Genomic DNA, 144,179 nt, shown 5'->3' with positions numbered 1-144,179 from the left:
ATAGATGTTGTCCGTTTTGTCATGTTTGTGAGGGATCCTTCAAGTCTACTTAATTTAAAGGCACAGATAAAACAACAGATGTGAAAGTATATTCTGACCACTAGATGCCAGTTGTATAGTCATATACTAGTTAATGGCATATTGGATGGCCCAGTGGAAAGTTAGCCCATGTTTACAAGGCTATCCATGCCTTCAAAGTGAAATAAACCTATATTCCCAATTTGGGCCTTTAGAGTTCATTAATATAAGCTAATATACAATGTAGATGTATAGCCACATGAAATTGCTCTTACAAGTTTGTAATTTTTAGGATGACAGGAAATAGTAACACAACAGAGTTAAGTGAAATTTTTCGAAACATTGCACTTTTATTTAAAATAAAATGTAGCAAATGACCTATATATTTTTTCTGAATAATCTATCCCGCCATGCGATTGTTATCGCCTATCGAGTGTTCCTGTGTTCAAGGTTTTTGACGTTGTTTTCCATTAAGGCATAGAATTACAACATGCGCAGTAGGCTATCATAAACACTGAATTCAATATAGAGTTCATTTGAATTTCCGTAATAGAAACAACCGTGACAGCGCACAAGGCTAGTCTAAAGTATATTTGCGTTGCGTAGTACTCCATCCACATTTATTACTTTATTGCATTTTGTTGAGTGATTACGTTCACCGATGAATGACGATGATGAGCATATGACATTTTGAATATCTGGGCGGGTGAGATTGGACAACATATAAATCGGCGAGAGGATATTAATTGTATAAATTGTTATTCTGTTTACGTGTTTGTGACGCGAGTCACTTCATATAAAAGAAACACACTGCGGGTGGAGCAACACGTTTCCATGGTTTACGTATTGAGACAACCATTTCGACATGCAGACGTATACGTAACTCGGTGTTTTAAAAAACAAACGGATTCTTGGATTAATGTCCAATCAGGAAAGCTGTTGTTACGTTGTGTTTTGATTGCTTTCTTATTGAGCAAATTTTGTCAAGTGTCTGCGTGCCCAAGTTTTATACATGCACACGATAAGACGGTAATGGTATAACAACAACTGAACTATACTTATTGCAGTTTACTAGTTCGCAGGTTATTGCCAGTTTCGGCAGACATGTTGGAGTGATAAGATTTGAGAAATACTCATAATAATCGTTTAAGTACCGTATATCTTCTTTATGTAGCAACACTGCATCCAGCCTTTAAGAGGCATTTTCTGAATGATAAATGGAAAACATTTCGGAAGATCTAGGCCTACATTGCAGTGATTTTGAAACAATCGGCGGTATGTTTTAAAGTTTAATGTCTACAGCCACCACCCACCATAGACAGTTTGCAATTATGTGCGCAACCTAACTTTACGTTGTTGCGCAACCTGTTTTAAGAGTTCATTTACATTCGCGACTCGCGGCCTGGTGCACATTGATTGACAAAATAATGGTCTTCTGACCAGGTCTCATACCGATCACTGCTGAACTACATTAGACATTGTGAGTCACTAGACACCCAGTGTGTTCACAGAACGTACTATTAAACTTAAAATGTTCAAACAGACAATGATGGATAGAACTATTGACATGATGGAGTCAAATACTTTCTCAGCAGTTAATACCAACTGTACCAAACTCAAACTGGTAGTTTCACACGACCAACGACTAATTTGTGGAATCTTTTACCTAGCAATTACAGTAGCCGGTATCCTCGGCAATGGCATCGTCATATTCGCTGTATTTGCCTCAAAAAAACTCCAGACATTCACCAATATGTTCGTGGTAAATCTAAGTGTTGCAGATTTGTTATCATGTCTCATGATGCAGCTTCAGTGTGTCATGATGCTGAGTCCAGATGGTGTGGAATACCCATTGTCAAAAGATTTTTGCGCATTTGTGGCAGGTGCGCTCTGCGTCGCTTGTGGTTGTAGTCTCTACACCTTGGCTTCAATCGGATTTTACCGATATGTTTTGCTAACTGATAAATCAAGAACAAGGGCTGATACATTGCAGACTAAATTAGTTGCAGTACCCTGGATCGGACTAACTTGGATTGTACCTATGGTGGTTAACTTGGTGACACACGCCTTTGCAAGAGAACAGTTCGGTTACAACGAAAAGTATCATGTGTGTGGTGCCCAGGACGAAACTGGTATGAATCATGAGATAGAAATTGCTCAAGTTTTTGGTTTATACAGTGTGGCCTTTATCATCGTTGTAATATCATATTTAAAAATCTATGTCTATATTCACAAGCACACTCTTAACACATTACGTGAATTGGACAATGAGTCCCAATTTAGTCCTACCCGGTGGAGAACACTATCCATAAAAAGTTGGACATCGACAACAAATCGTAAACGAACAGCATCAACAATGTCGAACTCTTCACAGACTGAAAATGCCCGACAGTTGTATAGGAGGCAGATTACCATCACCAAAAACATGTTTTATGTGGTGCTTGCATTCACGATATGCATAACACCGTACTCGGTGTGTCTTATTTTCCCTCAACTCAATGGATTGTTGTATTCAGGAGTTCTTCTAATGTTCAATTCATGTATTAACCCCATGCTATATGGACTCAAGCATCCCCATTTTCGACAGGTGTTTAAATGCCTGTTAACGTGTCAATGGAGTCGAGTTCCGAAACCTTCCAATGCGTTTAAAAAAATCAGAACATTGTGTAAATTTCGAAAAGACGATATGCAGAAATATGAGGAGCGAATAATGCTGTAAAAATAAGACTCTCCGTAAATATCACTGTATAACTCCTAATATATGAATAATTAATTACAATCTTGTGTCAACTTTCATTTAATTCCGTTCAACAAATTACTTATATATGTCTGTTGTATATTTGAAGAGGTAGGGTACATGATATATAATTATTTCGCAACGGCACTATTTAAATTATACTAAGACGTCGTACTTCATTACCGTAATTGTTGTCCATGTGCAGCCCTGATATAAAGTGCAATTAAAGTATCTTAATTAAAAATCGTCGATGTTCTCGTTATTAATTTTGTCCAACAAAATAAAAGCATCAACCAGGGCTTCATTACAGTGGCATAAAGAAGCATAAATATATTTTAATTGAGTGGGGGTAAGAGAGGGTAGGATGACCGAGCAGTTAAGGCGTTGCGCTGTCGGCCGGGAGAATACGATCGGCGAGGGTTCGGGCCTTGGGCTTGCCCGTGATAATTCTCTTCCTCTTTCAAAAGATTCCTATTCGCCGTAGAAGTGATGATGCAACAGGATTAAAGGTTAAAACAGGTTTGAAATACCGTATAATTCCGTCTACAAGCATATATGCCTCTAAACGAGGTTTTTTTTGACGAAAGAGACGAGAGGCAGGCACTCTCCACAAACACATTATTTGGAGTTTGAACAACTATATTACTGATACGGGCACCTGTACAAACACGTGTTATTGTAAGACCAATCTATCGTCATGTTTTGGGGGAGGGTATTTGCCTTTCTCCACTTTCGTCAAAAAATTATAGGCATTGCTTGTAGACGGAATTCTACGGTACATCGCACCGACTAGTACGTTCACGCGGTACCTTTGCATTGAACCATAGATGTCAAAGAACAGAGATAAAGACCTTGCTGGATCGTAAAATCGTCAACGGTATGCAGCATCTTTTGAATTTCATCTATTATAGAGCGCTGAGTTAATATAGAAAATGCGGGGAGGGAGGGTGGTGCGTGAGAAGTTGTTAGGTCGAAAACATTGAGTTGCCCCATTCCCAGTCCCCAGTGTAAATTATTCTAGCCAAAGACATTATATAACTCATTATGGCCTTTGTGCGTGCTGTTGCCTACTCACGAGGACGGTCTATTTGCAAAAAAAACACCAAAAAATACCCAACTCGTGATTAAAACATACACGTATTCCGGGCACGTACAATGCAACATTTTATCAATAATAACTATTCAGATCCAGACTTTACCACGGGACTACCATTATATGTGCACACGTTTTAAGCGTATCCTGTTTTGTACAAGTTGTTCTTTTGACCTGTGCGGTGGTTTGGTGTTTTCATTTATGGCTGGTTTACTTCCTTTATAACGGTAGAGTGATAAACTTTGGAATTCTAAACTTTTTTACGTTAAGCTATAACAGCGTATTCAAGATCAAAAGTCAGATTTCAAAAGTTATCAAACAAAAAATAGTTATTTACAAAATGCTCATTCGAAGGATCGTAAACACAGCCTCTATATAAGTAGAAAAATTAGCTATAAAACTGAATTTTAACTCGGCTTCAACTTTGCCAATACTACTGTTTGCCTCATTTTTGCCGACTTATAATGACTCATAATTAATTTGTAAAAAGCATCCTATTAAATTCGCTTGCTACGTGTATCATACAGTGCTTTAATGTAGAAAATACAATTTAACTTTTTTGCCAATGCGATTCAAACAACAGTGGAGTTCAAACTACAACGCTTCATGCTGGGGAACCATGCAAAGCTATTCAAATTACATTTTTGTTTGATTTTCTTCCAAGTTAAAGGTTCGGGGTTGGCAAAGGTTTATCGTCTGAGGCAATGTCGTGTGGTTTTGGGTTAAGAGGTTGCGGCTTGAGGCTAAGTCAAAATATTTGCAATTCCCAGAAAATCATAATCAATTATATTCATCTTTACTTTTCATAATCCATAATATTATCGTCAAATGATACCAAACGGGTATCAAATCATTATTTTCAGAAACACATACATAAAAATAAAAAATAAAAAAAAAAAAAAAAAAAAAATAGCGGAAATCCAATTGTAATATTTCAACAAAAAATCCAAAAAATGTCGACGACAGATGCACAGGCCAGATCTATAGGCCTATTGTTTATTTCAGAACGTGGCCAGAACGGAAATCCTGTTGATAATAATAATGCATATCGACATGTTTCTAGGTAAAGAAATCTAAATATGATATAAATCAAAACGAGTTATTCAATTGTAGTAATTTTCACAATTTAAATTCACAATATAAATTGCTACAAATTAAATTTTTTAAACGAATATTTCGTGATACATTAGTATCCTCCTTTTATGTTTATGACATTTTTCAGTATAATAGATACCCATGAAAAAGCTTATTCCCAAAATTTCAGGTGATTCTGATTTTGCGTTTGCGAGTTATGCATGATATAATAGGCCACTGTGTTAATTTCGTTCTGGTGTTAAATTCAAATTTGACCATATTTTTGCTAAACGAATTCATCTGCAAGAATTTTTTAAACACTGCAAATAAAAAATGTTTAGGTTTCTGTAACACATTTTAAACACATGGACGTGTTTATTAGATAACTGAAAATAGTTAGTAGCCACATAATCAAGAAATTACTGGTATTTTCAGAAACCTCTACTCCTGCATATTACAAATACAATCTAACACTTTTATTCCTTTTTCTAATAACCACACTCTTAAGTTTATACTTAAAGACACCAAAGTGTTATAAACACTAACGATATAAACACTTCGTTAAACACCTGGATTAAATTTTAAATATTTTTAGTGCTTCAGGTAAACACTTTTAGATTAACTCTTAAAACTTAAACATTGTATTTCAGGAAGCGTTCATATCATTAGCGTTTATAACCGTTTATAGCACTTTGTGGTTATCTGAAAAGAGGGAATGAAAGAGTTTTATTTTGTATTTGTAATATATAGAGGTTTCTGAATACCAGTAATTTATAGAAAATTTAGATACTATCTAATTTCAGTTGTTGATAAACACGTCCATGTGCTTTAAAAAGTGTTACAGAAACCTAAACATTTTCATTTGCAGTACATATAGCCAGAGGTTTCCAGTGGTATAAGAAATGCCACTTTATCACGATTAGTTATTGCTAAATATCTTAAAAGGGCATTTCGTGATCCACAGCCTCATCCCCCACTTTTCTCATAAAAAGTTGAGATTTTTATATCACTGGAAACCTCTGGCTACATAATGTTTATGTACAAAATATTTCTTGCAGACTAATTCGTTTAGCAAAGATATCATGAAATTTGAATTTCGTTCTGGTGCACCAGAACGAAATTACAACGCATTGTCTATGGAGCAGTGTAATACACATAATCATGCATAACTCGCGAACGCAAAATCGGAATCAACTGAAATTTTGGGAATAGGTTTTTTCGTGGATATCTAATGAAAAATGACATAAATAGAGGATGCTAGGATCACGAAATACTCCTTTAATTAGGCATATATTCACGTTTCGCGTTCAGGCTGATTTTTTCACTGTCCATCATTACCGAAGTAGGCCTATATATAAATAATCACACGTTTGATTTCGCTTGTTTTAATTTCAGAGTAAATTACCCGGGGTACGGTAACTTAAAATAAAATAAGCTGTGTTGGAAAAATGAAAGGGGAAGTTCTATTATATGCGTGCTAACCTCTGATACAACATGAAGGTCATAAAAAGTTGTAAACTGCATTGTGCACCCACATTACAGGCAATGAAAAGGAAATCCGCCACAAAACTAAATCAAAAACAAGAATGATCTAATCTAGTCCTGGGTCTAACATTTTACAGGCACCTCGGACAAATCTGGCGAATATCATCAAAATGTGGGATTTTTATTGTTGAGTAGTGCGTAGGCCTAACAGCCTGCAATTGACCACAATCACCACACTGATGGGTTAAATAAGTTAATAGGTAACCTAGTCTATACGGTTTAGGTTTAACCCGTCGGTGACTGAACCCTTAGCTCTAGTAACCTGACCACTATAGATATCATGCTACGCTCTCAAATTACACCTGTCGTTTTCCCTCAAGCCTTAAAGTTACAGAGCTTGCTCTGCATGTAATATTAATATTGCATATAACAAAATTGTTTTCGTTGCTGTGTAAACGCAGATCATTATAGGCCTATCCACCGGCTATCCAGGCATTACCCGAGTAATTGTTGGTAGGTATATCTTCAGTAAAGATAAATAACAAATTAATATTCAGTAGATAATGATAATGCCTGTTATCGTCAATATATCAGCATTTTTACAATCCAAACAATTTCTTTCTTTAGTTGATATGTTCAGGCAATAACTTGTTATTTGTTTCTTCAATACATAGTATCTGATTAATATCGTCAATAGATCGCAACTGTTTACTACAGTATATAGCAACTGATTACGATCTTCAGTAGATAGCAACTGTTTACTACAGTAGATAGCAACTGACTACTCATCTTCAGTAAATAGCAACTGATCACTTAGAAAGCATCTGATCGCTCTCTTCAGTACTGAGATCTGACCACTTTCTACAGTAAGTAGTAACTGATCACTTTCATCAGCATGATCAGTGGATAGCGACTGATCGCTTTCTCCCATATAACATCTATACAACTTTCTTCAGAAGTTCAAGTTCAGTAGTTTGGATCTGATCGCTTTCTTCAGTAGGTGGTTAGAAATCAACTGATTACTATTGAAGTTAGCAAGAGAGCTACTGTTTAAAGTATATCACAACTGATTACTATCTTCAGTAGCTATAAACTGATAATTACCTTTATTAGATAGCATCTGATTACTATCTTCAGTGGTAGATAGCAACTGATTATTATCTTCGATGGATAGCCATTGGCTATTATCTTCAGTAGATAGCATCCGATTGCTTTCTTCAGTTGATAGCAACTGATTACTATCTTCAGTAGATAGCATCTGATTACTATATTCAGTAGATAGCATCCGATTACTATCTTCAGTAGATAGCATCCGATTACTATCTTCAGTAGATAGCAACTGATTACTATCTTCAGTAAATAGGAACCGATTACTATCTTGTAGATAGCACCCAATTACTATCTTCAGTAGATAGCAACTGATTACTATCTTCAGTAGATAGCATCGTAAACTACCTTCAGTAGATCTGATTACTATCTTCGGTTGATAGCAACTGATTACTATCTCCAGTAGATAGCATCTGATTACTTGATTACTACCTTCAGTAGATAGCATCTGATTACTATCTTCAGTAGATAGCACCCGATTACTACCTTCAGTAGATAGCATCTGATTACTATCTTCAGTAGATAGCATCTGATTACTATCTTCAGAAGATAGCAACTGATTACTATCTTCAGTAGATAGCGTCTGATTACTATCTTCGGTTGATAGCAACTGATTACTATCTTTAGTAGATAGCAACTGATTACTATCTTCAGTAGAAAGCAACTGATTGCTATCTTTGGTAGATAGCAACTGATTACTATCTTCAGTAGATATCACCTGATTACTATCTTCAGTAGATAGCATCTGATTACTATCTTCAGTAGATAGCAACTGATTACTATCTTCAGTAGATAGCGTCTGATTACTATCTTCGGTTGATAGCATCTGATTACTATCTTTAGTAGATAGCAACTGATTACTATCTTTAGTAGATAGCATCTGATTACTATCTTCAGTAGAAAGCAACTGATTGCTATCTTTGGTAGATAGCAACTGATTACTATCTTCAGTAGATATCATCTGATTACTATCTTCAGTAGATAGCATCTGATTACTATCTTCAGTAGATAGCAACTGATTACTATCTTCAGTAGATAGCATCCGACTACTATCTTCAGTAGATAGCATCTCATTACTATCTTCAGTAGATAGCATCTGATTACTATCTTCGGTTGATAGCATCTGATTACTATCTTTAGTAGATAGCAACTGATTACTATCTTTAGTAGATAGCATCTGATTACTATCTTCAGTATATAGCAACTGATTACTATATTCGGTTGATAGCAACTGATTACTATCTTCAGTAGATAGCAACTGATTACTATCTTCAGTAGATAGCATCTGATTACTATCTTCAGTAGATAGCAACTGATTACTATCTTCGGTTGATAGCAACTGATTACTATCTTCAGTAGATAGCACCCGATTACTATCTTCAGTATATAGCAACTGATTACTATATTCGATTGATAGCAACTGATTACTATCTTCAGTAGATAGCAACTGATTACTATCTTCAGTAGATAGCAACTGATTACTATCTTCAGTAGATAGCATCTGATTACTATCTTCAGAAGATAGCATCTGATTACTATCTTGAGTAGATTACTATCTTCAACCAACATAGGCGGCCGAGCACCAACGAAGCCCAAAATTCCGCTGTTTATTTACATCTCAAAGAAAGTGGTCATTTCATAAACATCGAGGATGCAACCATTTTAGACAGGGAGGAACAGTGGCACCGCCAAGGCATCAAAGAGGTTAATTGGGAGAGAGTAGAATCACCATCACTCAATAAAAGGGAGGCCTACGATACAACCTATCTCACGCATGGGACAGAGCCGTCCAGCGGGCCAGTTGCCTGATGAAAAGTGATGGTATCACACGCAACGTAGCTTTGCTAAAAATAGTAAGTCCAGTATTTTGATTTAATTCCAAACTTCATCTACTACAACTGGATGACTGAAAACATTCATCAATTTATTACTATCTTCAGTAGATAGCAACTGATTATTATCTTCAGTAAATAGCAAATGATTACTATCTTCAGTAGATAGAAACTAATTACTATCTTCTGTAGATAGCAACTGATTACTTTCTTCAGTAGATAGCGTCTGATTACTATCTTCAGTAGATAGCATCTAATTACTATCTTCAGCAGATAGCATCTGATTACTTTCTTCAGTAAATAGCAACTGATTACTATCTTCAGTAGATAGCAACTGATTACTATCTTCAGTAGATAGCATCTGATTACTATCTTCAGTAGATAGCATCTAATTACTATCTTCAGTAGATAGCATCTAATTACTATCTTCAGTAGATAGCATCTGATTACTATCTTCGGTTGATAGCAACTGATTACTATCTTCAGTAGATAGCAAATGATTACTATCTTCAGTAGAAAGCAACTGATTGCTATCTTTGGTAGATAGCAACTGATTACTATCTTCAGTAGATATCACCTGATTACTATCTTCAGTAGATAGCATCTGATTACTATCTTCAGTAGATAGCAACTGATTACTATCTTCAGTAGATAGCGTCTGATTACTATCTTCGGTTGATAGCATCTGATTACTATCTTCAGTAGATAGCAACTGATTACTATCTTCAGTAGATAGCATCCGACTACTATCTTCAGTAGATAGCATCTCATTACTATCTTCAGTAGATAGCATCTGATTACTATATTCGGTTGATAGCATCTGATTACTATCTTTAGTAGATAGCAACTGATTACTATCTTTAGTAGATAGCATCTGATTACTATCTTCAGTATATAGCAACTGATTACTATATTCGGTTGATAGCAACTGATTACTATCTTCAGTAGATAGCAACTGATTACTATCTTCAGTAGATAGCATCTGATTACTATCTTCAGTAGATAGCAACTGATTACTATCTTCGGTTGATAGCAACTGATTACTATCTTCAGTAGATAGCACCCGATTACTATCTTCAGTATATAGCAACTGATTACTATATTCGGTTGATAGCAACTGATTACTATCTTCAGTAGATAGCAACTGATTACTATCTTCAGTAGATAGCATCTGATTACTATCTTCAGAAGATAGCATCTGATTACTATCTTGAGTAGATTACTATCTTCAACCAACATAGGCGGCCGAGCACCAACGAAGCCCAAAATTCCGCTGTTTATTTACATCTCAAAGAAAGTGGTCATTTCATAAACATCGAGGATGCAACCATTTTAGACAGGGAGGAACAGTGGCACCGCCAAGGCATCAAAGAGGTTAATTGGGAGAGAGTAGAATCACCATCACTCAATAAAAGGGGAGGCCTACGATACAACCTATCTCACGCATGGGACAGAGCCGTCCAGCGGGCCAGTTGCCTGATGAAAAGTGATGGTATCACACGCAACGTAGCTTTGCTAAAAATAGTAAGTCCAGTATTTTGATTTAATTCCAAACTTCATCTACTACAACTGGATGACTGAAAACATTCATCAATTTATTACTATCTTCAGTAGATAGCAACTGATTATTATCTTCAGTAAATAGCAACTGATTACTATCTTCAGTAGATAGAAACTAATTACTATCTTCTGTAGATAGCAACTGATTACTTTCTTCAGTAGATAGCGTCTGATTACTATCTTCAGTAGATAGCATCTAATTACTATCTTCAGCAGATAGCATCTGATTACTTTCTTCAGTAAATAGCAACTGATTACTATCTTCAGTAGATAGCAACTGATTACTATCTTCAGTAGATACCATCTGATTACTATCTTCAGTAGATAGCATCTAATTACTATCTTCAGTAGATAGCATCTAATTACTATCTTCAGTAGATAGCATCTGATTACTATCTTCGGTTGATAGCAACTGATTACTATCTTCAGTAGATAGCAACTGATTACTATCTTCAGTAGATAGCAAATGATTACTATCTTTAGTAGATAGCAGCTGATTACCATCTTCAGTGGAAAGCATCCGATTACTATCTTCAGTAGATAGCATCTAATTACTATCTTTAGTAGATAGCAACTGATTACTATCTTCAGTAGATATCAACTGATTACTATCTTCAGTAGATAGCATCCGATTACTATCTTCAGTAGATAGCGTCTGATTACTATCTTCGGTTGATAGCAACTGATTACTATCTTCAGTAGATAGCATCCGACTACTATCTTCAGTAGATAGCATCTGATTACTATCTTCAGTAGATAGCATCTGATTACTATCTTCGGTTGATAGCATCTGATTACTATCTTCGGTTGATAGCAACTGATTACTATCTTTAGTAGATAGCAACTGATTACTATCTTCAGTAGATAGCACCCGATTACTATCTTCAGTATATAGCAACTGATTACTATATTCGGTTGATAGCAACTGATTACTATCTTCAGTAGATAGCAACTGATTACTATCTTCAGTAGATAGCATCTGATTACTATCTTCAGAAGATAGCATCTGATTACTATCTTGAGTAGATTACTATCTTCAACCAACATAGGCGGCCGAGCACCAACGAAGCCCAAAATTCCGCTGTTTATTTACATCTCAAAGAAAGTGGTCATTTCATAAACATCGAGGATGCAACCATTTTAGACAGGGAGGAACAGTGGCACCGCCAAGGCATCAAAGAGGTTAATTGGGAGAGAGTAGAATCACCATCACTCAATAAAGGGAGGCCTACGATACAACCTATCTCACGCATGGGACAGAGCCGTCCAGCGGGCCAGTTGCCTGATGAAAAGTGATGGTATCACACGCAACGTAGCTTTGCTAAAAATAGTAAGTCCAGTATTTTGATTTAATTCCAAACTTCATCTACTACAACTGGATGACTGAAAACATTCATCAATTTATTACTATCTTCAGTAGATAGCAACTGATTATTATCTTCAGTAAATAGCAAATGATTACTATCTTCAGTAGATAGAAACTAATTACTATCTTCTGTAGATAGCAACTGATTACTTTCTTCAGTAGATAGCGTCTGATTACTATCTTCAGTAGATAGCATCTAATTACTATCTTCAGCAGATAGCACCTGATTACTTTCTTCAGTAAATAGCAACTGATTACTATCTTCAGTAGATAGCATCTAATTACTATCTTCAGTAGATAGCATCTAATTACTATCTTCAGTAGATAGCATCTGATTACTATCTTCGGTTGATAGCAACTGATTACTATCTTCAGTAGATAGCAACTGATTACTATCTTCAGTAGATAGCAAATGATTACTATCTTTAGTAGATAGCAACTGATTACCATCTTCAGTGGAAAGCATCCGATTACTATCTTCAGTAGATAGCATCTAATTACTATCTTTAGTAGATAGCAACTGATTACTATCTTCAGTAGATATCAACTGATTACTATCTTCAGTAGATAGCATCCGATTACTATCTTCAGTAGATAGCGTCTGATTACTATCTTCGGTTGATAGCAACTGATTACTATCTTCAGTAGATAGCATCCGACTACTATCTTCAGTAGATAGCATCTGATTACTATCTTCAGTAGATAGCATCTGATTACTATCTTCGGTTGATAGCATCTGATTACTATCTTCGGTTGATAGCAACTGATTACTATCTTTAGTAGATAGCAACTGATTACTATCTTCAGTAGATAGCACCCGATTACTATCTTCAGTATATACCCATCAAACACAAAACGTTTTCGACATCATTTGTAAAAGGTTATAAAAGGTTGTCAGAAAACGTTTAAATGTCGGGTTATATAAAGGGTATATTAAGAGTATAAAACGTTTTCATAACCTTAAAAAACATTTTTTGATAATCTACTGCTCAGCAAACAAAAATATTATACAGAAAACGTTTAAATGTCGGGTTATATAAAGGGTATAAAAACGTTTTAATAACATTCCAAAAACATTCTTGAACACTTGATACAAAACATTCTAAACAGAATGTTATTTTGGGGTTGAAAAAATATTTTGCGAAAAATGTTTGCCCAAAATATTTGCAATAACGTTTTAAAAACGTTTTCATGACCTTTATATAACCCGACATTTAAATGTTATAAAAAGGTTTTGAAAAAAACATTTTAAGAACATTTCTGTGTTTGCTGGGTTCAAATATTTTAACATAATGTTATTTTAAAAGTATTGACAAAATATTTGGCAAAAATGTTTGCAAAAATAGTTTACAATAACATTTTTGAAAACATTAAAAAATATTGTTGTAGTGTGTTTTTCATACAAAACGTTTTAAAACGTTATCATGACCTTTATATAACCCGACATTTTAATGTTATTAAAACGTTTTTACCTAAACCAAAAGCCAAAATATAACTTATTTAAAACGTTTTTAAAACGTTTTTGTGTTTGCTGGGTAGCATCTAATTACTACCTTCAGTAGATCTGATTACTATCTTCGGTTGATAGCAACTGACTACTATCTCCAGTAGATAGCATCTGATTACTTGATTACTACCTTCAGTAGATAGCATCTGATTACTATCTTCAGTAGATAGCACCCGATAACTACCTTCAGTAGATAGCATCTGATTACTATCTTCAGTAGATAGCACCCAATTACTTTCTTCAGTAAATAGCAACTGATTACTATCTTCAGTAGATAGCATCTGATTACTATCTTCGGTTGATAGCATCTGATTACTATCTTCAGCAGATAGCATCTGATTACTATCTTCAGTAGATAGCAACTGATTACTATCTTCAGTAGATAGCATCTGATTACTATCTTCAGTAGATAGCATCTGATTACTATCTTCAGTAGATAGCATCCTATTACTATCTTCAGTAGATAGCATCTGATTACTATCTTCAGTAGATAGCATCGGATTACTATCTTCGGTTGATAGGAACTGATTATTATCTTCAGTAGATAGCATCTGATTACTATCTTTAGTAGAAAGCAACTGATTACTATCTTCAGTAGAAAGCATCCGATTACTATCTTTAGTAGATAGTATCTGATTACTATCTGGCCTCAAAAAGAAACTTATAATTTTTCACAAGATCATATCTTAAAATCCTCTCCATAAAAATGAACAAAAATTGCACACAGGATTACTTCAATACTCTACTCTAAACACTGGTCAGACCAGACCAGCTGGAGACCGGCATGCTATCTACTGAAGATAGTAATCAGTTGCTATCTACTGAAGATAGTAATCACTTGATATCGACTGAAGATAGTAATCAGTTGCTATCGCCTGTACATGAACAAAAATTACACACAGGATGTCAGTAACCAAACAGTTGTCCAACTGACACAACAGCAAAATGCACTGACATGGAACAACCTTCCTGGACCACATTAACAGCCCAACAGACTTCTTTGGCTGGGTTCCAATTATTCGCCTGTGAATGTGGTCCCGTTCCATGTTCCGTGTCAGTGCATTTTACTGTTGTGTCAGTTGGACAACTGCTTGGTTACTGACATCCTGTGTGTAATTTTTGTTCATGTACAGGCGATAGCAACTGATTACTATCTTCAGTCGATATCAAGTGATTACTATCTTCAGTAGATAGCAACTGATTACTATCTTCAGTAGATAGCATGCCGGTCTCCAGCTGGTCTGTACAGAGATCTTTTGAACACCTGACAAGAACTATCTTTCCAAAAGACATGGTACTTGGCAATGAATTCACACTAAATAGTATTATGGTTGTGCGCCCTTAAGGGATCTGGAATGAGCGTTTTGACAGTATTTTTTGTGGGACATGAGAGCACATCAGACATTTCGAATTGCATTCTGAATACGAAGAATGTCTTTCTGAAATCAAATAATTTGCATTTTTTGAAATTCACGATATAATACAAATTTTATGACAAATTATTAAAATTCGATATTTTTCACATTTTTGATATATAACAGTCCTCGAAGTAAATTTTATAAATATAATGACATATTCTTAAAGTATATGTAGCTGGGAGGAAAAGCCGACGATAAATTGAAAATTTTGACCTTTCATATTGAAGATATTGATTTTTTTCCAAAAAAGACCTAATTTTTTTTTTTGTTTTGGGGAAAAAATCCATAGCTTCAATACGAAAGGTCAAAATTTTCAATTGATCGTCGGCTTTTCATCCCACCTACATACACTTAAAGTATAAATCATCAGATTTATAAAGTTTACTTGAGTACTGTTAAATATCAAAAATATCGATTTTAATCATTTGCCATAAAATGTGTATTACATTGCTAATTTCAAAAAATCAAAATTATTTGATATCAGGACATTCTTCGTATTCAGAATGCAATTCGATATGTCTGATGTGCTCTAATGTCACACAATAAATACTGTCCAAACGTTCATACCCCATCCCTTAAGGCAAAAAAAGTGTTTGCTTTTCCTCCACCCACCGACCCTAACATCTGGAAAATCTGGAAAAAAGTTGTTATTATTTTTGTTTTACTGTACATTGTACAACTGAAGACCGACCCTAATTTTGGAAATTCCAGAAAACATTTTTCCTTCTAACATTTTGACATCCTGTAAAGTTTTTTAGTTTCATACACTTCTTAAACTGTTTCAAAAACATGAATGAAGTGGTATGCAGTAGAGAAATATCCAAATTCACAACTGTTTGGGCTATTTATTAAGCTAATTAAAGCCATACAGTTAAGTTTTGGCTATGCCTTTAAAAATAGCATCCGATTACTATCTTCAGTAGATAGCATCTGATTATTATCTTCAAAAGATAGCATCTGATTACTATCTTCAGTAGATAGCATCGGAGTACTATCTTCAGAAGATTGCATCCAATTACTATCTTCAGTAGATAGTATGCGATTACTATTCAGTAGATAGCAACAACTTAGTGTATACAGTAGATATCAATCATATCATCAGATTGCTATCTTTGGGAGTATTATCTTCAGTAGATAGCAACTGGATACTATGTTTGTGAAGAGCAACTGTTTGACATCTTGAGCAAAGTTAGTAATTAATATTATAATGAGCCCGAAAAAAAGAAGAACAATAAACACAGTTCTTGTATTTTCAACCAAATATACATATTTTAATGTCTGTAGATATATTATAAAAACAATTCAAATTAACAGGTATAACGAGGCATGCATTTCTTAATTACATGACAAAATATACACAAAAATACATCAACTTATCTTTACAAGAAAGATTCTTGATCGTGTGACTAATGGCTGTCCCGCAATGAGTAGATACCTTTACAGTATGACCAAAGTGGACTAGAATTTAAATCAAATGGTTATAGCAAAGGCTTATCTTATGCAGTGCACTGAAGTTGTGGAAAGCCTTTGTTATCTTTACTATGTTATTCTTGGGAAAAGACAACATACACATATACAGAACAAGCACACATATCGACTGCTCAGTACCGGAAGTGGGAAAGTGCAATAGCTGCCCTGTGAACATTTGGCAATTTACACAGAGTATATAGTACTCATCTACACAAGGCAGCCACACATGGCACTGAGCAGTCGATATACTGAACCAATAATTTTGGGACAGCCTGCCCAACTAAACCATCAACCATGTTACAGAATCTACATTACTCTCTATGATAGTCACACCAACAATTAAAAAAAATGATACGATTATGAAACTATTTCTTTACATGAGCACCTGTGCATGAATAAGTTGGATGCAGACTTGTTCATTCAGCTTGAAATCATCAGTCAAATTTGAATTATTAATTCCAACAAAAATGGCTAATTACACTACCTCTTAAATGACATTTGCATCTTGCGCACTATATAATTACTTCCTCCAGCCCCTTTATCCCAGGGAATAAGGCGAAATCAGGGGACTTGTAATTTTTGGACAAGTTATATTCCCTGACCCTAGAGACCACTGTAGGCACTACAGGCATGGATAGCCCGTTGCAAACGTACAGTGGTGGCGCTACAGGGGTGTGCCCCCAAATATTTTTCTTGCCCCCACCCCCACACTTTTGAGGCAAAACCCCCAAAATCACATAAAGTTTCACTTTTTGCCCCACCTGAAATTCACTTTGCCCCCATGCCCCCCCCCCAAAAAAAATTCCTTGCGCCGCCACTGTCTCAGTCTACGATTGCCAATCCCCTGGGTTGCAGGGTCAGACAAATTACATCCACAGCCATGGGGCACCAACGTGTTCATCTCTATATGTAATCCCAGCTTATTATCTCCATCAGTGCCCTGTATTTCCAAAGATGAGATGGGGTGGGGAAGTACTTGAATAGTGCATTATCACTAAACGTAAATAGGGCTATAAACAATATACATATTCACACACTGAACTTTTACAAAAATATTTTACACACAAAATGAATACATAATGATGTGATCCAAACCTGGACCCTTTTCAGTTACAAGCCTCTTATATTTTCTTGGTGTTATAATCTCATTTCAATACACTATTCCATGCAGAGGTTATATTTACTACCATCTATGTGCCATCAAAATCACCCCATAATGAGCAAATGAAATAGAAGGCCAGCCTCTACAGAATCAAATTTTCAAGTCATTGTGGACATGTTTGAAGTACATGGGCCTACCACAAAAACAAAACAAAAAAAACCACTTCCAAGTCAGCATGAATTTTTTACATTTAGTGACCATACAGACTTTTTATTCGATGTAAAATATTTGATGTAACATATCTATGTTATTTAATCTATTCCCATTCTTTCCCAGTAATGTTTAACTTCTAACGAACGTTTGATGACGTAAAATCGCTAATATATTTCTACCAGATATTCTATGTAACATATTATCGATTTTACGTCATCAAACATTCGGTAGAACCTAAACATTACTGGAAATAGAATGGGACTAGATTAAATAACATAGATATGTTACATCAAATATTCTACATCAAATAGCGGCCCTTAGTCCGTCAGGATCTTAACAACTAGACCGGTTGTTTTATCAACTATGACAAACTCTGTAGCAACTCCTCTGTAACATAATTCTTAGCTATTCCTGATCTCAAGTCTATTTAAAGTTTACTGTCAGACTGTCATATCTTTGGATTCAGGGATCAATTTGATATGCATCTCAAGTCATATAGAGGGTATGCAATACAATGTCACTAATGACCGACTTGACAACATTTAAATGGAATTCTGTCCTCCATGGGGAATTTCACATGATAATATAATAGGGCTGTTGTCGATAAGGCCGTTGTTGACAATACTGTCAACAAAGCAATTTTCCGACAAGAATGGACAATTGCCAATAAAAACTAGTCATTAAAATAGTAGAGATAAGCTTAACATCACCATTATTTACCATAAAATAATTGCATTAGTTTTCTATTTTCATTCGCAAGTAGTGCAGATTTCCATTACAATCTCAATATTCTGATGATGCGTATATAGGGTATATGGTAATATTTTGATGTGAATAAATGATGTATAATTGATGTATTGCTTTGTTGTCAACGTCAGATCTTGAGACTTGACAATAGTCGACAATGAAAGTACAACTCAACAACAGCCGTATAATATAATAAAACAGGTGATAGGAATCTATCTATAATAGACCTAGACCTGTCATTTTAAATCTGTCATCCAACATGACTGCCCTATTAATTGTATACCGGTTGGTTTATTGCAAAGAATCTTATCTATCCCATCATCACTCTTCCATAATATTCTGGCTTTATGTTGTAGTTACCAAATGGGTATGAGACATGGGTATAAAGTGGGAATACATTAAGTTCCAATAAAACCATATCAAAGTTTGCATGTACAAAGTTTCTGCAGAAAGCAGCAACGTGACAAACTTTTTACGAAACCAGTGGGATTTCCCCTCGTATTAGCGTAAACAAGGAAATAGTTCTAGCTGACCTCGTCCAATACTAAAATAAGATACCACTGTGAGTCACTTCCTCCTGTTCCTAGTTACCGTTTGTAATCACAAGTCAGCATGGTAACCCATCGAGCTAGCCACAATTACCAATATAAATAAAAGCATGTTACTTTGTTATGCTGGGTGGGAAAAACCTCATAATTATGCAATTGCAGAGGTCAAATGCAAAACCTTATAATGTATTAAGCGGGCCCAGTTAAATAAACCTCTTGTGTGCAGTTTTGGTCAAATTCTCTTTCTATGGCTCAACTATGGGGCAGAAAATGCCCTGCCTTCTGATACGTCCCATTTTACTATAAACTACACAAGTGTCTGTAAAATAACCAATAGGGAGGATTGTCCAAATAAACAACGCCATTTTCTGTGTAAATCCTGTCAATTTTGAACAGTCTTCGTGGCTTACACAAAATGACTAAATTGTTGCATATCAGTGTTGTGTAACTGGGGCCCACTGGTAACATGAGGTTTTGCATTTGGAATTATATGAGGTTTTCCCACCCCAAAACATAATGTGATTGGTATTACTTCATTTCCCAGCAAAACTAACTTCAAGGTAATGTAATAAATTGTAATTCCTTTCCTGCTATAAGGCCCTTGAAAGTTGCCTGTGAGTTCCCCGTCACATAAAAAGATGATACAGACGGCCAACAGGAAACTCACAATCAACTGTCACAGGCCTAATAATAATAAACCTATTATGAAGCAACATGCGATATCACAACCAGGTTATCAGGTCAAAGGTCAAAAAGATCACGACCTGATACAGTCACTCACTTGGTGATTGAAAGATGGAGCACCATCTGAAAATTCCGAGTGTCATTTTAAGAGCATATCATACTAGCAACCGCAGCGTGTTGTTTACTTTTAAATATTTTAGTAGTTAGTAATATTTAAATTAAACAACACGATGCGATTGCTAGTATGATATATGCTCCTAAAATGACACTCGACTGATTTACAATGTTACTGTTTTTGAAAATTGTTAATAAAAATGTCTGATATTTTTCAGTGTAGGACAGAGCAATGACTGAACAGTTAAGTGACTATAAACTGATCCCTCAATTACATGTATATTTGTAGACCAGTCCCTAACCTTTATTTATCACTACATCCAGTAGCGTAGCCAGGACTTAAGTGTGAGGAGCAAAGCCACATTTTTGTCCCCATTTGTTAATTTTTTGTCCCATTTTTAGTCATTTTAAGGACATTTTACTCTTTGTCGTCCTAATTTTATCCCTGAAAATATTCTGAGGGGGCAGTTTGCTCGCCCACTCTCCCTGGCTATGCCCCAACTTCATCTATATATGCAGCACTGAATAAGTTAAATATTACCATAAAATAAATAGGTTTTGCATTACTACTTCATAGCAAATTTAAAACCATTCTTGTTCAAGAATATTGATAATGTAGGATGTGAACTTACTTTCCATGATTACAATATATACATCTTCATAAGTTAAAATCATTTGTTTTCAGTATAAAAAGCTATAGACAATGAACAAGAAACTATATGCATTGTAAAGGTACAATGCTTTCTACTTGCCATTGTCATTTATGTTGTTCTCTTTTATAATTTTATATAAGGCGACGAAAAAAAAGAAACCCTGTTCTACGGGCAGACGGACCTTTCAAGTAGGGTCGGTCGGTTGGGCTTTTTTTTTCTTTTTTGCAAATGACCCCAAAAATATTTTGCAATTTGGGGAAATAGCAAAAAAAATTGTTCCTGGTATTTTCGAAATTTGGATCGGCATTCATTTGCACAGAAAAATTTGTTTCCAAATTTTTTTAAAATTTGCGTCGGTCGGGCCTGTAGAACAGGGTTTTCTTTTTTCGTCGCCTAATGGCATAAGTTATCATGATTTTATGATATACATAAATCATACACTCTCTGTGATAAAATGCTTCTATTGATATCATGATGTACAATCTTATAATATGAAATTATGAAATTAGTTAATTTATTTCAAAAACTGATTTTCTTTTTGGTGTAATATTGCATGAAACTGAAAGTTTAAATTCGCTTTTTGCACAAACTGACATACCATGCTACTTGTTTATGGAAAAAAATCATGAAAAATGCTGTTGAATCTAAAAATATAATTGTCACCAAATTATTATAACTGACCTTTCCTCTTCATTATGAACAGCAGCTATAAGTTTCACAAAAAAGTAATTAAAACCTCGTCAGATAAGATATCTCAAAGATCTTGTGACATATGTAGGCCAGTCAATTCCTCTATTGGAAATTTAATCCTTACAAAAATATTATCAGGGAAATACAAGGGATGCATAAAATCAAAGCTGTCCAAATATCAAGCTTCTTTAACAAATTAAGGCATGCATGTTTGAGAAAATGTGTTGATAAATAGAAAATCAACCAATATGATTGACGATGCAAGTTCTAAAAGGGTCGTGAAAATGAAGGTAGTGTCAGTTTCTGCTTTAAGGGGTTATCTACACCCTCTGTGCAAGTTTCATAGTGAAATAATGTGGTAGAGCATTGAAACTGCATGGACAAAATCACATCTTTGTATTGAAACGCCACGGACGTAGTTGACCTTCTTGCCATTTATCTCGATATGCATTCAATGTGACTTGACTTCCCTTTTAGAACTAGCATCCTCGATGTAAGTCATCAATCACGTTGCTTGGTAACAACTTTTTTTACCCTGAAAAGAAAATTCATTTGTTACAGTTTCATTCAAGAACAACTTTGTTCTTTCGTCTATTTTTGTCTTCAATATTTATCCTAAATAAATTATTCTTATTCAAATACTTTTTTTTCTCAAGTAGATCTCACACAAGTACATTAATGAATTCAATACTAAAGCCCAGCATAATTATAGTCTTGTTGTCTTTTATACCATTTTCACCTTGTGGCAGAGATGTCAGTGTGCATTTCATTAGACACAGCCTCACTGCCACATCAGGGTGAAAAATACTGTAGGTGTTTTTCTATTGTGAAAGTCAGTGGCACTTTTTGCAGTGTCTTCTGCTGCAGCAGATAATACAGCCTGAGTAAATGTAATCACTTCTGGCTGAAAATCACGGCCAAGAACCAAAAATGGCAGTGGAAAAAGAACATAAACAAAATGTCTGTCACACAAGAAACACACCCGAAAGGATTTTGACTATACTATGCCAGCAAATACAAAACATTTTACATGGCCATACTCTTAAATAGACCACAAATAAGTACATACATTTGCAAGATTTCTAATAAAGCTTACTTCCCCAGTGATTACTACCTGACACCAGTAACTCGTCCCTCTCGTCGCAACAATTCAAAGAGTTATCTACAACACCAAACACGACTAACTAAGCAGTCACAACCAATCTTTCTTTCCAAGAACTATTATTGATTGGAACTCCTTACATGAAGACATTGTAAAAGCACCGTCTGTACAAGCCTTCAAAAGTCATCTATATCAATAAACAGCAATAACCCCCGCACAAGCTTGGCTTTAATACTCCTTGGGAGTCCAGCCAATATATGAACTGAAGCTGAAGTAATGGCCATGTCTGTTATAATAGACACAGTGGTACTTTTTCTGTAGTCTTCCTCTGCTAATTCGGTTCTACCTCATTGAGCATTCACCACTACAAAATATCTTTCATACCTGAACTAAAACCCTAAAAAAACACCTAATGCTAAAATACAGTAGCTATGTCATCTTACAAAAACTTATACAATTAATATAAATGTAGGAATTAAAGGAAAAAAATACAATATCATACATAAGACACACATGGATACAATTTGGTTGCAAAGTTTTTTGCATGAATCATTCTAAGATCCTTCCTAATCCATGTACACACTTCGAAAATTAAAAAAATCACTTTTACAATAAATTATTGCAAGAACCAATTCCAGGATTTCATCAGTCAAAACTAAATCAATGAAGATACAATATAGATTCTTCCATAATGGGTCTGTGAGAATAACAGATTCCCCTAGATACATAAGCTGCAATTACTGTGACTCAAATCCCTTAGCAATTACTTTTGAAGAGCAATGGAAAATCAATGCATCTCTTGTCACTTTTGATTTTATAGTATACAAATATTGACTGCTATGAGGGGCATGGTTAAGATTATAGGCCCAAGGTGATCTCAAATCCATGCTATGACCTGAGGAGCCTATTATCACAGCGGGCCTATAATCTTAACCATATCCCGAATATAAAGCAGTCAATATTTGTTTTATATACCGAATGGTATACGTGGATGGTGCCATTGCGCAGTTTGAACGGGACGCACATGACCGGTCCATAGTTCATTTCCATGACAGGTCCATAATTCATTTTGAGGGCATAGTTAATTCAATGACTGCACTTTCAACCAATCAGATGACAGGTATCTATGAGGTATATAATTATACTTATAATCACAGCAATTGCACATGACAAAGATACATTTAATTAAAATATCATATACAAATTATACATGTAGTATTTTTTTAGGATATTCACCGATGTTGATGATTATTGCCTTTAATTGATTCACTTCCAACAGTTGATGATCAAGAAAAGTAAATTAATAAGAGAAATAAAAGATACAGTTGACAGGCAATGATTGGTCAATCAATTCTTGTTACAAGTGACATCACTCCCTAGTTTAAAACTTGATTTTGATTGGATATTCAGATGATTATATAATTTATATTATGCAATTGACCAATCAGGGGCCCTGTAAGGAAGGCAATAGTGCCATTGGGGTTAACACTATGACAGGTAACACCTAGACTGCTGCCCTCAGTCGTCAACCGTCTGGATTGACGACTGAGAAAACTACGTGGAAAAAAAGTGACGGATTTTGCAACAGGATTCCTGTGGCATAGAGCATCGCACAGTTGTGTCCAAATTGACCTTTTGACCGAGTTTGTTGTTTTTAGAAGTTCAGAGCTCGATCTTGTCACAGCGTCGCGGTACAGCCACGCGGTACACGCGCGCCGCTAGTCAGTCGCGCTACGGCGCACAACCAAAGTCGCATTGAATAGTTTTCAGAAGTCCGTCATGATATTGGCTGTAAGATAATCAGTCGTCACTACGAAGCATACACAGTACATGCGAAGTGTAGACGGCTGATTGGAATTAGTCTAGGTAACACCTTGCTATTACATGTATTACATAGTAGGTGAAACATTGTGCATATTAATACAATGCGACCTCATATTATCCTTACGATTATACGATATCTTACACACAGGACACTTGTATATCACTTGCTGAGAGTGAATTGACACTAAATGACGCATCATATCCTTCCTACATGTGAATGTCCGCAAGCACTCCTTACACCTGAACTGCTTTACACAGCGCAAGTGTTCTCTGACGTGCTTCCTAAGCGCTGAGTGGTTGTCAAAAAACTCACAACAATACCAGCAATTATAGGACGTCAGATCAGGATGCTCCTCAAACAGATGTTTGTCCATGAAATTAGTTCTAATGACCTGGCCGCATTCGTCACATTTCCCGAAGTTCCCTGTTTTCATACCACTTGCTTCACTTTTTAGTCTTCTCACATTTGACTTAACCTTCACTGGACTGACTTGATCTTCATTATCCCGACTTGTGCTTCTGACTTGATCATCGTTGACCCGATTTGTGGTCTTCTTGACTCGACTCCGATTGACCCGACCACGATTGACACGACTTGGGGTGCTTTTGACTTGGTCATCAATATATCGACTTGGGATACGTTTGACTCGACCACAATCGACCCGACTGGTGGCGCTTTTAACTTGATTATCAGTGACCCGACTTGTGGCACTTTCGACTTGACCTTCAATGACTTGACTTGTTTCACTTTTCACTTGGTCTATATTTACCAGATCTTCTTCTGCATAATGTTTCAACTTATGCTGCTCTAGACTTTCTAACTGTGTAAATCCTTTGGAGCACTCGCTGCACCTGTAAATGTGTCGCTTGGAGATGTGCACTATTTCATGTACAGACAACTCTGCTTCTGAGGAGAATCTCATGGAACATCTTCCACATGGAAAATCTGCCACTTCACCTACAGTTGATCCTTGTAAATTATCCCATGCCATTGAGTGCGATGTTCTATAATGCCTATTTAGACTGCTTACCACCGAGTAGGTTCTGTCGCATTCAGTGCACTTATGTCGATTTTCACTCTGAACTTTTTCTTCAGTTTCATCGTTTGCTGCTATGTTGACATCTTCCTCCTGGTTGACATCCTCCTGGTTGACATTTTCCTCCTGGTTGACATCCTCCTGGTTTTCATCATCATCCTGGTTTTCATCATCCTCAGAATGTGTGATAATATGCGCCATGAGACCAGCCTTGCTGTCCATCTTAATCGTACAAAAAGGGCATGAGAATGTTTTCAATGGGACCTTATCCGTTTCATTACTCCCCTTTCTTGGTTGTTTTTTCCTTTTCCTTGATGGTGGATCTTTCAAGTTCGTTCTTGACTGTCGTGAAACGCTAGGTTTTTTCGAAGCAGATGAACTGCTGTGCGATTCCTCTTTATGCACTTGCAAAAAATGGTTATTACTGAAAGCTTTCTTGCAAACATTACACTGAAACGGATCTACAGATGTGTGGACCTTCTCATGATTTTCCAGAGCTTCTTTGGAGACAAATGCCCAATTGCAGTATTTACATCTGTTTTCTTTCTGATCATTCTCTGTTGCTTTGACATTATGAGTTGCCTCATGTTCATAAAGAGATTTTCTGTCCAGAAATCGATTCTTGCAAAATTTGCACATAAAAGATTGTGGGGAGGTACTGTCTTTATCACCATCTTGTACTGTTTCCTCCTCATCCTCCTCGATGTCATTTAAGCTGCTACCATCATCTTCATCACTATCTTCATCCCTTCTTCTTTTCAGACTCTCCTCCATACCATCACTCATTTCAACTTGTTCCAATTGATCCTCTTCATCCCTTCTTCTTTTCAGACTCTTCTTAGTTTCTCTCTCTTCTTCAAATTCTTCTGATTTCTGATCTTCCTCCTCCTCTTCCTCCCTTTCTCTTTTCAGACTTGTACTTCTTTCACTCTCTTCTTCAACTTTGTCTGACTCTTGATCTCCCTCTTCCAACAAAGCCATTTCTTCTTTGTGAATGATTTGTTCATGTCTGACCCTATCATAAATCTTGCGGAACTCTTTCCCGCAAAGTCTGCATGTCTTGTCTTCAACTGTTTCCTCAATCGGCTTAATATATCTTTCTTCCACCCGATTAGCTTCATCATCATTCTCCTCCGCAAAGCCTCTGAGGGGGTAGAGCTCATAATCTAATATTGTTTTCTGAGGACGATTTATTGCATGTACCTTTCTCAAGTGTCGGGTAAACGTAGATGGATCAGAAAAGTTCTTGTGACATTTAGAGCATCTATGCGGTTTCTCTCCTGTGTGAATTCGCTCATGCACAATTAGATGGAAACGACTGGCAAATTTCTTGGGACAAAAGCGGCACTTTTTGTTCCTGTCTTTATTCCGTATTGATGGATGTTTCAGTGCCAGGTGCTTGTGTAACAGGCTTGCATCTGCAAACATTTGACTGCATTGGTGACTCGTACATTTTATCATCCCATGTTTACTGGAATGCGATTTAAGATGACGCTCAAACTGCACGTTATCCGGAAATACATTGTCGCACAAGCTGCACTTAAAATGGCTTTTCCTATGAGCCTTTAGATAACGCTCTAACTGGAAGCTTCTATTGCAAATATCGCACTTGAGCACATATTTGCATCCGCAGAGAATCTTGTTTGGAAACCACTTCTTGCACACTTTACACCTGTGCTTCTTTTTGTGTGCTGTAAAATTGCGTAAACTGTTGAACGTCTTAGTACATCTGCATCTGTAGGTGCCTGTTTTCTTGCTTGCAGACTGTAATTTTGAAATCCGATTCCACTCATCAAGCTGTCCCACGTTCCCCTGGCTGTCATCAACATTTTCCGCCACAGACTGTGTCATGACAACAGCTGCCATGGTTCTGTTAGCAATACCATGCTTCTGTCTTAGATGCCTATTCAGACTGGTGGCATTGATATATTCATTGGTGCAGATTTTACATTTGAATATATTTCTAGAACTACAAAGCAGGCGATGCTTTTTCATTGCTTTCTTTCTAAAATACTTATTGCAAGTTTTGCACCGCTTAAACCCTTGCATATTTTTGACGGACACATTTTTCTCCACGCAAAGCTGCCCCACAGTGTGGTTCTGAACGCCATGTTCTCTCCTGAGATGTTTGTTCAAACTAGGTCTTTGATAATAACTTCTGAAGCAAAACATACACTTGTGTTTATCCTCACATCGGTGGGTTCTCATCTTGTTAGGGCTAAACTCACTGTGGCATGTCTTACATTTTGCTTTGGGTTTGAATCGACTCTCAGGCTGTAGTGAATGTTGTAAAGTCATATGCCTGTTAAGGCTTCGCTGATCTTGATATGCATGGGGACACAATACACACTTGAAATTACACTCCGGTATTCCTTCACATTCATGGGTTGGTAGTTCTTTCTTGGTGAAGAAACGCATACACAGGTTACACTTTTGCAAGTTATGCTCTTCGATCAAAGCCAATGCTTCCGTTCTATTCTGTACGCTATGTATCCTGCGCAGATGTCTATTCAAGCTAGCGCCATCCGCGTAAACCAACTTACAAAACATGCACTTGTGCTGCCGCCGTTTTTTACTCTGTGATTTCTCTTGTGAGTACGCCACGACGCCTTAGTGGCAAACATGTCACAGGTTTTATCACAGTATTTACATTTCACGCTCATTGTGGTTTCATCACCAGCCTTTTTCTTTGAACAGGTGTGTTTGTGTACAGAAATATCGCATTTGTTGTAGAACTTTTTATAGCAATAGGCACACATATATGGTTCTGCTTGTTCCATTTCATGTGCATCCAAGGATTTCTGGTCTTCAAATATCTTCCCACATTCAATGCACTTGATAACTCCGGACTTGGAGCTTCCACTGTCGGATGTGCCTGCTCCACTTCTGGACTGATGTTTTTCACCTGTGATCCCATGGACCGCCAGATGTTTACGCAGCTCATTTTCATCTGATGTGCTGAACTCACTGCAACTTCCACACTTGTAAACGATATTACCGCTTGTGTTGAAATCGATGTGCGCCTGGACAGCTTCTTCTTTAGCACCAAAATCAGCTTCCAAATCAATGTCAACCGATTCATCAGTATGCTCTATTTTCATTATATTCTCTGCTTCAGCTTGTCTCGGTGGTGCAGATAACTCCAGCTGCTTCTGAGGACTGGATGAGCTGCTGGCTTGAACCAGATCTTTATGTACCCCTTGAATGTGACGTGTGAGATGGAATCGTGATTTGAATGCCACAAGACAATGCTGACATTTGTACTTTCTCATTTTTTCATTACTTCGTTCGCTGGAATGGAGCGTTCTGTGCAATGCCATGTTGGCGTAATTTTTAAAACTAGAATTGCATTTGCTACACTTAAAGGGACGGTCTGGATCCGTTGAATGTATGGACTCTTTGTGGCTCATCAGCTGATCTTTTGTAGCAAAAATATCTGGACACTGATCGCACCTATGTACCTGCTTGTCCATATGGATTTTACTGACATGCGAATTGCGGTGGTTGGGTTTCAAAAAATGATGATCACAAAATAGACACTTGTAGAGCGTGTCCTCAAAATCACGCTCTTCGCATAATTTTTCGTGCTTTTTCAGTTCCTCTTCTCTAAAAAATCTGGTAGAGCAAAAACGACAATGTACCGGCTGTGATACCTGATTATGTTGGTTTGGAGCATGTTTGAACATGTGGTTCCGTTTGATATGTCGTGTGACATGCGCCCTCTTCGTATACCTTCGTGAACAAAGCGGGCATTTGAACACACCTTGATCTGTTGTGAGGAGTCCATGAACAGTCTCTTCATGACTAAACAGTTTATTATATTCAAAACTTTCTTCACACACTCTGCATTGAGGTGACAAAAATTTGATGTTGTCAAGAATTTCTTCAAACTGTTTGTCACTTTCTGGTGTAGTGGGCGCATCCTCAGAGGTTGGCACTTGGTCTTTATGTGCATCCAGCAGGTGCTGGTATAGAGAACTGGGATCACTAAATGCTAAAGTGCAATATCGGCAAAATATACCGCCTTGAGTGGCATTATCTGAAGCTGTCTCGTCATTATCTTTTTCACTTACATCATCATCTTCATAACTACTGTCCTCATCATCATCAATATCATCACCAAAATCAAGGGATACTTGATTTTTTTTGCCAGCAGGGATATCAAGTCGCTGCAACTCAACGACAAGCTTACCAGGACTGCCTTTGACTTTTGCCAAACTCTCTGCACTAGCAAGTGGCACATCAGCTTTTTGTTTATTGGGGGCTCTTGTTGGAGTACTAAGAATCTTCTTTTGTTTCAATGCTAAGGTTCCAGTTGAGTGTTTCAATATATTCAATATATCTGTTTTGAATGTCTGTGGCATACATTGGACTCCATGCTTCTTCAAGTCTTTTCCCGTATCAAACTTTTCCAAACAGTTACAGCATTCGTAAATCTGGCTACCAATTTTGTGAAAATCATCATGTTTTTTGAATTCAGCATAGGAGTAGAATTTATGCAAACAAAACTGACATTCCCACTCTGGGACTTTCTTGTGAATAGTCTTAATGTGCCTTGACAGACATGATGGATCAGAGAATTTTTTGAAACAGTGCATACACTCACAAGGTTTCTCTTTGGTGTGGACTCTTTCGTGAGTGGTCACATGGCATAGTGCTTGAAATCTTTTATCGCAATATCTACATTTATATGCTTTTGCATAGAGTGTCTTTCTCCGATTCCAGGATTTCTTTTTTATATAGCGATTTGTGTTTGGTCCCTTTTTCTTTCGAGACAATTGTATGTATATCATCTTCTTTGCTTTTCCCTTCTTTTGCTTACTTTCTTCGTCACCGCTATTTTCACCACCACTACTACTTGGTTCTTCCTTCACCTGTGCATGGTTTGTACTATTATGCATCTTCAAGTCTTCCTCTGATGTGAATTCTATGCGACACAACAAACACCTGAATGGATGCTCTGTATCATTATGTTTCATCAAATCATCTTCTGACGGCAGTAGCAGATAACAAAAGAGGCATCTGACTTGATTACACTTGTGACTCTTCAGCTCTTCTTCTGTGCCAAATTGAAGGTAACACACATGGCATTTGCATTCATCTCCTGACATATGGACGACAAGCTGATGCCCTGCTAAAGCTGCAGATTCCTTAAACTTTGCTGTGCATAGATGGCACTTGAAGAGTGAATCTCCTTCTTCTATTGTTTCTTGCTTGATGCTATAACAATCTGAAATGATAAGCCCGACTGGAGTCGCTTGGGATTCTGAATCGGATCTTTCTGCAATTGTGCTGCCATCTGCATTGGTTAATTGTACCGGTACGAGACCTTCAGCAGTTGGTTGTGATAAATCCCCCATCTCATCAACAGCACTATCATCATCCATTCCCACCAGTGCTTCCATGTCTGCACCTATCCTTTGGCCATCATCGGTACTTTGACTGCTTGTATCAGCATTTTCATTAGCAACATTCAGATTACTTTGCAGACTGTTGCCCTCCACATCTGCAGTTTGAATTGTCTTTGCATTGTCGGTGCCTACGGATTCACTTTCATCAACATCAGCTTTCATTTCATTCTCATAGGCACCAGCACTGCTCGCTGCTTTCTCAACACCTGAATCTTGTAGCGACTCATTTGAGTTACTTTGACAATTCAATGCTTCAGACGTTTCAGCATCATCTCTTTTGGATACACCTGTTTCTATGCCATCATCTTGATTGGATACACCTGTTTCTATGCCATCATCTTGATTGGATACACCTGTTTCTATGCTATCATCTTGATTGGATACACCTGTTTCTATGCCATCATCTTGATTGGATACACCTGTTTCTATGCCATCATCTTGATTGGATACACCTGTTTCTATGCTATCATCTTGATTGGATACACCTGTTTCTATGCCATCATCTTGATTGGATACACCTGTTTCTATGCCATCATCTTGATTGGATACACCCGTTTCTATGCCATCATCTTGATTGGATACACCTGTTTCTATACCATCATCTTGATTGGAAACACCTGTTTCTATACCATCATCTTGATTGGAAACACCTGTTTCTATACCATCATCTTGATTGGATACACCTGTTTCTATACCATCATCTTGATTGGATACACCTGTTTCTATGCCATCATCTTGATTGGATACACTATTCTCATTTTCCCATTCCATCTCCACTGATTTCAGTGCCTCCTGCATTCTCATGATGACATCCTTAATATCATACACCTCCGCCTCTTCACACTGCCCACCCTCTTCCATCCTTGAACCAGACTGTACATCATCTGCGATTCCTTCCGCAATTATCTCACCGGCAGGAACCAAATCCTCACCTGTGTTTTCATCGTTATCAACATCTGTAGCACCCACCTTGCCTTGCACTTGTGATAAAATCCAATTGCAGTCTTCTATTGCATCACCATTGGGATGCTCAGGCTGTCTAGGCGACACATCTTCTGAGGAGGGACTGTCATCGTCCGTTGTCAATTCCAAACTTTCGCTGCATTTCAAAAAGTCACCATCACCTGCATCCTCCATGATAGTTGCTAGTTAAAATTGTTCAGCGCAATTTTAAATGAAGCATTTCATTTGATTAAAATGGAAACCATGTGGATACTACAAACAGAGAATTATATTCTTTGTAAAGGAACAATTATAATATAGATTGAACAAAATACAGCTAGTGCAGACAACAATTTAGTCTGTCATACAATAAGTACCCTTTGTGTTAAAACAACAGTCAGCGTAACATGTCAATCAACAGATCATTAAAATACAAATAATGTTAACAACATATTAAACTACTGACTGCCAACAGAATACAATACATCTATGCTTCTTCTCAGTATCATCTCCACAGCATGTATGTCTTCTCATCTGTATCCCTCTGCTTGCTGCTGATATCCCTTTCTGGTGTACACTGGTGGAAAACTGAATCTCCCACACAACATCTGCAAGGACAATACAGAAAACCTACAGATTACACAACATGGCTATAAGTTAATCAAAATGAACAGTATAGCAGAGCAGGATACCCTATGGTAAAATGTCAGTCCACTCATGTCAGGAGGTGATTGATTGCACAGGCCAAAGAAATGACCAAGTTCTGATATGTCTCCCTTGAGATGAAAACACAGTAAACAACTAATTCATTTTTGGGATTGGTTACCATACTAGCTATAATCTGTCTCGTCTCAATTTGTGGCACTAACCAGTGCTTGGGGTCCGGGACCTCCAAATTTCACCAGTTGGACTCCACAAATTTAACTTCTTATGTAGTAAAGAGCCTTTGGACTCCTTCCTGGACCTCCACATTTTAGAGGCTATTGCTATCCCTGGTTGAGAGTAATACCATGTTGCATTTTGCAGTGGCAGCTTCGAATTGCATGTGCTAAAATAAACCGAATTCCATGGAGCTATACATACGCGTAGAGGGGCAATTTGTCCGTACGCTGGCAACGGAACTGAGTAAACACAACGATTTGAATCTGCCACTGCAAAAACCAACATGGCGTTACTCTCAACTTGAAACGAGCCACACTACAATAACATTGCAAACTTGGAAACAAAATAGAAGTGTGGGGGAGAGTGTGATAGCGCTTATACAAATATTAACTGTCTTAAATTTGTGTAATGGTCGAAATATAATCACAAGGTGAAAGATGGATTGTTCCATTCCACAATGGAACAATACATCTTTCCCTGAGTGATTATATTTCGACCATTACACAAATTTAAGACAGTTAATATTTGATTTATATCACTCATACATAAATTCTATTACTTAAAAATATTATTTAAGATAGGGAATACAATTTTCATCAACATAACACCATGTTTTACCGTGACATACTTCACATTTTGGTGTCCACCCCATAACTAAATCGGCGAGTCTAAGAGTCAGCGCACAGTTTGCGCAGGCGCACTACGGCACAGCACTTATACGATGGTAAAGCCTATCACACGGAGAGGCTGATAGTAAAAATGATAAATGGTAATCAACCAATGAACTGTCTAGAATTTATGTACAAGTGATATAATATAGGATCTCAGAGTGGAATGGGACATTGACATGATCACAATCCTATGGTTTAATACACCTGCCTCAGGGTTAAGGCCAGTGTCCGAAATAAGGAAAATATGGAGGTTATCCCGAGGATAACTAAAGTATGAATTTTGCTTGTCCTCAATACATTTTGGTTGTCCCCAAAATGTGTCATACTTTTGGAGGTAAAATATAGTGGTTGTCCAGGGGATAAGTCCATAGCTCAATATGGTTGTCCCCAGTGATTTTTGGACAAGAGGACAAGAGGATAAGTGCTTATTTCGAACACTGGTTAAGGCAACAAAGTGAATATACAGGTCTTCACATACATTCTGTAACAGAATGGATTTGTCTAACCTGCACAAAAATGTTAACTTAGGCGACGAAAAAAAAAGCCCTGTTCTATGAGCCTGCCCGCCCGACCGACCCAGATTTTAAAAAATTGGGGAAATTTGTTTTTCTGTACAAATGGCTGCTGACCCAAATTCAAAAAATTTCAGGATTTTTTTTTTAAATTTCAAAATATATGCAGATTTTGGTGAATTTTAGGCCGACTGACAGACCCCACTTGAAAAATCCATTCGGCCGTATAACATGTTTTGTCTTTGTGTCGTCTTACAGGCGTTAACATCAAAATGTTATTTCTGATACCTCACAAAATACTTACATATTGAACCAAGGTAATGGTCACAAAATTACTCTCCTGTTCATCAACAGCTGATGTGTCCTTCAGAGGTGTAAGCTGATCTTCTAGACCAGGAGATGTTTTGGGTACCTATAATTGTAAACAAAACATAGATCAACTTGAAATTGTTATCATTTTAATCGTGTTAAATGGTCAGCAATTTGGTCTGACTTAAGGAGTTTTGTTTAACTTTCTGAGCTAGTTAAAGCTGCAGCATTATTGTATCTCAATCATTTATTTTCCTTCCCAATCAAATTGGAGTGTGAGTTGCTTGTCCTTTTGGGTTGCGAAACAAGCCGGTTTAAATCCTAAGATATTTCTCCGATATTCTCAAATCAAATGTATCATATTTATATGCAGAATTAGTGTCATTATTTTTACAATACTTACATTTTAGAACAGAGATGATCAATAAAGCCCTTGTCCCACTCTACCATAAAATGTTTTGGGTCTCTAGCATAGCTGTAAAAATAAATAAAGAAATAAATTAGCAGTGTCAACTACATTTTGAGTTACTGTTATCAACACTTATTAGGGACTGGCTTACATGCAATTACATTTTGTATCAGTTTGGTCCCATCAGGAATCAAGTGTGTCTCTGCATGGGAGAGAAACCAATTAAACATAATTTACATCATGTAAGTGCAGGGCACCGGTGGTTGAAGCCATTCAAGGTAAATAGCACATGATGACCATTTTTGCATTTTCAGCCATTTTTGTTTCTTGATGGCCCTAAATTTAATGAAAATTTAGTTTTAAAAAAGTTGTTTTCAAAATGTTACCTGCAAAAGTGCCAATTTCTCATAGTTTTTTGGCAAAAGTTTCCAAAAGTCAGGTTTAAAGTCTGGTAGTTTTTCGGACTCCCACATAGACCAAAGTTGAGACCCCCGGGATTTGTATCAATCCCAAGTGGGATAACGTCATCTTGAGGAGCTAGATAGACGTGAATATTCGGCAAACTAGCATTGCATGATGGCTAATTTCTGTTGCTTATGAGGTCCAGTGAACAGGAAAAAGAGTGCATAGTGTCAACTACGATCAGCCCTTGTGAGCACTCCTTAATGCTCCATGTACGAGCCATAAAATTGTATGCAAACTCACCAACTTCAATGTACTTACATTTTGTAAGCTGTGACAATTATCACCCACACCTTCTTCAAAGCTGGTTTTCTTTCAAGAATGTCCACAAGAAAATATGAGATCTCTGATACACCTGCAATTAACAAATAATCAGCATGATTAATGACATCATTTTCTTTCGTGTTCATTCAACATTAATGCCATTATTTCCAGTCCAGCTGTCAGACACTAAATGACACAGATCATCACCATCAACCCCCCCCCATGCAAAAAAAAGGTGCTTGTATTTTGTACTAATCTTGAAAATCAGGAAAATGTTTTTACTGTAGAAAAGATTACTGACCCTAATTTGGAAAATCCATGTTTTTTTCTTTCTTTTCGACATGCTAATCCCACATTATAACACAATGTTTTTTAACAGTTTCAATTGCCCGGGCAATAGTCTTTTTTTTTTACTATTGACCAGGCAATAGTCACTTTCACATCTCTTCTTCTTGATTGAAAAATATCGTTGTTTACAATGCGTCATGGCCAAGTGTGTCGGTGACCGGAGTCAATTTTTTTATGACCCCCCATCACGGGCAAAAATTTTGTACGACCCCCCCCTATCTTGGGTCGAAAATTTTTATGACCCCCCCCTTCCATCTACACAAGATTCAAGACCAATTATTCATTGCAGGAACTAAGGCGCAGAGTGCGCCAAAACTTAAGTAGTGAAGAAAGTGCATGGAGCGCGTTTAAATGATTATCGTAAGTGTAAAGAAGACGCGCGGAGCGTGTACAAATTTTGCATAGATTGTACCCACGTTTCGATTGTGAAGTTAAAGAATGCTCGTGCAACGCGCGAAATTTTTTAGTCACCAGCCCTTAATAATTCTATAACCGCCCTATTTTGGGTGTTAAAAATTATGACCCCCCCTATTTTGGGTCTGAAAATTCTATGACCCCCCTATATTTTTGGGACCCCACTCTTCCGAAGAAAATGCCAGTCCCCTTAGGTAACGTCAACACCGATCGAGTCGACACTGCACCAAGCCTGTTACAAATAGGCCTATGAGGATTATTTAACACGATCATCTGGATGAAAAGAGTTGGTAAGAATAAATAAATGCTTCCCATAAATTCAACAATCAACACAGTGATTACTTTGACATCATAGGCCTTGCCTTGGTCTACAGGGACCTAGTTGTCATTTTCGGATAAAACAGGCCTGAAGCTGAAGCAGGGGTAGCATTAAGGCCCAAAAGTCGGGGGTTGTTTTCCCGTGTTTTTCACTCCCGAGCTTGCAGAAAATCCAAATACATGGGGTGAAAATTAAATCTCGGGGGTGAAAAATATTTTGCCGTGTAGTCAGGGTAGGAGTAAGGTCCAAAAGTAGAGGGTCAGAGTTCACCCCCGAGCTTGCACATTCCCAAATTATGGAGGGTGAAAAATTAATATTTTTTCAATTTAGGGGGTCATTCACCCCCAATCGGGGGTTAACGCTACCCCTGAGCTGAAGTGAAGGCAAGCAGTCTGGCCTGGCCTAACATATTCTTTTAACCAATCACATGCATGGCAAGAATTTATTCGGTATATAAAACAAATACTGATTGCTTTATATTCGGGGCATGGTTAAAATTATAGGCCCTCATCTCAGGGCAGTCATGGTTTTGAGATCACTGCAGGCCTACAAATGTATAATTTTAACCATGCCCTTGATAGCAGTCAATATTTTGAGAGAGCTTAATTACTAACGTCAAATAGAAATTATACTACATGATTAGAGGTGGAAAGAAGAAAACTATTTTCCCTGAGGAATTGGCTAGGGGCCTATTCCCTCACATCTGGAGGGCGAGCGGTGATAGGTCTGTCACCAGTACCGAGGGAAAAACAGTTTTCTTATTATAGTATGCTATATGGGGATGAGGTTATTGAAAACAATCCAAAAATAACCCACAGGGATCAATCAATTGGCATGATTACATACACAGGTCAAGAATATTTACGAGGTGTAATAATAATATGTAGCAATAATATATGATACTAACATGTAATAGAAGCAGGAGAACTAGGCTCATCAGATCAGGCTATAGTATCAGATCCTGAAAAACATGTCAACAGCTAGCACCTGTGAAATAAAGCAAGAAAGTTAGAAATTAATAAACAATTATCTACTAGTCCAGGCGCTATACCACTGTGCTACAAAGTACAAGTCATTCTGCCAGAAAGCGGTCTATTTATCATACTTACTGTTTACGGAATAAAGCGCATACACACAACATACTATTACTAGTATATTTCCAATGAATACGTATATTCTCCGATCAATAATGAACCCTAACCCTTAGTAATAGGCTGAATAGGTACCTGATCATCGCAGCGAGCTGTAGCACAGAAACACATTGCGCATATTTCATTATGCAAAATAGGTACCTAATCAACGCTACAAAGCTAATCCCAAAATACCTATCGATTGCTACGAAGTGTGCTAACAACAGGGTGTATATTTTCATGTTCCTCTAATCGTTTTTGGTAATCTTAGTGTACGGTACACAATATAAGCAAAACAGATACTGTGTTTTGCGCCATAAGCATACACATGGTCTTTGCATAGTATGATTGACGCAAATATCTGTGCATACCCAGTTGCCTCTTATGATCAAGAAAATATTTTGCCTCTAGAGATAGCATTTCAACTGTAGGCCCATCTCAAACTGCTACATCAAGCAGGCTGTTCCGGCGATAAAATAATGCCAACACAGGCCAACTTGTCATTTGTTATGCAGAGCTTTCCTGGCATTAAATACAGACTTCAGAACATCTATTAACCCTAACGCGCTCGCTGCTTTTTGGCGAGGGGGAAGGAAAGGAGGAAGGAAGAAAGAAAGAAAGAAAGAAGAAGAAATATTTTTCTCGGGTGCAGTTTTGAGCCACTGATGACCCCTCGGGTGCCACACACGTGCACAGGCCTACCTTGCCACGGGGTGTAGCTTGCCCGGCCAAGCTTTCCACGACCATATGACTGTTCGCATGACGGCGCAATCGCATCACATGAGATACCTGCCCATGCCTATGCTTTGTGAACTGTGGTTTTGTGTTGTTGAGTACGGTTAGGGTTAATGGCACATTCATTTGTACCCAGCAAAACAGCCCAACTGGCTTGTATTGTTGAAGTGCAATTTTGCTTCTAGAATGCACAACACTAGCCCTCAATTATTTTAAAAGACCCTTACCATTTTTTTGCATGTAGGCCTACATGCTCCTCATCCTGTATGACCATGCTCATGCTGAGTAATTATTTTAACTTTAAATTGAAGTACCGGTACAAAAGTATGCTTTACACATTAACATTATTTTATTCCACAGTTTAATCTTTAAAACAATTTGAAATTTTTGTTAGATTGGCTGGTTTCGTTTGTGTTCATCAAACTTTAAAGGTCCGTAACCTGATCAACAGCATCATCCCCCAGACATTTAATAGATCATAATTTTCTCATTACCATCCTGAAATTTGATGCTCTAAATCGATGTATTTTTGAATAAATCTGGACAAAACAGGTGAATTGTGGTTACCAAGTTTTATACGGTCAGGAATTCTGGATAGGTTGAACAAAAACGGTGAATTCGAGACGTTTCACTCCAATACCAGTTCGCCAGATCAAATAGATCAATATAGAGGGCGCTATGATATACACTTAAAACAAAAATAAAGAAATACATAACAGGCTAATTAAATTAAAAAACATGACTTTATCTTGTCAAACATGATACAAGGAACATGAAAAAAAGATAAGAGCGCCTACCCCCCACTAAAAATTAATTAAAACTAAAAATAAAGAAGAAAAAAATTTTCATTAAAAAAATTTAAAATAAAAGAAAATTGTGAAATGTACATGATATACACCAGCAAAATTAAAAGGAAATACTTCGGGCAAATTAAATAAAAAGCACACGGTTGTCAAGAATGATATGAATGGGAATACGGCACACAGTGTTGTTTCGGAATGTCGGACCAGAATGCAATGCACGAGTACCAGCGTATTGGCTTGTTAATTGTGCTAATTATTCACATTTACGCTGAAAATGTTCTTACCATAAATTATATAAAAAGCATGAACATCAATCTTGGGGAAGGGGAAATGTCTCCCCCACATTTCCAGGGGGGAGGTGCAATTTATCAAATGCCCCATCTCCATATAGTAACTTTAAAGGTCCGTAACCCGATCGACAGCATCATCCCCGATTTTTTCATTGTTGATGAGGTTTTGGTATCACATAATAGATACTATTTTTCTCATTACTATCCTGAAATTTGACGCTCCAAGTCGATGTATTTCGGAGAAATCATGAATCACAGCGGTTTTACAGGTATACCAGTTTGTAAACAATGGTAAATACTTTGGAATTCTGGGAGGAATTATGAGCGAAATATCAGTCACCGCAAGGCGGTGCGCCGTATATAGTTATGAAAGCGGCAACGGTTAGCGTGGTGTGCTAAATAGCTCAATTGACTAGCGCGTTTGTTTTTACCCGAGAGGTACCGGTTCAAAACCCGGTCTCGGAAGGGTTTTTTCTCTCCATTTTACCCAAACTTTTTTATATTCATTTGAAATGTACATATTGCAAGTGGAAATATATTTTGTTTCCTTTTTTTCTGTAACGGTACGAAAAAAAAACATTTTCTGTTCAATACGGGCCGGGCATTGTACAGCATGTCAGCATTCGTCATTGCCTGCCCAGAATGCAATTCACGTATACCAAGGTATTGGATTGCAAATTTGGCTATTTATTCACATTTACGCTGAAAATGCTCTCGTTTTTCACAAAGCAGCATAAAGGAGGCGATATTTGATATTATTATGTAATTTTAAAGACAATCCATATCCAAAACCAATAGGGTTACCCCCTTTAAAGGTCCGTAACCCGATCGACAGCATCATCCCCGATTTTTTCATTGTTGATGAGGTTTTGGTATCACATAATATAGATACTATTTTTCTCATTACTATCCTGAAATTTGACGCTCCAAGTCGATGTATTTCCGGAGAAATCATGAATCACAGCGGTTTTACAGGTATACCAGTTTGTAAACAATGGTAAATACTTTGGAATTCTGGGAGGGAATTATGAGCGAAATATCAGTCACCGCAAGGCGGTGCGCCGTATATAGTTATGAAAGCGGCAGCGGTTAGCGTGGTGTGCTAAATAGCTCAATTGACTAGCTGCGTTTGTTTTTTACCCGAGAGGTACCGGTTCAAAACCCGGTCTCGGAAGGGTTTTTCCTCTCCATTTTACCCAAACTTTTTATATTCATTTGAAATGTACATATTGCAAGTGGAAATATATTTTGTTTCCTTTTTTTCTGAAACGATACAAAAAAAAAAACATTTTCTGTTCAATACGGGCCGGGCATTGTACAGCATGTCAGCATTCGTCATTGCCTGCCCAGAATGCAATTCACGTATACCAAGGTATTGGATTGCAAATTTGGCTATTTATTCACATTTACGCTGAAAATGCTCTCGTTTTTTCACAAAGCAGCATAAAGGAGGCGATATTTGATATTATTATGTAATTTTAAAGACAATCCATATCCAAAACCAATAGGGTTACCCCCCTTTAAACATAAAGTCGTATTTGATTTATAGTGCCAGGTCATGTTTTTTATACTGGGACCCTAAAAAAGGTGGTGCTGTCACATTTTGCTAAATCATTTTGTCTACTTATTCTATTGCTAAAATTCATCATGAACAAATGGTTTTGGTCTTATTTTGAAGATAAATTATTAATCTAATGAATTAATAACAAATACAATTAAACAAATGTATTAATTAATTACAACAGCTTAATTAAGTTAATTAGTCAGGGGTGGTGCCGGAAGTGGAGGAGCCGGAAGCGGAGGAGCTATGTGTAATTCCAATGGGAAGTTGATGTTCATTAATAAAATTTATGCACTTTGTTGCCTAGTAGAAGTAAAAATGCATTTTGCATAATGTTAATCTTATTTTTTAACTTTCTATAACTATAATTGCCTAGTTAATCTTAATGAACTTAGTAATTAAGGATTTAACAAGCTTTTAATTAATGCAGTGGAATGTGGGTCATACAATACAATGGGCTGTAATTTTGCATGCATGCATATGAAATAAATTTTAATATTGTTTTATCTTTGAAATATGAAATAAATCTTCTAAAAGGAGATTATTACAGTCAAAGGATTTAATCTGATGACATATTGATCTCTGGTTATTGTTAAATAGTTTATTGATGTAGGCTAATTGTATATGTATTGTACATGTACCTTTGTTACTAATTATTCACTGAATATTGATTTTTGGAACACCCTATATAGGAATTGGATATTTAAATTTGATATTATAGCAATTCTGTAAACTATTTTGAATATATCTTCCAAATTTAATGGCACTTAGGGAAATTTTACATAAATTAAAAAAATCAATTTCTTTTTTTCACACCCTGTATAACACAATGGGCTTAACAAATAACGTGCAAACTATACATTTAATGAAAGGACTAACTATGTACATTCCAAATATCAAGTTCATTTTCCAATTTAATATACTATGTAGAAATATTGGGGCGGTAAAGAAATTTAATTTTTTCGGTATTTTTCAATGGAATCACCCTGTATATTTTTTGGTACACCCTGTATATCCATTCAAACTTTACAGATTTGCAATAATGACAATATATGCTTTCTAAAAATGTATACTTTTACTAGTTTGGGTGAAAACTTTTTGAAATATAATCAGAAATACAAAAAAGGAGTTGATTTTTGACAAATTGCAAGATGTGACACAATTGGGTCCCACCTCAAAAAACATGACCAGCACACAAAAAATATAATTAGTATGGTATTCTTGACAACATTAATTTTCTCAACAAGCACAGAGATACAAACAGTGAACATCTATATGCAAGTCACCCAAAACTTTTTACTATGCATATATTGTTTCAAGAAGGATTGTCATCCCTGTGCAACTATGAACTATCATCATCACACTTCCAAACTCTGCACAGGATTTCATGAACATAAATTATGCAAATGAAGCAGAAATCGGAACAGCGCCACTCATTAAATGATGTCATATGCGTCATCGATATCCTGGATTTTTAATTCTGCCGACCGAGCTAGTCTCCAGTTCAGGTTGCATTTTGCTCATTTTAAAAACTGTGCAGAAGGGAGATGGCAAGAGAACTGTGAAAAAGACTATGTATCAATCTATCGAAAGTATCACAGCTATCCCCGTTGAATTCTCTCCTTTCATAACCGAGATATCGTAAGTTTTCTACAGTGATTTTGTCCCAATTTGAGACCGCACATCGGTAAAACCAACATAAATCGGTATGTACCCTATCCTAGATTTGTCAGATTTAGCGGATTTTCATATTTTTATCAGGAAACGGAGTATTTTTTAAGGCTGTCGATTTCCGTTTATTCCTTTAAACGTTTAAACGAAGTTTCCCCCAACAAAAAAATCTACTTTAAGCTTACTGAAAAACGGGACTGAAAATACCAAAATTCTTCCCAAGACATCGGCATACTACGGTCTACGCTAGTTTATTGTATAGATTCATTTCAAATGCATTATGTTTTAAAGAAATGTGTTTATTTCCCGTTCTTTTATGCCAAAACCAACATGATTTTGCTGTGACCGCAAAATATGGCCGCGGCCATTTTAGAATAATGCACTGACTTCCGGGTTACCAAGTGATGGTGCTCTAACAGTATTTTAAAAAACAATAACCCTCAGGCCAGGTTGGCCGCCGGCGATGTTATCAGTGTAAAGTGTATTAAAATAAGTATTATACATGCACGGAAGTGCTATGCCGGAGTCGGATCTGTGTTTGGTGACTTTGGTCTTCAAATTCGGTGATATTTTCCAGGTAAAAATATAGTTTCAGACTTTGTTATCAACCATTTTTGACTTGATTTTTTTGTTGCTAAAAATACCAACTTACACGTTTAGCGAATTTGCTAAACGTTTAAACGGCTCTGGCCGTTTACATGTGTAAACGTTTAAACCCGACAGCATTAGTATTTTTTATTTGAATGTTAGTGTTTCAAGCATTCATTTGGTGCCAAATTCGGCAAGGCACACATACACGCAAAATTTAACAAGCACAGACAGAGACAATATGCATGGCCAGATGCATGGATCAAATGGTTGTTCACATGTGCTGTGGACGATAATTCAATAATGGTAAAACGTATTATGTGCACCATTTTGCATGTGGGCGAAGCTCATTAGCTATATGCAAATTTCAATGTGCGCATGTGCATGCCCCGACTGCCGATCGAAATTATGTATGTATCTGTCACTGACAAGTCTACACATATGTACATACTTATTTATAACTGGCCGTTTAACTCCAGCCAGGAGTGTTGGGCTGTTGGCCAGTACAACTATACCATGTACCACACATACAATGCACACGGGCATACACAGCATGCACAATAGACCAACCAAGCACACATGCATGACATGAGCACACAACACAAGGACAGGTAAGCCACGGGATTATTTGGCTGTTTTCTCACATCATCGTTCTCAGATATTGCTGGTTTTAGGTACACTGCGAAGCAAAGAAATATATATTTGTGTAAATAAAATACTACCTTCCTTACAATCTCAATAATTCGCTGATAAAACCCGGGGACAAAACTGCTCGAAATTGGCCAACCATGCACGGAAAGGGCAAGCGGCGACCCGAAGTAGGCTACGGAAAGCCCGTGTTACAATTCATTATTTACAGAGGGAGTAAGTGAGAACAGCGCGAGGTCCCAAACAATGCACAAACATAACTGGGGCTATGCTTGTTGCTGGCGAGTACATGATAATGACACGTATAAAATAAAAACTGCACACACGCCAGGCAGGCACGTCTATTATTATTATTTACTGAAAAGCACGTCTATGTCCCTGCATTTGTGTGTATTTCATATTCATGCTCTTGTATCATTTATGCCATTCGTGCATTTTGCAGTGCAGGCCTACAACTGGCCCCAGAGAGTATGCGATTGCGGCATATAAGTCCATGCAGCTAGTCAAGGGGCATTTCGTGATCCACAGCCTCATCCCCCACTTTTCACATACACACACAGTTCACACCCCCACACAAAATGTTTATGTACAAAATATTTCTTGAAGATCAATTCGAAGCAAAAATATTGTCAAATTTGTATCTTATTCTGGCACAAAAATGCACCAGAATGAAATTTATACAACACTGCATGGCCTATGCCATGGAGCACTATTAAAGTAATACGTGCCATAATGGATTTCTCTAAAGCTTTCGACAGCGTCCCCCACAACCGTCTTTTATCTAAACTTCAATTGTATGGTATTCATAACAAAACTCACACTTGGATTAACAACTTCCTCACGCACCGTGTCCAGAGGGTCGTCGTCGGTGGTGAGCACTTGACCTGGGCTGACATTGTTTCGGGCGTCCCTCAAGGCACGGTGCTGGGGCCGTTGTTATTCCTCGTTTACATAAATGATTTGCCTGAAAAATTAAACTCGTCTGTCCGTCTGTTCGCAGACGATTGTGTTTTATACCATGAAATACAAAATGATTTTGATGCAAAGGAGCTTCAAGAAGACCTTAATACATTGGTGAATGGGAGAAAAAGTGGCAATTATGTTTCAATCCCTCAAAGTGTTTCATACCCGGGGGGGGGGGGGGCACTTCAATTTGAAATGGATATAGGTGTAGGGCTGGCACTTTCGCACCCAGGGGCATTCGGTGAGAGCAAAATGTAAAAAATATGGGGTCATTGGGTGAGAGCATGATTTTTGGCATTCGGTGAGAGCAAAATGTAAAAAATATGGGGTCATTGGGTGAGAACATGACCTTTTTTTTAAATGGAATCTTTGGGTGAGAGCCGAAAAAGCTCTACAGAAACCTCGAAATCGAATTTCTAGTTCTAAATGGCTTCAAATTTCTTTGTTTTTTCAAAATAAGTAACAAAATCAGTGATAAATGAAAGTTGCTGTTCAAATTGAACTTGTAAGGGTCTTTGGGTGACAGATCAAATGGAAAAATAAAGGGTCTTCGGGTGACAGAGCATGTGTTAAGTAAAAAAATATGGGGTCTTTGGGTGACAGCGATGCTGAAAAAGGGGTCTTAACAGCCCTACATACGCGTCACCTCCAAAGTTGGAGTGCCCCCGGGGTTTCATAATGAGACTCACACACTCCAGAAACCCGAAGCACTTTGAATACAAACTGGGTGACTCTGTTTTAAATGAAACGGATGGCCACCCCTATTTAGGTGTCTTCATTACCAGTAAACTCAATTGGAAAAACCATATTCAACAGATATCAGCAAAGGCAAACCGGACATTGGGTTTCATCAAGAGAAATTTTTATTCATGTCCTAAATCCACCAAGGAAGCTGCTTACAGATCCCTCGTTAGACCACTTCTAGAATATTCATCGGCTGCATGGGATCCCCATACCAAAGATTCTATAAACCAGATTGAAATGATACAGAAAAGAGCTGCTCGCTTTGTCTTCAATGACTACACATCTCGCACCCCAGGAACAGTTACAAATATATGTTGAAAACCCTTGAATGGGACTCGCTGGAGAACAGAAGAACCTCTCGCAGATTAACCATCCTGCAGCAATCTCGCCTAGGCCACTTATCCCTGCCAACTGGAACACTACTACAGCCCGTCCAACGTCAATCACGGCATCTTCACTGCAACGCCTACACAACAATCACCACCAGCAAAGACTGCTTGAAATTTTCATTTTTTCCCCGAACAATTATTAACTGGAACAATTTACCTGAACAAATAACCCAAATAGAAGACATACCACAGTTTAAAGAAGCTGTAGCCAACCATATCAAAGAGCAACATCAAGACTAACCAAGCACACCGCACGCACATTCCCTGACCGTCTGACTCCAGGAGGAGTGTTGGCCAGTACTAAATCAAGATCAAGATCAAGATCGTGCACACAAATGACACAAATTCACACAATCATGGATAACTCACAAACACAAAATCGGAATCAACTGAAATTTTAAGAACACACAATTTTCATGGATATCTACAGAAAATCGTCATAAAAAGAGGATGCTAGGATCACGAAATAGAGCTTTAAATCCAAATATCAATCATTGTGGTTTAGTGTTTCTACTGAAGTTAGTAATATTGATCAACATGATTTAGTGGGGAAATAGGACAAACTATTTTTCTCTGAGGCATGGGACCCCGAACCCTGTAGTTTAGCCAGAAATAAGTTTGCCTTATTATTTCCCCTGTACGTACTAATAAAAAATCAATCCAATTTCAATTGTATTATAGGCCTGCCATAGTGCCACTTCTGTGCAGAGAAAATAACTTCCAAACATTTGAAATTTCACAAGATTTGGGAAGTGTGGCAATCCTCAGCTTTTTTAGAATTCCCAAACCCTGCATAAATGTAATTAGGCCAAATAAAAAAAATAAACATGTTTCATGTCCCCTCCCGCTTCCTTTTTTTAGGTTTCTTCAATTATTTTTTTATTTTTTGAAATTCAGTTATTCATAAATTATGTCTAGGAAGTAGAGATGCTTTCTATAGCCTTGCTAATATACAAGAAACACTTTTGGGAGGTTTTGAGATAATTAGAAGGGACCTACCTCTCAGAACAACAAATAAAAAGAGGCCTCATCCTTTTTCCAGGCATTATTGTGTATGCTAAAACAGCTCTAATTATAGGTATTTACACCGATTTTGAGATAAAAAATAAAAAATAAAAAGCCCCCTCCTCCTCCTTTTTTTCAAAAATCCGGACATGAAACATGTTTTTAATTTTATTTGGCCTTTTATGTATTTAAACCAACCCCTAGTATAATGAATGCCAACCTTAACCGAGCCCCAACCCTAACATATACCACTGGCAGTGGATTCAATCCCGGGGATTCAATCAACTTCATTGATAGCCATATGGCATGAGCCTAGATCATGGCCTACTGTAGTCCTGTGTTCTATCATGTTCATGCACTAGTATTGAAATTTTATTTCAATGCATCATGAATGGCACAATGATTTTATACAATATGGGTCCGTTTTACAAGCTCAAGCCTATTCTTCACTAATCCCATTGCACGTGAACTATATTAAATAAAAAAATAATAGTAATACTCGACTATACTAATGTTACACCGTAAATGAATCACATATCGTGACATGTCATGATCATGTGTAGGTTCTAGACATCAATAATTCAATGGAGTCTGTATAAACATCCCGATTAACATGTAAACGAGCTATACATGCATGACATGTTTACACATGCTCCCCGTACATGCCGTTATATATGACTTTTAAAACGCCGAAGTCAACACTCATGCACTATTTAAAGCTAAGCATGTAGAGTATTCTATACGAACACGACAATAATATTATTCTTGTTGTTGATACTACGATTCATAACTCATCATATTAAACAAACAAACAAATACATACCCTGTACCGCAAGGACTGCTTTAGCCGAGTACGAGTAGTACCAGTACGTACCAGACTTCCCCAGTGCACAACCACGCTGCGTTCCCTGCTCAGCACATCATGCATATCATGCCTAGCCACAAACTACATGTGCTGCCGTGCCGTGTGAGTATTGTACTTTATGCAGCCTTGATTCATAGCTCCTTGATTAGCATAATTTATTTGTAAACATTGCAAGGAGTTGGTCTTGTGACCGGACCCAGCCAATGATTCCGCGGGAAAATGCGCATTCTCAGCTCGTAGTATGGCTGTTACGCTAAATGCAATTACTCCTTGTTCGAGCGCAGGTTTTTTTCAAGGAATTATAAACAGTAGCCGGTATGGTACGGTGTGGAAGTGTCGGATTGCAAAATATTAAAGCTATAAAGAAGGGGGCTTTTTCCCCAATAGATATTTTTTCGGCGGGGGATCAAGTGAAGTGGATAAAAGCGCGCAAATATGGGATGTCATTTTCTTCGGAAAGGGATCATGAATAACTTTTTTTTAATTTTCATGACCCCCCTTCACATTGACTCAAGTTAAATTATTCATTGTTGGAACTAAGGTGCAGAGCGTACAAAAAGTTTGACCATCTTGTGTAAGGGGTGGTGAATTATAGGGGGGTGGCAAAGGTTTTTTGGCAGCCGGCCAAAAGGGGGGGGGGCAAGCATTTTTTGGCAGGTCAAAGGGGGGGCGCAAGCAATTTTTGGCACATATTTTGGGCACCGTTTCTATAATATGCCCTAAAAAGGTGTAGGAAAACAATAGGAACACGTTCAAATATGCAAAATTTCCTGCTAGCTGCGCTTGCATTAGGCCCTTTACAATTAATTCTTAGTTTCCTGTTTCCCTCGCGCGTCCAAAGTAGAGAATTGCAAAATATTTAATTATTTTATTTTTATTTTGGATTTTCTCTTTTAAAATAACTTTTAATGACTTCCATTTGCTACTTTCTGACTTTGCTTATATCAACTATAATGATGCATAAACAAAGAACATAACTGTACCATTACTAATGTATAAAATCAAACATAGTTGTAAAATAATTAAATGCATGTTCCTAGTCCAAACGGGTTGATGTAGGCTGCGACCACTTGTTTTAAAATAAAGAAAATAATAGATAATTAATAATTAATAATTAAAAGTCGCCTCATCCCTAGTTTTCAACCATGAAACAGGAAACTAAGACTCAATTGTGAAGGGCCTTATATGATAAAACAATTAATGGTTTTAAATTCGGGTTCCCAAATATCTTAGCGTGTAAAGGGGGGGGCAAAGATTTTTGGCACGGCCAAAGGGGGCAGGGGGCAAGTGATTTTGGCAGACCACTTTGAGAATTCATGACCAAGGTACACGTAGGCCTACATAGGCCTAATTATTGCACAGCCCCTAAGAAAGTGTGCAGAGCGTGTTAAAATTTTGCCATTAGAGCAAATATTTTGGATTAGGCCTATATAGGACTAAAAGATTGTGCATACAGGCCGTAATATTTTTTACCCCCACCCCCATTTTTGATGTAGGCCTATTAATAAAATATTTTCACCCTCTAAATTTTTCCAGCCCACCCCCTTCCCCATTAAGAAAATTACAGCCCGTTAGGGGTGGTGAATAATTATGTGTACCCCTGGGTGGTGAATTCTCAAAATGGCCTGCCAATAATTGCTTGCCCCCCTTTGGCCGTGCCAAAAATCTTTGCCCGGCCCCCTTTTGACGTGCCAAACTTTTCCCCACCTTTTGATGTGCCTAAAACCTTTGCCCCCACCCCCTTTTACATGCAAGATTTTAACCCAAATTTCAACCTTAAATTGTCTTATCATAGGCCTATAATGCGAGTGCAGCGAGCAGGAAATTTTGCATATTTGAGCACGTGTTCCTAACGTTTCCCTACATCTTTTTTAGGGCGTAGGCCTAATATAGAAATAGTGCCCAAAATATATGTGCCAAAAATTGCTTGCCCCCCCCTTTCAACCTGCCAAAAATTAGTGCTCGGACCCCCCTTTCAAATTCAACCTGCCAAAAAATGCTTTCCCCCACCCCCTTTGGCCTGAAAAAAAATCTTTGGTATGTAATAGGCCTAGCCATATAAATGAAAGTTTTGACAATAAAAAATGAAATTTTCCAAAATAATGAATAATGAAATCATGACCTCATATTTCACTGAAAAAAATGTGACGGGAAACTAAAGGGTGGTGCAATAATTAGGCTACCCCCGGGTGGTGAATTTTCAAAATGGTCTGCCAAAAATTGGGCCCCCTTGACCGTGCCAAAAAATCTTTGCCCCCTCCCCTTACACATGCAAGATTTTTGGGAACCTGAATTTAAAACCGTAAATTGGATCATATAGGGCCTAATGCGAGCAAGAAATTTTGCATATTTTGAGTGCTGCCAAAATATGCCCCCCCCCACCCTTTAGGCCTGCCAAAAATCTTTGCCCCCCCCTATAATTCACCCCTCCCCCCGGGTACACATAATTATTGCACCACCCCTAGCTAATCATTTCATTTCATGGAGCTGCATGGACCAGCCCCTGAGGCACCGTGCCACCATTCATAGCTATTCCACACACCCACTGCATAGCATGCATAGCCACTGTGGCTCCAGCACCAACCAGCATAGATTAATTTCGCGCCATATACGTCCACCGAATGCTTTTATTATCTTTGCTATGATTGGTCAAGATTTGCATAATATATTTTCCTGACGATTACTAACCAATTATATAGTTCGTACGTCCAATGTGCGATTAGTCACCATATGATCAAAACAATCAAAATGGCCTTACAACCAACTCAGCAGCTGTCCATGGGTAAATATCATTGAAAATACTCATGAAATTAAACTGTAGTGATTGATTATTTGTTTATAATGTGTCATTAATATTCGTTAATATGTTGTTTTGTTTTTGTGAACAGACAGCACCCAGGAGTTCGGGTTCCTCAAGTTTCTTCGCTTGATGCCTGAGGTAAGCCTGCCGAATTTGACAGCCATCATGACACTCATCATGCACTGTCAAAATTACTTGCTTGTATAAAATGTCTTTGCAACCAAGGACTAACATATTGTTAAATTGCTTATCATTATAAATGTTCAAAAATAGCAACTCCGATCTTGCAATGATTATCTTCGTCTTGACTAAATTTACGTAGCTAGCAGTTTTACTACGTCATGTACGTATAACATCCCAAGCCTTTGGCAATGTATGCACCAAAGATTTTGTGCAGATAATTTTAGGCCTATCAAAATGAGTATTTTGAACGATTGTACAGCTATCGTTTCTGCCCTATGACGTGTGAAAGTATTTTGTTATCAAATTGTCAGCAAAAAACTGGTCGCACGGACATGGTCATCGGCGCATCGCTAGCATTTTTGATGAAGAAAAGGTGAGTAGGTATGCTAGGTGAATTTAAATTTGCCATCAAACTGCATCATTTTATATATCAAATTAAAGCCCTTGAGTAAACAAAGCCAAAACTGAAAACCATTTTTTCATAGCACTTTCCGTAGCAAAGTTACATCTTGTCAAAGATTGACTTTCATCAAAAAGTTTCAGCTAGCAAAATTCCCCAAAACGGCATTTCGGGGTGTTTCTAGATCTTAGTCTCATTATGATAGCAGCTTTTTTAATGGAAATGCTATCCAAATCCTCTAAAATTCCATGTGCGGGTGACTTATCACCATAAAAAATCATATATTTGGGTCAAGTGAAGTATAGAAAACATATTTATGTAGGTTTCTTTCTTCGGGCACTTGTTTTAAATTTCTATGTAAAAATGCATTGACATTGTCGGCGAATTTGACTGACTAGCAAATGTGTTAACTAAGGTTTGCCTGGGTTACCTAAAATGAGAATATTCACGCCGGGACAGGCCGAAAATCTTACCTCAATCGTAAAATCCACCCGATGCATGTCATAAACAAGCCATTAGATTCATTGTTGTAGTGTCAGTGATTGTCTCCATGTATTGTCCTTGCAGCTGCAAGATGAGTTGTCAAGCTGAATTTATACTCGATCGCTGAAACACCACCAGGAAATCACCTGCACATGGTTATAGAGGCCGTCAGCGTGACGTCATATGCCGCCATCTTGTGGGTACACGCTGTGATGGTCGTTCGATCTCCATGCGTGAGCAGCAAAATCACCGCGTTGAGGCGCGATAACAGCTGCGTGGCAAGCTGCGCCCTGTGCGTAGTGTCCGACGCGTGAACACACAGATCATTTGTACCCACAAGATGGCGAAAGGCTGACGGCCTCTATTAAGAACTGAGCACGCTGACTGGTCCAAGTAGTTTTTTTTAACCAATCAGGTTAGACGTACTTCGCTTTTTGTGATCGGATCTACATTACCCATGAAGGCCGCCGCATTCATTGATTGGCTTCACGATCGCGATAAATGGTTAATATTAATAATATACAACCAATGGATGTTCATAAAATTTTGAAGTTCAATATTTTCAGCTGAAAGTTCTTTCATTTGAAAGAGAACCTAAACAATAATGGGTCAATCATGTTTCTAGTGCATATACTTTTGAAGTTACAGACAAAAATAAGTGTCACCAAATTGTCCAAAATTTTGTGTGTGAAATAGTGACAGCAGACGTTGGTAATGGGTAAATTACACTGTGATTTGTTACACAAGTTGGTCACCAAATTTATAACCAAAATTGTTCCTGAAATGATCTTCTATAAAATAAAGAATACATTTCATTGCATGTACTCAAAGCATTTCTTTTAGTATTTTAATTGGATTGAATATGTGTTGTTATTCTGACACGTTCGACCAGGTGTCATTCCGTAATGTTACATTGATAATTCCTATCATTTCAAAATATTTGTAGACCATTTTTAAAGTGGAAAATGGCAAAGTATAGCTGAGGTACCGTACGGTACTATAGAAAATATACAGGAATTGACTGATTATGCGCAGTTGGTATATCAGCTTCAGGGGGTCTTGAAACTACTTGAAAACATCTCCTAGCAACGACCAGAGGTCAGGTTTTTGTGCTGATACATGTAGCCGTTGATTTGATAGACATAATTTTGCTATTGCAAGAGCTAGCTTGACAGATTGGGGAATCACCAAAATTACCTGAGGCTTTTTGCTAGCTTGAGGGATATCCCCACGTGCTTTGTGTCACAATGCCAAAAACAAGAGAGTTAACTGAGTCCGAAAAAGGGCAAATTTCTGCCCTTTCGGAGGATGTGTTAGGGAACTAAATACGACATGGAATTTAGCTCAAATTTATGTATAGCACTTTTAGCTATGCATTTTGGAAAAGTGCATAGCAGTTGATGGAAATTGCATCGCATTTTGCGATGCGATACCGTCGAATTTGATCGCTGCCATCGAGGGTTTATTTTGTTCTTTCATTCTTTATTTCATTTTCTTTGCATTTTTGTCTTCAGAAACCAGAAACAACATTCCGAGTGTTTGACAGAACTGTAAGTACTCTTTAAGACTACAATCTCACATTGCCTCAACAACCATGCAGATTATCGTCTTTGGGCAGAAAACAGTGGCGGCGCCAGGGGGGCTCCCCCACTGTCTGAACTCTTATCCCCCCCAGTAAAACCCAAAATTACTACCGTACCTGAAAATGTCCCCCCTGAAATTCCTGACACTACCACTGGCGGGAAAAACCTCATGTGCATTTTCAATGCTTACTTCCAGGGTTCGGTTTTTGCCGGCAAAAACCTGTTTTTGCCAGCAAGTGTGGCAAAAACTGGCAAAAACCTGTTTTTGCCAGTTTTTGCCTGGTTTAAACTGGCAAAAATGGCAAAAACTGGCAAAAACTCACATATAGTCACTCAATATTATAAAGTAACACAGAAAGCTCATTAGACAAGAATAACTAAACTTTTCAAGTCCTTAAAATGAAAAAGTTTTGAATTTGATATACATGTATGACACATTTTGGTTAAATGCACTTGAGCAATAAAAACGCATGCCTTTAATTCCTTAATATGGTACTTATAATTACAAAACCTGGTCTTGTTACGTTCAGGAAATTATTTTTGTAACTTAATAATTTGTTTTGAGATGAAAAAACTGAACTATTAATCACTTTTTTAGTTTTTGCCATTTTGGCCGGCAAAAACTGTTTTTGCCAAGCGGTTAAAACCACGGTTAAAACCGCGGTTTTTTCCACTTGCGGCAAAAACTTGCGAACCCTGCTTACTTCAGTGTGACAAATCTGATATCTAATTTATATTGTGATTTTGTAGGGGTCACACAAACTGAGAACTCAAAATAAAGCTATTTAGTAGTGAAGCATGTTTTATGTCCCCTGTTAAATTCAAATACCATCAAATTTGACATTTTGTTACCATTCCGTATTTGTCAAGTGGGTAAAGTGAAAATACACATGATGATGTTATGACGTGTTTTTCAAGATATAAGAGAATACCATTGATCTTGTTTGTTTCATTACTCACATTTATCTTGTAATTGAACAATGATATAAAAAATCTTTACTTTCAAAAAAATCACATTCATTAATTTGGTAAAATCAACTTTCTTCCAAATGTTAATGTTATCTGCTATTTTCCATCTCAAGTCATCTTGAAATTTTAGTTTCTGCACACTTCAATATTTCAATTTTTCTTTTGTGATCACAAATTTGAGAGCCAGATTTAAACATGCCTGTAAGTATACTTTTTAACTGCCAGTGAAGGAATCTGGATATTCCAGTGTACTTGCAATCATGTTGTTGCTTTCTCTCATTCAGGACTATTATACAGTACATGGAGCAGATGCTTTATACGCAGCTAAAGAAGTGTTCAAGACCAATGGAGTCATCAAATATTTGGGTTCAGGTAAAGTCTGTACAAATAAGGTTACATGTTTGGTTGCGATTAGACTGCTGCCCTCATTCATCAACTGTCCAGGTTGACGACTGAGAAACAAGATTCTTTTTGTTGCATTGAGACTGCGCAGTTGTGTCCAAATTGACTTTTTGACTGAGTTTGTTATTTCAAGAACTTCAGAGTGTGATCTTGTCACAATGGTGTGGTACAATGTACATCGACTGCATGCATACATACACTAGTGTATGAGGGCATTCACCATCTCATGCAAATCAAAGGCAATCAGACACATAGCAGCCACTGAAGATTCAAGATACGTCTTTGTGTCGCTGAGCCATTCAAATGTATGTATGCACAACCTTCAGTTCTCATTGTCATCTATAATTTAATTAATTTTCATCAACAGGGGAGAAAAAGGTGCCATCGGTTGTGCTGAGTAAGATGAATTTTGAGGCAGTAGTACGGGACCTCCTTCTGGTGAGACAGTATAGAGTGGAAGTATTTCAGAACAAAACTGTCAAAGGAAATGAGTGGGAATTAGCTTTTAAGGTAAGCTTAAAACACACCTTGCTATTTTGGGTGTTTTGGAAAGATAAATGATCATTCAATTTTTAATGCTCTCAGGTCAGGATACATTTTATTTGCACACTCACATTCACAACATGATAATTATAGACAATTCTTATTAAATTCACGTAATTTGATTGGTTTTCTGGTGTATAATATCTCACAATAGTTGATAGTGATATTAGTCAGGGTGCGCGCCGCCACGCAACGGCGGCACGCTTGTTGCTCAATGATCGCGCGATAATGCGTTCGCGTTATACACGTGCGAGAACTAAGAATGCGATTCGGCGGCTTAGATGTTCGTGATGATGGTTTCGTTCAAAAAACAACGGGGATGTCCTCACAAAAGTAACTTTATTTTTTTCTGAAAAAAGGCAAAAATTACATTAAAACTGAATAAGAATGAGAATATAAGATAGGATTTTGTCTTTTGCCTATCCAATATCGTGTCATAATGGATGGGCTGGCCAATCCACTACTCAAAATATTTACCAGCCCATCCATTATGACACAATATTGGATAGGCAAAAGACAAAATGCTATCTTTTATTCTCTAAGTAACAATCATGTTACCAACTTGTCTTATTCATGAACAATTCTTAATCGCAAGCAGGCAAGTGCCAAATGTGAGCCATGGTTGCTTTGTAACTGATTAATGTTTCCTCATTTGGGAATACATAGTAACTTTTAAGTAGCTTGAAGTGATTTGTGTTGGACCAGAACATCAAAAAGTGTTAAACTTCATAAATTTAACACTTTTGGAAACAAAAACATTGTCTTCACAAGGAAGTGTTAACACCCTGATGTAACTTGAGTTCTTTTAAAATGCAATTTGTTGCAACCGGTGAGTGACAATCTTAGCTGTCTTGCACTGTACACTGGTATAGGATATGATGACGGGACTTTCAGTTTCAAGTGAATATATACACTTGCTCACATTTCTTCGCGTATTTGACTCATTTTAAGAATCCACTCAATTGTTGGTGACTGTTATTATTTCTCTCTTCAGGCTTCACCAGGCAACTTGGCACAGTTTGAGGACATTTTGTTTGGTAACAATGAGATGTCAACATCAGCTAGCGTTATTGCAGTCAAGTTTTCTAATGAAGGTGGACAGCGCATTATTGGAGTTGGTTATGCGGATGCTACACTAAGAGAACTTGGTGTGTGTGAATTCCCTGATAATGACCAATTCTCTAATCTAGAGGTGAGTAGTTAATGCTGTATATTTGGCTTATGATTTCATCAGGAGTTCTTAAACAGTGAGAGCTAACTAGGGAGAACCAACTCTTTGATCTGTTCTTGCCAAAGTGTCTTCCACCACTAAAACTCTTGCAAGGCTAGGTACATCAGAGAGACCACAACCCTGTTATTTTCAAGCTGAAAGTGACCATGTACAGATAGATGATCTGACACTATGACAAAGCTGGGCGGACTTACAGGCCTTGCCGTCAAGATTTTAAAGGGGAGTGGTCAATCACTTGCTAGCATGATGCTAGGTGAGTTGTCTAATTACTCCCAGAGCTGAATCATTCTCTAGCATGTAGTGCTCATATCACTTTCTAGGTCTAAAAGATAATTCATACCAATATATAAAACACTTACACACTGTTGACACCCTCTCTTAGTTTTAAGATAAAAGATAAATCGAATACATTGAAAGTGCTGAAACTTGAATGTAGTTCAATTTTTGGTGATTAGCTGTGAGCGATATTTAGTGTCTATTGCGAGTGGAAAATTGCTCACTAGAAATTGAATTTCGGTGAGCGGTGGCGAGCGAGAGGATTGCTCATCTCAAACAGCTAGGCCTGAACTTACCTGAAATAAAAGATCAAAACCAGGTCTAAACCACGGCAATGGAGAAGGCTGAAATACTTGGCTAGACTTTTGCAAAGAATAATGTCAATTTGATGATCCAGAATTGCTGTGAACCACTGTTTAGCCCGTAAGGATAACTAATATGGTATTCTGTTGCCCATATCTGTGCTTGACAATGACATAGTCATTTCTAATGGGCTATTGATGTGATTATCATTAGTTATAAACAACAACATCTACAACAACACCAACAAATATTTACTTTGTGCTTTAAAACATTGTGTATTGCATTGTGATTTTGAACAGGCACTCATAGTCCAACTTGGCCCAAAGGAATGCCTTCTTCCTGCATCAGGTGGTGACAACATTCCAGAAGTAGCCAAACTGAAGCAGATTATACAAAGGGGAGGGTTACTGGTTACAGAACGCAAGAAGGTAGAGTTTACTACAAAAGACATGGTGCAAGATCTGAATAGACTACTGAAATCAAAGCATGAGGAACAGTTTAACAGCGCTGCTTTAGGTATGTTGTAATCAGTCAACTAGTCAATCGATGGATTGATAAATTAATCTTCTATTGATGAACACTTTTCCATAGACGCTTTACTCCATGGAGGTCCCAAGTACTCAAACCTAGTGGTCCTGGACCCCCAAATACAGTTTAGTGGTTAAATTGAAGAATACAATCAATCAATCAATCAATCAATCAATCAATCAACAGCTGATTAGTCAATCATTTGTCATGGCTTTAATAGAATCATGCATTTTAACAATTATTAAAAAATTAATGCAAATATCTTAACTGCACTAAATACTAACTGGAGTAAATGTGGGTAACTTTATGATAAATTGGATTTAAACTTCTCACCACACAACATGAATGAATGCCAATGAAAAATTAAATTCCACTGACTATGCATCCAATGCTATACCATCTGAGCTAATGAGTCACAGATGGAGAAGAGCAGAACATTATTAACTATAGGTATTCACTCCAATTCTAATTCTCTAACATCTTCTCATTAAAGAAGCGCAGAAAAAAGTTTTTGATTTGGAAAATTTAGAGAAAAGAGGCTTAACCAGGTAACTTTAACTTCATATAAATATAAATGGAACTGTATTTGCACTGTAAATTAATGATGTTCATTTTTGTAATTTTCAGCTGAAATGGAAAAGGCCAATGCAATGGCATCAGTTGCTGCCCTCATCAAGTACTTAGAGGTGAGATGAAAGGGGATAACCCTATTGGTTTTGGATATACATGTACTTAGAGGAGACACTCGTATTCAATCCCTGTATAAATAGTGAAGTCATTTCAAGGCAGTTTGATTGACAGTTGCTATGGAGTTTGGTACACATACATAGTAACGCTTAGCCTAAAATTTACGTACATGTCCACGAAAAAGTTGTGCGTATGACTTCAATAGGAAAACAGACTTGTCCCGTATTTTGATTGACAGTTGCTGGGCAGTTTGGTACACCAAATTTTTCCAAAATGGTCAACATCAACTGCCATTAATTTGGACCCTTTTTGGCAAAAATACAGCTGATTTAGCGAATGTCAACATTGGGGCATTGGTTCATATATTTTCCTAGCATATTGTGATAACACCTGAGCTACTAGTACTTGGTTTTTCAAAATATGATAGTAATGAAGAGAAATGGCCAAATGTTTGTCATTTTTCATCATTTAGATTTGTTTTTACAAAAAACAAAAATATGCATCACCTCTTCCACAAGTCAATCTCTTACCAAACACATACCACCACACGCATATTGTGCATTGACTTCAATTGCACACACATGTGGCTTATCCTGTAGTACATTATTACTCAAGAATCCTCAACAAAATAAATTTCATCTATAATGTTTATACTCAAAGCGAATCTTGGTTATTTGCCTGAAATATTAATTGGGATGTTTGGTTCTTAATAATTCATTGAAACTAATGTCACATTTCTTGTCCATGCACCTGCAGCTACTGGGAGATGAAACCAATTTTGGGCAGTTTAAATTATTGACCTTTGACCTCAAGCAATACATGAAGCTAGATGCTGCTGCTGTAAGGGCGTTGAACTTGCTACCGACACCTCAAGATGGTAAGTGTATCATCTCCATTAATTTCATTATTGTTGACTTTGGCCTGATTGGATTGGATGGTGTTTGGTATTGGGCAAGTCAGAAGTTGTCAGGTTTCCAACAGAATTAGGTCCAAATTACTTGAGACAAAATACTTAGGAGTTTTACATTGAAGACATGTATTGTGTCTGGCTTTGAAAACAGTTGTGTATGGATGTAACAATGATGTTGTGAAAAAATGTGGGCTTCTCTCAGAGAGAGGGCAATGGTGGCTCTGGTGGTGAACATTTTATAGGCAGGTTAGAGTATCTTGTTAGATCTTTTTACTACACAGCTCTGTAAGACTCACCAGTTGATGTACAGAGACGACAGTGCAGACATACAACTGTTTATGTGCAATTCTTTTAATAGGTTTTTATTGGGATGTTATGTATGGAGAACAAGGATGCAGGTTTTCTGAAATATTTAAAGAAAAAGTTTCCCATTTCATTTAACACATGATATACAAATTTCATTTATTTTTTAAGTGCCCGATTTTGACATTAATAGCTGCACACTAATCATAAGTTCTTGTTTTATATTTCAGTTGGATCTCGTAATATGTCTGTATTGGGTCTGCTGAACAAGTGCAAAACACCTCAGGGTCAAAGGTTACTGGGTCAATGGGTCAAACAACCACTAATGGACAAAAACAAAATTGGTGAGATATGTAAAATTGACAAATCTAATAGCACGTTTTAGGCCCTTCGCATAAGCCATTGGTGCAGCATTTCCCTGAATTAAGGGTGCACAATGAGACATGTTGTCTAACGTTAAATTGGACGACAGATAGCGTATCAATCGGCCAGCTTGATTGGACTTCAATGAAGGCTAATCACATTGATAAAAGTAGCTAACCCCTTTGAATGAAAAAGATGTAGATTATAAAGTTGCACTTAAAACCCTTTGAAATGGCTTATCTTGTTGCATTGGTTACTAGCTTCTCAGTGCAACAGAATCTGTTATCTTTTTCATTCAAAGGGTCAACATGCCAACAATTTGGGGACTATTGACACAAAATGGGCAGAATATAATTATTGCTATTCAAACTTGAAACTTTGGTTTTGACTTCTGGTCTTCCAAAAAAGGGTGTAGATAAATTCCAAAGAAGGGTGTAGTTAAATTTGTGAAGTTTTTATGACATGAAAGTAGTTAGATACCGGTACTCTTAGAAGTTGATTTTGTAGAGCTTTAAATCTTACTCCCCTTGCAGAAGAAAGACTAAATATTGTTGAGACATTTCTGGAAGACACAGAACTACGTCAGATGCTGCAAGAAGAACATCTCAAGCGTGTACCAGACTTTCAAAGATTAGCCAAGAAATTCCAGCGTAAACGAGCCACCCTACAAGACTGCTACCGTGTCTACCAGGCGGTAGAGTTTATGCCTACGGTATTGGAAACACTGGAGAGGCATGAGGGACAGTATGGAAGTCTACTTAGAGAGGTCTTCTCAAACCCAGTTAAGGTAATCAATCAATCAGTCAATATGAGGGGGGAGGACATATGAAACGTGGACTACTAAGTTTTACAGATGATGTACATACACAAGATACTCGAAAACTAAAATCCCTTTTACAAAAAGAGCGTACTGCTAATTGTTGAGCTGGGGTGGCATTTGATGAAAATCTAGAATATTTGGCAGTTTGTTGCCAAATTGATCAAATTCAGTAAAATTATTCAATTTTGGACTCTGAGTGGTGGGCTCCAGTGCTAAAATTACAGCTCTGTGGTGGGCTCCAAAACCTGAGTACTGGATCATGCCGCCCACCACCACCCACTGTAGCTACAACCCTGGTTGATCACATTTTTCTTAGCAAAGTCGGATGGTACCATGCAAGGAGTATGCTTGATAAGAATTTGTCATTTTAGTTAATAGTGTGATATTTCATTTCTTGTGATCTCTTTCAGGAGCTGTTACTAGACTTTGTCAAGTTCCAAGAGATGATAGAGACCACAATGGACTTGACACAGGTTGAGAATCATGAATTCCTCATCAAGCCTGACTTTGATGAGAACCTACAGAGTAAGTGTACGCCTGTCACTTGATGGTAAATTGTTATTTGTGAAGTATTGGCCAAGCATTTTTACCTAACACTTTTTCTTTCCCATAACAGTCCATGGAGAGCTGATTCTGGCAGAAGAAAAACTTTTACTATCTTTATACTACTAAATTTAAAGTGCATGACCAACACACTAAAATTCTTCAAAACTCAGATTTGGGATTTTTGTAACAAACATAATATGTCTGGCATCACCATGCAAATGTGAAAAAAGAGACAAAATCTGACAAATAAAGTTAGAAGTGAGGCAGTTGAATTGCCCAACAATTAAGCTAAAGCACTAAGCAGTTAACACTGGAACAATTATGTGATGTTTTATGAAATAAAAATGAATTACTTTGATCTGAGCTGCAATGTTTGTCTATGGAGTACCCTTTGCCTCCATGGATTAACACCAACTGTGTGTAGGTGTTGTTTGTTGAGTATCCTACATTATTAATAAATTCTCAGTAATTAATTATTATATTATTGAAATTAATTGTATTTTTCAATAGACCTGCGTGAGACATTGGATAGTTTGGAAGTAGAGATCCAATCCCAGCTGAAGAAGGCTGCTCGTGATTTAGGGCTGGAAGCAGGCAAAACCATCAAGTTAGAATCTAACAACCAAATAGGATACTTCTTCAGGGTCACCAGAAAGGTAATATACCCTTACCACTCATTCCACCGTTCACCATTCATACACTCAATAGATAGCGTGAACCAATTGGATGCATTGATTGTGTATATTGTGCATTCCGCGTGCTACGCGCAGTGCTTGCACACGCCTTCGCGTCACATGGGTTTTGATTCATTTTGGGGAGGGTTGATGCATTTATATTTGGTTCTTTTTTCCAATATTTTTACTGTAGTGATAATTTTGTTATAAAAACAGCAAAAATCAAGTGTTTTTTTCTTCTTGTGTATGAAATAGGTTAATGAGCATTGATGCATCTAATGTACTCCCCCTTCAGGGCTCGTGCATTAGACGCATCAACATCAGCGCGCGTGCATTATTTTGTCTATTTTATCTCCCAACAAGTAATACGCGTTCATTAACCTATAACCGTTTAAAAATTTGTGTCTGGAACATCTGCATGGCTTACTTTACTTTAGCAGATGTAGCTGCAGTAGCGAAGTAAACCACACGGACACATCATTATTAAACAGCAATGAACAACCTATTTATTTAACAACTTGTGTCTGGCACATCTGCATGCTTACATTGCTACTGTGTGATGACCTAGAATTACAAAGTGGGTCATCATAAACAAATGGCTGTCTTCTGAGAACTCTGATTTGAAATGGTCTATGTGTTAATTCTCTGTACAAAACATCTTAAGCATGATATTAAATTCTTGTGTTTTCTTCATTATTTTGCAGGAAGAAAAGGCACTAAGAAACAACAAGAAGTATAAGACCATTAGCACCAACAAGAATGGAGTCCAATTTCACAACTCAAGTCTGCAGTCTTTAAATGATGATCACATGAGAGCTAAAGAGAATTACAATGAAACACAAAAGGCTGTTGTGACAGAAATCGTGGGCATTTCCAGTAAGATTACAGTGTATGAATATGAGACTTGAGACACAATCCTACTAAGATACAGTACTAACTGTTTTAAATATTACCCTGTTTTGCCAAATAAAAGATAGCTCAACAATGACAGGATATTTTTCAGAGGGGTTAAAAGGTTGACTTTCAGGGAGGGCAAAATTTGAGGAAAATGATCAAAAGTTGTCAAAAAAAAGCCTTGAAATATAAAAAAAAAAAAAAAAAATCCAGACAGCTTCCCACCCCTTAGCTACACCACTGTGTTGATCTAGAGGAAAATAATGTATTTCCTGGACACCATAATCTGTTGAATTTGGAAAAGAATGGGAGTCCCCCATAATTTTGATTAAAAAATAACTTCAACATTTGGTCTAGCATGAACATTACATCTCACAAGAATCGAACACGATTCTGTGCAATTATGATCGTATTTTGTCCTTCACTAATCCCACTTATTCCCTCTCTCCTGTAGGTGGCTATGTAGACCCTATGATAGTACTGAATGACATCATGGCTCAACTTGATGTTTTGGTTAGGTAAGCTTATGGCACAGAGCCACTGTATGATCTTGAATTGGTGTCTCAAGAAAAGCAGATCAAATCATGAGTTGATTCAATAAGAGTTTCATGCCATTTGTTTTAATGTAATGCAAGAACATCTTCTATTAAGGAGGCTGTGTACTCTCAGACATGCATGTAGTAAAAGTGCAATAACTTTGTAATTATTCGCCCAATACATATAAAAGTATACATTTTATGAAGGCAAGACATCAATAAATCTTAATATAAATACAGATTTGGGGTAAAAACAACAATTATGAAGAAAATCACAAAAAAGTGAGTTTTTGGCAATTTTTTTTAGGTACAAAAAAAAAAAAAAACACTCTTTCCAAAATATTTTATTTTGTTTTTAGCTCAATCTTGAGGCTCCATTCCAAAAAAGTTTTTTTTATTTTTTTGATATTGGCCTTATTTTTTGAGATATTGACCTTATAATGCATCAAATTGAATTTTTTTAAATTCACAAACTCCTATTTGCACAAAATTATGCCTAAAATCGGAAATAGGCCAAAATATAAAAAAATTAGAAAACCGTTTCTTGAGTCGATCATGCTTTTTACGATGATCATATTTGCTTACCTATAGATGCTGTATTTATTGAGTTATTGTGTACCTAAATCGTCATTTTACCGAAAAAATGAACATTGAAATAATGGCCTTTGAAGTTTAAAGTGGTCACATTTTGCACTTTCATCGAATCTCGCAGGAGAATGCTGCAGTTTTTATTTTTCTACCTTACATTACATAAACATCGGGTAAATCCACGGCCCCTTGAGAAGTTTGAGCGAAATCCATTCATAACTTGATATTTAAATCTGGGGAAAGAACTTGAAAAACCCCACATTTTATCAGTTAAAATGGAGCCATTTGACCACTAGGTTTTTGTGCTTCCGTGGTGTTTCCATAAGATGCGCCGCGCATGCAGATAAGCGTTGCGTATGCGTAGCGTATTTGTGCGTTAACAAATTGCGCGACACATACGCGATGCGTTGATTGCGCGCTTGCACCCTGCTGGTACAACAAAGATTTTCTTTCCTTTTCAATTTCAAACACGAGTGGAATAGTGGAATAAAATCCTTAAAATATTGCAGTTGGAGTTTACAAATCTGGATTTTCATTCCTTGTATTTATAAAAAACATAACAAAGTACAAACATATCAAAAAAACTCAATTTTGCGAAAGAAACAATGTCTAGAGTACACAGCTGCCTTAATTTCTTTTGATTGGGTCACATGGGGTATTAGGTTCTTTGCTGTATTTGTCAAACACAGTTGATGTTTTTATACAAGAATGTCTTGGATCAGTAAAAACAATTTTACATGGTTGTCTTGATTTCCCTACTTTGTTTCTTCCTAGTTTTGCTCATGTGTCAGCCAATGCACCAATCACATATGTGCGCCCGAAGCTTTCTGCGAAGGGAACTGGTGGTATTTGTCTAAGGCAAGCTCGACATCCGTGTCTGGAGATGCAAGATGATGTAGCTTTCATCCCTAATGATGTGACCTTTGACCGGGAGAAGCAGATGTTCCACATAATAACTGGTCCAAATATGGGTGGAAAATCTACATACATCAGACAGGTTTGTTTTTTCGTTTGTCACTGTTCAATTAAGTAATTTCCAAAACCATAATGTCTGGCCCAAAAACTTGTTTGTCAGACTTGAACCATTTAGATCAGGCATGAAAACCAATTACCTCAGACCCCAAAATCAGTTTTGGCTCTGGTACCAGCCAGATGAATCCTGCAACTTGCTTCCTGTTCATGTTACTTTTCTCATCACTAAAATTCCTGTTACTCCTTTTTTGCAATCTATATGATTTGCAAATGAGACTTGGGTTATAAATAAGCAATTGTTCAATGTCATCAGTTGTGTTAATTCTACATACATGTTCTATGGTGTGAATTGACTAAGAATCAATTGCCAAATATGTGATAAGTTATACTACAGAGTGTAGAAGAATCTTGGGGATGAAATCAAAACTTGACCGGCGGTTGACCGCCGGTTCCATCCGGTTCCTGATGTTCTAAACAATTTATTAGTGTAAATTGATTCACTGAATTGTGCCAAATTTGAAGATAGGAAAATGCATACCCATCTTTGGAAATATTATTTGGGTAACCACAAAGGGACAAATAAAATGAGTGAACTTATCATTAATGTCATCATGTTGATCTTATTGTGATCTGTGTATTCTTGTCTATTACAGATTGGTGTAGTTATATTGATGGCTCAGCTTGGGTGCTTTGTACCTTGTGAGTCAGCTGATATTGCCATATGTGACAGCATCCTAGCCAGAGTTGGTGCTGGTGATAGTCAACTCAAAGGCGTGTCAACGTTCATGTCAGAAATGCTGGAAACGGCTTCGATATTGCGGGTAAGTAAATTAAGTGTTATCTGCTTTATGTACCATACATATGGTAAACAGTATCTTGGTGTAGATTATTCATCCAGTAGTTCAAAACATTATTTTAGATTTAATTTACAAAATAATATGGTCAACAGCTTCAATCAATTTGGTAATTATGGGATATCATGAAAGGCCCAGTTTAAATTAAAAGTGGGACCCTCATAATCTTTGAACACTCTTATGGACTAGCCAATGCGAGTTAGGTGCGGATTTTTTATGTGTTGCAATTTAGTATTCAATCAGGACCCCACTTACATAATTACGACACAACCACATTATTTATGCCAAACATTGTAAAAAACTCAGAAAAGGGGTCTAAAGGAACATTATTTAATTGTTATTGGCTTTAAAGTATGACAAATGACCAGATACCAGAATTCACTATTGCAAGAAAATTGTGTGGAAAAACAAATAAACAAAAGAATGTAATGAACAAAAGAATTATTGGTTAACATCATCACTTTGAATTGCAAAAAGACAAAAGGAGAAAATTGTCAATTTTATCCAATCTTCTCTTCCAACAGTCTGCCAGTGAAAACTCTCTGATAATTATTGATGAGCTTGGACGTGGAACATCTACTTATGATGGATTTGGCTTGGCTTGGGCAATCTCAGAGTAAGTATTATGACCCATCCAAATGTATACTTTGCTCAACCTATTAGTGGCAAGACTCGTAACATTCATTCATTGTGGATTCATACAAGATGATGTGCACACAGTTAGGCACAACACCTGCGCCAAATGAGCTTGTGTAATGTGACTGGCTAGCTTTGCTGTGAATATAGGTGAGCGTGAAATGGGACTAGAGTAGCGCATGCAGTAACAAAAACTTTTAACAACAAAAAATATTGGCCGAGTGTCAAAAGCTGTCCTAAATGTGACATGCGTAGAATGAAATGTGTGTTTGTAGAAATCATTTCCAGGCCTTGTTATTATTATACCTTAAACATGAATTTTTCAAGATAAACAGCAAATTTGATATTCTTGGATTGAAGCCAAAGCTTGTGATTTGATACCGTATCCAAGAGTTCAATTTTGTTTCTTGTGGTGCCACCTTGTATCCTTTATCCCACATTTTGATTTTTTAATACAAGCAGGTGTGTCTCAAAGTTTTTGATATTACAGTATTAACTGAATTGTCTTATGTTGTCGTTTTATTCCTATCAGACATATAGCTACCAAGATGAAGGGTTTCTGTCTATTCGCTACACATTTCCATGAGTTGACAGCCTTAGCTGATGTTGTCCCTACTGTAAACAACCTCCATGTGACAGCTTTAACTAGTGATGAACAACTGACATTGCTCTACAGGGTAAAACCAGGTAAGGGGATGCCTTTATGTATATAGGAATGGGGGAAGGTGACTGCATTTGGTTATATCTGATTGTTACATACTTCCACAACTTAACTGCTTTAGCCAATGTCCCCAGTGTAACACTAATCAGTATGAACAACTCACATTGTTATTTATGCACAGAGTAAAAGCAAGTTATTCAGTGGCTTTGGTGGGTTATATAAGTGAGGGGAGACAAGGAACTTGGGTTGAATGGGGATTGGTAAATGTACTAGCCATGTACCACACAGGAAACCTGTTATAATAATGGCATTTTGTAATGCACATATCTCCACCTATGGGGAGGTGCTCCAGGTACAGATTTGATTAAAATGTGTTTGCTTTATACATCTCTGTGAGGTTTTAATCTTTCTTGATCAGTTCAATCAGCTAATTGGACCCAACTGTCCCACATTTCAAATTTAAAAATGTGATAGGAACTTTCAGCACAATGACCTAATTATCCCAATTAAAAATATATTGCAATTAAACATTACTCAGAAGTTATGTATGATTTATATCTGCAGGTGTGTGTGATCAGAGCTTTGGTATTCATGTCGCTGAGCTAGCTCACTTCCCTCAGAAAGTGATAGACTTTGCCAAAGAGAAGGCTGCTGAATTAGAAGATTACCAGAGTCTATCAATGGCAGATGCTCAATCTATGGAAGGCTTTGATGAACCTGCAGCAAAGAAAAGAAGAACTGACAAACAGGTAGGTCAATATCACAGATAAATGGAAAATTATGAAAGAAACCCACAATTTAAATGCTTGTAATAAATATAATTAAATAATAATAAGTCAGAAGTATTCAGAGGGGTCAGTGACACAAAGACGTAACTCCATTTTTTGCAAAAATGAGATTTTGTTATCAAAATTTTCAGAAACATGAGCACTTTCCAATAAACACATAGGGTGTAACTCCATTTAGCACCCCATTGAAATCAATGGCCAGTGAAACATAGACTTAACTCCATAAATCGATGGGGACCATTATCTTTTTTTCTCAGAATGGCCAAAATGGAGTTATATCTTTGTGTCACTGACCCCCCGATTTATGTGTAGTTAAATGTGGACATCTTTTCCCCCCCTTTTTTTTTAAATCTAAAAACATGAAAAACCCTTTACAGTCCAACCTCTTTTATCCAACCATGATGGGACCAAGCATTGGCAGGATAAATGAAAAATCTGAATGAATTATGTGTAATTGCTGCATTGAATGTCCAAGTGCTTAATTTGGTGACTACAAAAAGCTCACCCAAGATGCCATAATAACAGTGAAAGATGGCAAGTGTCCCATCATATCTGGATGGCATCCCTTAGATTGAGTACTATTGGGCTTTGCCTGGCTTCGGCCGAATGTTATAAATAAAATGCTGTATTACACAGCGGGGTAATAGAAAGTTCCATAGCAAAGAGGTCTTTATAAGGAATATTGGACTGTATTATAATCTGACTCTAAAAGTGTGAAAACTCCTGTATATAAAAAGACTCAAGTTCCCTTTCATATTTTGTGTATATCTTTCCATCACAATAGTTTGAGCTTGTTAGGGTTCATATTGTCATCTGCGTGGATGAATGTAAACATGACGCATAAAAAGCTGATGTCTATATTGGATACAAGAATAAACTACCACTAGAATGGAGGGATAGAGATTGCTAAAACGAGTTGTAAAAGAACTGACCCACCTGACATTGAGAGCACTAGCAAAATAATTGACCACTGTTTAATCTTGTACAACCTTATTCCAACAGGAAGGTGAAGCCATCATCCAAGACTTCATGTCCAAAGTGAAGCAGATTCCCTTAGCAACGATGTCATCAGATGAAGCATGGCAACAGATACAGAAGCTGAAAGATGAGGTGGCTGCAAAGAACAACAACTACATCCAAGAAATACTCTCAAGAGGAACATAGAGAACAAGATGCAGGAAGTCAAATTGTGCCTTTTCTTGAAACAGTATTACTTAAACACTGTACTGGTATACATACAATTCAGTTAGACAAGCATTAAGAAATGTGCTTACAACTTCCAAACGACTAAATACCCTGGCTGATAAGGGAACAACACAAAAGATCAAAATATTGATGACATCCTATAAAAGTAACTAGTTTAATTACTTAGAAACTGGTTTGTTTATAGGATTTTTGGGTTGTCCCCTAAAGCAACAGGAGAAGGATATTGTGGACATCAGATGTCTTAAAATATGTGATCAACTTATTCAACACCACGGTAACAGGTCAAAAAATAAAAAAGTTGAGAGTTATATAGCATTCAGTCAACATGCATTGACTTGAATGAACTACAAAGTGTAGACCCTACGTACAATGCCAGCTGATGCCAGGCATTCATGTCCATGACCCCAGGTTGCGACGGTCTGTGAGATCCCATGGCCTAGCAGTGGAAGTCCCAAGATCAAACCTTGTCAGCCATGAAAGATCATTTCTACCATCTACAGCCCAATTATGGAATTCTCTACCTGCCCAAATTCCAGCCATTAGATCGAGGGCCAGCTTTAGCAGGGAGGTTAATCGCTTTCTGGGTGCATCCTCGTCAGCAGCTTCTAAATGATTTATTTGTCTCTGCTGTTAATGCCCAGGTATGCCATGTCAAAAAAAAAAAAAAAAAAAAAAGGCATTTAAAAGTGAGCTTAGTGATCGGAGTTCTGTTAGGATGATATGAAGAAATTGCATCTAATGTGACAAATTGGACGCTTGGTTCCGAAGCTTAACACTATCAAATCATTAGTCATCAAAAACACTAGTCCACCCAGATTGATTCTAGTGTATCAGTCATGAATTGAGCAGGTGATGATTAAATGTTGGTCTTTGTTACTACATGAAGGACTGTCAGAGAAGTTTTGGTTAACCGGGAGTTGGCAACGTGTATAAATATCTTGGTTTGGGATCTTTGCTGTTAACACAATACACGTTCAAATGTTGGAACCATATTTTGCAAAAAATTAATAGATATTGCAATTGTTTCAACTGTACTTGAATTGCTTCAGAAAGAAAAAAAGACTTTGTCAAATCAGAAAAAAAACACCCAAATAATGTATATTGTGTTGTAACTAACAGTATGTGTACAATTTTGGATATCTATATTTTGTATTCATGCATCTCATTAAAAGTTCTTGTACGAAAATACCATTTATGCAATGAATATTATACATTGTCCTCTTCGGTGTGTGCAGTGTTCTCGTTTTTCAGCTACAAACCACATCCATATTGAAATAAATACACCCGTAAGACCTAACCTTAATCTCTCACACAGGAAGTGAACTTCAAATGGAGTCGCCCATTCAGGTAACTCAATTTGAAATACATAACCCTGTGTGGAAGATTAAGGTCATGTCTTCCACAGAGGGTGTATGGATTTTAACTGGAATAGCCCATTGCCCTTTGACTGTGGATGATTTGTTTATTCACTTTTGAACCTTGGTATTTTACTCTTCAGCACAGTGATGTAGTGCGAGTCATCCTAATGGGAATTACCGACCATGATGGGGCTATGGAGGGAACCGGGCCTGATTTGGGGCAGAAGCCAATTTTCCTGTGGGATTTTCTAAATTTTCAAAACAATTGGGGGTACATGCCTGGGAGGGAGGGGAGGGTGCATTTTAAAGCAATATTTGCCACAGGTTTGTAGGTCACCTTTTCGATATGGTGTAGAATTAAAACATACAGGTATGCAAAATGTTCCTGCTTGGAAAGGGGAACACAAATTTTCTATTAATTCTAAAACAAAATATTATATTTTACTACCCAAAATCGGATTATTTTGCCCTTTTTGTCTCGCCTGAACTTTGTTCAGGATGGGACTTAGTAATCACTATTTCTGTCTGTCCGTGCGTGTGTGGGGGTGTGTGTGTGTATGTATGTGTGTCCGTCCGGAGCTGTATCTGGGGAACCGTAAGACCTACGGCGACGCTACTTGGTGGGAGGAAGGGTATCCAAGTTTGCTCCGTAATCAGTATGTTTTCGGGGGAAAAATATGCAAATTAACATAGCTAATTTGCATAATTTATGCATAAATTGATAGCGGAGTTTGTGGACAGACTATCTCAAGATCCGTCGGGCGATAGTAGCGAAACCTGGTGTCAGCTATGATACACATCTGCTGATCACCTGATTAGTTTTTCGTGAAAAGTATCGCATTTAGTTGTTAATTTGCATAATTTATGCGGAACGATTCTACAAATATGGTTGGAAATCTGAAGAAATCCGCCTTGTGGAGCTGTATCTGGGGGATTAGTAAGATCTTAAGCCCTATGATGATGAAACGTGGTAGGGGGTAGTATGACCAGAGGATCTCAACCCGATTCGATTTTCAGCGCAAAATATGGTAATTAAGTACCTAATTTGCATAATTTATGCATAAAATGCAAAAACCTATTTTCTCAGAGACTAGGGTCATACGTTCTTCAAACTTGGTGGGTGGGTGCATCTTCACCCCAGACAGAACAAGTTTGTATTGGTTAGTGCGTCAAGGTCACCTAAGGTCATCCAGGGGTCATCTGAGGTCAAATGACTAAAAACTGTCGTATGGGCACGATACTTGGTGGGTACGGTCAACATAATGTGGTAGGGGGTAGTATGATGAGAGGATGCACATTAGTACCCCCCCCATGTGGCCCCTCCCACACACTCAAAGTTGGGGGGGTCAAAATTTAATGAAATATTGTTTTTATATTGCGCATTACATATCAATTTCGGTCATGTAGGCCAAGTCATTAGGCCAAAAAAAGACTGAAGAATGTCTCTCATGTACAAAAGTATAGGAAACTGGAAATTTAAAACCACCTTTTTAGGGTGAAGGAAGCATTTTTTCAAAAAAATGTCTAAAATGGGTTTTATGTCAAAAATGTCTCTGTTGGGGTGCTACATCGAGTCAAATGTTCACTAGCACCCCCCCCCATGTGGCCCCTCCCACACACTCGAAGTTGGGGGGGGTCAAAAATTTAATGAAATAATGTTTTTATATTGCGCATTATATATATCAATTTCGGTCATGTAGGCCAAGTTATTAGGCCAAAAAAGACTTTGAAGAATGTCTCTCATGTACAAAAGGATAGGAAACTGAATATTTACAACCACCTTTTTAGGGTGAAGGAAGCATTTTTTTTTTTTAATGTCTAAAACGGGTTTTTATGTCAGAAATGTCTCTGTTGGGGTGCTACATCGAGTCAAATGTTCACTAGCACCCCCCCATGTGGCCCCCTCCCACACACTCGAAGTTCAGGGGGAGGGGGTCAAAAATTTAATGAAATAATGTTTTGATATTGCGCATTATATATATCAATTTCGGTCATGTAGGCCAAGTTATTAGGCCAAAAAAAGACTTTGAAGAATGTCTCTCATGTACAAAAGGATAGGAAACTGAATATTTAAAACCACCTTTTTAGGGTGAAGGAAGCATTTTTCAAAAAATGTCGAAAACGGGTTTTATGTCAAAAATGTCTCTGTTGGGGTGCTACATCGAGTCAAATGTTCGGAAGATTATTTCGGGGTCATCCGAGGTCACCCAGGGGTCATCTGAGGTCAAATTACTAAAAACTGTCGTATGGGCATGAAACTTGGTGGTTACAATCAACATTTAGAGTAAAATGTTCGGAAGATTCTTTTGGGGTCATCCGAGGTCACCCAGGGGTCATCTAAGGTCAAATTACTAAAAAACTGTCGTATGGGCATGAAACTTGGTGGGTACAATCAACATTTAGAGTCAAATGTTCGGAAGATTATTTCAGGGTCATCCGAGGTCACCCAGGGGTCATCTAAGGTCAAATTAGTAAAAACTGTCGTATGGGCATGAAACTTGGTGGGTACAGGCAACATTTAGAGTAAAATGTTCAGAAGATTATTTCGGGGTCATCCGAGGTCACCCAGGGGTCATCTGAGGTCAAATTACTAAAACTGTCGTATGGGCATGAAACTTGGTGGGTACAGTCAACATTTAGAGTAAAATGTTCGGAAGATTATTTCAGGGTCATCCGAGGTCACCCAGGGGTCATCTGAGGTCAAATTACTAAAACTGTCGTATGGGCATGAAACTTGGTGGGTACAGTCAACATTTGGAGTAAAATTTTCGGAAGGTTATTTCAGGTTCATCCGAGGTCACCCAAGGGTCATCTGAGGTCAAATTACTAAAACTGTCATATGGGCATGAAACTTGGTGGGTACAGTCAACATTTAGAGTCAAAGTTTCGGAAGGTAATTTCAGGGCCATCCAAGGTCACACAGGGGTCATCTGAGGTCACATTATTAAAAACTGCCATATGGGCATGAAACTTGGTGGGTACAGTCAACATTTAGAGTCAAAGTTTCAGAAGGTAATTTCGGGGTCATCCAAGGTCACCCAGGGGTCATCTGAGGTCAAATTACTAAAAACTGTCGTACGGGCATGACACTTAGTGGTTACAGTCAACATTAAGAGTCAAATTTTTGTAAGGGCATTTCGGGGTCACCCAGGGGTCATCTGAGGTCAAATTACTTGAAACTGGTACATGGGCATGAAACTTGGTGGGTACAGTCAACATTTAGAGTCATGTTTTTTGGAAAGTCATTTCAGGGTCATCCAAGGTCACTCAGGGGTCATCTGAGGTCACATTACTAAAAACTGTCGTATGGGCATGACACTAAGTGGTCACTGTCAACATTAAGAGTCAAATTTTTGGAAGGGCATTTCAGGGTCACCCAGGGGTCATCTGAGGTCAAATTACTAAAAACTGTTGTATGGGCATGAAACTTGGTAGGTCAACATTTAGAGCCCATTTTTTGGAAGGTCATTTTGGGATCATCAAAGGTCATCCATGGGCATGACACTTGGTGGTTACAGTCAACATTTAAAGTCAAATTTTTGGACGGTCATTTCAGGGATATCTGAGGTCACCCATGGGTCATCTGTGGTCAAATTTCTAAAAACTGTCACAGGGGCATGAAACTTGGTGGGTACAGTCATCATTTAGAGCCAAATTTTTGGACAGTCATTGCAAGGTCATCTGAGGTCACTCAGAGGTCATCTGAAGTCAAATGACTCAAAACTTGTATGGGCATGACATGTACAGTCAACATTTAGAGCCCAATTTTTGGAAGGTCATTTTGGGGTCAGTAGGGGTCATCTGAGGTCAAATTAGTAAAAATTGTCGGATGGGCATGAGACTTGGTGGGTACAGTCACCATCAGCCAGGTAATTGTGCCCAGCCGAGACCCACCAAAATTTAGGGATCAAAGGTCAAATTCAATATTGGTCCAATCAAGCTCAAATTGAACAGGCAAATCGCCATGGGTTGTTGCAGGTTCATTTACTTCTACCAAAAGTAATCGTAAAAGCAGGCGATCGCGAAAGCAGGCGAGACTCGTGGTTCGAGAACCGCCTTGTTTAATTTGAAGTCTTGTCAAATGTATCCTTTTTGCCTAATTTTTGACATTTATGATTCTCTATGGCTATGCTATGTATCGCCTGAGAAAAAGTACCCATTTTACATTTTTTATTGCACAAGCATGATTTCCACCTGGGAAGTGGTCTTCTGGGTGGTTTTGAAAAATTATGAATTTCTAAATCATCATGCCCAAAATTGCTTGAAGTGGAGGGGCAAACAATGCGGGGTGGGGCACCCCACAAAATGGGGTGGGGCACCTTCTAAATTAATGCTCTAAAAAAGGCTAAAGGGAAACAGTACAGTATGGAAACATGTAAATATGCCCATTTTTCCTGCTTAATATGCTGACATATTCAGGACCATTTAAAGCAATTTTTGGCATGCCATTTGAAATTTTTTATAATAATAATTATTATAATTATTGCCCAGTTTGAAATAAATTGTCCACTCATTCACTAGTTCTGGTAGCACCATAATTTGAAGACTAGTGGAAGAAATGGTCAAGTGCCAAAATACTAGTTCTGAGAGAATTGAAATTTATCTGCAGATCACAAACTTTGTTATTTTGGACTAAAACTTGCAGGAGTAACTTTAATAAAAATACTTCACAGAACTTAAATTCATGTACTTACTTTTAGGGCTGTGCAATAAATTATAAGCCCTGGTGGGAGGGTAAAATGGGGGGGGGGCAAGACATTTTTGGTGAGCCGTGGGGGGGGGGGCAAACCAAGAGGCAAGCAATTTTGGCACATAATTCATGGGGTGCCATTTAGATAAAACCCTCTAAAAAGGCTTGAGACACACAACCTGTATCTACACCATTTAAGGTTTGCAAATTAGGATCCCAAAAATTTGGCATGTGCAAAGGGGGGGGAGCAAAGATTTTTGGCAGGACGAGAGGGGGGCAAGCAATTTTTGGAGGGCCAAGAGGGGGCAAGCAATTTTTGGCGAGCCAGAAATTTACCCCCCCCCCCAGGGTGGTTCATAATTATTGCACAGCCCCTTAGAACTTAGCATAATTTCACAGGCATTTAGTTCCAGGCTGTCAAGAGGCAAACTGCTTGTCCTAAGTGACAGTGGCATAACCAGAACATAAAGGGGGAGGGAGGCAAGGGGGCAGGGCAACTTTCAAGAGGGTGATGATAATCGTCAAAAATGGGCTAAGCACAAAAAATGCCTAAGGGGCTGTGCAATAATTATCATACCCCCGGGTGGTGAATTCTCAAAATGGTCTGCCAAAATTCGCTTGCCCCCTCCATTGTCCGTGCCAAAAAATCTTTGCCTCCCCCTTTTGACGTGCCAAAAAACATTTGTCCCCCCTTTTTGGTGTGCCTTTCTTTGCAGTCTTTGTCCTTTACACATGTAAGATTTAGGGAACCTGAATTTAACACCTTTTATATTGTCTTATCAAATAATGCGAGCGCATGTACATGATATTTGAACATGTTCCTAATGTTTTCCTACCTTTTTAGGGGGATTTCATTTTCTTCGGCAGGGGGGGTCATGAATATGTCGGTGACCGGAGTAAATTGTTTTATGATTCTCCCTATTGCGGGCAAAAATTTTAACGACCCCCCCCCCCTATCTTGGGTCGAAAATTTTATGACCCCCCTTCCGCCTGCACAGACTCAAGACAAATTATTCATTGCCGGAAACAAAGGCGAGGAGCGCACCAAAACTTAAGAGTGAGGAAAGTGTGCGGATTGCGTTATAATTTGATTGTGTGTGTAAAGAAGGCGCGTGGAGCGCGCAAAATTTTTGCATTATATAACGAGAGATTATGCACACATTTTGAGTCACCAGCCTTTAATAATTCTATAAAGTACCCCCCTATTTTGGGTGTAAAAAAGATTAAAAACCCCTATATTTGGTTTAAAAATTCTATGACCCCCAGAAATTCATGACCCCCCTTCCGAAGAAAATGACAGCCCCCCTTAGGGCGTAGGCCTAATATAGAAACAGTGCTCAACTTTGTTGTTTGCCCTCCTTCCCCCCTTTCGATCTGACAAAAATCGCTTGACCCTCCTTTCGACCTGCCAAAAAATGCTTTTTCCACCCTTTTTGGCCTGTCAAATAATCTCCCCCACCCTCCATCACCCCGACCCTTAGGCCTATAATATAGGCCTACCGGGTAATTCACCGGGGTGTAGGCCTATTGCACCATCACCAAATATCTTAAATAACAGGGCGACCACCACCCGGGGGCCATGAAGCATTTAGATTTCTCACTGAGCTTCCCTCATCACAGTTATGTACCAACCCGGCACCAAACCACGGGCAGTGGGCACCGTCTCCATCCCACCCAAAACTTTTCCAGGCAGTGGTGCAGCTTCCACGGCAGGAATATCATCTTGGTTCAATAACAGCAGCAACAAAATGGCCGCGCCCATGAATATAATGAATCTTGCAGGAAAAGTTGCTATTGTCACTGGTAAGTTTGTTTTGCCGGAAAGTAAAAAGTAACATACAGTAGGGAAAACTCTCACTTCGGTGATTCGAAATTTATGTGGGATATTACAAAATGCAATGAGGATATTTTACCCGAGTGCGAGTGATGACAGATAGGTAGCAAAATTCGGCAGACTTATCCAGATTCCAACGCATGATAAGCTTACTGAAATAGAATCGGTCTTACGTTTAATCTCTATGTGAGTTCTTGCAATAAAGCCAGAAGACATAAATATAGTAGGTAACCCAGGCAAACCTTAGTTAACACATTTGCTAGTCAGCCAAATTCGCCGACAATGTCAATGCATTTTTACATAGAAATTTAAAACAAGTGCCCGAAGAAAGATACCTACATAAATATGTTTTCTATACTTCACTTGACCCAAATATCTGATTTTTTATGGTGATAAGTCCCCCGCACATGGAATTTTAGAGGGATTTGGATAGCAGTTCCATTAAAAAAAGCTGCTATCATAATGAGACTTAAGATCTAGAAACACCCCCGAAATGCCGTTTTGGGGAATTTTGCTAGCTGAAACTTTTTGATGAAAGTCAATCTTTGACAAGATGTAACTTTGCTACGGAAAGTGCTATGAAAAAAAAGTTTTCAGTTTTGGCTTTGTTTACTCAAGGGCTTTAATTTGATATATGAAATGATGCAGTTTGATGGCAAATTTGAATTCAGTTAGCATACCTAAATATAGTGTCAGATTCGGTATAGAGCTAGAAGAATGGCACTGACAGTGACTGTCTTCACAATCACATTCATGACATTGTCAGACTTTTGAGAGCGTGCACAGTGTAAACACAGCAGTTCTGGTCCTGGTTCTGGTTGAGTCAGCATTGCCAGACATGCTGTACTTCACCAACTTTGGTTAAAGGTCTATGCGCAAAGGTCTAGGCGTCGCGTCACGAAAAGAGCTAATGAAGATTATTCTTGAATATTTCCCCGCTGGTTGCTGTCACTTCCGTCTCTTCTTCTTCTACCGGTGAGTACATCCCTCTCTTCGAGAGTATCGTCGTACTGTGTCTCGTCGAGGTCATTCCAGTTGGTCGTCGTCGTCCTGTGGAAGTAACTGTATTTGTGAACATCCTTTTTGATCAGTTCCCTTTTGAGTTTCTTGCTATTTCCTCTTGTTTTCAATCCTGTTGTTCCGACACGATGAACATAGTCTTCCGTTCTGATTCCAACTTCCCCATTCATGATCCTATACATGAGCTGGAGTCTGGCATCTCTTCTTCTGTCTTGTAACGCTTCCCATCCCAGCTCTCTGATCACTGTGACACTGCTGAGTTGCTTGTAGTCATTCATACAGATTCTTGCTGCCTGTCTCTGCACCGCCTCGATGGCTACGATCTTTTTGTACGGGTCCCAAGAGCATCCAGCGTATTCCAGGATTGGTCTTACCAGCGTTCTATAACTGTCTCTTTCATTTCTCTCGGGCAACACCACAAGTTACGCTTGAGGAAACCTACATGTAGAACTTTGTTGGCTTTGGATGTCAACTTCTGGTATTGAACCTTCCAGCTCATCTTGCTATCAATTTCTACACCAAGGTATGGGTGAAAGTTTACCTCTTGCATCGGTTGTCCACAGAAGTTGTAACTTCTGTGACCAGAAAAACATGAATTAAGCGTCCTTTTCAGAGAATGAACGAGAATCGTGCGAATCCCATTTAGGGGGTCAAAAATGTCCTGTTCAAGAAAAAGGGTTATTTCAAAACTTCTAGTTGGTGCATTTAGAGGTCATTTTAATGATCCCGCATTCCGGCTAATGCCGCTATTTCACAAAGCGTGTTTCCCTGACATGTTTTGCATCAGGAACATCACCCAAACATAAACAAAATCATGCACAAGGGTTTCTCCTGCTCACTGTACATTTCCCATTTCAATCCGCAATCCGCCACGACTAAAGCTCTATCTGTTGTAGACACAAAGCTATGTTTATTGCATTCTTAAAGCGCCATTTATTTCTCTTTATATTCCAGGAGCCAGTTCTGGCATAGGAGCTGCAACAAGTGTATTATTTGCCAGACTTGGAGCGCATGTTTCACTCAATGGACGAAGTGAAGCAAACCTGCAGAAGACTGGCAAGGAGTGTGAAGCTAATGGACCAAAGGTAATTCTTAGTGGCTTAAGGGTTGACTAAGTATTATTGGTCGAAGCAGCCAAAAAGATAGATTTTCATTGTCTAAATTAATATATTATTGAAAAATAACACCTCGATGTTTTGCAGACGTTCAGTCTAAGGCTGGCATTTTCGGTCGGTAAATGGCGGGTACCGCCGAGATTACATTACCGGTAGGAAATACCCTCCCGGTACCAAATTCAAAATTTTTTTTTTTTTTTAAGTTTTTTTTTTTCGGTTTTGTAGTGTCTATGGACCTAGACCTAAATGCTAGGATCATTCATGGTTGACCTAAAAAAAAAAAAAAAAAAAAAAAAATTTCAAGATATTTTGTTATTTTTAATATGAAAATTGATCATTTGTATTCATGTCATAGTCTATTAATGATTTCAAAATGCATTCAAATTCAGGTACCGAAATTGCAAAAAAAAATTTCAAGATATTTTGTTATTTTAATATGAAAATTGATCATTTGTATTCATGTCATAGTCTATTAATGATTTCAAAATGCATTCAAATTCAGGTACCTGAATTGCAAAAAAAAAAAAAAATTTTAAATTTTTTTTTTTTTTTTAAGTTTTTATTTTTTCGGTTTTGTAGTGTCTCTGGATTTTAATGCATTTTGAAATCATTAATAGACTATGACATGAATACAAATTATCAATTTTCATATAAAAAATAACAAAATATCTTGAAATTTTATTTTTATTTTTTTTTTAGGTCAACCATGAATGATCCTGGCATTTAGGTCTAGGTCCAGAGACACTACAAAACCGAAAAAAAAAAAAAAAAAAAAAAAAAAAAAAAAAAATAAAAATTTTTTTTTTTTTTTTTTTTTTTCGTATTTGGTACCGGTTACCTGCCCGAAAATTGCGGCGGGTACCTGGGTACAAAATTACCCGAAAATGCCAGGCCTAGTTCAGTCTACAAATCATATACTTTGAAAATTTGCTTGATTATAATGAGTTATGTACGTTTTACAAAGGTGATGTGGTTGCAACCCTCTTTACCAGTTAACTCAAGTACCACAGGACTTACAAAAGTATATTGCTCACTATGAAATGATCAATGCAATTTTTGCCAATGCTCACTACCATTTGCAGGATGTTGCGAACAACAGTTGAAAATAGTTACTAACCTTAACTTGACTTCAGTCCAGGGGCTAAAATTCCTCACACTTTAGTGGAATCATACCATAAATTCATCTGGTAAGATTCGGCATATTCTTCGCATAATGTTGATGATTCTTAAAAGAATTGTGCAAGAATCTGGTGAGCCTTGAAGCCTTGCAATCTGTGGGTATAGCATAAAGGATGGATCGGGGCATAGAGCTAGCCTAATAGATTCGTAACATTTGATCAAGTGAAGGGATGTAGACATTATTGTTGAGCGATTGCCAAATAGGGTGCAACTCTACTAGCCTTATTAATTAAATACCCAAACTCTAAACCCTAACCCTAAACTCCGTAAAAGAGGACTGGACTCAAGTCTTGCAATTTGCACCCTATTCGGTAATTGTACCTTATTCGTAATAAGTGTCCCTACTTGGGCAAAATGACTTTCTTCATATGATTATGCCACTCTATAGTAAACACTGCTATTGCTCCCCATATCCACTGACATTAAATGCTTAAATGACAGCTGGCGGTTGCAATACAATAGCAGAGAGAGTTTCATGCTGTTTGTTTTTAATGTAATAATAGCCCTATGCAATAACATCATCTTCTATTAATTTCTCTATTTCAGCCTTTAATAGTTGTTGGAGACCTAGCCAAAGAAAGCACAGGAGTTGACCTGGTACAGAAAACAGTGGACCATTTTGGAAAACTGGATATTCTGGTGAATATATTGTCATTGTCCCCTGAACATGTTTAAAGTAAAACCCCTTATGTAACTGGTTGGCAGTTTTGTTTTAAACATGTTCAGGGGCCACAATTGCAAACACAGAGGTTTTTCCTGCCCAACAACAATATTTTTATGCTAGAATTTTATATTTATTACAACCTTTAAAAAATTTAAGTTTTAGTACAATAAAGGTAATTGTTTAATAAAAAAAAATCCCTGTCATAGTACCACATTGTGCTTGTTTTTTGTTTTGTTATATTAAAAGGAAAAGGTTAATATAAAATTATGCATCTTTTTAATCAAAATTAATTGATATATTTCTATATCTTTCTACTTTTTTTTATATAGGTAAACAATGCTGGTATTATAGCTTTAGATAACATAGAGAACACCAACTTGGAAAAGTTGGATAATATGCTGAATGTAAATGTCAGGTAAGTGATATACCTTAACAATAAATTTATCAAGTATGAATCAGTCAATCAAACAAGCAATCAAGGTAAATAAGGCAATGATGGTCTCTCTCACATCAATGTAAAGCTGGATAAGTTGGAAAAGCTATAGCATGGTAATAAAATAATTTCTGGCAGGATTCATTGATGATAGATAGAACTATCGTTACAAGTAAACTGCTGCTGTAATATCTCCATGCTAAATTATTTCAATCATTCAGAAAATCTATCTTCTATGAGTTCAGAGGGTATCAGGACGTTTCACCCCACACCAGTACATACCACTACCAGTTCGCCCCAATTCACGTACATACCACTACCAGTTCGCCCCAATTCACGTACATACCACTACCAGTTCGCCCCAATTCACGTACATACCACTACCAGTTCGCCCCAATTGACTCACTGTGTAAATCGTAATACAGTGCATGCGGTCATTCGATGATACAACTTCCAATCGTTTGCAGTTTTATTATGCTAAAATCAATACGCCCTCCCATCGCTATCAGAGTGTCACCTCTCGAGTGGATTCCTACAGTCATGGATGTATTTTTAGTGTGCTTGTAAATTATTATTAATTTTTATACATCGCTTTTTTTTTTAAATGTTTTGATTATTATTTCACACCCACAAACACAACCACATATTGCACCAAGTTTGTTGTTAATATTTTTCCAACAGGTAGGCCCTATACATCCATAATAATAGTATTATGCCTACAATAATGATATTAAAACATATTCAAGTTGTGGGGTAGGCTTTTACGACGGGAATTCCGAACAATTAGTGGGTTTTAGCGGGTCCGGGTTTGCCGTCGGACAAGTTTAGAACTGTCAATCTTTCAGGAGTGACTTCTTCAGGACATATTTAATAATAAACCATTATAACAGGGATAAATACATGTATGCGTATATTAGGCTCTAATAATTGAATCTTTCTATAGGCCTAGCCCTAATAATTATGAATCGTGAGAGTTAATGTAAAATGGTTTTATTGGCGTCTAAACATTCAAAATATGCATACGGTAGGTAGATCGTGACTTTTATATTTATAAGCCATTAGGCCTATCATGAGAGGGTTAAAATGTATAAGTTCTATAAACTTCAAACAGAAGACTATCCCGCATGTCAGTGGAGCGCATGATTATCCAAAATAATAGCCTTCCGAACAAAATCATACATGTATTAAGAGATCTTCGATTACAAACGAGTTTGGATGTATTGACATGTTAGCTACATGTTCTTAGACCCTAGGTGAATTTTGATAGCATGATGTGATTAAAAAGTTGTTTTACCCTGAGACCATAGGTATTATGGTCTCAGGTTTTACCCTTGTTTTTATTTTTACTTGGCCTCATTATTATTATTATTTCACACGCACACATATTACATTTTCTTTTCTATTTAAGTTCTTGTCTGCGTCAAGTTTATTATTTTTCCTTACAGTAAAAAGTCATAATAATAGTTCATGTAGTAGGCCCTATGACAATAAATATTAAAGTAGGCCTATTTAATAATAACCCATGAAAACAGCCTGGGTAGATACGTGTATTAGGCTGCACTTATTACATTATTATAGGCTCTATATCGAATAAAAGAATCTTTACATAATAAATATGAATCTTAGGGCATAGAACTGGCTATGATGTAAAAAAATGGTTTGATTGGCGCTTAAACATTCTAAATCGGCATGGTAGGTAGATCGATCGTGACTTATATATTTTCTTAACGAACATTAAAAGCCTCGTGTTGAGGATGTCATGAGATGGTTAAAATGTATATTTTCTTTATTTTGAACTTGAAATGGTAAAACTATATATAATTATAGAGGTGATAAATTAATAACATATATATATGTGCTTTTGTTGTTTTATCCTAAAACATGTTTTTATTTTTACTTGGCCTTTTGACAATAATAATAATATTAAAATATTCAATAAACCATGATAACAGGGGTGATAGTAAATACATTCTTTATTAAGGTTGCGATGAAATAATAGCATGTGCTTCTAAAAGTTGTTTTATCCTAATTTCATTTATCATGTTTAAAGAATATACAATTACATTTAAATACTAGTAGCCTATGGCAATGCCTGTTAACTATCTCACATATTGTCTTTATCACACAATGATCATGCAATATCAAAATAATAAACTTGAATATAATATAGGCCCTTCAACGTGTTTAATCCACACCTTCCGAGATTCTTTTAAGCTTGCTTGAAATTCATTACACCGCTGCATAAATTAAAACATAAATCACGTAAATCGTCTTCTCACAGACATGATTATTATCAAAACGATATTATCAACACATCAGATGTATTAGACTTTACAGTATTCGCAGATGATACTACTATTCTGTACTCACATAAAGATATATTGAAAGTAAATATCAATTAATTAATAATGAATTAAAAATTGGTTCAAGTCGAACAAACGATCGGTAAATGCAAGTAAAACAAATTACATGGTTTTGGGTACACCACATATGACATCAAAAATAAACTCAACTGTGTGTGATGTATCTCCTGAGATAATACAAGATATTTTATTGTCCCATAATTCACATGAAATCACACAAGTATAAATTAAAAAAAAAGAGAAGACAATATCAAACAAACGAATTATGGAGGGGATGACCAGAAGTCCAGAAGAAGTCTCTTGTATGATTATTCATTCTGCTGATCGGCATCAGGCGAAGGGAACATGAAAGCCATGGAACCACATCAAACTATGATTGAGTAAAATTAACATCATAGAAATACTGTAATCCCGTGGCTGCATGTGTCCAATTGGTGCAACCAGACTATGCAAGTTTTTTAGGTTTGGTAGCTGTTTGGTGGTAGAGGCTGCAGCCAGGAGGTCCTGTTATGTTCTTGGCTGAAGAAATACAAAACTCGCTGTCAACTTTTGTTGAATTCAGCTTCCAAAAGATAGACCAGAACTATAATAAACACGTTCAAAATGAGCTTTATCCAAAAACAGATGCAATCTTACCATGCTTACAATAATGAATCAAATAATGCATTAACTTGAATAAACGTTTAAATAAATGATTATAAATCGAAAAGGTAAAATTAAAGCGAGTATTTAGCGTGACCCAGGATCCAGCACGTGGAGCCAACTCGCTGTGTTATGTTATAACATAATTTGAATGGTTTTGGAACTTGCCAAAAGGCGGGCCAAAAGGTAGACCAGAAATAAAAGTACTTAATAAACATGTTCAAAATTAGCCTTATCCAACAGATGTAATCTTATAATAATAATCAATAATCCATTATACGCTTAAATGAATGATTATAAATCGAAAAAGGTAAAATTAAAGCGAGTATTTAGCGTAACCCAGGATCCGGCACGTGGAGCCAACTCGCTATGGATCCCATAATTTGAATGGTTTTGGAACTTGCCAAAAGGCGGGCCAAAAGGTAGACCAGAAATAAAAGTACTTAATAAACATGTTCAAAATTAGCCTTATCCAACAGATGTAATCTTATAATAATAATCAATAATCCAATATACGATTAACAAGTGACCCTGGTAACAGTAGTAACTTTCACGATATGATGTCATTGGGCAGTCCTAGGTCGAGTTGGTCCAATCATATTCCATGTCCATTATGGCTATGGGTGTTGGCATTCGCAAAAGTTATGTTTTTTCTTTTTATTTGAATGCGGTATTATATAGAGAGAATAATTAAATTCGGTACAAAACGACTGGTAATAAAGACTATGGTGTGCGTTTGAATGCTTGATAGGGTTAAAGTAAGGGCTTTTTCTTGTGTATATTTTTTGTGTATTCATCTTAACTTTGCTTATTATATGTTTTGTATGAACGCACCGTCGGGTAGGCGTGTGCCGCTGATGTAAATTTTCGAATAAATAAATAAATAAATAAATTTATATTTGAATTTAAGACCCTGTGTAAGTAAGGTCATGGGCGTCAATCCCGGGGACAGGAGGATGTGTGTCACCCCACCTTTCGGCAAAATCTGAGACGAAAAATTACCATTTTTTTGTTATTTACCCAACCTGTGTGTCTAAATAATAGCTAATAATAATGATATAAAATATATTTATAATAAGCTTTTTTATAATGTGAACAGGTTCAAAAACAGGATTGTATATTGCTTTCTGAAATACTGACATCAAAATAACTAATATTTCAGAAGCTTTCAGAACTTTGTCAAATTTACAATGGTTTACAGATCTGTAATGTTTAAGATCTGCTTTATCTTTTAATGCGCTATTTAAATTATATTAATTATGATAAAGAGAATAATTAAACTCGGTACTACACGACTGGTTGATTGACGATTCACGTATTTCTCTCTTTCATAATTTAAATATAATTATGAAGATTTATAATACTATACACAATTCACAACGAATAGGGAGTATAGCTATGTGTTTATAATGAGTTATGGATTACGGTTTACCCTTTGTAGGATTAGGTTGCGTAGGATAATAGTGGGGATGATCACATTGCAAAATGATCCAGCGAGATGAGATAAATGCGCATTCAAGTTTCCCTCGCACAATTCACTGAGCGGATTAAAACAATTCTGATCACATGTTAACGTATTTACTGTTTGTGGATTGCGGCTTACTTCACGGTGAGTCATTGTGACGGCATTCGACAGTTTTTGGGGTTGCTCGTGAAAGAATTAGTTCATCAATAAGTCATGTCATTGGACAGTCCAAGACCGAGTTGGTCCAATCATATTCCATGTCCATTATGGCTGTGGATGTTGGCATTCGCAAATGTCATATTTTATCTTTTGATTTTAGTGCGGTATTTAAATTATATTTATAATAAAGAGAATAATTAAAGAATACTAAACGACTGGCGATAAAGACTATAAAGAATTCAAGTAGTGGCCACGCTTTACAGTAGTGGCCACTTCTTTCTTTCTTTCTTTCTTTCTTTCTTTTCCTTTTTCTTCCTTTCTTCTTTCTTTCTGTCTTTCTTTCATTACAAGTAATATATGATTGACATATTTTCAACTTCAAACACACCGACACGTCCTTTTTCGGTATAATTAGGGTAATTATTATCCTGTATGCCGAAATATAAATTGCAATAACTGATATAAATTTCGTTTCCTTTTTTCTTTCTTTCTCTTTCTTTCTTTCTGTCGTTTCCTTTTTACTTCCTTTCTCCTTTCTTTTTCTTTCTTCCTTTCTTTCTTCCTTTCTTTTTTTTTTCTTTATCTTTCCTTCCTTGATTCATGTTTTCTTCTCTCTCTCTCTCTTTCTTTCTTTCTTTCTTTCTTTCTTTCTTTCTTTCTTTCTTTCTTTCTTTCTTTCTTTCTTTCTTTCTTTCTTTCTTTCTTTCTTTCTTTCTTTCTTTCTTTCTTTCTTTATTTCTTTTTTCTGTTGTTTCCTTTTTTCTTCCTTTCTGTCTTTCTTTATCTTTCCTTCCTTGATTCCTGTTTTATTTCTCTCTCTCTCTCTCTCTTTCTTTTTTTCTTTCTTTCTTTTCTTTTGTGTCCTTTTTTTCTTCCTTTCTTTCTGTCTTTCTTTCATTGCTGAACAAGTAATATATGATTGACATATATTCAACTTCAAACACACCGACACGTCCTTTTTCGGTATAGTTAGGGTAATTATTATCCTGTATGCCGAAATATAATAATTGCGATAACTGATTATAATTATATGGGATTAAATTCTCTTATTATGTCAATCATGTGGATTGACAGACAATTTGCAGAGTTGGAAATTGGTGAAGCATTGATAAAAATAAGTTGTTTCATAGTTTTAGTTTCATAGTTTATTTATTCTCATACAAAATATACAAAATATATAATAACAATAATGACTAGAATAATACAAATATAATAATAATTAACTTTATCTGACTTTCAAACTATAACTATATGAAGGCATAATTTTGAAAAAATCACTTATAGGATTGTAATTTTAAACCCTTTATATATTGCTCTCTGAAACACTGAAACCCTTTCTTTCTTTCTTTTTTTCTTTCTTTCTTTCTTGCTTTTTTTCTTTCTTTCTTTCTTTCTTTCTTTTTTTCTTTCTTTCTTTCTTTTCTTTTGTGTCCTTTTTTCTTCCTTTCTGTCTTTCTTTCATTGCTGAACAAGTAATATATGATTGACATATATTCAACTTCAAACACACCGACACGTCCTTTTTCGGTATAATTAGGGTAATTATTATCCTGTATGCCGAAATATAATAATTGCGATAACTGATTATAATTATAGGGATTAAATTCTCTTATTATGTCAATCATGTGGATTGACAGACAATTTGCAGAGTTGGAAATTGGTGAAGCATTGATAAAAATAAGTTGTTTCATAGTTTTAGTTTCATAGTTTGTTTTATATTCTCATACAAAAATATACAAAATATATAATAACAATAATGACTAGAATAATACAAATATAATAATAATTAACTTTATCTGACTTTCAAACTATAACTATTTGAAGGCATAATTTTGAAAAAATCACTTATAGGATTGTAATTTTAAACCCTTTATATATTGCTCTCTGAAACACTGAAACCCTTTCTTTCTTTCTTTTTTTCTTTCTTTCTTTCTTGCTTTTTTTCTTTCTTTCTTTCTTTTCTTTTGTGTCCTTTTTTTCTTCCTTTCTTTCTGTCTTTCTTTCATTGCTGAACAAGTAATATATGATTGACATATATTCAACTTCAAACACACCGACACGCCCTTTTTCGGTATAATTAGGGTAATTATTATCCTGTATGCCGAAATATAATAATTGCGATAACTGATTATAATTGTAGGGGATTAAATTCTCTTATTATGTCAATCATGTGGATTGACAGACAATTTGCAGAGTTGGAAATTGGTGAAGCATTGATAAAAATAAGTTGTTTCATAGTTTTAGTTTCATAGTTTGTTTATTCTCATACAAAAATATACAAAATATATAATAACAATAATGACTAGAATAATACAAATATAATAATAATACAATTTGGAACATCGTGCACATAGCTATAGGCCTATTAAACTTACATTATATTAATATGCATATCATTGCATGATGGGGGGGGGGCGTATATGCTATACACATCATGAACCATTGCTATTATATGGAGTATTGTTGCTGTATTTACGAATTTCAGAATAAGCAAACACAAAATGCTTGGTGGTGGGTTTTTTTCAGGAAACGCCATGTCGGGTTATATAATGGGTATAACGTTTTACATTAGCTATGGACGGCAAACGGGTCTCTTATATAGATAGGCATACTTATTATTACAGGCCTACATCTTTTAAACATGTACAGAAGTTTGATTCTTTTAGCATGGAAATGGTTTAGGGGGACATTTAAAAAAGGATGTTTAAAAAGTTGCATTTGGCCTGTTGGCATGTAACGGACAAAACAAATTTTAGTCGAAAATGACCAAAAATTACAATTTTCATTTTTGAAAAAGAGCAAAGTTTGGTCGAATGCCACACATAAATAAGATGTGATATTATTTTCAATTTTTTTTCTTCAGATAGGGGCATGCTTTAGTAGTCCTTGCAAATGAAGAAAGAGCTTGTCACTCTTTTAAAATAGCCTTTAATTTTAAGTAGAAAAGACACATTTCGATTAAAAGTATTATGTTTAAATAACCGTAATGAAATAATTATTGAATATATTTCTATTGATGAAAAGATTAAGTGACTTCGTAAATTTGAGTCTCAGTTTTAAATGGTACAAACAAGCTATATTATACATACAGGCCGTTTAAGCATGTTAAACAAATAGACAGATTGCAGTGCTATTCAAATACAGATAGAGGCAAAAACTGGGTTGACTATACTTCCAAGAATGTTTTCCCAACTCCCCCCCATGTCAAAAAGAAATATACTGCACATAACGCACACTTTCATGAGCAGTATTGAACACACATGGGCATATTCGAAGATCGTTCTCATTGACCTTGGGTTGTTTATTTGTTCTCTCTACATCCACTCTTGCACACCCCCCCACACGTACATACACCCCACCTCACCCCCCATACACAACACACATCTTCACGAACACACCCCTCGAAGAATCGAAGCTGAAATGGAAAATGTTACTTTTGCGCGCATAAACCAATTTGAGTTTCCTTTCTCGGTATTTGACGGCCTACTACTCCTATTTTCGCACATTTGACTCACAACTCCCTCTCCGGAGCGTAAACTTTTAAGCATGTGATTGCCGAAAGAGTTGACACTCGGCATGTGCCCGGGCATGTGTAGACTACCCCGTAGTCCACTTGCCCATTGTGCATACTCTGGATATTGTATTTAAGCTTAAAACTCTGATTTAATTAATGTGTGCACAATTGATAGATTTTCACATCTGATCAGTCACCCTACTCCCTCTGTTTGTTAGCTTCCCAAATTTCGGGTTCGCTATCAATAAACTGGTAGATTCCAAAATCAGAATTGTTCAGTATTAAAGTGAGCCGTTATAATTATGCAAGATAATGTTGCATTCAATTACTTTTATTGTCACTAATCGTCTGATATTTTTAACTCTTTATGACCATTTTACTATTGAATACTTTAATTTTAATAAACATCAGTATAATTTTGAGTTCAACGAAATGGGTTCATCATGACTAATAATAACATATTTTTAATAAAATTCGACTATGGCATAGTCTAGGGCATGTGGCATTTCATGGTCTTCAAGACCGGGGTTTTCGCACGACCGCAAACAAGCGATTCCTCTAAATTAATTTTCTGAAATAAAGACAAAATCAGTTTCATCCAAAGTTGTTAAAATAACAAATGACATGATGACACGGACAGCAATGGTAGGCTATTTGTAATTTCGCCAATTTAAACAACACTTACCTATTTTTGGTAACAGTAAAGGACCACTTCGTAAAACTTCCAAATCTGGGTGTTTGATATACCTAAACATGTTTTTTTTAAAACATATAGGCCTACACATTAACTTTCAAAAAGACATAGGCTTATTAAAGTGCTGTGCTGTTGATATTGGGCTGTGACCGTCATTGCGTTTCAAAATAAAGAAAATAATAAGTAATTAATAATTCAAAGTTACCTCCTGATTATAAATTTATAGTGAAGGGACTAAACGACATCAAGGGAAAGGAAGACATTGAAAGAGAAGAGAAAACTATATAGAAAGAAATGAAAATAAAGACGGAAAGGAATAAAAGTGAACATAAAATAGAAATACTACGTGTAATATTCCAAAAGGTCATCATAAAAAGAAAAAAAAAAAAAGGGGGAATATGAAAATGAAAAAGAGAAGGTAGCAAAATAGAAAAGACATAGCGAGATTTATGCCATTCCCCAAAATATATTGATATAGAGGCGGTATTGGTATTTACATTATTATTTGGACATGAATTTCGACATAAACAAAATGAGCCGTCCGGTGTACCAACAATTACAAATAGGCCTAATTGTCGTCATAAATCAGCTATAAAAGGTCAATATCCTAAATGAATTGAGTAGTAAATAAAATAAAGGATAATACTTGGATGTGCCAGAAAATGGTCCGCTTTTTGTAACTCAGACTGGAAAATCCCGGCGGAAAATCAGGTCAAACTTACGGCTTATCAGTTAGTTGTGGAAATGGTTGTTGAATTCTGCAAACATGCGGCACAAAATTAGATTTTCGTGGTAAAAAATAGCGTAAAAGCACTAAAAGAGAGATTCACGGCGAGAAATTGAGTGTTTTAATAAGCCTACAATGATCCCCTGACGGAATTTTTATGATTGGTCGTACTGTGTTGGCATTGATCGCGTGCACAGCTATCGCGACGCCACGGCAACGCTTACACGGTGAGTCAATTGGGGCGAACTGGTAGTGGTATGTACGTGTATTGGGGCGAACTGGTAGTGGTATGTAACGTGTATTGGGTGAATTTTTTTGGGGCGAATAGATTTCGGGGTGAGACGTCTCGCATTCGTTCAGAGCTGGTGAGGATCAACGAATGTGCACATGCATAAAAAGAACGCATGGACCCAGATGTTCTTTCAATTTTACTAGCTATTATGTATTGATTTCTGACTCTGTGCAAATGTGGTCTCAAACTGGTCAGTCACTGAAGTCACCCATTACTTAAAGTCTGTGAGATACAATGTAGGCAAGATTGTGATAGTCAGAAGTCTTTCACTTTTATTTTTACCATTGGTTTCTATGGGACAGGAATGAAGCAGTCAAAAATCATGTTGAAAAGTTTTCACAGGTTACCAAATTGGTGAAATTATGGATGTGTTTTGGTTGGGTTTTTTTTTTTGGAGGGGGGTGGAGGGTTGTTAGGGGTTTGTTTTTGTTACTGAGGCTTTTACAGGCTCTCAATGTGAACAACTTTAGGGTGTGTTTCATAAGAGCAGCACTACCAACTGTATGTTTTGAAATACCCTTTGATGATATTTCATTTAATCATGCATATACAATGTAGTAAACAGGTTTTTATAAAAAAACGTGGTAATATATCAGCCTAAATAATTGATTTATACTTGTTTTCTTTCAGGTCTGTGTTTAACTTAACTCACCATGCAGTACCACATCTCATCAAGACAAAAGGCAATGTGGTCAATGTTTCCAGTGTGAATGGGCTACGGGCTGTAAGTAGCAACTGAATAAACTAAAACCAAAACTAAAAAAGTTACTTAGCAGTGTCTCTTCCATAACAGCATGTAGCAAGGACTTTCAGGTTAGAATTTGGGCCATCTTTCAGGTTGTTCCTAGATGTAAAAGTTTAGATTTTGCATCTTATTATTATGTAATCTTGGCATACTTCTGAAGCTGAACAAATCTGAAGGGGCACAGTTTATTCCGGGCAAGGATTTTGCAAGGTACTATAATGGGACTATAATGAGGTATCAGAATGTGAAAAACACAAGGATGTAAATCTTCCTGAAATTTCCTGATTTCAGGAAATTTTGCTTGGATCTTCCTTGTACAAAGTATAGTGAAATACACATTTTCAGGAAATGTTAAAGCAGTTTCAGGAATTGCCAGTGCTTGTTTTCATCCCTGAAAACATAATTGGGCTTCTTAGAGATTCTGGTCTAGTACTGGAATAGTTACTTTTTATCTTATGTTTAGTTATATCATTACTGTGTTTGCAATAATTTTTTTATTAATTATGTTTCTATAATTTGTTTAGTTTTCAGGTGTGCTTAGTTATTGTATATCCAAAGCAGCTGTAGATCAGTTTACAAGATGTGCAGCATTAGGTAAGAAAGGGACATATATTCTGCTCAAAAGTTATAATGGGATAGGAATTAAGTTGTAATCACTTAACCACATGAGAACTACCTGCCGATTGGCCAAAATGAATATTCTGTCCAATTTGAACCAATCAAATTAATAAGATCATCTGTAAATGCAAGTTTGACCACAAATAGTTTAAAGCCTAGTCATAATTGGCAAGTGAAATGAGTATTTCAAGTTATCAACCAATCAGAAATGCTGTTAGATGACTTGTAGTGTCCATGGGGTTAATTGTTGTATCTAGGAAGTAGTGTTATTAGTTTATCAATCAAAAGGATACAATTTCATTTTAAATGAATTCAAAGATGTTGTATGATGTTATGCAATACAATTACTTTTCTTTTGTTTCGTCCATTTCAACAGATCTGGCAGCCAAAGGTGTCAGGGTTAATGCAGTCAAGTAAGTTAACATTATCAAATTAATATAGTTTAACAAACATGATTTTGTTCAAATGATATACATGTATTTACAAGTAAAATGATTATGATTATAGTATTGACTTTGAATTGGGCTATTCCATTTAAAATCCACACTACCCCTGTGGAAGACTTAGCTCAAATCTGCCACAGAGGGAGTATGAGTATTGACTAGAATAGACAATTGGGTAACTTCCATTTGAAATACTTACTCCAATTGTGGAAGATATAGATAAAGCCATAATACAGGGGGAGTATAGGTTTCAAAATGATTAACCCTGATCTATTACATTTGAAAAATGTACTCCCCTGTGGAAGATATTTCCAAAATCTTATACAGGGGGAGTGTGGATTTCAACTGGATAGCCCATTCTTTCCAAACCTAGTATTAAACTGCAATACATGTGCATGCTGGGAAAAGTATTAAAACTGGAAAGACTTTGAGGCTTCGATCAGAGTAAGTGTTTAAAAGTTTTACAAAAAAAAATATAAAAAAAATATCATTCTGCTTACAAAATGAGCAGTCTTTGGCATCGACACAGACACAAAATAATGTTGGTTCACTATTTCTCTTCAATGAAATGTTTGAAAACTTGACACATTTCAGTTCTTACACACTTTTTTTATAATACCAAATTGGAGTCCTGAGTTATAAATCATATGACAAGGCATCATGCACTGCACAAGCCTGATAACTAAACTGGTATTGAAAAATAAGTTGTTCAGTTTCCTGGAATTGAGTGCACTCCATAGATTATGTTGTGTTTCTTTCTTATACCCCTTCTTTTATAAATCTATCTACATGCATTTAGCATTGGTGTGTTCATTTTCCCATTCTTTACAGTCCTGGTGTTGTGATAACCGAATTACAGAAGAGAGGTGGTTTAGATGAAGAAGCGTATACTAAGGTAAAGAGTGTAGAGGCGTTTGTTTCCACCGACAAACGTGGACCCATCTATGACCCATGGGAACCATGGTCATAAGAGAGCAGCAGAAGGCTCTACACGCTGTAATAATGCATAATGGGTATAAGTCCCCCATTGTAGGTGTAAATTATGCCAGGTTCACGATTTGGCAGTTAAATATCATATCGCACCACAGAAGTCCACGTTTTCAAATGTCAGTGCGCTCACGGTTACGCTGTTGACTACTTTGGAGGCTCATAGGGTTCATGTTTGTCGGTGAAAATGTGTAGGGGTGTGTGGTCATTAGTAAACACCAGAAAACTAGGACACACATGAGAAATTCTGTGTAACTATGGAACTGGTAGTGTTTCTAGATCTAAAACAGTATAAAGAATGCTGTATACCCATTGGCTGCAGTTGTTCAGTGTAGGTAGGGTCAGGCCGCACCTGAATCATGAAAACACAAAAAGTCACAAGGTGAGTGCCTGCATTTTGATAGTAAAAACTGAATAGGACAGGTTGCATTCGTCTGCAATTGCTATCGGTGTGATAAGTATAAATGCAAAAACTACAAGCGATGCATCGCATAAAATTCGGCGATTGCCCATCGATTTCCAAAAGTAGTGCATCACAATCACTCAGCGATTGAGTATAAATTCAGCTTAATACTTTGTCAGATTTTTCAGACCCTGATCATACATTACACAATCAGATTCATTGTCATGCTTCACCACTGAGTCCCAGGTTCGAGCCCCAGGTTCTGTATCTGCACTTGGTTTATCCTGATCCAAGTTCGCTCTCGTAGGTTTTCTCCTGGATCTCTGGTTTCCTCTTGCTTTCAAAATCACCCAATGGAATTTGGGGAGCTGCACAGATAATTGGTAGATGTTACAATCTAAGTGCGAATAGCTTTGCACCAGGTTCAGCTGCAGCCAGCCTAGTTGATGCGATCTCATTCTGATGATTCACCAATGCCAGTGAAATTACAGTGCTTTGAATCCTCTATAAAATTGTGCTATATAAATCCAAAATTTATTATTATTACTAAATCTGTCCTAAATTTTGACCATTGTGTTTTATTGCAGTTCTTGGAACGCAGTAAGACAACACATGCCCTTGGTCGTCCTGGTAACCCAGAAGAAGTGGCCGCTACCATTGCTTTCTTAGCATCTGATGCAGCATCCTTTATGACTGGAAACAGTGTTCCAGTGGATGGTGGTAGGCATGCAATGTGTCCTCGTTGATTGGTCTCAGGTAATTACAAGAATCAGTGGCCGGTTGTCAAGGGGACAAAGATAACAATTTTGCTGGTGTGTATCTCATTTTGGCTTGGTATGCTTATTGGCATATACATTGGGCAAAATTGTTTAATTGTGACAGTTGTGTGCAAAGGCAAAGGACATGAAATTTCACTATTTATTATTATGGGCCGTCATAAATATGAATTATGGTGTTAAACAAGCCAAAAAGAAGATGTATGTGTGCTGCAATTTTGGTAGTTCAAGCTGGATTTCCCCATAAGAGTATTGACATCTGGAGAACACCCACCCATCTATGGAAGATTTGACCTTATAATCTTCCACACAGGAAGTTTGAATTTCAAATGGTGTTACTTGAATTGGTGACTGTGTGACTCTGATTAGAAACATTTGATAATGTTGCATCATATGTTCATTAACAAGGACAGGAGCAGGGGGGAAATCCAGTATTGGAAAATATTCTTGTTAGAGCAATGTGCCACACAAATGGCCTGTTTATCGTGGAATTTTCCTCATTTCTTTGTCCCAAATTTGGCTGAAAATATTGTCCACACAGCACTTTCCTTCTGTCATATCTGTCGCCTCCTCATACTCTTAAGCAAGGAGTAGAGGATGGCTTGAAAATTAACCTGTAAAATACAGTATTCTTTTGAATATTGCCTGTGGCAAATATGAATGACTATATTTAGCATTAAATGTTTGTCATGAACTTAGGCTAACTTCCTTTAAGGTCTGCTAAATGCCTACACTAGTATTTACTTTATTAATAAAATTGTTGTTTGTGTATTTCATGCTCAGCATGCTATGAGATCCGCTGTGATCAAAACCATATCGTACTAAAAATGTGAAATCACGTGTGCGAAAATGTTACAACTCAGAAGTATTTGATATTCAATTGGGTGTAAGTCAGTGATGTCACTTAGGAAAGTCTGAAACTTTTGAAAAATCTGAAATAGGGAATAAATTTGGGATGAATATTCTCAAAGTGGCTGAAAATAAATAAAAGTGCAGAAATTTAACCTGAAAAAAAGGAAATTAGGTCAAACATGGCATCTCTGTAAAAATGTAGCTATATAGTGAATTAATTGTGATAAAATTTAACACTCTACTTGATGAAGATAATTAATATAATATTCATACATACATGCAATATAACAGCGACCATGATTGGATGTGAGATCGCTGGGTAGGGAAAATGAAAAAAAAAATCATGTTTTTTAATAATGCTACTTGTAATTTTTTGTTATTATTTTGATGAAATAAGAATCACAAAATGTTCTGGTATGTATAACGGAGTTCATTCATATATTTTCATGACTAAACAGTTGTTTATGCCCTCGGGCTGCAAGCGGCCCCTCGGGCATAAACAACCGTTTAGTCATGAAAATAAATGAATGAACCCCTAAATCATAAATAGTAATTTATACTATTCTTGCAAACAAAATCAGTATTACCAAATGATGTATGTAAAAAAGTGTTATTTTAGAAGTATCCTACCTTTAAGTATTGCCACATGGTGGGAATAAATGAATCAATGCTGAGACTGGGTGCGGCAGGAAATTTGCCGATTAGTGGCGGCACTTTGCACTGTTTGGGCCTTGAGTGCAAAAAGTTAACAAATATGACTCCAAAATGGGATAATAAATCCTAAACTATGATTATGAACTGAAATTTGCTTTAGAAGTGATGATAATTACCATAGCAATGTGTATACACAAACCTTGTGGCTGTTTGAATTCCCCTCCCAGTACGATAAGCAGGCTGGACTTATCACCTGTGCATGTCTGCAGTCATAGATTATCAAAGCGAGAATTTCTATAGAATTACGATCCAAATTCTTATCCCTGTTCTTCTTTGATCATCTATGGTGCAATGCAGAAGAACCATTTATTATGATGATGTGATGTCTAGTGCAGGACAGTGCATTCAAATATGTTCTCGAATATTGTGGACACATCGCTATGGTAATCCTGCTGTTACATCACTACTTCTACAGCCATACATAATTGCCTTGAGTCGAACAAGTGAAAGAAATCCTAGGATAGACATATGACATTGTAAAGCTTTAATTACGGTAATTGTTTTTATTTTGTATTTATAAAAACTGCATGTTTTAGTTGCATTGATTCATATTTAACAATGTTACATAATGTACATTCAGTTGTTATGCTGGTTAATTGATATCTTATAAACTGTAACATGCGTTACAGAGTAAAATCCAGTACTTTACGCATTACCAAATTTGAGAGTTGAGATAACACTTTAACTCTCACCCTTACTACCGTAACACTAATCCTAAATCCTTACCTAAACCCCAGGGCTGTACCCAGGATATTTTTGTGGGTGCCGAATATCCTAAATGTGGAGCTTCCCCCCCCCCCCCTCAAAAAAAACCCAACAAAACAAACAAACACATTTACATCCCAAAAATGGTCTGTAGCTTTATTATTTTTTCTTTAACAAGTACCTTCTTGGATATTTTCGACTGAACCACTAGCAGGCTATGTTAGCACATCTATGACAATGACAAAGGTACCAAAATCCGAATTTTGAAGATTTTTACGATCGTCGGATGAGGAAATCACTGAATAGGCCTTTATTGTAACATGTTTAATGGAATGATTAAGATGTGTTTCAAAATGACATGATATAGCAACACATGTTTAGCACCACTGTTGCTATATAGTATGTTACTTTTAACTTTTGACATACATAATATGACAGTGGTGCAGTTGCTCTCCTGGTGTTAACACATTTGGAGCGATTAAGATTTATGTCAAAAATTACATAATATAGCAACATATGTTTACATGTGATGCTATATTGTGTCATTTAATTATTTTAATTATTTTATGATTTTACATGTACCATAAACATACATGTAGCTAGCATTTCATTGTATTATTTAATTATACTATCATTTAGCTAGTAACTCCTAATAATTTTGTCTTACTTATTTCATTTAATACATGTATAACTTAGCTAGCTACTACAAACTATAGTACTTATTCTGTTGTTTAATTTAATTATTTTACTTATTGTATTTATGATTTTACATGTACCATAAACATACATGTAGGCTGTATTTCATTGTGTTATTTAATTATACTATCATTTAGCTAGCAACTCCTAATAATCTTAAATTAAAGGTCTTCCTTACTTATTTCATTTATACATGTACAATTGTGACACGATCTGCTCCATGGGGGGCAAAGGAGGCATTTTTGAAAATTGATTTACTATAATTATTACCCTGTAGTAACATTAGGCTATCATATACTGAAAACACCAAAGGTCTAGCATACTTGGTTCTAAAGTTATGAGGTTTTGTAATGTGTATTTTCTTATGTATTTTATTGTTTTTTACTCCATATTTTTGCCTCTATCTCAATTTCAAATTTGCCGCCTTTGGCCCCCATGGACCAGATCATGTCACAATTTAGTTAGCTACTACAAACTATAGTACTTATTCTGTTGTTTAATTAATTTAATTAACCTAATTTGCATTTTACATGTGTAAATAAAAATGCATCTACCGTCCAAATTAAAGACAAGATGTTTCTTGTTGTATTTTCTTATGAAAAATGGTCATATGCCCACCATCAAAGTGAAAAAACGTTGAAAATTGTCAATAAATGACCAATACCCCCTCAGTCAGGCTTGCCCCCCCCCCTTTCATCAATTGGATCACCCATGCTACTCATCTAAAAGTTGGAATGTTTACTTTTAACTAGTCCTGACACATGGCCCCTTTTTACACACTATATACTCTGAGACACTTTGCTATATCGGAGTACAGCATGTGAAAAAAGGCCCTATGGTAGGGCTACTTTTAACTTCCCAGAGGGCTGCGTATATGATATGACAGCTAAAAAGCACAAGTGACCCCTGTTCCTATCATATTGAATGAAGTAATAAGACATTGGAGGCACTGGGGAGATATGTGCCACTAAACATTCTATAATTAATACAGATTCCAGGAATTGTAGTATATTTCTTTATTTTTTGTGTGAAACTTAAAAAGCCCCTAGTGATATCATTTTTAAAAGCAAAGTATAAAAATGACATCAATTCTTTTCCTAGAAAACACATGTAACAGCATTATTAATATTTCCTTGCTATATTTGTTACAACTATTTTTTTACAATATAAATCTACAGACATATAGTATAAATACTAAACTAATTGCATTGAACTAGCTATATTTTGTGCTAACAGCGTAAGAAATTGTGTTATCCAGGCCTGTAACCAGGATGCTTTTGCAGGGTTGTACAGAATTTCCAAAATGTGGACCCTTTTCCCACCCAAAAAATCACTTGCATGCAACAATTGGACTTCACCCCCTCTAAAAGTTGACTTTTTTGGCTATTATTGAACAGTGAAAAGGTGAATTCTTTGTTAAGTTGTGTCACTAATTTGGACCTTTTGGGGGCATTTTTACTGTTAAGAGTGGATCTTTTTGTTGTGTGGGCAGGTGCATTGTAACCATGCACTCCCACTACCAAATACTTGTTTATACATCTTTGTATCAAATAGACCTGATTCCTTATATCCCACCATCATGAACTATTCTGAGAAGTGCCTACTTTCATATGATCTCTGAACACAAGGTTGAACACATTACATGACTAGTGACCCCTGGACTAGTATCTGGTTCTCTATTTCAAGCTTCAGTGGTAACTCAAATTATCTGCCTTATTATAATCCACCATCTTATGTATCACAATGAAATAAATACTGGGTGGCATGATGATCACAAACCATATGATTTAATCACAATTGCTATATATACCATCCCTATACAAAAGTATATGCAATGAGATGCTGCTGATGAGACCTCTTGTTATTACCAGTGGCATAGCCAGGTTTTCGGAACCGAGGGAGGGGGCGCACAAACTGAAATGTACTGCGGAAATATTTTTGCAGTCGGATGTTAACCCATACTTTTCACCCATACACCCCCTATGGAAGGCATGACCTCAATCTTATATACAGAGGGTGTATATTTGAAATGGAGTCAGGTAACACCATTTGAAATTCACACTCCTTGTGTGAGAGATTATGGTCATGCCTTCCATAGGGGTTGTAGGGATTTCAACTGGAATAGTTTGTTTATAGTCATTTGTGGTTCACCCCGGTAGAAGTGTATTGGTCAGTCCCTGTGGACAAGTGTATTGGTCAGTCCCTGTGGACACACACTTGGATCCCGATGGGAACAGGCTAGATCAAGCCTGCAATACAGCATGATTGTACACTTTAATTGTCAGCAGATACTCGTATAAATTGAAGACGTTATGCACCTGAAATTTCTCTATGATCCAACCAGGGTTGAAATACTCCTCCATGAAGCTTGGGATGTGATAGTTCAGACTCCTCTAGTGGTACATAGGGTAATCTAGTCCTGCAGTGGTGTCTTAGTCTTTGTAGGAGTGAGTAGAATATGAAGTAATGAGATGTGTATAGATTCTTGGATTCAGATGGATCTAGTGCTAGATTGTACAACCGGATTTCATGGTTATCTGCTGCCTGTTTTACAATGCGAACTGGTTTTTGACCTGAAAAGGAATGGAAGAAAAATGGGTTAAGATGTTGGGAACTATTTGTACTTGATGTGAAACAAACTTTACAGTAACTTCTTGTTGATGACTAGCTAAATTACTACTATAACTTTGGACTTACACATTTCCAGAATTATCATAAATGGTACAATCTTTGTAAGTGAATGATTTGGTCTGGAAACTGCATAGAAGTGAATAACTTTTATATAAACTGAAAATATGTATTAGCTTGATTGAACCAAACATTGAATGAATCTGAAAGTGTCAGTGGGCTCAAATAGTTTCATTGGGTAGTCAAACCAATTGGCAGGCACATGCCGTAACTTCAACAGTTGAGTTCTCCAGGCTACTACTAGTTGCTTGACTCTTTTAATCTATTTTCTGTGAGGATTTTCTTAACTAAAGTGTATCACTTGGTTTTGGTTAAGCATTAAAGTGCCTTTCACCTTTTGTATTAGTTGGTACAAGCATTTTTTTCCCAGTTTTTGAATGTTATGTGTGTAAAATGGTTACTATGGCCAGAGTTCTAGGGCTATCCCATACTCCATACAACATGACTATAAACCTACTTATGTGTCCCAATATGAGTTTCCAAACACCAACTCTAATGGTGCCATACATAGGAATGTCTTTGACTTCATCACCAGGTTCCCAGTTACAATCACCACCTACTGTGAAGAGATATTCTATGCGTTGAGATGGAAAACCAGTTCTGAAAAATATAAGAAATAAAAAAACCAAGAACTGTGATTGTATAAGCATGACAAATAAGTTTAAAATGCAACTACTGCACCCAATGAAATTTGGGGAGCTACCCAGATAATGGTGGATGTTACAATCTTAGTGCGGATAGGTTTGCGCTGTTCGGGTCCAACTGGCCTAATTGATGCGACCTGATTCTGATGATTCCCCAGTGGCAGCGAAATTGCAGCGCTTTGAATCCTATAAAAATGCACTTTAAATCCAAAAATTATTTGTTATTATTGTGCATGGCATTGCAAGTTTGCTTTGCTGACCCTACCCTTCGAGTTTGAAGAATATCAAGTTATACTTTGATCAGCTCGTAATCGGCGGGAATTGTTAGGCTTTTACCACTACGCCAAAAAGTAGATCCACGTTAAGAGTGATATAGTTGACATGTATGGTCTATATTTTGCGTATCAAATAAAGTAGACAAAGTATAGGTCATCAATAAATAATTCGTAATACACATGGCAACATGTCACAAGATAATTCTCAAAATAAAATAAATTGATATTAATCTGTGATGTTATTAGGCCCGCCGATTAAGAGCTGATCAAAGTATAGTATGCAGTCTTACCTAATATTATCCCACATATTGATGCCATCCACAGCAAGATACTTAGTTGATCCACCTGCTACGCCATCCACTAATGTTGGCAACCAATCAGCTGCACCCATCAGTCCTGCATAGATGCTACCACTGGCTTGTGAAAGCAAGGGGCTTGTAATAAATGCAGGCACTCTGATTCCACCTTCACGGTAATTGCCTTTGCTACCTCGTAGTGGAGTATTGTCTGCACCAAATTGAGGGACGCCACCATTATCTGTTGATTACATCAACATCTTTAGTTAACATAGTGAATTGAAACACATAAATGCTCTACATAATGCATTTATTGTATTTTGTGTATCTGTTATTTCTTCTCACACATCCTGGGGTCCTTTACTTATTACTTTGCAAAAGTACATAACTTTAAGTTTTGTACCATGTACATAACTTTAATTTGTCAATTTTTTGTCCCATTTTTAGTCATTTTAAAGGACACTTTGCCGTCCTCATTTTATCCCTGAAAATTTCTGTGGGGGCAGATTGCCCCTGGCTATACCTCCGATAAATAGCAAACAAACAGGGTCATTAGGTATGAGAGAGGATTGAAATGAGGGAGTAATGTGACTACACCCTGTCACCCATTCCCAGTGATAGTCCAAATCTATCAAGTTCAGTTACTAGACTTAAATGTATACAATCAAGGGGGAAGCTGGGGGAAAAACATGTTTATAACATTTTTTTGTTTTGTTTTTGTGTTATACTTACCTGATGAGAATATTAAGACTGTGTTTTGCCACATGTTATATTTGAGTAATGCCTCATGTATCCTTCCTATGGCGGTATCCATACACGTTGTCATGGCAGCGTGAGATAATCTCATCTTATCTTGGATTCTATTCTTATAAGTTCTGAAATAATATTTAGGAGCTTGGTTTGGTGTGTGCGGCGCTTGTAGAGAGAGGAAAAGAAACAAGGGCTTCTGTTAAAATAAGAAAAGATGAAGAAAAAACATGCAGATTTTGAAAAGGTGATGAAATTAACATAATAAACAATGACCCATGATCATTAGTCCCGTCATTGGTATGATTAGCTTAAATACCACTAATTATCTATTACATGGTTTTCAATGAGATTATTGCTAATTTTGGGCAGAATTTTCTCATATTGAGATTCAGAACTCTCACAGTTAAACGCCACCAATATCAGGTGAAACGAGATGATTAAGATGCCAAAAACTCAACATAGGTTGACCTGAGACTTTGCTTGTTTTAACACACTGAACCATAAACACCTTAAAATGGCACTCGAAGCTGAAAGTTACAATCAGGTAGGGTGAATATTAACTAAAAACTGATGCTGTGTGGATGAATTTTGGTAATATTACAACAAAAAATATAATGAGAGAAAATATACCATTTTGAAGCATCCAAACCCAAAATGTACTTTTTTGGATATATGAGGTCAATTTCAGTGATTTTAAAGCAGTCTTTTCAGATGCCACACAAAGAAATAGTTCATCATCGTATTTCCATGCATCGCCCAGGCCTATTAGTGGTATTTAACCATTAAATCATTGCGCATCATTCCATAACCCAGCAAACACAAAATGTTTTACGGGTTATATAAATAGTATAAAAAACATATTTGAAAACATGATACAAAACATTCTAACATAATGTTACTTAAGCAGAGTTGACAAAATATTTTGCCAACTTGTTTTCCAAAAATAATTTACAGTAACATTTTAACGTTTTCATGACCGTATATAATTAATATAATAATAATATAAATGTTATTAAATCTTTTGAATAAAACTAAACCATGTTTATAACACATTTATTACAATTTAACATAATTTTTTTTATTCTTAACCCAGAATGCTGAAATAATATATTGTCAAGAAGGGTTTAGTGTCCATTTTAAGATGAAATAACAAGGTAAAGTGCAGTGAAAGAAACCCCACTGTCTATTTTGGCTGTTTAACCCTTACACCCAAAAAAACCCACAGAATACCACGATGAAAAATTCTGCGAATTCGGATCTTCTGTGATTTCCGATAGCAAAAAACCTGGGTCAGTGTTAGGGTTAGTTAAGATGTATTTTTCCAGGTTAGGGCCTATGTTAACCCTTACACCCAAAAAAACCCCAGAATACCATGATGAAAAATTTTGTGCATGCATGCATCCCAGGGTCTGCGATGACACACTCACCCTAAGTGTCAAATGCTCACGGAATTGCGGGCCAGGCAGCAATTAGCTGTGTAGCTCCCTGTCCGCGATCGTGTCGTTGGCATGCGGGGGGTCAAAGGTTCGAATCCCGGGGGTGCCAAGTCAAAAATTCTTCTTCTTCTTGAAAAATTCGGATCTTCTGTGACTTCCGATAGCAAAAAACCTGGGTCAGTGTTAGGGTTAGCATGGAGTTCTATGACTTTATGTCAAAATCGCTAGCTGTTGATCTACAAACACAACATAATTCCTGATTCCATGTATAGGTGTAAGTTGGGACATGTGTAAATGTTGCAAGTATGCAAAAACAAGTATGCAAAAAAACCATACTAAACAACACAAAACCACAGTTCACAAAACATAGGCACGGGCAGGTATCCCATGTGATGCGATTGCATCGTCATGGAAACAGTCATATGGTTTGGCACCCGAGGGGTCGGTGGTTCAAAACCGCACCCAACTCTTCTTCTTCTTTCTTTTTTCCTTCCTTCTTTCCTCCCCCCTCGCCAAAAAGCAGCGAGGGTGTTAGGGTTAAGAACACCTTAAGTGTACAACCTTAATTTTAACCCTAACCGTACTAAACAACACAAAACCACACTTCACAAAACATAGGCATGGGCGAGTATCCCACGTGATGCGATTGTGTCATCATGCGAACAGTCATATGGTCGTAGAAAGCTACACCCCCGTGGCAAGGTAGTGGCACGTGTCTGGCACCAGAGGGTTCGGTGGTTCAAAACCGCACCCGGAAAACAAGTTTTCTCCTCTTCTTTCTTTCTTCCTTCTCGCCAAAAAGCAGCGAGGGTGTTAGGGTTAATGTAATTATTGAAATAAACTTACCTCCCTTCTAGAATATTTTTTGATGATTTTTTCAGCTTCTTGTGTATATACATGTGTGGAGTACTTATCACCATAGAGGTAAGAAGGTTGCTCATCCTTGTGGAAATCATAACCATCATAAGTCCTGTTACCAATCGTCGCTACTTTCATCCTAGTAAAATGATCTGTATAGCCAGTGTAGGGACCTGAGTAGAAATTTTGCAGAATTATATATAATTTTCAATTCAGTGTCAGCACAACGTGTGGGGAGGGGGTGAAGGGGGAAATTTGATATGTCAGACTCATCCATTATCAATGAAAACTGATGGTTACCTATCATTTTGATACAGCTTGATTCCCATTTCACATTTCAACTCCCTCTCCCCCAGTGACCCCCATTAGATATCTCACCAAAAGACCTCTAGTTTTTAGTGAATTGCTGTATACACCCCCTTCACTTCTAAAATATAGTGCCCCCTCCCCTATAATAGCTCATACCTACACTTATTTTTCCTATTTAACTCTCTTCACGCGGGTGTCGACTGCAGACAACAAGTTTCAAAATTTTAAAAATTAAAAAATTTCAGAAATGTAAATTTTCATGACCATATTTGAAATCAGCATGAAAAATGCATTAAAATGAGTACAAACAAGCCTAGTATTGGTTCAGTAGTGATGTTTCTTGATATTTTGAGAAAATATTTCAACACTTGAACTTTTTCAGTTGAAGCGCATGGCTAGCACGCAGAGCATTAACTTACCCAGGAAGCTATCAAATCCTCTTCTCGTCGGCAAACATGCTTTTCTTGAGAAGCCAAGGTGCCATTTGCCAACTAAATGAGTGCTATATCCGTACACTTTAAGCCTTTCTGGTAATGTAGTCAGATGTACAGGCATACAGCCAACCTCAGATGCATCAAGAATACGGTCTATTCCTGTTCGACTCTATGTTTAACAAAATAGGACAATGGTGTTAAAATGGTAAAAATTTAAGTCGTACAGCTTAGTGGGTTGGGTTGGGGGAAAAGCCCCTGGGCCTGGGGGACATACCATGCCCTCATGGACCGCCAATGACAGTGATATGGGGTTAATGTATTTGATCAGTCATTCCCTCTCTAAATGTAACTCATAGGCCTATCATAGTGCAGTTAAGTCCACGGCAAATTCACCATGACCTTTCCAGCCATAAACCCGCTTAGTGAAGATTAAACCTAGATATGCAGTACTAAACCATTATTCGCTGTCGTAGTGCACGGTACAATATGACCGTTGCTAGGCCAACAAGTACTAAAATCATAGCTTTTATACTTTTTCATATATGACGCTAACTAGTTCATCTCCTATATCTACAACACAGCGCTACCCGTAGGGGTCAATTGCCTATTGTGAATGCCCTTGTGTTGTGTTCATACATGTAGTTAACAATAACTGCATGATGTTCTCAAAAATATTGCCAAAGCAATATTTAATTGAGAAACAGTGCAGTGGCATTGAATGGAAAAATACAAAAACAAGACAATAATAATTTTGTCAAGATGGTTCATTTTCTTGTGACATATACTTGCCATACAATTCAGCATGTTCAGTGCCGATAGGAAAGTTTGGGTATGTGATCGCGAGTCAGATAATAAGTGGCACAGGGGAGCAGATGCCCCCATGTGAGAAGTAGTGTCCCCTCATGCCCCCCCCAAAATGCTGGCCGCCCTGATATTTAATATTCATATGCCTCACAGGGAGGGCGAGTTAGCGCAGCGGTAGTTCCCTCGCTTTGCACCACTGAGGTCCCAGGTTCAAGCCCCGGCGCGGCCCAAGGACTCATGTGCACTTGGTTTATCCCGATTCGCAGGTTTTCTCCGGGATCTCCGGTTTCCTCCTGTATCGCAAAAATCGGTGATTAGTTGTTTGGTTATCAAAAACTTCCTTCACCCAATGGAATTTGGGGAGCTGCACAGATAATTGGTGGATGTTACAATCTAAATGCGGATAGGTGTGCGCCGTTCGGCAGCAACCTAGTTGATGCGATCTGATTGTGATGATTCACCATTGCAGCGAAATTACAGCGCTTTGAGTCCTCTAAGATCTGGAGAAAGGCGCTTTATAAATCCAAAATTTATTATTTAAAAAAATTTATTTATGCCTTTTTGTACTTTTTAGCCCATTTTTGTCAACTTTTGTCAAATTTTTCCCCTGTAGAAAGTTACCTTGCTCCCGGGGCTCCCGCCCCCTTTTCCCTCTGTGAAGAAGTCTTGGCTGCCACTGCAGCTAATGATCTGCGCCAATAAATGGATTAGGGATTAATCTAATGTGATAATCACAACCAGGCACATGTTGCTTCCACGAGTGCAGAGACAGAGAGAGAGCCCATCCAGGCTCAGTGCACCTTAAGGGCACACAACTATGAATCAACTGGCGTAACTACCTTTTTCTCTCTTTTTGTCTTTTAAAGAAAAGAAAAAAAGATCACTTTCCTCACAAGGAAGTGCGGATAACACTACTAAACAACTACTACTAACAACTGACTTGCAGAAACCAATCTAACAGCTTATGTGAATGAAGACACTGTTGGTTTAGAACACTCAAAATAGGCAATGTGCCAACAGTCAATAACATCAACAGTTCAAGAGTCTTTTTGTCTGCAATGACAAACTGACATTCAACATGAATGTAAAATGGTTCAAAGTTCAAAGAAGTAAGCGTCAGTTCCAGAGTTTTCTTTTAGAATTCCAAATGACATACGTAAATCAGTTCAAAGTTCAATGAAGTGACCATATAGGAGGACACCGATGATGGATTAATGTCATAGTACACAGTGACCTGTCCATTTAGTTTAACACATAGTCTTTCAGGTGCTCAGGAAGTTTGTGAGGCGCATGAACGCCTTTGTGTGAGCAATGGTGGCATGATCTCAGGGCCAACCATACTAGCTTGGGGATACTTTCACTAACCTCACTGCTGTTACCGGTACATGGATTAGACTGTGCAACCAAACCGGAGGTATTGCTGGAGCTATGACTGCGCTATCGCGCAAGGGATCGCGAGGATCTGACTCAGAACTGGGGTGCGAGTGATTAGCATTCCTGGGCAGGGGGTCACAAGTAGCAGGTGTGGACAACTCGCCAGGTATGAAAGGAGGCTCAGGAGGAGTACATTCAGGGACCACTTCAACAAACTCGGAATCCTCGGTGGGTGGAGACAACTTGGGAAAGGGACGAGAATCCAGGTCAGGATAATACTGGACCTTAAAGCACTCAGATTTCTTGATACGATAAGAAGTATTCCGAAGCTGAGAACCCACAAATTTGCAGATGTTGCACCATGGGCCTTCGATAGTAGTGACTAAGTAGCGATCTCTAGCATGAGATTTCTTGCGATCTGAGTAGAGGTAGACAAGATCACCAACCTCCAACTCTGCTGCTGGGGAGGCAGAGGCTAATGGGGCCTTTGAATGTGTGGGTGGTTGGCTTTTCGCAAGGCATGCTGGGCCTGAATCATTTGACAATCAGTGAAAGGAACCTGCTCATTGGTAAACTGGTCTCGCTGAAACCACATCTCACGGGCTGAAAGACCTCGGGATCTGATGCGAGTATTAAGGGCTGCAGTAGCAATGGCAAGTGATAATGCTGTAGCCGGACCACCTGTAGAATCTTGTCTGAGCAACTCATCTTCAAGCTCACGAATGGCTTTCTCAGCAACAGGATTCTTGTTATTATTTTTAATACGACCGATCTCAACCGATAGATGGTAACGTGTGAGAAGTTTGTCATTGGCGAGTCGAACAAACCCTGGTGCTGGGTCAGTACGAATGACTGCAGGGGGCCATCAAGTGGACGAAGTTCAATGCACAATTGAATCAGGGCATCACATAGCGTGCCATGTTGTTCATTCTCGACAATGCAGGAAGCTGTGTAGGACGTTGACGCTGCGCGGAGCACAAGGACTAGCTGGCGGCTACGCTTCAGGATATCAGCTGCAAAAGAAATGCCAACTGCATCGGGAGGGTCACTTGAGGACTGCTCGATCAATGTCTTAGGGGCATTGGACAGAGAAGCACACTGGTGACAAGTTGATGTCACTTGATCAATAGCCTTGTCCATATCAAGAGCATAAAAAGTAGCGCTGGGTCACCAAACTGAGCTGATGTTTGGAGGGATGGTCAAGTTGGATGTGCAGGGCAGTGAGAAGACCATTTAAGACCTGTCTGGGAACAACAATACAATCGCGAGTTGGGGACAATGGTTGATCACGACGAACAACAAGTAGGCCATCTCTAGCGATAGATGCAACCTGCAAATAGCGCTTCACATCTTTGACAGAAGTAGCTTTCTTTGAAGGGCGAGTGCCCTGAACTAGATGAGCATGTGTTTAAATGCGTGAGATCCGGGCATTCCTGCTGAATAGCATGCCAGGCTGCTTTGCTGGCAAAGGGAGCTTAGCTTTCCGGACAGAATGTCATGTGCGGAAACACGAAGGACAGTTGCTTCCTCTTCACGTTTGATAAAGGAGCATATTTGACAAGTGGGCTCAGTGCAGTCAGGGGCATTACGACTAGCAAAGTCTGAGGGGTGTTAGCTGATCCTGCAAGATGCGAACAGATGCTTGGAACGACTGACAGTGGAGAGGAATGTGGACGCGAGGACTGGCTGAAAACTCGCCCCGGCAGAGCTTTTCATATGCCTGAACACAAGGTTTGCTGTCAGTGAGGATACATGTCTTGTGTTTGGACTGAATAACATAGGGACTGAAGTGCTTGGTGGAGGCAGAAATAGACAGCGCCTCAATTTCGCAGAGGGTAACCATGTTGGCTGTCGATCACGCAATTTAGCACTGAAGAACCCGGCGAGGAAGAGTTTGTCATTGCGGAAATATACAATGTCGACCCAATGCTATGTTTCTTCACGGATCCATCAGTAATGATCCAAAGCTGATCATTGGGATGGGGAAGTGTGACTGTCCTAGCGGAAGACAGTGCTGCTTGAGCCTTGTGAAAAGCAGTATGCAGACTATCAGACCATGTAAGCTCTTCAGTTGATTGGTGCCCTGCAATAGCATCATCTAATGGGGCTACCAGACTGGCACAATTCTGAATGACACGGGCCAGAACCTTGTATGCACCGATGAAGGACCGCATGCCACCAACTTTGCTTGGAGGCGAGCAGCTGGAAAGTGTGGCGATGCTATGGGGGCTAGCACAAAGGGTTCCATTTGACCAAATCCAACCCAGAATTACTGTCTTTTGGGGGCAAATGACTGTTTTGGAAGCAGAAAGACGTAACCCAGACTTAGACAAAGCTTGCAAAACTTGACGCCAATTCTCAACAAGTTCATCCACAGTATTACCACCACAGTACAAGTCATCAGCAAGTTTTGCTCGACACCTTTCTCTAAGAGGTCACCAAGGACACGACACATCAGTTCCTCAAGGGCTGTTTCAGAACCTGGCATACCCATGGCACACCGTGTATACACACGCACCCACGAAAGGGAGTTGCAACACCACAGTATTTCATGGACTCATGGGATAAAGGGATTTGGTAGAAAGCACTAGTCAAGTCAGTGGCAATCAAATACTTCCATTTGGCAATTGAACGCAATGTTGAGTCCACATTGGGCATTAGAGAGGGTTGTGGCTTGCTATATCTACCGACATCAGCAAATGCAGTAACCAGACGAAAGCCTCCATTAGGCTTCTTGACAAGAAAGGACGGGTTAAGGTATTCGACACACACACCGACATCTTCAGGTCTAGCAAAGACGCCTGCTTTTTCAAGCTGATCAAACTTTGATTGCAACTCTTGGAGTTTATCCTGTGCATACAATGGGAGACGACCTTTGCGTTGGGGGGTTGGACCGGTCCCATATTAACCACAGATTTGAAAGGGCCGACAGCACCATTGTAACCTGGGAAACTAGGGTCAAAAACCTCATCGTACTCATCGAGAAGACTGCGGAAGTTGGATTGCTCACAAGTGCCAAGTATACCATCTGGGTCAAGGGCAACAGCAGCTGAGTAGTTAACCGGTGAACTGGGCTTTGGGACATTGACTGATGCTGCTGCAGCAGTGTGTGATGGCTTAGAAGTTAGTGATGGTGAAAAAACAGTGTGTATCTGGCCAAGATGTTCATGCTTTCTGATGACAAGTGGCACACCAGTATTGTTGGGAATGCGAACCCTGCCTGCAATACTTGTGATTACATCAGGCTTGGGCCAGGCTTGTTTGGGCGGTAGGAACCTACCAAGCGGGGTATCAACACGGGGCTCAATGGCAAAAGTAGCATCTGATTCAACGATGTCTGCAGGGAGATTTACCTCAACGTATGAGCCTGGCCATATGGTAGTGTTTTGAGAAGGTCCACGAAGTATATTGGCCCGACGAACAGTGTGCTGGGATTTGGGGCTCTTGTTGGCGCCATAAGTGATAATTGTACCATCTGTCAAGATGATTTGGTTCTTAGCAGGGCTTAATTGCGACATCATTGCATTTCATGAAGGGAATACCTGCAAGGATTTCTTCGTCAAGGTCTCTAACAACTAGACCTTTAAAGACAAAGGAGTGTCTGTCACGAGTAAAGGTGAGGGTTGTTTCCCCAACTACCTTAAGAGGGGATGACCCATCAGCTTGACGGGCAGACTGCGAACTCTGATGAATGGGGCATCCTAATCGTTGGACAGTGTTTTCGCGAATGAGATTACCAGTGGATCCACTGTCAATGGTGATGCGGACCGCATGGTGCTTGTGGAATGCATCTACATAAGGAGACTGATCAACATGAATTAGGCGCTGTCTGAACATTGGGCTGCGCACTAAGGTCAGATTGGTCAACAAAGGCGCATGCTAAATCTGAGTCGCTGTCACAATCATCAAGGATGTTAAGCTGACGAGCCTTGGGCCAGGTATTTTCTGTCCTTTTCAGGGAGGTACGAGCACTCGCTTAAGAAATGCGCATGGTCATGCCGACCAGCTTGCTCACACAGAGGGCAGGATTTACCAAATGATTTCTTAGCTTTCAATTTAGGCATCGGTCTACGCTGACTACTAGTGCGCATGCTGCGAGCAGCATCGTTTGAGCTCAGCTCATCCAGGAGCGAATCCAGAGCTTGAGAAATTTCGGCTTTGATAGAAGCCAAGGTGCGGGATCTTAGCTCTGTACCGCATCGCTGCTTTACTAATCGGGGCAGATCAGGGTTTATAAGACGCAACCACGTTAACACTACAAAGTTTTCGAGTGTAGGCGTAATCTCCTCATCTTCATCGATGACTTGGTCATGGTGACTGATGCCGCCTCCTTCACGCATGAGGTACTTGTCTTCGGTGAATGCTACTAGACGCTGGTACAAGTCCTCTGGCCGTTCATCAGGGCCAAGGGTAATATTGTTGAACTCTAGGAAGTGGCCACCTGTTGTTTGGAAGCCAAAATGGAGACGGATGGCTTGCCATATCTTTTTCAGGCTGGTGCAGTTTTTGAGTATTGTATTTCGTGAGATAATTGGACAATAGTTGGCTATTTGTCCAAGCATAAGCGCCAATGCAGCATTTTTCTGGACTGCTGTTTTCCTTTGGGCTTCCTGTATGTCCTCACCGTCGTTAGTGAGACCTCGAAGAGGGGAAGTTTTTGACTTTTTGCCCCATACCGCTCCTTCAACCAAGTAGGGAGAAAAGCTTGGGTCTAATGACAATGTATACTGGAGGTTATGTTTCCAGCTTTGAATGAGTTTATTGTTTCGTTCTTTGTTAGAGGCCATTGCTTGGCGCACGATGTGTTGTGGCCATTGCTGATTGTTTTTACACTCGTGTATGTGAACCAGAATAAAAGCTAATATGCAGCCTTGCAGGCTTAAGCTTACTGTTTTAAGCTTACTGGTCGCTCACAGTCTTGTGAAAGATCACACAATTAGGGTTCAAGATGACCACCAATTTCGTCAGGAAGGTCAGCTGAGAGACTTCAGAGATGACTGGTTTCGAATCCAAGCTGTCACCACGCCAATAAATGGATTAGGGATTAATCTAATGTGATAATCACAACCAGGCACATGTTGCTTCCACGAGTGCAGAGACAGAGAGAGAGCCCATCCAGGCTCAGTGCACCTTAAGGGCACACAACTATGAATCAACTGGCGCTGAGGAAACTATAGCAGATCCTGCGCAGTCCGCACAATATGTCTCTATCTTGAACCCTGCCCGAACAAACCCTAACTTAAACCTAATCCAAACAAATCCTATAAACTTTCAGAAACATTTGCGGGTTCGTTTCCCCCCAGAAAAGCACTTTTATTAAATTGTGGGATAGGCTTTTACGACAGGAGTTCATAACAGTAGTAAGTTTTTAGCGGGTTTGACGTCGGATAAGTTTAGAACTGTCAAGCTTTCATCAGGAGTAGCTCTGACTTTTTCAGGACAAAGTACCTAAGAATAAGATATGTAGACCGCCCCTTGCCTATTGGTAGCTCTGAAAAGAGCCGTTCACTGAAGACTGCCCATTGTCAACCTATCTGCTAATGTATAATGGGGGGGCACCATTATGTATCCTTGGGGCGCCATCATATATCGTAACCCTGTCTACACCACCGCTCCGATCCGATAATTGAAAAAGACACAACATGCTGGTGACTTCTCTTACCTGGTACCTTCCTGTCATCAGAGATGCCCTTGTTGGGGAGCACACCGCCTGAGAGTAATAATTCTCAAGTCTCACGCCTTCTTTAGCTAGTGCATCAATCACTGGTGTATCTATCTCGCTACCATGGTAACCAACATCATTCCATCCTAAATCATCAGCTAAAATATAAATTATATGCGGCCTTTTTGTTTGGTCTTTGCCCTGTGAAATAATATAAAATAAAACATAAAGTAGGTAAATACGTTTCTTGATTATGTCTTTTGCTTCCACTCACCACTATCCCAGCATGACTGAGCAACGCTTGGATCTATGACACCACCTCTCATCATTCTAGTAAGGCAGTATCCTCATTCGGATGTCAATGGAGTAGCCTGTAGAACATGTAGAAGATATTTATGTTCCATCACATGGCAAAATGATACCCCGGCACATCAAACACAAAACATTTTACATAAACATTTAAATGTAAAACATTTTCAATAACAGTTTTGACAACTTGCTGTAAGACGTTTTGAACTTTTGAAGCAACTCTTAAAAGTGTTGACAAAATATTTAATAATGTTCGCCAAAATATTTTAGAGTAACCTTGTGACAACATATCGTGCCTTTTCATATCAAACGTTTTAAAGGGGCATTTCGTGATCCACAGCCTCATCCCCCACTTTTCTCAAAAAAAGTTGAGATTTTTATATCAGTGGAATACTCTGGCTACATAATGTTTATGTACAAAATATTTCTTGCAGATTAATTCGTTTAGCAAAGATATCGCGAAATTTGAATTTCGTTCTGGTGCACCAGAACGAAATTACAACGTATTGGCTATGGAGCCGTGTAATACACATAATCATGCATAACTCGCGAACGCAAAATCGGAATCAACTGAAATTTTGGGAATATGGTTTTTCGTGGATATCTACTGAAAATGTCATAAAAAGAGGATGCTAGGATCACGAAATACTCCTTTAAGAACGTTTTCATAACCCGACATTGAAATGTTATTAAAACTTTTTGACCCAAAGCATTTGCTTTTGGATTACTAGGATGTCATGCGAACACTGGATGGATCACCCTGGACACCATGACCTGATGACTTGGACACTATGACTTGACAAAAAGACATATCTGACATGCGACAGGAAAATCGTATATGATGTGACTTAAGGTGGTACTACATCCCTTGATAAATTTGTGACTATTTTTGCATTTTTCTCAAAAAAATAATAACACACTGGTTACAAAAGTTATATTATTGGGGCAAGGAATCCAATCCAAGTTACTACACTGGAATTTCAGTGACTCAAGATTAAGCGGTACGTTATTTATGATAAGAAAAGAGGTACCGCTAGAATGTACCTCATTTCGTAACATATATAATAAACCACTTGTCTTGAATCACTGAAATTTCAGTGAAGTAATTGGATTCTTTGCCATTTTTTTGAGATTTATGCAAACTTAGTCACAAAATTTATCAGGTGGTGTTGTACCACCTTAACGTCAAAAACTGATTTAAGAGACTTCCTCGGAAGTGTGTTTTGCTGGAATTCCTGGGGCCAAACATCGTACATATGGGGCTCTCTGCTTTTGATCAGTGACATGATGTTGTTGTTGTTGTTGATGATGCCTGTTGTTTTTGTTGTTGCTATGTACATGGATGGACAAAATTATAGATCGCTTTGAACGAGGCATGTGCCTGTTTTGACATGCAGACAGACCCAGAAATTGAGAAAAATACATTATTCAGACTGATCCCTCCAGCTCAGGAAGTTTGTGTTTGTGTGTATTGCTTTGATCTTTGGTCTATAAATGGGATTTTGCATTAAATCTGCAAAAAGCTCTGACAAGATACAGATATTTCATCACTACATGATATTTATGATCCATGGTGATAAAACTGTAAAGGGTGATGGATATTATCAATTATGAACTATATGACAGGGCTTTCCTGTTGGACCAACCCCGTCATCAGTATCAGCTATGTGTAATCAAATGGGGACAACTGAGTTGTCTTGTTTCTGCAAGTGGACTATGAAAAAGGCAAAAGGAAACATTTAATAATACGATTTCGGTCAAAGTTTTAATTTGTTATTACAAAAATTATGAAATAATATTTAGTAACTACATTCCGAAATGAGATAAAATTAAAGAAAACTCACTATCTGGGCCACTTACTCAGATCATAACTGTCGTGTTCTATGGGAGATTTGAAAGGCATCATGAAGTGCTCTGTTACAAACGTATAACAGAGAGATATCAAATGATGAGGTGACATTTTTGTAGGCCCTTAAGTTGAAGAACTGAAATCCTATTCTTTGTATCAAAATAATATTATACTCTTAAGGGACCGTTCACAAACACTTGTTAGTGGGGGCTGATGCAAAAAGGGGCCCTGAGATTTTTGACCCTCATAGGGGGGCTGGAAAAAATGACCAAAAATTTTCCTGGGAAAATTGAGTTTATATGCTTTTCTCTGGGGTTGACCCATAATTTTCATGTCAAAAAGGGGGGCCCTGAAATTTTTGGAGGTCTGTAAAGCGGGGCCTCGAAAAAATTTAGCGATGAAATTTTTTTGCATCAGCCCCCCCCCCCAACAAGTGTTTGTGAACGGTCCCTAAATAGCTCGGAGCGAGCTGTGCTCGAAGTTCTACTCTTTTATTTCAGGTAATCTTCTTGTTATAAAAGAATTCTAAGAAACTTTTTGTGAGTCCCACAATTCAATTATTGGCTGTATTTTCGATACAGTTTTGGGAATTTCCCTAAATGCTTGTACTTCAATTGCTATTTTGATATAACATAAAGTGTAGAAATTATACTTTCTAGTATAGGCCAATGTCATGTACGCGACTGCAATTACAGTAATCGGGATTGAGATCTGCCAGAATATGTATTATTGTGCATAATTAGAGTGGAGAAAAATCAGAAAATAACAGCTAAATTATAACAAAAGACATTCAAAGATGGTTTAACTTTTGAAATCGCACCTTTAGGCAAAGATCGAAAGCCAACTTTTATTTCTTTAATTCCCTTTTAGATTAAAATCTATTTAGATTAAAAACTGAGGACAAGTGTATTATAGTAGCTCAGGGCTTCCCAAACTTGGTTTTGCTGTGACCCAAATTTCATGAGAACATATGGCGCGGCTATAACGTGCGATCGCTGCCATTAATAGGCAAATCGACATATGTTAATTTCACCGGCCATAATACAAATGTTGTTCAGTGTACCAAAACTATGTGATATGTAGTTAGGAGAAAAAGTTCAATTTGGTGACCACTCTCTGGCTAGTAAGGTTTGACGATTGATTGACCATGGACCATTTAGAAAAAAAAATAGCCACCATGTCCCTTGCGAAAATCCCGTCATTTTTCGCTAGAGGCCAAAATCCAAAATGGCCGCCGCCACCATTTTGAAAATTTAAGTTTTGAACCAGAGCACCTATAATCATGCACAAAGACACTTTTTCGGATATGTCGAGTACAAGGATTCCGATTCTGACATTAGTTTGACATTACGGCATCATTTTCACCCAGAAATCCAAGATGGTGGCCGGCACCATCTTGAAAAATTTAGTTTTGAACAAGAGGATCTAAAATCGTGTACAAAGACACTTTTTTGGATAAGTCGACCACAAGGATGTCAAATTTGACATTACTTTGACATTACGAACTCATATTTACCCAGAAATCCAAGATGGTGGCCGCCAGAGAGTGGTCACCAAATTGAACTTTTTCACCTAACTAATGTGTGCCTGTATTTTGCGAGAATCGGAAACCGAGTGGACTCCATATATTAGTCATATATACAAATTTTCCAAGAAATTGTTATACTTGATGCCCAGATTTTTGGCCAAATTAAACACAATTTCGCGAAAGTTTTGCAAGATTGCAAAATAATTTTTTGTTCCAGTTAGGTGAAATTCAGGCATTTTTTATTTGATTTATTTATTTTTATTACTTTTTTTCTTTTCAGTAAATGTCTGCGACCTCCTGGTGAAGTGCTTGCGACCATAGACCCTGGAAATAGTTGCGACCCAGGGGCGTAACCAGGGGGAGCCGCCCCCCGAAACATTTTCAGGGATAAAATGAAGAGTAAAGTGTCCTTAAAATAATTAAATGGGATAAAAAAATGACAAATGGGGATGAAAATTTGCCTTTGTCCCTTAATACACTAAAATCCTGGCTTTGGGAAGTAGTGCTCGATACAGCGCATGGCGCAACATGAAAACTAAATCTGTTTAAGGGATGGGGTATGAACGTTTGGACAGTATTTATTGTGGGACATTAGAGCACATCAGACATATCGAATTGCATACTGAATACGAAGAATGTCCGTCTGATATCAAATAATTTTGATTTTTTGAAATTCGCAATGAAATACACATTTTATGGCAAATGATTAAAAATTGATATTTTTGATATTTAACAGTACTCGAAGTAAACTTTATAAATCTGATGATATGTACTTAAAGTGTATGTAGGTGGGATGAAAAGCCGATGATCAATTGAAAAGTTTGACCTTTCGTATTGAAGATATAGATTTTTTTTAAAAAAAAAAAAAAAAAAAATAGGTCTTTTGGGGACAAAATCCATATCTTCAATATGAAAGGTCAAAATTTTCAATTGATCGTCGGCTTTTCCTCCCAGCTACATACACTTTAAGAATATATCATTAGATTTATAAAATTTACTTTGAGGACTGTTATATATCAAAAATGTGACAAATATCAAATTTTAATAATTTGTCATAAAATTTGTATTATATCGTGAATTTCACAAAATGAAATTTATTTGATATCAGAAAGACATTCTTCGTATTCAGAATGCAATTCGATATGTTTGATGTGCTCTCATGTCACACAAAAAATACTGTCGAAATGCTCAAAACGCTCATTCCAGATCCCTTAATAAAGATGTTTGGAAGTATCTTAACCGATTTGCTTAACGGATTTAAATAATGAAGCCCTTAATTCACGCAGGTTACGTTCTTAACTCAATTAAGGTCATTTAACAGGTTTATGTCAAATTTGATTTTGAAGTCTGGTGGACAATAATAGTTTGTAAAAATTAAATTACAATTAAAGCAGTGCAGCTTATAATTCAATAATTCATGAATAATTATTTGACCTATACAAATCGCTATGTGTTTCCTGAGATGCGACAATTGATATGTTGCTGAAACAAGGACAGAATTATGGAATAGGCCTACTGGTATAATGTTATTTAGGAAATGTGTGTGGCCTTCACCTTAATGCAAATCGATGGCTTTGAAAACAGATGTTCAAAAGTATGCGGCTGCCGCAACTCATAGACTACTCATTCCAGGCCCTGGTTGTAGCCTATCACAGTGGCGGCGCTACGGGGCATTTGCCCCCCCACCCAATATTTTTCTTGCCCCCCCCCCCCACTTTTGAGGCAAAACCCTCAAAATCACGTATTTTTCCATTTTTTTGCGGCAAGTTCCCAATTTTCCCCCTGAAATTCACTTTCCCCCCCCCATGCCCCCCCCGAAAAAAAAAATACTGGCACCGCCACTGGCCTATCAGCTAAAAATCGTGCCTTTGAAAGAGCGCTTTCCAGTAGCCCCTATGCTTTGTAATGTCTGAGACAAACCACGAATTACCTTTGAACATAGCAAGAAGACTGTTATCAAACATAAACACTTGCTTGTTGAAAACATGACGGATGCTGAGCTTTCATTAGTCAAATGTGGGCGTTAATCTGATATTAGTATAGCCCCTAAAACGGGGCTTTATTTCCCCTTAGGATTTGTTAATGAGCTTTAATGATTCTGATTCTTTCCGATTGGGGTGTTCTATAGGTTATGTTTTTCATGTTATTTTTCTTAATGGTTTCTTTATATGCACTTTCCGAAAAAAAAAGGCATTTATGAACAGTACGTGCCCGGAGGGGGGGGGGGTCTCCCTGGTTGAATGTATACGCGGATGTGCCACGTTTTTCAGCGATTTTGGTATATCGATGGGTGGCTTTTCAGTGGAGATCACTATGCGCCCAATGGGCGCATTTTGGCAAAAGTGCCCTTAAAAGCGCCCAATTAAGGCATGCAAATTTGGGTCATTTTTGGGTGCTTTTTGTTGAAAATTGGTATACTGAATACTGATGGGTAGCAAAAACAGCAAAAGTGCGTATAAGTCAGCATTCTAAAGTCTGAGCTGCGTGGCACATTCCCGTACAAAAATTTGCTATCCGAGCACTTAAAATTAGCAAAAAACCTTCCTGGCAGGATAAGTGTTTGGCAAAGAATAACTTGTCCATGGAATAACAAAATTAAGATTTGACTGAAATCGTGCATGAATGACACCTGTTGGCTTCATAATTATCATGATTAGCCAATCAATTGGACGAGATATCAATGGTCAAGGAACTGAACAGGAAACTGACACATTTATATAAAGTGCATTTTCAGGGTCTATGATCAGATGAATGATTGGAATAAAGTGGAACTAAAATGCGCAACTTATTAGTTATAGTAACTATATACAATCAAAGATTTTTGTTGTTATGATCCGGGGAAATTTTGTACAGAGATGTGGCCACGCAGACTTTCGGATGCTGACTTTCTCTACACCTACTTTGTCCAACCCATCACTCCATCAGTATAACAAAAAGCACGGCCCAAAAATCACTCAAATCCCCTCCCCCAATTGGGCGCTATTATAATGGCACTTTTGCCAAAATACGCCCAATTGGGCTCATTAATCTCCACTAAAAACCCGCCTATCGATATACCAAACTTTCTGAAAGGTACCCCAAAACCGTGGCACATCCCCGTTTACCTTCAACCAGTGAGAACCTCCCCCCTCCCTCGCCGGGTTATGATTAAACAATCAAATGTGTAATGTGCGCAAGATAGTTCAAAAGCTTCAAAACAAAAATATATTATTGGTACAAAACAGGATATTTTAATGTTATATCGCGTTGAATTTTGCCTTCTTGACCCCTGAATGTTGTCATGATGTATCTGCATTGGGGTTATTTATAGGATACCGTAAACGTTCGCCTAATGGCGCTATGGGGTGCATGGAAATGAGAGAGCGCCATCCCTGTACAAGCCGACTATTATCACTGATCATTAAGGGTACGTGTAGTTAAAGGGTGAAACCTATCGACACATACAATAAATTATGAACAAGATCAAACAAACTTGTTCATGATAATGCGGTAATCATTCACCTGATACGTTGTGGCCCAGTGAGCAGAGCATTAGACTATAGTGCGAGGATAAAGAGAACTTATGGAGAAGATTGTTGGTTCGAATTCTCATGCAGTAATTTCTGACAGATTATGATCATGGCTGTCAATGTTTTTTTTCTGATTTGAGGAAATTTTATTCTCTATTTTATCTTTAACATTGTTTATATAATTTTATTATTTTATCTTGTATGTGTCTTTTTTCATGCTTTGTTTTTATCGTTTCATTTTAATCAAATGTTGTAATGAACCTATTTGATTGTATAAGCATTTGTTATGTGTGTGAGACGAACTGTCGTGTGCGACAAGTCTTTCAATTCGCGCGAGTGTCCTTGCCTATGCATCAGTGGTCATAAGAGGTATATCATTTTATTCGAAAGGGGGGGGTCCCAAATATACGGGGGTCATAAAGTCTTGGAAAGAATAATAGGAGGGGGTCATAAAATGTATTATGACCAAAATGTAGGGAGTCACACGATGACCACAGAAAGTGTGTTATTTTATTCAAAAAGACTGATTTCAATACAATTTTGGGGTTTGGGATCATAAAATTTTTGTTGCCGAAATAGGGGGTGCGCAATTTTATTGACGCAGACTTTTTGTAAATTTGGGACCCCCCTTCCGAAAAAAAATGATAGCCCTCTAAGAGGATTCAAAAGATAACCTCTGCCTCAATAATCCCTAGCTATATTTGTTTGAAACTGTTCCACGGAGGATGTATCATAATAGGCTCAGTCTTCAAATGATATAAATAAAATTTGAATGAGTGAACGAACAAAATCATACAACGACCAACTGAATAGAGGCTGTGCATATGACGTATCATCCCGTAAATATGGCGGACTACTCAAATGCATTCAACAAAAGCATGATTGCATCTACCGCGACAGTTTGTCTCACACACATAACAAAATGCACTACGATCAAATAGGTTGATGACAACATTTGATTGAATGGACTGCACTGCGCCATGATTACGGGGAAGAAACCGGTTCAAATCCTTTGTTTGGAGCCAATCGATAAACGCAAGGCCTCTATAGCTATCATTGAATACTGGCTAGGATTCCACAACACAATGAGAACATGTTATAAGGCGCTTTGGAAGGCACACAATACCCCAATGGCTTTCCATATTATATGCACTCAACAACTATTCAGTATCGAAGCCCGGTATCGAAGTTACGTAATGTTACTATGTCAACGGGATCACGCGCTTAAAATATTAAGTAATGAACCACGATCGAAACAATCAGTACAGAAAAAAGGCATACCAAAATAGCGTGATCGTAATGATCGCCATACAAACAGTGCTTGGTTCCGATACCATCACGGAGTTACGTAACTACTTCGTGGTCTGATAGTTATTATGATCAATGATCAATGGTCTGATCTACTTGGGTTCGATCCAAAAGAAAAAATAGCTGATCATTTATAATGCATAAATAAATAAAGTAATGTGGTTACACAATTTGAAACATTGAGGCCGTTCTATTTTTCAAAGGTCATTTAACTGTTAAATGTAGTGGAATATATCATACGCATTGATAGGTAGCAGGTGGAGCAAATTTTGTTGCCGTTTGTTCGCAGTGCCTATTTATCTATAAAAAAAAATAAGAAAATTTGAATTAAATTTAAAAAAATTCACAATATTCATTCGTAAAATGGGGACAAAATCCAAAAACATTTCTTGACCCTTCTTCACATAAAAGTGGGAGCAGAAATCAAGATTCGAACAAGTACCATTCACCATTCAAGGCGCACCCTCTACCGACTGAGCTAACGGGTCAGACAATAATAGCAGGGTGTAATTTTCAACTGAAGAATATTAAAAAAATATGAAGAAATTACAATGTTATAAAAAGATTTACCAAAATGAGTTAGGTATAACGTATGAATCGATTTACAAATTAAGTCAAATGGCACTTTGAGAAAGAATACCTGAAGAAACCCCAAAACATCTGCTGCTCTAGCAACTAACCTAGTGACCTAAAGTATTGGGTCATGTCACGATATTTTTTTCTGAGGCACTATGGCCAGGTTGCTCAATTTAACATACACGTATCCTTAATGCTGTTGAGATTTTACAAGGATGGCGCTCTCACATTTCTAAGAATCCAAAAGCGCCATTAGGCGAACGTTTACGGTATTAAGAAATCAAATCGGAAAGTGATCGCATCCGATGCTGGCCTATTCCAACCTCCCCAATGAGAACTAGATTGAAAAATATAAAAATGTTAACCTCAAATCAATGAAATATCAATTCTATTGTAAACGAGAATAATAATAAGGCATAGGCCATATCGGAAATTTAACGTATCCGAAATTCCGAATGTGAGCGAATTCAGCTTGTCCGAAGGGAATGCGACTACAAATTGTAGGCTTATTGGAAAGAGGAAAATATGACTTCATCATGTTCTTTGTAAAGACAAGATGAAGCAATTCAATTTAATTAACATTATTCGCCATCTCGTAGCTGACTCTGCAGCTATCAAATTAATCTTTAAAAGTGGGGCATTTCGTTATCCATAGCCTCATCCCCCACTTTTCTGTTGAGATCTCTATACCACCGGCAACCTCTGGCTACATAATAATTTCTTGCAGATTAATTCGCTTAGCAAAAATATCATCAGATTTGTAATTAGGCTATGTTCTATTCAGGCCAATACAGAACAAAATTACAGCATAGTGGCCTATTAATGCTCTGCGTGCTAGCCATGCCCTTCAACGGAAAAAAGTTTAAGTTTTGAAATATTTTCTCAAAATACCAAGAGCTATCTTAAGAACTATTGAACCAATACTAGGCTTGTTTGTACTCATTTTGATGCATTTTTCATGCTGATTCCAAATATGATCATGAAAATTTAAATTTCTGAAATTTTTGAATTTTGGTTTTTTTTAAAACATGTCGTCTGCAGTCGACATCCGCGTGAAGAGAGTTAAGGGGGTACTACACCCCTACCCAATTTTGTGCCTATTTTTGAATTTTTCTCAAAAATTATAGCGCATTGGTGGTGAGTAAGATATGTACATTATAGGGGCAAGGACTACAACTACTGCACTGGAAATTTTATTTCAGCACAGACAACAGTTGTGGAGTTACAGTCAAAAATGAGGGAAAACCAAAAATCAATAACTACATGCCTTGAGTTGCTGAATTTTGTGTTCAACGTACTACGGGCAGTGGTACATACAATAGGAGAAGTTGAAGACAGTCCTAGGGTTAGCCCCTTTAACCAGAACGTAAATCGAATTTGATTCTATTTTTGCTGAACAAAATTATCTGCAAGAAAGTTTTTGTACAAACATATAGCCAGAGGTTTCCAGTGCTATAAAAATCACATTTTTTAAAAAGAAAAGTGAGGGGATGAGGCTGTGGATCACGAAATGCCCCTTTAAATTATAATATTTTCATTGATTACAATTTGGTGCTGACCGTGTTGATGTGCATAAATACAAGATCCATATAAATTTGCTTTGGACATTGTTGAACATCAGAACATGAGTTTGCAAAAATCGGACAAAAACTTGGTATTTGATAAAGGTTCAAGTATATACTAATCAATCAAAGTCATGATCAGTCTGAGTCACTCTGTATTATAACACGATAAAACCATAAAAGTCAATTTTGCAACTAAGCAGTTTACATGGTTTATGTACATGTACATACAAAATATTATGCGACCTATAAACTTGATAAAGTTTCATGGTGATATATAGTAGCCTATTTGGTAAACTTGATTTACCGTATTTATGGAAAATTATTGACTAAAACTATATGATGACCGATTTCCTTTGCTGAAACGGTTTGTGAAACCCCATAACACGGCACATTGCAAGAATATCAATCCTGCTTCATGGGGCGAATAATTAGCCTTTAAGTTTTGTTATGGCCGGCACAATGGGGGTTGCTTCGCAACAAAATTGCTCTAAATTTTCACTAGTTTTGAATCCCTAAATAGCTATAAATCGACGTCGAACTTTGTCCTAAAACTGCTTTATGTTAATTCTAATAAGTGTGCTCTGCATGAAAGCATATGGTCCCGTGTCATAACCTGGGGTACCTTTGTGTTACATAGTAAAAAAATGAAATGGTTCAAACATTTTACCTGCACATCTCATTTGAAGTGGTTCATCCTCCTGAGCATTTTGACACCTTTTTTATGGAAATCGGTTAAAAAATGAGAGAGTGCGGGCAAATACAATCACAAAGTAGGGAGGATGTAACCCCACCTCTTTTTTCCACATTTCCAATCATTCTGAGCAAGTATTGGTCTTTTAAATGAACTTTTGTATTTATTTACTTGGTTTAGATGTCTGGGGGTTCATTTAGACATTTTTCTACTAGATTCAAATTTGTAATGGGGGTTTTAAATCAAATTTACGATATGAATCCCTCCCCCTAATCCTCCTCCCCTAAATCCTCAGCCACCCATGGCACATTTCATGCCAAACGTCATAAGAAAATAATTTAAACATATTTTAAAACAGGATAAAAACATTAGTAATATAGAATAAATTGGCCTCAATTTAAGACCTAATTGAATCTTCCAAGTGATGGAATACTCAAGAGACATTGTTTTGAATTCCAAGCTGCACATCAAAATGTAACAAAGCCACCTTTTTGAGTACCCCAGTATGTGACACAAGATCATATAGTGACAGAAGCCAATCTACAATTTCACGACTTACGATGATTTATACAGGATATGTCATCATTTCAATTGAATTTGTGGTTTTTACGTGCTCTTCAAACAAATAACCCTACACATTACTGTCACTTAACATACTTAAGTTAAAAGGCAAAATGAGTGGTAAAAACTGTAATTGGGAGTGATTGAATGAATATGCGGACATTCAAGGGCTCATTAAATGAAACGTTTGAAAGGAACGGATTTACTATACCCATTAAATCTCAGGTGCTGGATAATGGGACATTTTGCCCATTTTTATTGCATTTTCCGATTTTGATTATAGGATTCAAAAATCCAAACAAAAGAGGCTCAACAAAATTATAGAAAAACTCCCACAGGCGAGAATAAAATAACAGATTAAAAGAAAGAGGTCCGATTTCTCTCATTAACAAATATGGTCCTGTGTCACAACCTGGGGCACCTTTGTGTTACATAGTAAAAAAATTAAATGTTTCAAACATTTTACCTACACGTCTCATTTGAAGTGGTTCATCCTCCTGAGCATTTTGACACTTTAAAAAAAAATGGAAATCGGTTAAAAAATGAGAAGAGTGCGGGCAAAGTAGGGGAGGATGTAACCCCACCTCTTTTTTCCACATTTACAATCATTCTGAGCAAGTATTGGTCTTTTAAATGAACTTCTGTATTTATTTACTTGGTTTAGATGTATGGGAGTCCATTTAGACATTTTTTACTAGATTCAAATTTTAATGGGGTTTTAAATCAAATTTACGATATGAATCCCTCCCCCTAATCCTCCTCCCCCTCATCCTCAGCCACCCTTGGCACATTTCATGCCAAACGTCATAAGAAAATAATTTTAAAATATTTTAAAACAGGATAAAAACATGAGTAAACTAGATTAAATTAGCCTCAATTTAAGACCTAATTGAATCTTTTAAGTGAAGGAATACTCAAGAGACAGTGTTTTGAAATCCAAGCTGCCCATCAAAATGTAACAAAACCACCTTTTTGGGTACCCCAGTATATGACACAGGATCATATGCAAATTAAAAGAAAGAAAGAAAGTTGTCCAAACTTATCATGGATGGTTGTATTCAACTTTCAAGTGATTTCAAATTGGGATGGCTTCTAGCTGCTTCTCAATATCCTTATAATTATATAGGACCGCCCTAGGGTTCCAGGATGTACCAAAGCTCAGGTTCGAAACTTAACCACTGCTACCATATTCCAGAAAATAGGTGCACACCCCTATAGAGGAGTAAATTTTCAATCAAAGAAATGTCCGGATTTCCAAGTTTGCTTTCTGAAAGTGAAAACGACTGGATTTCCAGTTGCCAATGTTACTGGAATATCCTTATAATTATATAGGGCCGTCCTACAGGGTTCCATCTCTAAATGTAAAAGAGTGAAAAACTCACTCCCCAAAAGAGTGATTCACTTATAAAACCACTCAAAAATGAGTGAAATGTGTTTTAAACTTCACAACCACTCAAAAAGAGTGAAAACCACTTTGAAAAAGTGAATTTCAACTCGTTCAAGGAGTTAAATGAAGGACAACACATTTTTAGAGTTGTCCTTCATTTAACTCCTTGAAAGAGTTAAAATTCACTCTTTTTTGAGTGGTTCTAAAGTTAAAAAATACATTTCACTCGAGTGGTCTTATAAGTGAATCACTCTTTTTGGGAGTGAGTTTTTCACTCTTTCACATTTAGCGCAGGATGTACCAAAGCTCAGGTTCGAAACTACTGCTACCATTTTAAAATACTACATGCCTACATCTATTGTACACATTATATGGACAATATGAATGCATTTTCTTGAAGGTGAAACCTGTAGTTGTTTTGATATCTAACGTGACCAGTTTTTGGCCAATGTTAGATGCAAAATATATAAGAAACGTAGTACGGTATAGAAGAAGATAAAAAAAAACATGTATAAAACATGACACGTGAAACTTTTCCTGTATGTTACATACATGTATGTATCACTCAAAAACATCATCATTGTTGAAATTAAAACTACTAAATTGGCACCAGGTTTTAACATTTTTTAATGCTATATCGGGTTTTCTAGACTTAATATTGCATCAATTTGAAGAGCAGCTTTCATAGCATCAAAATGAGTAATTAAAGAGGAAAACATACTGCTTAAAATTCAATAATTTACTTTGGGGTAGATTATAAAATGATTTTCCTTTCATGTGATCGTGTATCATTAAAGCTGAACTGTAATGTAATTAAGTTTGTTTTTTTTATTTCAAAATTTAAAGTTCGTAGGGCCTAAATCAAAACATTCATGACTTGATATCTAAAAGTTGATACCATTGTATTGCACGCCACACCGGACATTCTGGACGCGAAAAATCTGGACGCGAAAAAAACTCGGAGTTACAAACTCGGCGTTGTTTTTACAATGTCAACGTCATCGTTTTGAACTTAACGTCGTATTTTAAAACTCGACGTAATTATTTCATTCTCGACGTTATTTTTTTCATTCTCAGCGTCATTTTTTAAACTGGACATTATTTTTAAAACTCGGCGTTTAATGTCCGGCGTGGCGTGCCATAACCTTGGTTTGAAAGGTCACAAATGAACTCAATGAAATACCCAATATTTTAGGCGATTTGTTTTCAACGAAGAAGAGAATTATGTCAGTCAAATTTGGTATCAGAATAATTGTACAAGTTTTCTCTTTTCAAATATGCTTATGGATTTTCCTTAAGGGATCGGATAACAACGTTTACCCAGTATTTTTGTGGGACATGAGACAACGTCAGACATATAGAATTGCATTCCGAATACGAGGAATGAAGATACACATTTTTCCCTAAAGACCTAAATTTGTTAGGTCTTTTTGGAAAAAAAATGTAACGTATATCTTTAATACGAAAAGTTAACATTTTCAAATGATCGTCGGCTTTTCCTCCTAGCTACATATACATGTATACTTTAAGTAAATATCACTAGATTTATACATTTTACTTCGATGACTGTTTTAACAAATTATTTAACAAATTATTAAATGGACATTTTGACATTTAAAAATGTCAAAAATATCCATTTAATAATTTGCCATAATATTTGTATTATATCGCGAATTTCAAAAATCAAAATTATCAAATGAAACCCTTATTAATCAAATTGAAATGATAATAGTAATCGAAAACTTGCATTATACAATTCAACTACTGTTAAAACTGATTTTTTTCAAAAACTGTGTTCTTGTAAATGCGTTGTACAATTTTCTAGAGTACACTTCAAGAACAGTTAAAATTGTGGAGAAAAAATATCCCACTTCAGACAATCTGTTGTTTTTCTCTGAGGCGGGCTTTTTGTCTCTTTCAGTGCACTTTTAAGGACTCAATTAGATTTGATGCTTAAACAAAATACAACAGAAGTGGAAGGAGTGAACCTGGTGAATAGAACTTAGTAGAGCTATTTTTGGATTTCTATTTCATTTCTTTGTCGTATGTTGTGAGCTTGTAATTTTGTAGCCTTGAGTACGTAAGAAAATACTTCAACATCATTTTGTATTCTGATTTCTTTCTTTTTTTCCCTTTATTAATAATGCCAGAAGGACTTGGTATGTATGAGAACGAATCCCGGGAAATAAATAGTTCCCCCCTTTTTTTTTTTAGGGTTTATGGTTTTAGACGGTAAATGTACACATGCAGGGTGGTTCAAAAGGATACAAGTTTGCTTGGTCAAATTTCCGAGTAATTAAATGACCCCATAGTTACCCTCTTTTGACAGCTATTTCTTCTTCTTGACACTTTTTAGAGCTTTTATTTGGGCCTATATCGAAGTAAGAAAATGTCAGATTGTAAATTCAAACCTGTATAGGACCTGGTAGAGTTACAGCTTGTTTAATCTAGGCCTATGTTTTGCTTTATTTTCCCCTATTTTGTCCAAAGAGTGAAAAACTTTTGTTGAACCCGCGCACTGGGACCTAATGTTACTTGCTTATACAATAAATGTTACTGACCCGAGTTTGCATCTGCCGACATGTAATTATTTATCAATGTCAACTTAATAGTGCAAGTTAAAAGTTTACTAAAGACCTTTATCATGTTTATCATTAAGGACATCTGGAGGCTGTATCTACAACAAGGCTGGCGTAAACTCTATGCTCTCATGCAGGCCCGAAGGCCTACACACAGAGGAGGGGGACCCATATCCATATAAAGGTTCACTTTTGCTATTTTGTCCAAAACAAATATCCAAATCTGGGAGAAAAAGTGACTTTTTGGTGATAAAGGTTAATTAAGGCATTCAGAATGTCCAAAAAAGGAGCGGATACTTTATCCAATTTTTACAAAAGATCTGCGCAGACTTTTCATTCGAAACAGTTCCACTTTTTGGAAGTCCCGCACGGCACCCCCCCCCCCCAATACATCATGTGTACGGACCTGCTTGACGGAGCGAAGCCCCCGGAGCTGAGGTGGAGGCTCAATACATAAGCTCATGTACATCGAAATATATTATGAAAAAAGCATATTATAGTCTGATCGAATTGAATTGAATTCCTTACAGGTTTGTTGATTTCATTCAGTCAGCAATTTGGCCTTGCTAATCGTGAATCGACAAAGAAAAGCAAGATTAGTGACAATTTGCTATACTGATTAGAACATTTGCTGAAAAATAATGTTTGTAACCATAAGGTAAGTAGGATTACTACTAACAATATTTTCACCGATTATTATCGTTTTTATAACGACATTCACGAAAATCCAAATTAATAATTAATAATTTTGACCTTTACCTGTTTACGCGTCTGAGATATTTTAAAGCTGGACAAATTTTTCATGGTAAATATTCTTTCCGTTCAAGTTGAACATGTTGAATATTTCTGTACGATATGTCTCAACATAGGCTTAGGAACCGGGGGGCTTGAGGGGGCTCAGCCCCCTCAATAATTTTGGTGCGGGGCTGGAATACCTTTCAGCCCCCCCCCATAATCCTAGGTAAACTTAAAAAATTGTGATAAAATAGAGGGAAAAGGGGTCTTTGTGACCTATATTCCCGGGCCTATATTTTGCAAAATTTTCTCGCGCACCCCCAGTCTGGCCCCACTAATTTTTTTTTCAAGTTTCAGCCCCATGTTGAAAAACTTCTCAAGAACATATATGCATATAGATGAAACGAAATCATAGTGTTCAGTGCTAGTGCTATATACGCATTCCTTTTCAATTCAATAGCTGTACCTATATGATAATAATTCGGTAGTTCGAAAGTTTATCTTAAACATGTTAAAAAATTAGGAAGCGCGAGAAATAAGAGGGAAAAAGCGCTTTGACGATTGATGATTGGAGTGGGCTGGAGGGAACTACAGATGAATTTGAACTCGAGAATTGGGCAGGTTAATTTGTTAATTTTGTATATTATTTGTTCATGTTTCTGTTTGTGTGTTCTCGTTTCAAATAAAATACAATACTGATCTTACTTTTATTCTATTTATAGTAATATATTTTCCTAGTGAATTTGTGTAAATCCTCTATATACCCCTTTCATATGACTGAGGCAAATCATTGAGAATTGTTGCCGACTACTTATTTTGAACAATAAATTATTTTAAAATGAAACGTTTGTGCTTACGATGCGATTTGCTGGACAGGTATCATCAGATGTTTTAGCAAGCTTCTAACGATTTCGTTACAGTACAGGTTGCTTAAACTTCGAATTTCACATTCTTTTTCTAACCTTTTTAAATCTCTGGTTCCCGTTGTTACCGGTTCGAATCTCGTTCTGATTTGATCTACCTCGCCATCTATTTCGTCCTCTCTGGTTCCTTCTTGATGCTCTTCTCTGGTTTTTTCCTCCATGAACTGGAAGTATTATCATCCCAAACATCAAAGCAACAACAACATACACTGCCACTTTCTTGGAAGAAAAATATATCCAGCGTTTTTTCTCCATGATTACGATGTATCCATGAAAGCCCATCAATCCACGAACATGACGTATTTGATATACGACCGTGAGGATTCACGTGTGATCACGTGACTACAAACTTATTTGATGTAGGCCTAGTGACATTTTTTGTCACAATTTGTAAGTTTTCAAGTCATGGTGAGACATGACTGTGAGACGTTCTCAGCGGTAAAACACGTAGCACTCAATGAAACATTTTACAGAAGCAGCGGTATACAAGTAGTAGCAGACTAGAGTTGATTTTAAAATGAAGGAATGCTCATTTATCAGCGCAGGGTGAACTGGTGAACATGGAGAACAGAATAAAGGGTGATCAGAAGGGTGTCGGCGGACAGCTCTGAGTTTGCTTTGATTGACTCAATGTCGCGTCTGTAGTATTGTATTAATATGGAATTTTAAAATTTAAAATGTCTATTGAAATCGTTTAAATGAGGATGGTCCGCTCAAAAACCTTATCCTGGGGGTTTTCTCCATTAAAAAAAATATAAAAAATAAAAAATAAAAATAAAATAAAGAGTTTAACTCCGACACTACACCAATAGTGTAGTGCCGAAGTTAAGGTTTAGTAACTATACTAGTATTTTAAACTGTTACGATTTGCTAGTTTACAGCTCCACATGCATCAGCATCTTGCGAATGAGCTTTGGCAAAATTCCATTGATCATTTCACATCCAGCGCGCGTGTAGAAGAATCAAATATCAGAGATATATTTTTGTGGGTCATGTGGTTCTTGGGTTATGTTGTAAAGAGGGTTGAAACAACACACAGTGTCATCGCCCCGATATCTTCATGGCAGAAATCGCCATGGTAGGTTGAATCCACAATCCACCGCCATGCATGGCCATTTTGTATCGACCTGTTTAATAGTTTTGAGTCGCATAATGGGCCGAAGGACATCTGACTAAGGCTACTGACAATAGCCCCGATTAGCTCGGTGACTGACCTCGCTGTGTGTCAGTCGAGCATTTTACGCCATAGTTCATATGCTTTTAGATTAGGGAGCGATCGTTATTTATGGCAGGGGGGAATGGGTAAATTTAGGGGAACACGAAATTTTTTGTGGTCTTGAGGGGGAACCTGAAATTTTAGTTGAACCAGGAGGGGGGATTGTTAAATTTTAAATGGAGAAAATTGGGAAAACAAGGGGAACGCGAAAATTTTGAGCGGACGCGAGGGGGAACGCGAAATTTTTGTCGATATTTTGCCAAAACACCCATTCCCCCCCCTGCCGTAAATAACGATCAGTCCCTTACCTCCACGATTGGCATATACACTGCGCTATATAATTCGGCACATATAAATCAGAATAAATTATTATTGTCAGTTTTTGACTCAAGACGCAAGCTACTCTCTCAAGACGCAAGCTAACGACTATCATATCTGTTCAAAATATATATTCAAGTGCAAGGAACCACATCTGGTTTCTTTATACGAAATCATTTACGGGAGATATTCATCATTTTCTACCCCGGTATCCAAAGATTTTCTTCTCATATCAAACTCGTGCATAGCAAATTCACGTGTATCGATCCCGGGTATTTATTTTAGTATCTCTGCTGACAAAGTAATTATTAGCCAGGCGATGTCGGTGTGCAACATCACCTTTGTTCAACAAGTTTTCAAAGTATATGTTCATTGTAGAATGAACTTTTGCAAGCATCAAGGTGTTATTTTTCAATAATATATATTAATCTAGATAATGAAAATCATTTTATTTGGTTGCTCCGACCAGCAATACCTCGTCTACCCTTAAACTATATTCATTTTACATCTACCACTACGTGTGAATTTCCACTCATAAAGAGATGATTTTAGTTCCATACGGCAGAGTCCATCATCTCATTGATGTGTGTTTTGTTATCATTATGAATGTGTATAAACCAACATGTGTCTATGAAACGTGCATAGGTGAACCACTTTTTCACAAAATCTCCGGTAAAATCTATCTGTAAGACCCTCTAATGCATGTTTTTGGCTTTCGTAACAAAGTGGATTGTAATATCGACATTAGGTCATTTTTCATTCAAGCAAGGGTGGATAGTACTATGTGATGAAATCGAACCATCCTCCTTTAATAATTCAGTTTGTCTAGACGTTTGTGGTGAATGCTGTCAGAGGAAAATACGTTATAAAATTAACGAATCGTCCTGTTTTACCTTCAACCACCATGACCACACGTATTTAAGTGAGCGAAAACTTTTTGCAAGAAGTATATACCTCCGGGCGGGGCACATAAAAAAAATTGGTGGGTATGCCTTCCCCGGAATTCTGAGGTGATGGGTCTTTGGGAGCTGACAGCGTATCGGTAAAAGGAGGACTTTTGGAGCTGCGAACAAGAAAAATGGGGACTCTTGGAGCTGCAAACAGTCAAAATCAAGGGACTTTCCTGGCTTTCTGGTTGAAAATCGCCTGAAAATACCTTTTCGGCTGAAATTATCAAAATCAAGGGTCCTTCGGAGCTGTATATTGGTTAAATATAGGGGGTCTTTCGGAGCTGCGAAATCCAAAAGGGGGGGTCTTTCCGGGGGAGCATATCCGTATGGTCATGGATATACCTACACCTGTTGCAATTTAGTAGGCCAGTGCTTCAACTATATAGCCTATACTTTCTCAAAACTAACGAGCTTATAATAACACCGGAGCAATGCAAGGCATTTTATATTCAAAGGCATTTATTCCACAATTTGATCTCTTTTTCATACTAATTGACAATTATATTTCTGTGTTGTAAGTCACCTTCTGTCAATCATTAATATAGAAATTGAATTAATGGAAGGTCCAGCAGAGAAATGAATTTGAATCATCTCAACTTTTAGAAATTTTGACTTACTTTATACCTGCCTAATAAGAAAGTCCAGGTGATTTGAATTATCTCTGTTGGATGTTAACATGTTAATTTGGTTGAAAATTTGCAAGGTATCTGACCCATGAGGAGGCAGTGAACAGGTTTGATACCGTTTTCTCTTGACCAAATTGACTTTGAAATATTACCTGGGATATTTCAGGCCAGATACATTCTCATCGTGATTATAGGTTCTGCCCGGGGGTGGGCATTTAACACAAATGACCATACGGGTATGCTCCCCCGGAAAGACACCCCTTTTTGGATTTCGCTGCTCCGAAAGACCCCCTATATATTGGACCAAAATAGAGCTCCGAAAGACCCTCGATTTTGACATTTCAGCTCTAAAAGACCCAAAAATTGCTCATTCCTCATATTTCTGGTTTTTTTCGGGCGATTTTCAACCAAAAAGCCAAGAAAGACCCTTGATTTTGACCGTCGCAGCTCCAAAAGCCCCCCATTTTGCTTGTTCGCAGCCCGGTTCGCAGCTCCAAAAGAGTATTTACCGGTACGCCGTCAGCTCCCAAAGACCCACCACCTCAAAATTTGGGGGGAGCATATACCCACCAAATTCTTTTGATGTCCCAGTCTGGGTTGAAGAGCACTATGTGATCTTTCTCCTTCTGAAGAAGTGATAGTATCAGCTCGGTGATATAAGATATGGATCACCCCAACTGCATACCAGGGGGTGATGCGACCCAAACTGAAGGTATTGGTCAGTTTCTTAGAATTTAGTAACTATATATATATATATAGTACAGGGTATTATCAGGGTTAATTTCAATAAGACGTACAGTCTAAGCCGATTGTCTTTGCTGCTTTTCTGAGTAAACTTAATGTTGGAATCAACCTGACTGATATTCTTGAAAAGTTGTCTTGTTCGTTTTGATCAATGACAACGAACATGGCGAATGTATCGTCCACGTATCTGAACCAGAGTCTGAGAGGCTTGCATGGAAAATATTCAGGACATATTGCTCAAATTCTTCCATACGTAAGTCAATACCAATTGGTGAAAGGGGGATTCCATAATCGCCCTTTGTACGAAAGATGCTCTGTGTTCGGCAGTGTTGTAGGTCTGGAGACCAATCTCGGTCACGAGACCATCTCGAGACCTGCTTTTGCATGTCTCGGTCTCGGCTATCAAGGTCTCGGTCTCGGATGGACAGGTCTCGGTCTCGGTCTTGGTCTCAAACATAGAGGTCTTGACTACGACACTGGTGTTCAGACAGATCGTAGATCGAATAATTGTTCAACATTAATTCAGATTTGTGCGCTCGCTGAGGTTGGAATCATTTTAGGGACTTGATAAAATAGCCCCTGGGCTTGTGGATATTTGGCAAGACAATAATCCATCATCCGCTTCCTCGCCGATTTCCATCACGTGACCAAACCATCATCAGTCAAGTCTCTGCACCGTCTGATGAAGACCCGGTGAACGAGTCGCAACATTGCTGACAATATCGTTGGTAAGTCCAGAGTTTGAGTCATATTTTTGTCTATTCTCTACTTCCTCAGCAATAATAATTATTATCTGCCCTCTCTCCAGAAAAAAGGTGCGAGGAGCAATCTTGGGCAGTTGTGCGGATTTTTTGTGGCAAGCCGGGGCAAGCAATTCTTGACAGTCTGAGAGGAGGGGAGGGGGCTAGGTTTGTTTGGAATGCCGAGTGGTGAGGGTAAGCATTTGTAAACGGGACATTTTCATTTTCATTTGCCCACCCCGGAGTGACAGATAAATATTACACAGTTCCTAAAGATTGATATCTTTATTTTACTGAGGAAGAAATGCCTTTCATGTGAGTAAGTTTTTGATCATTCCTGTATACATGGACAGGCGGTGGGCGCCTCAAACTCATAGAAATTATTGACCCATACTGTGTATTATTGAACTTGATATGAACCAAACATTGTAAAAGCTTCTTGCAAACAAACTACCTTGTAAATGAGCTTAAATGTTTACTTATGTTATCTGAGAATGGGTTTTATAATTGATAGGGTTGCTACTGTATTACTTCTACATATTTTAACATGATTAGATTATTAGGATAGCGTAATATGTAGGCCTAGGCCTATATCAACAGGTTTAAGGTTAGCAACTATTTTAAACCGTTGCGATTAGGTAGTTCATAGCATCTTGCGAATGGTAGTGAGCTTTGGCAAAAATTGCATTGATCATTTCATAGCGAGTGTGTAGAAGAACAGATATACTTTTGTAGGTCCTGTGGTTCTTGAGTAATGTTGTAAGGAGGGCTAAAAAACAACAACACTTTTGTAAAACGTGTATAACTCACTCACAACAATAAATCAAGCTTTCAAAGTATAAGATTTTTAGAATGAACTTTTGGAAAATGTTTTTCAATAATATATTGATTTAGATAATGAAAATCGATTTTGTTTTTTTGCTGCTTCGACCAACAATACCTCGTGTACCCTTAAAGTTGAACGTTTGGGCAAAAATGCAATAAAAGCGCCCCATTAGGGCAAATTAGGGTGAGTTTTCTGAAAAACTGGTATACTGATATGGAAAATGTCGAGGATTTCTCCTAATAACTTCCACTGATCTGTGTTCTCTAAGGCTTGTGTTGATTCAATTCAGTCAGATTTATTAATATCTTTGGAAATCCCCAGATTTTCCAGAATGTTCATTGTATTGCATAGTATTGAAAATTCCGGTGGCTAAAATAAAGTGAATGTGACAGAATAAGCTTTTCTTAGATTGGGAATTTCCAGTTTTACTAGTTTGGTATAAAAGAGAGCAGCAAGAGATATTCGTGGCAGATTTGATTGAGAAATGTCTTGCAGGTTTTCTAGTGTTGACGTAATATTTGTGCCTGTAAGCAGGTCATTTTGCATAGCCAATAATCTGCCATTAAGCTAGCAACATATAACGACGGAGATTACGAGTTTAGCGGAGTTTAAAGTGCTCTTCTCTTTCCAAAGGGGGTGAATATATTCTTCTGTCGACTTGCTGAAGTCTATTTTATGAAACAACACAGGCTGTCAATGTAAATGGGAACAGGTGGAGCAACCTTTACATGTAATGCATGTGGCCTGTGTTCTGATGAAAGTGAGTGATTGGCGAAAGCAGCCCCATTTTCGAACTTGTCGTCTGTGCAAGGATTTGTGCGCAAAAGATATATAAATAATTTAAGTCCACAGTGGAAATCGCAGGACAAGTTTGAATCAGGATGTAACATCAGTCATCCATAACATTGAGTGCAATAGATCAAATTTGCATATGATGTAGATTTAACATCTGGAATGTAATGTAAGTGGTGTCGTTGCTGCTCTACTAAATTCATTTATAAAATGTCCGCCCAGACCAGGGTGTAGAACTTTGTTATCAACAAGAAGAAAAATACTACCTGATAAGTAATCATTATAAAATTATCACTGTGATTCATAAAGTGTTTTTGTTCGTGTGTAGGATTATTATCAATACTAAACTTTTCAGTAAAGATTCGGCTTTTGTTAATTTATACAAACATTGTGTTGTGCATCCGTGTGAGAACAGGGAAAAGGTGTATTTGGCCTTGATCTTTGCGACACGTAACAGTATGTCCTGAGCAGTAGGTGGAGGCAGTTCAGATAAGGGGTTGACCATTGTTGTTGTTAAGCAGAGAGCTGAAGTAGTTCCACCCCTTCTGCAAGTATTTCATTGTCACTCGTTATACGTTAGTGGAGTACCATCCCTTTTCTTGAAATTGACACTTTCTTTGGTTTGTCAGCAAGAGCTAGAAAGAAAGGAAACTAAAACAAGGGTTGCCAGAAAGAGCGTGGATGATCTTCCATGTGGTACATGTAGTATAGTCAGTTAGCCAGCGTGAGATTGCATCTGCTTTCTAAGCAGTTCATCTCAGTGTTTTGCACGCTGTTTTGAAGCATTTTTGACTCATTCATGCTGTATTGTGCCTTTTTCTCTGGCCTGGTTTGCCATCGATTTGTCCTCATCCTTCATGTCCTTCATCCGGCATTCCATGATCTGCCAGCTGGTCAGCGTTTGCCCTGCAAGCCAAAAGCTCTGGTACTGGACTGGTGCGGGTTTAATTTGCTTGTTTTGTTTCTGTGTTTCTGTATCTGTTTATATTAACAATGTCAACAAGATTAATAAGTCTAAATTATTATTTTGGACTGACATATTTAACACGCATATCTTAAAATGTACTTAGGCAAAATCATAAGTGCCATTTGCATGGTTGGGAAAAAAATACACTAAATTATTTTAAACGAATGAACTCCACAGTAAAGCATTGCAACTTTGAATGGGAATTCTTCGTAAAGTCATATTAAGTTTGAATTGTGTATAGGCAGTGAACCTTGCGAATTGTTCTTGTAGTTGGCAAAGAATCTACCTATTCATTATACCAACGTAATGATTTATCCAGTTGAATCTAAATTGTTCGCACTAAGTTCGTGGCGGTTAACACTCGCATAATGCATGTTACCGATACGCTGCGCATGAATAACCTGCGTACTTCTGTGGTATATTACCATGATTTACCTCGCAACCTGCCCGTGTAGAGCAATGATGAGTTACCGGGGTTATCTATACGAATGTGAATTAATATGGATTTAGACCATTGTATGGACTGCCTCATGCAGTGACTACTTGTATAAGTGTAAATTTTTCGCGAATTTCGCGATTAGAGCTCCAACCGCGAAAATAACACCTCGCGAATGTATGCAATAATGTATTATAAGTATAGGGGAGGACTGGGCAATCGCGAAAATAACATTCGCGAAAATGTGTCTCTCACTACAAATCGCAAAAATAACTGCACGCGAAAATTACCACTTATATAATTTGTTCAAACTGAAAGTTTTAAACAAGTCTCGCATTTCATATGGCCTACATGGGAAAACAAGATTAAGGCTAAAAAACCAAAGCTAAAATCCCTTTACCGATACGCGTAAAACGGTGTGCTGATATGATACGTGTGGAAAATATATTTTGGAAGTTATATGCAAAGACTAAATGACACGGAAATCATAACGTATAGTGGAACTCGGAGTTCTTGTTAAATCTAGCTTCATATCGACGTACACGCCATACAGGAATATTTCATTAAAGATATACACGTCTCAGAGTCAGAAGCACTCTGCCTGATACCGTGATACGGACTCTGAATTAAACAATAATTGCTTAAATTTGGCAAACTATCACCTCGATTGAGTTTACCAAGTTGAAACTTCATACCACCAGCATTCAGCAACTGATTTTCAACGGACTTGCCTACCAGTACGTATGCTGATATCACCAATGATCAACGCAACGCATTAATTCTTCCACAGATTAGCTGGCTCAACTTTGAAGCATTTTGAAATGAATCAATCGCTTTAATCTCGCTTACCGTTTTTGTCTCCAACAAGCAGATCAATTGTAGCGGGCCCGATTAAAGAAGTGACAGCAACCGTTGCTTTGACCTTGAACCTCAATTCCGAAGACATTGGACTAAAGATTGATTGAAACTCTTCAAATCCCATCTATTTGTTATGTAACACGGATATTTTGCACGTAAATTTCACGATGACACGCCATTCATATTATCTACTTTTGTTAATGTCATCTGTTACCATGGTATGTGCAGTATCTGACACGGGATCTGACATTGATACTAGTACTCAAGGTGTAACTAAATGTCAAAATCAGCACTTCATTCTCTCACTGAATAGCGCTCTCGCAATTCAGACGTATGAGAATGAAACCTGTAACATTGCAGTGTCATCCTCTGATTACCAAGGAATAATCGTAAATGTTCTTTGGATGTCTTCATGGTCTTCTTTTAATTACCTTGTCCTGCAAGAATCGGGAGAAGAATGCTACAATCAATCGTTTGGTTGGATTGGATCCATGTCGACAGAACCATGCGCGATAGTTTTTAACTGCAGTATGATCCATATCAACATGTCTGCTTCGTCTATGTTGGAAATCCAGAAGAGTAGTCTTATTTCATTATATCGAAATGCGTCAGAGAACATTAAAATCAACAAGTGTGAGAATGTGCATATTGTTGATGAAATTCATCATAATTTATATTATGAAATTCCGTATGTGCAATTACAAGAGTTCAACCCATCTCTGAAGATTACATTTGCTGATCCATACTTCAATCCAGATGAACTGCCTGGATTTGATCTTGGTCTTCCAGATGATATAATTGTGGTTGAATTCCCTGAATGTCCTATAAAGTGTTCCTGTACACTACGCTTCCAGTTGTTTCTTATTAACTGTCCTATTGTTCCTGGTCATAAGAAACTTTTATTGGTTGGCGAACGTCAGACGTTAATTATCACGAATTCAACCGGAGCCGCAATAGACCTCTCTTATAGACAACTTACTCGCATTGAACCCCACAGCTTCTCCAATCAATCGGATGTCATCATTTTATTGCTGAGTCAGAATGAGCTTAGTATCATCGGACCAGGTATTTTTAACGGTTTAGAAAACATTCATACAGTGGACCTGACCTTAAACCAGATCTCTAGTATAGAAGCCGATTCGTTCTCAAATTTGTATAAATTGAAACGGCTACTGTTGAATGACAATAAGTTAACATACATCTCACATAATTGGTTGGATGATTTGATTAATACACAGGTATTGTATATAGGTAGAAATCCTATAAGGGAAGTAGAACCTGATATATTTTCTCGCATGCGAAGTTTGAAGGTCTTGTCGTTACCTGATTGTCATTTATCTCTTATAAGTAACCTTTCTAATGAACTGCTTTTGTTAGATCTTTCATCAAATATGTTCTCGAGTTTTCCTACGAATCTGCCGAACAATTTGACCCACTTATCATTTGACCTCAATGAAATAAATTTCTTGAATCAAACAATATACAACGGCAAATTAATATCACTAGTTTTATCAAATAACGCCATATCTTGCATTCCGAACCACTTGTTCAGTCATCTTCATGAATTGAAACGCCTATACTTACACTCTAATACTTTAAAGACATTACAAACTGACCTATTTAGTGTATTGAGAAAGATAGAGGTATTAATTCTGGATGGTAACATCATTGAATCGTTACCGCCAGGTGTGTTTAGAGATCTTCATCAGTTACAAGAGCTTAGGCTGTATGGCAACAGACTTCAGGTAATCCAGTTGGGTATTTTCAATACACTAACAAAGTTAGAGACCTTAGTCCTGTCTCACAATGCCATAGAATCATTACCATCAGGTATATTTGGAGATCTCCATCAATTGCAAAAGCTCCATCTTTCTGGCAACAGACTTGGGGTGATCCAAAGTGACCTTTTTGATGGTTTGACAAAGTTAAAAATATTGGGGTTGAGTAGCAACAAACTCAAGGTGATTCAAATAAACCTTTTCAATGGATTAACAATGTTAGAGGTATTAAATCTGGCCAACAATAGCATTGACTCATTACCATCAGCCGCATTCAAAGACCTCCATCAATTGCAAGAACTTGTTCTGCGTAGTAACAAACTTGCCACGATTCAAGTGAACCTATTCAGTAGGTTGACAAAGGTAGAGAAGTTATTAATGAAAAACAATAATATTGAGTTATTACCATCAGGTGTATTCAGAGATCTCCAACTATTACAGGAGCTTTATCTGCATGATAATAAATTTAAGGTGATTCAAATTGACCTTTTCAATGGTTTAACGACGTTAGGTACGTTACAGCTGGCTTACAATAGCATTGAATCATTACCATCAGGTGTATTCAGAGATCTTCAGCAATTGCGGGAGCTTTATTTGCATGATAATAAACTTAGAGTGATTAAAATTGACCTTTTCGATGGCTTAACAACGTTAAATACGTTACAGCTAGGTATCAATAGCATTAAATCATTACAGTCACGTGTATTCAGAGATCTACACCAAATGCAAAAGCTTTTATTGCATAACAACCAACTTGAAGTGATTGAAAGTGACCTTTTCAATAATTTGACAAAGTTACAGATATTAGACATGGGTTACAATAGCATTGATACATTACCATCAGGCGTTTTTCGAGATCTCCAGCAATTGCAACAGCTTGCGCTGCATAACAATAAACTTAGAGCGATTCATGTGGACCTTTTCAAAGGGCTGATAAACCTAGAGTTCTTAGTTCTGGATCACAATAGTATTGAAGCATTACCTTCTGATCTATTTATAGATTTAGTGAGTATAAAACAGTTGGCATTCACTGACAACATGTTGGTTGAAATACCACAGAATATATTCCACCAATTTAATGGAAGGCCTTTAGAGCTATTAAATGCATATGCAAACAAAATTAAGAGACTTTATCCATATCAGTTTGCAAATTTGACAAATTTGGTATTGCTTGACCTTCATAATAATGAATTGAACCAAATCTCGAGTAAATCACTGTATGGCTTAACCAAACTGAAATATCTTAACCTGCGTCTAAATAAGCTGACTAAGATAACGAAAAACTCCTTTGTGGGGTTCAGTCTGCAAAATGATAGTTATATTAGTATAGACAACCAAGCTACATGCTGTTTTCTTCAACTAACAAATCAGTCTCATTGCATTGCACACAATGAGAAATCTCCTTACTTAACATGTAAACAGCTTCTTCCCTCCACCGCGGTCAAGTTCTGCACATGGAGTTTTGGCTTTTGTGCTTTGTTCGCAAATGTAGTCGTGTTCATTTGGGGATGTCAGAAGATAATGTCTAAAGTAGCAGATGAACAAGTGAAGCAAATTGTTTTTATCACCAATTTAGCTGTAGCAGACTTACTTATGGGTCTGTATTTGTTAATCATTGCATCTGCTGATCATTACTACAATGAGTATTTCCCTTCATATGCTGAAAATTGGAGAGACGGTATTTTTTGCAAATTGTCAGGATTCCTATCAGTCTTGTCAAGTGAAGCGTCCCTTCTCTTTCTTACTCTTATATCTGTCGATAGACTTTGGGCATTTCGCAAAATATTCATAACACATAAGCTGTTCGGTAAAAAGGCACAGGTATTGATGACTATATTTGCATGGATTACCGCTCTTGTATTAAGCATCATAACTATTTGTTTTCAAGATGATACATTTTATCAATTTTCTGACGTATGCATTGGTTTACCATTGACAAGAAGTAAAATATTTGAGAAAAGTTATAAAGACATTACAATATCATACACAATTGACAGGCCAGATGATCACTTCCGGTTTCAAACATTTATTGAAATTGGCACAAAACTAGGAAACTATTTTTCAATTGGTCTTTTTCTTGGGCTTAACTTTCTGCTGTGTTCAATAGTTGCAACATGTTATATGCTATTGTTTATATACATTTATAAATCAGGATTCTCATTGCTCAAAACTGATTTGAAAATGGCTTTAAAGATGGGTGCTATTGCGTTGACTGACCTCATGTGTTGGTTTCCTATTATTATATTGGGTATTCTTGCACAGACTGGAGTAAAGGAACTTCCCCCTGAATCCTTTCCTTGGATTACAGCATTTGCTTTACCAATCAATTCTGTACTCAATCCATTCTTGTATGCTACTGTAGGTCGAGTATCAAATCATTTTGTAGATCGTTTACGACCGTTGTATAATGAAATGGAAACGATGTTGTAGCCAATATCAATTCAGGGTGTCCTATTATAACCGATCATAATATGTGACGTGTCATGTCAAAAGGAGACACTTTTGGGCAGGTTATCAATTTTGAGGTTTTTACCAATCTTAAATATAGAGATATTTTGCTCCACAACGCCGTTTTCCCCAATGAAATCGGACATTCCTAAGCGAAGATATTGAGTTCGTAAGTTATAGTATTATAAAATTGGAAATTGAGATATTGGCCTTTAAGAATATTATTGACAATGTTGAGAGTAGGAATTACCTTGAAAAATGTCTCAAAAAATACAAGATACCAGTTATATTCCGGTCTGAAACTATCAGACAATATTTTAACATCAATAACATCACAAATTCACAACAAACCCAAATTGTGAAAAATTCACCCGGGCAGATTTTTGGCTATTTCTCCATTTATGATCCTGCCCAAAAGTATCTCCTTTTGACATGACACGTCACATCCCAGCTAACCAAAAAACGTTTTCTGAACGTTGTGAGAACG

At 37.4% G+C, this 144,179-nt stretch overlaps 6 protein-coding genes across 7 annotated transcripts; 4 read left to right on the top strand and 2 right to left on the bottom strand.

Moving 5' to 3' along the window:
- The first annotated feature begins 1,567 nt into the window (after nucleotides 1–1,567).
- Nucleotides 1,568–2,737, top strand: LOC140157615 (alpha-1D adrenergic receptor-like). The gene has a single exon (XM_072180855.1). It carries the CDS (start codon nucleotides 1,568–1,570, stop codon nucleotides 2,735–2,737), a length of 1,170 nt encoding a protein of 389 aa, XP_072036956.1.
- A 21,189-nt stretch (nucleotides 2,738–23,926) lies between these two features.
- LOC140156719 (uncharacterized) lies at nucleotides 23,927–32,057 on the bottom strand. Its single transcript, XM_072179657.1, is given in 2 exon segments — nucleotides 23,927–27,890; nucleotides 27,893–32,057. Coding segments are annotated over 2 exon segments (7,518 nt in total). The 5' UTR covers nucleotides 31,930–32,057; the 3' UTR covers nucleotides 23,927–24,409.
- An 18,356-nt stretch (nucleotides 32,058–50,413) lies between these two features.
- Nucleotides 50,414–69,243, top strand: LOC140156718 (DNA mismatch repair protein Msh2-like). Its single transcript, XM_072179656.1, has 21 exons — nucleotides 50,414–50,498; nucleotides 50,605–50,654; nucleotides 53,097–53,132; nucleotides 54,419–54,506; nucleotides 54,904–55,046; nucleotides 56,074–56,271; nucleotides 57,189–57,405; nucleotides 58,045–58,103; nucleotides 58,861–58,981; nucleotides 59,548–59,661; nucleotides 60,214–60,467; nucleotides 60,911–61,025; nucleotides 61,557–61,702; nucleotides 62,425–62,596; nucleotides 63,069–63,132; nucleotides 64,513–64,735; nucleotides 65,364–65,531; nucleotides 66,089–66,180; nucleotides 66,733–66,887; nucleotides 67,426–67,610; nucleotides 68,652–69,243. The coding sequence occupies exons 1-21, from the start codon at nucleotides 50,447–50,449 to the stop codon at nucleotides 68,811–68,813; spliced, it is 2,814 nt and encodes a 937-aa protein (XP_072035757.1). The 5' UTR covers nucleotides 50,414–50,446; the 3' UTR covers nucleotides 68,814–69,243.
- A 7,383-nt stretch (nucleotides 69,244–76,626) lies between these two features.
- LOC140156717 (3-oxoacyl-[acyl-carrier-protein] reductase FabG-like) lies at nucleotides 76,627–98,515 on the top strand. 2 transcript variants are annotated; one of them, XM_072179655.1, is made up of 10 exons: nucleotides 76,627–76,706; nucleotides 78,712–78,842; nucleotides 80,598–80,690; nucleotides 81,045–81,130; nucleotides 91,635–91,728; nucleotides 92,274–92,343; nucleotides 92,744–92,780; nucleotides 93,642–93,705; nucleotides 94,788–94,956; nucleotides 97,426–98,515. In XM_072179655.1, exons 1-9 carry the CDS (start codon nucleotides 76,652–76,654, stop codon nucleotides 94,944–94,946), a joined length of 789 nt encoding a protein of 262 aa, XP_072035756.1. In that variant the 5' UTR covers nucleotides 76,627–76,651; the 3' UTR covers nucleotides 94,947–94,956; nucleotides 97,426–98,515. The 2 variants fall into 2 exon arrangements, with proteins under 2 accessions (XP_072035756.1, XP_072035755.1); XM_072179654.1 differs by lacking the exon at nucleotides 97,426–98,515 and having other exon boundaries at nucleotides 94,788–97,341.
- Nucleotides 98,516–100,004: 1,489 nt separating this feature from the next.
- On the bottom strand, nucleotides 100,005–131,435 carry LOC140156253 (arylsulfatase J-like). Its single transcript, XM_072179248.1, has 8 exons — nucleotides 131,033–131,435; nucleotides 113,474–113,674; nucleotides 105,619–105,802; nucleotides 104,879–105,063; nucleotides 102,579–102,792; nucleotides 101,841–102,087; nucleotides 101,089–101,231; nucleotides 100,005–100,516 (listed from the first exon to the last, which is right to left on the bottom strand). The coding sequence occupies exons 1-8, from the start codon at nucleotides 131,273–131,275 to the stop codon at nucleotides 100,254–100,256; spliced, it is 1,680 nt and encodes a 559-aa protein (XP_072035349.1). The 5' UTR covers nucleotides 131,276–131,435; the 3' UTR covers nucleotides 100,005–100,253.
- An 8,576-nt stretch (nucleotides 131,436–140,011) lies between these two features.
- Nucleotides 140,012–143,674, top strand: LOC140157614 (uncharacterized). Its single transcript, XM_072180854.1, has 2 exons — nucleotides 140,012–143,065; nucleotides 143,507–143,674. The coding sequence occupies exons 1-2, from the start codon at nucleotides 140,012–140,014 to the stop codon at nucleotides 143,672–143,674; spliced, it is 3,222 nt and encodes a 1,073-aa protein (XP_072036955.1).
- Nucleotides 143,675–144,179: the final 505 nt, after the last annotated feature.

The sequence above is a fragment of the Amphiura filiformis genome, chromosome 7 (genome assembly GCF_039555335.1).
Source record: "Amphiura filiformis chromosome 7, Afil_fr2py, whole genome shotgun sequence".
In the NCBI taxonomy this organism is placed as follows: domain Eukaryota; kingdom Metazoa; phylum Echinodermata; class Ophiuroidea; order Amphilepidida; family Amphiuridae; genus Amphiura; species Amphiura filiformis.
This window is presented reverse-complemented; position numbering and strand designations above follow the sequence as displayed.

What these genes read in the sequence shown, in the direction of transcription:
- LOC140156718 (XM_072179656.1), top strand. Translation starts at nt 50,447, where the DNA reads ATGATCAAAACAATCAAAATGGCCTTACAACCAACTCAGCAGCTGTCC. An exon ending in TCTTCTCAAACCCAGTTAAG is followed by an intron (nt 60,468 to 60,910) that starts GTAATCAATCAA and finishes GATCTCTTTCAG; the next exon opens with GAGCTGTTACTAGACTTTGT. An exon ending in AAACGGCTTCGATATTGCGG is followed by an intron (nt 65,532 to 66,088) that starts GTAAGTAAATTA and finishes CTCTTCCAACAG; the next exon opens with TCTGCCAGTGAAAACTCTCT.
- LOC140156717 (XM_072179655.1), top strand. Translation starts at nt 76,652, where the DNA reads ATGGCCGCGCCCATGAATATAATGAATCTTGCAGGAAAAGTTGCTATT. An exon ending in AAAAGTTGCTATTGTCACTG is followed by an intron (nt 76,707 to 78,711) that starts GTAAGTTTGTTT and finishes TTTATATTCCAG; the next exon opens with GAGCCAGTTCTGGCATAGGA. An exon ending in TACAAGATGTGCAGCATTAG is followed by an intron (nt 92,344 to 92,743) that starts GTAAGAAAGGGA and finishes CCATTTCAACAG; the next exon opens with ATCTGGCAGCCAAAGGTGTC.
- LOC140156253 (XM_072179248.1), bottom strand. Translation starts at nt 131,275, where the DNA reads ATGGGCTTTCATGGATACATCGTAATCATGGAGAAAAAACGCTGGATA. An exon ending in AGGATTTGATAGCTTCCTGG is followed by an intron (nt 105,064 to 105,618) that starts GTAAGTTAATGC and finishes ATTTCTACTCAG; the next exon opens with GTCCCTACACTGGCTATACA. An exon ending in AATATGTGGGATAATATTAG is followed by an intron (nt 101,232 to 101,840) that starts GTAAGACTGCAT and finishes TATATTTTTCAG; the next exon opens with AACTGGTTTTCCATCTCAAC.
- LOC140157614 (XM_072180854.1), top strand. Translation starts at nt 140,012, where the DNA reads ATGTCTGCTTCGTCTATGTTGGAAATCCAGAAGAGTAGTCTTATTTCA. An exon ending in TGTTCGGTAAAAAGGCACAG is followed by an intron (nt 143,066 to 143,506) that starts GTATTGATGACT and finishes ATTCTTGCACAG; the next exon opens with ACTGGAGTAAAGGAACTTCC.
- LOC140157615 (XM_072180855.1), top strand. Translation starts at nt 1,568, where the DNA reads ATGGATAGAACTATTGACATGATGGAGTCAAATACTTTCTCAGCAGTT.